At 34.8% G+C, this 111151-nt stretch overlaps 1 protein-coding gene and 1 long non-coding RNA gene across 3 annotated transcripts; one reads left to right on the top strand and one right to left on the bottom strand.

Annotated features, from left to right (window-relative positions):
• The first annotated feature begins 15412 nt into the window (after positions 1 to 15412).
• Positions 15413 to 94952, top strand: BMX (BMX non-receptor tyrosine kinase). The gene is made up of 19 exons (XM_051984468.1): positions 15413 to 15513; positions 17600 to 17746; positions 19734 to 19838; positions 27128 to 27209; positions 34327 to 34446; positions 40496 to 40560; positions 51567 to 51685; positions 54899 to 54970; positions 56685 to 56738; positions 61644 to 61698; positions 64005 to 64084; positions 70207 to 70334; positions 71834 to 71908; positions 72513 to 72684; positions 75994 to 76210; positions 81207 to 81271; positions 85879 to 85997; positions 87561 to 87718; positions 93836 to 94952. Exons 1-19 carry the CDS (start codon positions 15505 to 15507, stop codon positions 93908 to 93910), a joined length of 1917 nt encoding a protein of 638 aa, XP_051840428.1. The 5' UTR covers positions 15413 to 15504; the 3' UTR covers positions 93911 to 94952.
• LOC127553617 (uncharacterized) lies at positions 85962 to 95647 on the bottom strand. 2 transcript variants are annotated; one of them, XR_007951783.1, is made up of 5 exons: positions 94963 to 95647; positions 93752 to 93904; positions 87991 to 88126; positions 86153 to 86253; positions 85962 to 86039 (listed from the first exon to the last, which is right to left on the bottom strand). It is a non-coding gene; the product is annotated as an uncharacterized LOC127553617 (long non-coding RNA). The 2 variants fall into 2 exon arrangements; XR_007951784.1 differs by lacking the exon at positions 87991 to 88126 and having other exon boundaries at positions 94963 to 95641.
• Positions 95648 to 111151: the final 15504 nt, after the last annotated feature.

Raw genomic sequence — 111151 nt, 5'->3', positions numbered from 1 at the left:
TCAGTGGGTGATCGATGAATCCTTTCAATGTTTATTTTTTCCTCTGTTCCTATGACTTCTGGGCAGTTCTCTTTGATAATTTCCTGGAAAATAGTGTCCAGGCTCTTTTTTTCATCATTCTTTTCTGGGAGTCCAATGATTCTCAGATTGTCTCTCCTGGATCTGTTTTCCAGGTCTGTTGTCTTCCCCAGAAGGTATTTCACATTCTTTTCCATTGTTTGATTTTTTTGGATTTGCTTGACTGATTCTTCTTGTCTCCTCAAGTCATTCAATTCCATTTGTTCAACCCTGATTTTCAGTGAAGTATTTTCTTCACTCACTTTTTAAAGATCTTTTTCTAATTGTCCCATTGAGTTCTTTTGTTCTGTGGAATTTTTTTCCATTTCGCCAATTTTGTTTTTTAGAGAGCTATTTTCTGTTTCCAGTTCACCAATCCTATTTTTCAAGGATTTTACTTCTTTATCCACTCTCTCTTTAACTGACTTCTCCAGGCTCTTTTGCCATTTTTCTTCTAGCTCCCTTGTGAGAGCCTTTTTAATCACTTCTATGAGGTTCATCTGTGCTGAGGAACAGATGATCTCCTCCTTTGGGGATTCACCTGGGGACTGTCTGTTTTTAGTCTCCTCAGGATTTAGAGTCTGCTCTTTATCTGTATAGAAGCTGTCAAGGGTTAAAGTCCTCTTCAGCTTCTTGCTCATTCTGTCTAATGATCAGAGACAAACTAGCAAAGAAAAACAGAAAAAACTGGAGTCTTTATTTGGGGGAGGGGCTGGGTGTGTTACCGAGCTCCCTTTACAGACTGCGGGGGGGTAGCAGTGAGGCACTAGCAGGACTGTGTTGCGCCTGCGCTCTGAGATCCCAGAGCGTGCTGAGTCACTGGGGGGGAGGGGAGGGGGCGGCCAGGTCCCGAGAGACTCCAGCTGTTTGGGGTTGTATTCTTCACCCCCCGGTGTTTTTAGCTTCTCTGCTGGGCTGCTGACTTGCTGCGGGAGCAAAGTATCCAAACCTATAGCGAAGCTCTCCCCACAGAGACGGCTGCGATCACTCCCCACCTCCTCTCCAGTCTGCTCCCGTGCTCTCACTGCCGCTGCCCTCAGCCTGCGCCCGATCTAAAACCGTCCCAGCCCTCCAGTAAAGACAGACCTTTCTTGGCGAATCTCAAGGATGGCTTCTCTTGGTAACTATTTGTGGGTTTTTTTCAGTCAAGCATTAATTCAGAGGCTTGTAATGAAGTGGATAGTGAGAGAAAGCGCGGAGCTTATGCAGCTGTGAGCCTCCTCTCCGCCATCTTAACCGGAAGTCCCCTCATCTGCAAAATGAGCTGGAGAAGGAAATGGCAAACAACTCCAGTATCTTTGCCAAATAGTGTGTAACACACCTGAAAACAACCAACTGGACTAAACAACAAATACCTTTATCTCTGTTGTATTTACAAGCCTAAGATGGTCCAAGTTTTAAGTTAACATTTATTACCTTTGTAATGCCTGAGAAACTAGGCAAGATAGAGATTAGAGAATTTTTAATATATTATTTGAAAGGGAGAGATTGTGCTGGGGGCATGCTCCCCCCAGGGCTGACGTCCAAAGCATCCAGCAGCTAATGTGTGCTTCCCATGAAGTATATATACACGTGGCTCAAAGCTACCAGAGGGTAGACTGAAGCAGGGGCAGAGTCAGAGCACTGAGATCGGGAAGGGACTATCAATCCTGGTTCTGACAGGGTGGAGAGAGGCACCAGACATTCTGATAAATTGGGATCAAGAAGAATAATGACAGAATGGGGGGAGGCACCAGACATTTTGATAAGTAGGAAAGATCTGGGATGATGATGTCTAAGACAGAAGATCTTTCTCCCTATCAAACATCCTCATGATTAAGAGGGAAAGGTGGTGTTGCATCCTGGGGATTGGGGCAGAATAACTGAGGAAGGACAATTCAAGGAGATTGTGACATAACACTTTTTCTCTGAGCTCTTTAGTCTTACCTAACTACTTCCTGGCTTGTTTAGGAGCAGTCAATGTCAGAAAAAGAGTCTGAGTCTATATACATATGTATGTGTGTGTGTGTGTGTGTGTGTATTTGTTCTTTTCATAGAAATGCTACCTAAACAATGACAGGACTATTGAACTTTATTCAGAGTACTTCTTTTTCCTCCCCAAACAGTCCTGTTATCTCTATAATTTGGAATTTTTATAAAGTGCACATTTATCTTTCTTTTTGTTGAGTTCAATCAAATCAGCAAGCATTAGCCAAGTGTTGGAGTGTGGTTTCCTGTAAGGTTGTGTAAAGTCCTGTAGAACACTATTCACTGGGGCCACCGAGTAATGTAGTCATTTCAGGCTTCCCAGTCAAAGAAACTTGAGAAAACTGCCTGGGGCATGGCAAAGGTGATCACTGTTTGTTTTTTTCCAAAAATTATCAGATTATTCTGATCAGATCGAATTGGATCCCAATAAAATGGAACAATCAGAAATGGTATGTAGCAGAGGTTGGTGGCAATGAACTGTCCTTGAACTTAGAAAGAGGGGTTTGGAGTCTGGCTCAAAAAACAGTTCAGCTAATATTTGTACTGTCTTGAAGAATGAGTCTATGTTTGGGATTTGCATTCTCTTTTTTTGTTTGTTTTATTCTGCAGTTTGGGTTTTTTTTTTTTTTTTTTTTTTTTTTTGATTGTTTCTTCCTCCAATATATACTTTCTAACAGCTTCTGAAATGTTTTCATTATTGTTTCCTTATTTTTCCCAGTGTTTTTTTGTTTTGTTTTGTTTTGTTTTTTTGGTCAGAGTGTGACTTTTATAAATTGGTAAGTATTTTTCTTTTTTTTTTTTTTTTAATTCTGATTTCCTGTGTATATATGTGGCCTGCAATTTGTTTGGGGATGGATTAGGTTTTTTAAAAAATATATTTGTTTGGTTTTGATGGGAAGGGGGAAGGGAGAGGACAATGATTGTGAGCAAGAACCAGCCATATGGCATGGTACTAACAAAATAGCATTAACTCTGAAATCAGAAAAACTGGTTTTAAAATCATTCCTTGGAATTCTTTTTCCTGCCAAGCCTCTGTTTTAAAATGTAAGTATTCCTGATAAGTACAAGGAATTAAAGCAGGGGTTCTTCATATTTTTTGTGTGTCATGGACCTTTTTGATGGACTTGTGAAGTCTATGAATCCTTCTTAGAATATTTTAAGTTGTATAAAATAAAATATAGAGGACTACAAAAGAAACCAATTGCACTGAAATAAGTTAGCTGTACATATGCATATATATACACATTATATACATACATACACACATGGATTCATTCATACAAAATCAAGGTTGAAGATGACATGGGTGAAATTTGTCCTCTTTAATCTGTAAAATAATCACTGAAACTGTGTCCCCTTTGCTCTGCTAAAGAAGAGAGATTCAGGATCTCCCAGAGTCCAGAGAGTCTGGGAGAAGGCATATTTTCTGATAAATCCTTTTCCTGAGACAAGCTGCTTCATTCAATTGTAAATCTCAGGCAAATCATCCCCTATTGATCTTTGGATAGCCTGATCCCCATTCAGAAAACTCTAAATTCTAGGGGAAAAAAAAGCCTTTAAAGTGATTTTCATTCAAATGGGAGCTCCTAGTCTGATAATCAGCTCAAGCTGCCTGCCAAGATCTGCTCATGAAATAGGTTTCTGTTAACTCATTCTTTGAAAATTTCTTCATTAAGAGATTTGCCCACTGAGAGCTTCTTAGTGAAAAATAAAAACTTCCTTTTTGCCAGACTTTGGGGTTCATGAATTTTCTCATTTGAACCTACATTTCGGAGCAGAGGGGACTTCTCCCCTTTCCCACACAGCATCCAAAACACCAGGTTAAGAACTTCTGAAATTAAAGACATTCATTCTGAGGTGTTAAATGGATCACCATCTTCTGTTTTTATTCTCAACAAGTGTAATCCAAAATAAGACCCTTTGATATTTACAAAGGAAGAAAAGGGAGTAGGAGAGAACAGTGCTTTAAAAAGAAAAAAAAAATCTCAAAAAGGGGAAGTAAAGGGGCTGAACAGGAACTTCAAATATATCCCAATTTTGCTCAGGCCCACTGATTATGACAAAAGAGAGATTGGACCATGCCTTTTTCATAGAAAAATAGATTTATGTGATCTCATCTATATGGATACTTCCCACATCAGGATCCATCCACATCTCCCCTTATCCCATTCTTGCACTTGGTTTCCTATGGATTCTACAGAATGCCACTAAGCTGGAGAATTTGTGCTATCTAATGTTTCCTGGATATCAGTTCAGTACTAATAACTGCCCACCTATTGTTTTTCTTCACTGCTACATGACTTTCCCAATTTTATGTCTCACAGATGATGGTTCTTGGACCAGATCTTGTATATAGGTTATCATAAGAAATCATCTTTGACAATTGTGACCCCCTGACCCTTCCCCCAACAATCTCTGCTGTTCTTTGTGTCACATGCACTGAGGGGGTGAGGAGTGTGGATGAAGAAAGAGTATACAGTTTCCTAAATGCTGCCCAGCCATCTTCAATTCTGGCACCCATTTGTCATCCATCTGCCGCACGTTATATATTATGTCATTATCTTGCCAAGAAAAATTGTTACTTTTTCTCTCTGGTAGCACTTGATAACTTCAAATAATAGGATGCTGTTAGGGAGGGAAAACATGAAGAATTTTTGTGACAGCTTCTTTGTAAAAATAACATTGTTTCATCCTTGATCTTATTGAGAATTAATACAAATAATCTTGCTTTAGGTTTGAAATAGATACTGCTTATTATTTTAAGGAAAGATTCCTTTATCCTTATGTTTTCTAGTGTTTTTAATAGTAATGGATGCTGTATTTTGTCAAAAACTTTTTCTGTATCTACTGAGATTTTCATATGATTTCTGTTGGTTTTGTTATGGATATGGTCAATTATGGCAATCATTTTCCTGATATTGAACCAGCCTTGCATTCCTGATATAAATTCCACTTGGTCATAATGTATTATCCTGTTGATAAGTTGCTATGATCTCTTTGGTCATGTTTTATTTAAAATTTTTGCATCAATATTCATTAAGGAGATTGGTCTATTATTTTCTTTCTCTGTTTTGGCCCTTCCTGGTTTAGGTGTCAGTATCATATTTGTGTCATAGAATGAAGAGGGCTGGAACTCTGGAAAAGTATACTTGAAACAAGGATACTTACAACAAGGTGTTTATTCAGCGAAATTGATGAGATAATGGTTCTCTAATTCACACATACTTAGTGTGTTGTAAGGTATTTAAGGGCTGAGACATTCCACCTTTGACCATCCTACTGGTAGCTCTCCTGCCTCCTGTACTCCTCCACTAAGATCAAGGCTGGTCCTGAAATCCTCTAGAGAGCTAGTCTAGACATTACAATAGAAGTAATTTGGCAGTACTTCTTTTTTACCTATTTTTCCAAATAGTTTACATAGTATTGGAATTAATTGTTCTTTAAATGTTTGGTAGAATTTACTTGTGAATTTTTCTGACCCTGGAGATTTTTTCTTAGGAAGTTCATTAATGGCTTGTTCAATTTCTTTTTCTAAAATGGGACTGTTTAAGTAATTTATTTCCTCTTCTGTTAATCTTGACAATTATTATCTTATTTAATTCTCAAACAATCCAAAGAGGTAGAAGCTTTTATTATTCCTATTTACAAAAAAAGAAACTGGGGCACACAGGTGAAGTGGCTTGTCCAGAATCATTCATCTAGTAAGTATCAGAGATTAGATTTACCTGATACTTACTAGCTGAATCGTCCTGGGCAGATCTGAACTCAGATCTTCTTTGTCATCAATGTTTTTGTCTTCATTGTTTTCATTGTATGGTTTTGAAGACAAGTATAATTTAGTGGAAAGAGGTCTGAATTTAGAACTAATGCTATAGTTGAAGTGAAACAATCAAGCCAGGTAATTCCAGGGTTTTGAATTTTAAAGGTTCTAACATTACTTCTGTTAGGGTTCAAGGGGCATCCTCAAAAGGTTGGGGTTCCAGACTGGTGTTGTGAGATGCCTCAAAAAAATATGTAGGCTCAGACCTATCTCCAAGTCAAGGGGAAAAGTTTATTATAATTTTAATGCCAATTAAAGTGGGCTATGTTATAAAAGAAATTATCAAAGAACCAGGGGCAAGAAGATAAATTTATAGGAAAAAGTTAAATAAACCAGGTGCTTCATGTCACTGATATACTAATTTTATGGTCTAGAGGTGGAATTGATGCGTGGTCTGATTCTGATTTTGTGCACAATTGCAATACCCATAATTATTGGGCAGAGCTCATTTCTTTAGGCCTAAAATGTCATTAGGTCAAGTGGCAGACACCCAATTTTGTTCTGCACCTATGTGCAGCTCATTACTATTGCTCGTTAGTTTCAGAAATTCTGTTATCCTTATCCAACAGGCTGTTATCTGACAGCCAGCACTAATTGTAGACATAGCTTCCTGGTGAGATAATGTAAACTGGGGCAGGAAAATCTATAGGAAGAAATATATCCATTCCAACTATATCACTCCCAAGGCCAGAGGACATTAGGGTTATTGCTATATTTCTCCTTCAGAAGATAGAAAAACTCAAGTTAGCACCTAATTATCAAAAATAATTAGTTATAGAAAACTACCATGTGGTCTGTTCTTTCTAGTGAACTTCAGTTACTATCTATCCTTGCTTTTCCTCTCTGCTATACCTATCTTGCATTCAGTGAGATTCTAAATTTTCCCCTTGTTTTGGCTCTTCTGTTAATCTGGGCAATTTATACTTTTGTAAATATTTATCCATTTCAGCTACATTGTCACATTTGCTGCCATACAGTTGAGCAAAATAGCTCCTAATTATCACTTTAATTTCTTTTTCTTTGGTGACAAATTCACTCATTTCATTTTTGATGCTGGTGATTTGGTTTTTTCTTTCCTTTTTCTAATCAAATTAACCAAAGATGTATCTATTTTGTAGATTTGGTTTTTTCAGAAAACCAAGTCTTAGTTTTATTATTTAGTTCAATAGTTTGCTTCATTTCAATTTTATTAATCTCTTCTTTGAGTTTCAGACTTTCTAATTTGATATTTAATTGGGGGGTTTTAATTTGTTTTTTTTTTCCTGGCCTTTTTAGTTGCATGTCCAATTCATTCATCACCTCTTTCTCTATTTTATTCATGTAGCTATTTGAAGATATAAAATTTTCTCTAAAAACTGTTTTGGCTGCATCCTATAGAATTTTCTATATTGTCTCATTATTGTCATTCTCTTGGATGAAATTATGGATTGTTTCTCTGATTTGTTGTTTGACCTACTCATTTTTTCTTTTTTCTTTTTATCATTTATTTTATTTTATTTTTCTTTTTTATTCTTGCACTCATTTCTGTTCTGATTTTTCCCCTCCCTCCCTCCACCCCCTCCCCCAGATGGCAAGCAGTCTTATACATGTTAAATAGGTTACAGTATATCCTAGATACAATATATGTGTGCAGAACCGTTGCACAGGGAGAATTGGATTCAGAAGATGTAAATAACCCGGGAAGAAAAACAAAAATGCAAGCAGTTTACATTCATTTCCCAATGTTCTTTCTTTGAGTGTAGCTGCTTCTGTCCATCCTTGATCAATTGAAGCTGAGTTAGATCTCTTTGTCGAAGAAATCCACTTCCATCAGAATACATCCTCATACAGTATCGTTGTTGAGGTGTATAGTGATCTCCTGGTTCTGCTCATTTCACTTAGCATCAGTTCATGTAAGTCTCGCCAGTCCTCTCTGTATTTATCCTGCTGGTAATTTCTTACAGAACAATAATATTCCATAACATTCATATACCACAATTTACTCAACCATTCTCCAATTGATGGGCATCCTTTCATTTTCCAACTTCTAGCCACTACAAACAGGGCTGCCACAAACATTTTGGCACATACAGGTCCCTTTCCCTTCTTTAGTAACTCTTTGGGGTATAAGCCCAGTAGAAACACTGCTAGATCAAAGGGTATGAACAGTTTGATAATTTTTTGAGCATAGTTCCCAATTGCTCTCCAGAATGGTTTGATTCGTTCACAACTCCACCAACAATGCATCAGTGTCCCAGTTTTCCCGCATCCCCTCCAACATTCATCATTATTTTTTCTTGTCATCTTAGCCAATCTGACAGGTGTGTAGTGGTATCTCAGAGTTGTCTTAATTTGCATTTCTCTGATTAATAATGATTTGGAGCATATTTTCATATGGCTAGAAATAGTTTTGACTTCTTTGTCTGAGAATTCTCTGTTCATATCCTTTGACCATTTATCAATTGGAGAATGGCTTGATTTCTTATAAATTAGAGTCAATTCTCTACATATTTTGGAAATGAGGCCTTTATCAGAACCTTTGACTGTGAAAATGTTTTGCCAGTTTATTGTTTCCCTTCTAATCTTGTCTGCATTAGTTTAGCTTGTATAAAAACTTTTCAATTTGATATAATCAAAATTTTCTATTTTGTAGTCAATAGTGATCTCTAGTTCTTCTTTGTTCATAAATTCCTTCCTCTTCCACAGGTCTGAGAGGTAAACTATCCTATGCTCTTCCAATTTATTTATAATCTCATTCTTTATGCCTATGACCTACTCATTTTTAAGAATTAGATTAATTTCCAATTGGTTTTTAATCTATCTTTCCCTGCCAATTGTATTTTTAAGGAGTTGTTTTCTTCAGTCAATTTTTTTTCCTTCCTGTTCCAAGCTGTTGACTCTCTCTTGCATGCCTCTCATTTTTTCTTCATTTTTTCTTCTGCCTTTCTTAATTGTCTTTTAAAGTTTTTTATGAGCATTTCCAAGAAACCCCTTTGGGCTTGAGAGCAATTCATATCCCTCTTTGAGATTTCTTCTGTGGACATTCTATCCTCTTTGAGTTGGTGTTTTGGTCTTCCCTATCACCATAATAGCTTTTTATGATCAAGGTTCTTTTCTGTTTCTTGTTCATTGTCTTTCTGTTTCTTTTGGTATTTTCTCTCTCTCTTTTTAAACTTTTATGGTCCAGCTCTGCTCCTGGGATAAAGAGGGCCACTGTCCAAAGCTTCTTGTGCAGTTCTGAGCCTTGGCTTTGAGCACAGGGACCCCTTGTGTTTATAGAGGGTGCTCTTTCAGGAAATAGCCTGTCTTCTGAGCTGGCACTGGAAGCCAGGACTGAGGTTTCAGTTGCTGATTTGCTGTGATTAAGACTCTCTCACCAGCTTTCCCAAGGTCTGTTTGAGCTGGACTGAACACTCTTTTCAGTCCAGTAAGACTGACCTTTCTTGAAGTTTTTGCAGTCGATCTTAAGCTGGAGAGTGGTTTTCTTTCCATCAGATTGTGTTCAGAGGCTTGATTTCATGTAGTTTTCAAGGGAAACTTGAGAGAGCTTGATTAACTTCCTGGCTTCACTCCTGGAAGACACCTACTTCCAGTGGGATCAAACAGTATCCAGTTTCCTCCTTTATAAGTTGAAGAGATTTGAACAATGATGCCATCTCATTCAAAATCTTATTTTTGAATTTATTTTGTTGTGATGTTGTTGTTAATTTTGTTTTAAGTAGCATAGTGGATAGAGCACTAAGCATAGAATCAGGAAGACCTGAATTCAAAGCTGACCTTATATATGTACTAGCTGTGTAACTCTGGGCAAACCTCTTCACTTCTGTTTGCCTTAGTTTCCTTATCTATAAAATTGGGACAATAATAATACCTACTTTCCAGAGTTGCTTGTAAAGTTCAAAATTTAATAATATTTGTAAAGTGTAAGCACTTTACACAGTACCTGGCAAATAGAAGTAATATAAAAAGGTTTATTTTCTTCTCTTTTTTTACCCTTGTTTTATTTGCATTTTCAACTTCATTTTTGGTCAGTCTTTTAGTAGTAAGACAGTAAGAAATGGCCCTTAAAAAATTCTGAAGGAGGTAGATATTATGTCAGTGATATTTGCTTCCCATTTCAGTGTTTTTGTCACACTTGTAGTATCTTCTGCCTTGATCCTTTTATTCTTTTTATCTTTTCTCTATGAAAATCTACTTTCAGTCAGTAGGTTCATTTTAAATATTTAAATGACAGTTAATAGCTTAAAGAACTCCTTCGAGGGATGTTTGCATTTTAATAGTTGAACAATCAAAGAATTTTCAGACAAGGATGCAAGAGAACTCCTAGGAGGAATCCTTTTTTAAGTATAGGACTATTTTGCAGTTGGGTACCCCAAAACATGAGTTAACTACAGCTTTGTGTTTTCTTTTTTCTTGGAGAATATGTTCTGCTTTCGGAGAAGAATTGTTATTTATTTTTAAAATCCTGGAGCCTTGTATATTGCTGTCCAGGAATCCAGATGTAAGTGAGAAAGTCTTTGGGGAATACATCCAACAGAAAGGTAGAAGTAGGGGAATAAACATTTATAAAGCAACTATTATGTACTTTAAAATATCTCATTTGATTCTCACAACAATCTTGGGAGATAGATGATACTGTTATTTTTATTTTATAGATAAACTGAGGCAAGGGAGTTGTTCAGAACAACAGCCTACTAGTAAGTGTCTTAGGATGGATTTGAACTCAGATCTTCTTGACTTATGGCCCAGATATCTATCCACTGAACCACTTAGCTAGAAAAGACTCCCTTGTACAGAGTCTATGATAGACCCAACATGCATCACATTGCTCTTTAGTTGGGTTATATTAAAGAAAGGCTTTAATATATTTAACTAACAGAATATTTCCTCTTCAAATATTCCACTGCCTCCTTTATTGTCCCATCCTGCAAAGTTGGATTTGGTTATCATTGACATAAGTTCTCTAATTTAGCATCAATAATACATCCTTCTTTTATTATCTGTCATATAATTATAGTTCCTGAAACCCTTCAGAGATAATTCATCTATGTAGCAGCATGATTCCCTCTATTTGCCTCCCAAGCTCTTGATATCTTGCATTTCATAGAACTTTGTAAATAAATAGCCCTGGATATTTGATAAGCAAATTTGATATTTCTGTCATATAAGAGGTGGTGATGTGAGGGCCAACTAATTTTCCTATTACCATTTTAAAATTCATAGATTGTAAATAGAAGTTTTGATCTAATTGTAGTTTCAGCTAGAAAATCCTTCAGCCTGGTTTTCAGGAGATCAGGTGCAGAGTCTCTCTCTTTCTCTCTCTCTCTCACTTGAGGATCGTATGGAAAAACAATTTGGAAGCCACATTCTTTTCAACAATTTTGCCATTTCTTATGATAGAAAATTAGAATCCTCTAAAACGTACAAACCTTTCAACCCAGAGATTCTATTGCTAGGTATATATCTCAAGGGATCCATGATAGAAAAATGTTTCCATATACATTAAATTATTTCTTAAAATAATATTGCTGTTACTGATTACAATGCTCCCTCGGTTCTGCTCATTTCATTCTTCTTTTTTCATGCAAGTCCAACCATGTTTTACTAAAATCAGTGAGTTTATCATTTCTTATAGCATAGTAGTATTCCATCACAATCATAAACCACAAAATGTTCAGCCATTCCCCAATCAATGGGTATCACCGAAATTTCCAGTTCTTTGCCACTTCAGAGAGTATTGCTCTTCCTTTTCCCCTAATCATCTTTAGATATAGATCTAGTGATAGTATTGCTGGGTCAAAGTGTATAAGTAATTTAATACTTTTTGGGGATAATTATATATTGCCTTCTAAAATGATTGGATCAATTCATAGTTTTACCACTAAGAATACTGAATATAGTAACAAACAATATTATTTTATGAGAAACTTTGAATAACTAAGTCATTTTGACTATTATTGATACTTAAATTAGTTATAAAGGATATGTGAAAGAATTGTTATCTGCATTCAGAAAAATAACATAATAGAATTATGTATAGAATTATTTGTGTGTGTTTGTGTGTGTGTGTGTGTGTGTGTGTGTGTGTGTGTGTATGTGTGTGTGTTACAGTAGCCATTTTGGGGGGAAGGGAAAAAAAGAAATTTACACGATAATTTACTATATATTTAAAAGGAATAGCAAGTTGTACATAATAGATTTGCAGTTTCATGTTATTAAAATGATTGTTTTCATAATTTAAAAATAAAGTTAAAAATGAATACTAAAATATGTATATCAATTTTATATTTTAGAGTAGCAAAGAACTAGAAACAAAGTAGATGCTGATACTTGGCAAATGACTAAACAAATGTTGATACAATGTATTACAATCATTGTAATAGATATTTGCTCTGCTATAAGAAATAGCAAACATGATGGATACTTTTTTTTTTATTTGAGTTTTTTATTATTATTTTAGTTTTTTATTTACAAAACATATCCATGAGCAATTTTTCAGCACTGACCCTTGCAAAACCTTCTGTTCCAACTTTTCCTCTCCTTTCCCCCACCCCCTCCCCTAGATGGTAGGTAGTACAATACATGTTAAATATGTTAAAATATATGTTAAATCCAATATATGTATACATATTTATGCAGTTATCTTGCTGCACAAGAAAAAATGGATCTAGAAAAAAAGAAAAAACATGAGAAGGAAAAAAAATGCAAGCGAACAATAACAGAAAAAGTGAAAATGCTATGTTGTGGTCCACATTCATTTCCCATAGTCCTCTCTCGGGGTGTAGATGACTCTTCATTACTGGACAATTGGAACTGGTTTGAATCACTCATTGTTGAAGAGAGCCCCATCCACATGATGGATATTTTCCATGGAAAAACTTACATGAACTGATAAAAATTATCAATTAGAATCAAGAAAACACTAAACACCATAATTACAACAATGTAAATGGAAAGAGCAATAAATAACAGACTAACAATTAAAAATAAAGGTTGCAAAATTACAAAGAGTAAGCCAAAATCCAAAGAAAAGATAGTGTCAGTAGTAGCAGTAGTACCATTCCATTGAGATGAGAATAGTGAATAAATTGTCATTTTTTAAAGATGTATTGATAAATTTTGCTGATGTTTTTCTTTTAAAAAGTTATTTATGATAAACAGGGATTCTTAATGGGCTAGATTTTGGGAGGCTTATGACTTTAGAGGGAAAAATTGCATCTTTATTTTCACTAATTTCTAACCCTAGTATAATATTTCCTTCAATTATTTAAAAACATCATTCTAAAAAGAGATGTATTGCCTTCAACAGACTGTTAAAGGATTTTATGACACATGATTAGAAGCGTAAGAACCCCTGTAATAAGAATCCCTGTAATTTAGTATCTGAAGAATGGTGAGGAAAAGTTGGGTTCAAAAGAATATAAAAACCAAAACCAATTCTAATTATCTATAGTATTTTTAATTATACCTGTTAATTTATATATTTTATATACATTGTATCTGTTGTATCTATCATAATTATATCTGTATATTTTAATTTTTCAAAATAATATTTATATAAAATTTTAAGTTTTGCAGGGTACTTTACATTTACTTTACATTTGGTAACCTTGGTACATATAAGGTTCAGGTTCACAATTAATCTGCTCATTTTCCTTTCCTCAGAGAAGATTACAACTGAATTTATGGGGCAATTAGGTGGTACAGTGGACAGGAGTGCTGGCTTGCAATCAAGAAGACCTGGGTTCAAAAATAATCTCAGATACTAATTAGCTGTGTGATACTGGGCAAGACATTTTACTTCTTTGTTTCAGTGTCCTCATCTGTAAATTGGAGATAATAATAGCATTTACCTCTCAGGGTTGTTGTGAGAATCAAATGAGATAATTGTAAAATGTGTAGTATAGTGCTTGGCACACAATAAGTACTATATTAATGTTAGCTGCTGTTATTATGGACAATACAAACAATTTCCCTCCCCCAATAATCCCAATTCCCATTTATGAAGAATCATGAAGTTTTATCTAGCCCACAAATTAACACTCAGTGTAAGGAACACATTCAGCTAGATAGTACAGTGGACAGATAGAATGCTGGACCTGGAGTTAGGAGTATTTGAATTCAAATCCATCCTTAGACACCTATCAGCTGTGTGATCCTGGACAAGATGTGTCTCAGTTCAATAAATGTAGCCTTAGTCTGCTTTCTGACTGTTCTTCATCACCAACTATCTGCTGGATATTTTGAAGTATATACATTCTTGACAACTCAAAATATTTTCCCCCTATTATTAATCTTCTGAAATTACTTATTGCTATTGAGGATATCACTAACCTTCTAGTCCCCTAGATTCTCAACTTCAGAATCATTCTCCACTCCTTGTTCTCCCTCATTTCACATCTTAATTGTACCTCTATATCATTTCCTGTATCTATTCCTTTCTGTCTTGCCCATGGCCATCACACTAACTATTGTCCCATTGCATCTTACTTGGATTATTACAATAGCTTTCAGGATAATCAAAACTCTTCTTTCACCAACCCATTCTCTAGACAATTGTCAAACTACTTTTTCTAAAGCAAAGGTCTGACCATGTCACTCTCTTGCTCAAGTAACTCCCTTGATTCCAGATTATCTCTAGAATCAAATACATATTATTCTGTCATTTAAAATCCTTTACAATCTGGCTCCATTCTACCTTGCTATTTCCTAATTACTTTTTTCTCCCATACAGTCTATGATCTAATCAAAGTGGCCTTCTTATTGCTCTTCACACACAACAAGCCATCTCCCATCTCTGTGTCTTTGCCTGTAATTCATTCCTTCTTCACTTCTATCTCACATTCTCTGGATTCCTTCAAAATTCATATATATATATATAGTTTGTATATATATGTGTCAGCAACTATATATATATATCCCAGCTATTAGTCCCTTCCTTCCCTTCTTTAGTCTAATTACTTTTTATTCATTTAATATAAACTTATACATGTACATATTGTTTCCTCAAAAGACTATAAGCTCCTCAAGGGCAGGCACTTTCATTTTTTTCACTGTATTCCCTGTACCTGGTCCAATGACTAGCACATATATGTAATTCAATGCTTATTGAGTAATTGATTTATTATTAATTGTGTGACTATGAGTATACGTAGTCCTTGATTTCCTAATCTATAAAAGGGATTTAATGATATCCATATTTATGGCAATATTTATTTTATAGTATTTTATGAAATTGAATCATGATGATGTGTGTAGAATGCTTTTCCAATTTTAGAGCATCATATAAAATGTTAACTATTTTTTTATTATTGGTTCAGTTAAAGTGTGAAAATCTGAACTGGGCTTACATATTCTTGAAACGAAGGAAGAATGAATTTCTTAGTCTGCCCAGCCTCAGTCACTACTTAACTCTGTTTATGCCAGTAATACGTAAGTCCTCCATATCTGGGATCTAGCCAGCAACCCATTTTCCCCCTCCCTTACTTAGCTGTGGGTAGAACAATGTGCCTGTTTCCTGATTTGGGTGATAAGCAAAATGCAAATACATTCCTTATAATCCATGTTCCTGACCCACTTGGTAGGAAGAGGAATGGTAGGTTATTGAGGAGGACTCTTTGTTTAAAGCTTGCAAATTAAAGCAAAGACAAAACCTCACTTTTTCCCTCATAAGAAAAACCATGAACAAGGTAAGAGCTTTCACATTTTTAAGGGTCTAGAAAAGTCTTTTGGATCATTACTTAAAGGTGCCAAAGTAATGCTAATTCTTAATAGTTCAAGGCAAAGAAAAATCTAAGGCAAAAAAAAAAAAAAAGCAAAAAAAAAATCAGAAAGGTTGTGCCTATCATTCATTTACTTGGTAATTTTCTTTATCTAGACTGAAAATTTGATATCAGAATTTTTCAAGTTCTCATCTGTCTTGAATCAGTCTTGACTAATGGGACAGTTTGAGTTATTTAACTTCTCAGCTGTAAAATTTGGTTAAGTAAAAGACTAGGAAAATTTACTTTACAGCAACATTTGAAAAATTGTTTTATATACTCTAAATCAAGGATTATTAATCTGATGTGAATTTGGTTTATTTTTAATATTTTGATAAGTATTTTTCAATGTAAATGGTTTTCTTTGAAATTATATATATTTTATTTTATGTTTTTAAAATACCAGTAATTCTGAGGAAGACCCATAAGCTAGACCAGACTGCTAGAGGGGACCATGGCACAGAATAGTTTGGTCCACATGCAAATATAGGGTATTAGAATTCTCATTTGTAAAAACAAATTTTCTTGAGTTAAGACAACTTCTTTTTTAATCCTCTTCTTTTGTATAACATTTTGTATTTCTCACAGTTCTTTCACACAAATTATCTAATTTGTTGCTAGTTTGTGCTTTAAATTAGATGTGTACTTGCTTAATGCTTTTTCTTGCTAAGAAATCTGGAAATAAATTGAATGTGTACATGCTTAATGTTCTTAATTCCTTCCAAGGAATCTGGAAATAAATTGGATGTGTGCATGCTTAATGCTGTTACTTCTTTCCAAGGAATCTGTTAACATTTTTATTAACATTTCTAAAAAGTGTGTTCCTGTAATGAAAATGAGGTCATGTCTGTATTGTGTTATTTTGTTCAAAACATTCAGATAATTGGTGGTAGATTAAATCATTTATATTAGTTTCAATTGACTGGATAACTTAGGTTAAATTATTGATCTGGTATCCCATTGCTGGCAGTCTTATTATTTAACAATAAGGATTAATAATTAGAGCTGCCTCAAAAAAAGGATTGGGCTGCCCCAGAGTTAGTGATTTCTCCCTCCATGGAGGTCTTCAGTCATAGACTGGATTTAACATTTATCTATTAGAGAAAGGAATTCCTCCGAAAAATTGTGTTGGATTAGATGGCTACCAAGCTTTTCTCAATTCAATGTGGTTTAATATTCATCAATATGTTTGTGTAAATTAATTAAGCAAATATAGAGATTGGGTTTTTTTGCCTAATACAGAGAATATTTGTCTACATGGAAATTATTCAATACTGTGGAGGAAGTATTTATATAGTTATTATATTATAGACATATATTTTTATATATGTTTGTATGTGTGTAGTTTTGTTGTTGTTGCTAAATTGTTGCAGTTCAATCTGATGCTTCAGAACCCCATTTGGGGTTTTCTTGACAGATAACGCAGTGCTTTATCATTTCCTTCTCCAGCTCATTTTACAGATGGGGAAACTGAAGTAAATAAGGTTTAATGACTTGCTCAGAATTACACAGCTAGTAAGTGTCTGAGGTTGAATTTGTATTCAGTTCTTCCTGACTTCAAGCCAGTTACTCTATAAACTATCCCATCTAGCTGATTGTGTATACATGTATACATGTCTGATAAATGTATATGTGTATGTATATACATATACACACTTATTTATATACATTTATATATATATATGTATATAAAGAAGAAGACACACACACACACACACACAGAGAGAGAGAGAGAGAGAGAGAGAGAGAGAGAGAGAGAAGAGAAAGAATGAACTCTGATCTGCAGTCTGATAGCAGAGTTTGCTTCACTAGGAGTTTCCCAGACCTATAAAATCACATGTCTAGATCACAAAGAATAACACATAAAAAACTATCTATAATAAATATTAACAAATTTTAATATTTAAATGGTTCTCATAAAATCACCTTTGAATGAGAAACATGTATAGACATTAAAGTAGAACATGGCTAGATTTTAATAAATGATATTTTAAATGATTTTATATTTCTTTAGGATGATGAGATGGACAAAAAAACCATCTTAGAAGAACTTCTCCTAAAGAAGTCACAACAAAAGAAGAAAATGTCACCAAACAATTACAAAGAAAGACTTTTTGTCCTGACAAAAACACACCTCTCCTACTATGATTATGATAAGATGGTAAGTCTATTTTTCTAGTTTTTTTTAATTCTTTCACTTTATTTTTGCTAAACTGAAGTATCAACCTTGAGTGTGTATCAGATTTCTCAATTTGCACAGTAAAGATAATTTCAAATTCCCTTACTCTATTACTTTTTTCAGGATCAAAATGAATTTATTTCAATTTAATTCTTAAACAATATGATATAGTGGAAAGAACTCTAGATCTAGAGTCAGAGCTGGGTTTAAATCCCATCTCTGGCACCTGTGAGACATTTGGGAAGACTTGAAACCTCTCTGCGATTTGATTTTTTTCAACTGTAAAAAAGAAGTTGGACAAGATAAATTCTGAGATCCCTTTAATGCTGGATCTATGATTCCCTGATCCTAAAATTCTGTTTAATTTCTTTGGATGTATGATTCTCTGATCCTAAAATTCTGTTTAATTTCTCCTTATTATAATCATATTTAATCAGAATAATGGCTATTCTTTCACAATTTAAAAGAATAAAACTACTATGATATAGAGTGATGTTAAGATGGGAGGATTGGAATTTGTGGCATTGACTCTTGACTCTTGTGGATAGATTAACTACTGGGTTCAAAATATTGACTGCTATTTAATTACTTTGTTGAGAACTTTAGCTAGAATTTTTTTTTCTCTATCAACTATCATCACCAACTTAACTAACTAGTTAGTTCACTGATGACAAACATATTTTTACTGCTTTTCCTACATCAGGGAAGCCTTTTGAAACCCTCTTGAAACTAGTCCCAGAAGAAAATGCTTATCTAATTGAATTGAGTTGGTTCAAGGATCTCTTAAGAGCGGAAAGTTCTTCAGGGTGGGGAGCTTCAGAAGGCTCAATTCCAAGCATAGAACGGATGCAAAGGGAATAGGAAAAGGGAAACTAAACAGTTCTCCACCTTATTGTGAGCCCTTTCACTATATATTATTTTATTTAAATGCAATTCCTATAATTATAATCTCTCTCTCTCTCTCTCTCTCTCTCTCTCTCTCTCTCCCCTTCTCTGTGTGTGTGTGTGTGTGTGTATGTGCGTGTGTGTGTTCTGTCTGTCTGTCTGTCTCTTCCTGTCTCTCTCTCACAAACCCATACACACACTCTCAAGTGCAAGTTAAAAATGCATTCTGAAGCCAAATATAATGCACATTTGCTCTTTATTCTTCTCTATTACTGTCTATAGTAGCTTGAGGTATAACTTTCCAAATCATTTTTCCTATTATTGTAAAGAAATTTTTATAACGAGATCTGTTGAATATTTCAAATTCAACTTCATCAAGTGATTTCATAACTGCCAATAGCCCTCCATTTATCTGTAAATGGAGTATGTTTTAAGCACATTTTGTCATGGCCTCCTTTCAAAAAGAAGAATGGGGGTGGGGGAAATTATTCTTCTTCTAAGTTTGATACATAGTTTTATTCACTTGAAGTTACCTTTTCTATATGAAACATGTGCCCAAAGCGAGAAAGACTTTTATATTGGGAAGAATTTTTTAACCTGTTGCGAAAGGGATATGTTTAATTTTTCTAATTAAATGAGTTTTCAACTCATCTAATAGTAATAGTAATTATCATCATGCTCATTATCTTCATCATTTCTAAACTGTGTAGAATGAAAAGCTTTTGAAATGTAGAGATCTAGTGGAAAATCTCAAAACCATGTGAGAACAGGATAAGGTCTATATCATCCCTGTCATCCTGCTTATTATTGGAGTTTCCCCAAAGTTGCTTTTGGTGGGCCAACAAAGACAAGTTCATGATTTCATGTTTTTATTTGATTATTTGAAACAGTTATTTTATTCATTTTCACAATAGTCCATAGATCACTAAATATAAAAATATATTAAAAGACTAGTAAATCTTAGGAATACTTTTTCTTGAGGTAAGAATGATAATAATTTTAAAAATACTTGATCTTATATTCTTTGCACATAATGGTAAATTGTACCAAGGTTATTGTGTATTTTTTTTGTCTTGGAATTTAGAAAAAAGGCAGCAAGAAAGGATCGATTGATATTAAGAAAATTCGGTGTGTTGAAAGAGTGAATCTTGAGGAACAAACCCCCATGGACAGACAATATCCATTTCAGGTAATGTCAGATCAAGATGAAATCTAATGGAGAGGTCATTAATCTCTCTCTATTCTTCTGAAATAAAGTTTTCTGGAATAAGGAATGACTTGGCAAGATGCTTTTTGAGGATTGTGTTCAAATTTGGGCTAAGAAGGCATTTTCTTAGCTGGGAGTAAGGAGGAGGAATGAGAACTCTTCAGGATTATCAATTTTTTTGTGTGTAACCGATCTAAAGGGCTGAAACTCTGAGTTGATGCACTGAGGTTGGACCACCGAGCATTTAAAGCTAATTACTGATTGGACAATACTCTATTAGCATATGCTTGGAAAATGGCCCTTCCCACTATTCTGTAATGGTTCAACTTTTGGTGTATACAGAGAATTGTGGGACGGATTAGCCGGTAGAGTAAGACAAGTCAAAGTCACTTTGGCGGTAGACAAAGAGAAAGAAAGTCATGGAGATCCTGCATCCATCCTGTTCACTTCTATCCCTAAAGACCAAGAATAAAGACCAAGTACTTTTGCTTATCCTGACTCCAGCTGATTCTAAGGCATCCAGGGTGCTAACTTGGTCTTCACAAACCAGGAGTAAAAATTAAAAAAAAAAAAAAAAAAAAGAGGAACAACAAAAGTCAACCACTCATAGATGTCCTTTCTTGAAACCCACCATTTGTGCAAGTTTGTCTTAGCCTGCTTATGGAGTGTCTTAGTCTCCACATCCATCCCTACATGCAAACTTGTCTGAAATAGAACAAAGAGGCCAGGAGAGCTTAAGCCATTTTGAATCAGCTCATAAGAGCTTATTAAGTTTTCAGTATGAACATTTATAACTTACAAATCATTAAACACTATAAATCAGAGCTTGATTTATTGTTTTATTGATTGTCTAGATTTAAGAAAGTGATAGAAGAAATGTAAATAATTCAGACTGAATTTAAAACTGTTGTGTGTATATTTGTCTTCCTCCAGAAGGCTGGTTATTAAATATTTATTGACACATCACTGAAGGAAGCAAGCTTAAATAGCAAGGGAAACAAAAACACTTGAAATATTACCTATTGGGAATCATCCTTTGATCCTCTAATGTTAGGATTCTTGACCTCTTGAGCATCATGGATTCCTTTAGTAATTTTATGAAATTTATGGGCCCTTTCTCACAATAGTGTTTAATTACTTACATTCGTAATTGAAGGGATGCTAAATTTCAGTTCAAGATTAGCAAAAATAATGATATGATTTTCCCCCCACCTAAGTTCTTATACTCCTTGAAATCTATTCAAGGAGCTCTTGGGGGTGGGATGGGGAGGGAAGCTATGTGAACTCTAAATTAATTTAATCAATTCTAGGTTGATAATCCATGAAAACAGTGTTGTGGCTACAATTTAGTTTTAAAAACCTATATTCAATGTTTACTAAGGTCAAGGGGTAATGCTAGAAAAAGTATATATAATAAGCACAAAGGAGAAGTTCAAAATAAAGTGTGATAAGGCATTTAAAAAGGGAGAAATTACTTCAGCAGAAGAGGGGAAAGAAAAAAAGGTATTTAAGAAAAATCAGGGTTAACTACATTTAGAGGAGAACCATTCTTTTTTCCTGTGCTTTTGAGCTACAGGGGAAGATAGGAATTATAGTTCAAATTATTATTTTATAAACAAAGAAACTGAGACTTGGAAAAATGAAAATGTGAAACTTTTCAAAGTTCACTTTGATAGTGGGGTATTTTCATGATGTCATCCATGTGGATCCTTATTTCAGCTGTAAAGACCCAAACTCATCCACATCTTCTGGTCTTTGCTGGTTTTTTTCCATGCTATCTGTGGATAGTGTATCCATAGTGTGGATACCACATGGGCTATCTGTCAACTAATTCTTGTTCATGCCACTTCCTTGATCCTTATTCTTTTTCTAATACATCTTTTTACTCATATCTTTAATGTTTCTTCTCTTGCATGATTTTTTGTTGTTAATGAATTACCAAAAAAAAAAAAAAGTAAAATTTTGAAACCTATTCAAACTCACCAAAGGTTTTTCTGTTATCCTTTGGATAATCTGAAATATTAATTTTCAGAGGCTGTGGCATTACATTATTTGAAGTCATACGATATTACTGAAATACTCTCAATGTTAATGAGAGCTTTTATTTCCCGGAAAAGTTTGTATTAATGAAACTATTACACAGTTTGTCAAATGCAATCCAATTTGTTCTCTTCTTATTCAATTCTGGGTCCAGTCCATTGTTTATCCATGGTGTCTATCCAAAATATATAATCAATCCAATTGTATATCGTAGTCTGGACAATATACATTCTTTATCCTCTTGTTTTTTCATGTATGGTTTGTTGGACTAGATTTTTTGAGCAATTATTGATTTTATTTACTTCTTCCATTCTGTCTCATAATTTTTATTGTTATATTACAAATGAATATTTTATTGTTTTAATATATGTACAAGAGACCACTTCAAGGTAGTATTTTACTCTCTTGAATTCAATGTTTTTTTAAGTCTATAAATAATAACTACAATAGGATATTGCACTCCACGACTTTCAGTTGATTGTGCAACTGTAAAAATGTTATTATATATTAACTATGTTCTCTTCTCATACATTTATCAGGCATATCCTCAAAGTAAATGCCTTTGAATTATCTTCAAATTTTTTTTGAAAAGATAGGAAAATAGAAGTATAATAAAGATCAGAAAATAGGAGATAAAAGGAGCACAAAAATAGGAGCATCATTGACAATTCCTGGACTGTCTTTTTGGTATTAATAAGTCTTGTGAATTCTCCTGAGCATTTGATATTCTTCTTGTTTTAAGATTTTCTTGTGCTTCAATGCATCTTGGAACAGTGACCAAGATGAGAGGTCTGCATTTTCTCAAAGAAGTTTAGTTTTTACAGAAATCAAGCTTGAGGCAACTGAAATATTATCAAATAGTGTGGATCCTGCTATAAGCCTCTTGTCTTCTGAGTGTTCTCAGACTGTTATTGTTGTTTCTCCTTCATTCTCCAAGAGAACCAATGGCATCAAGAGGGTGAAGTCTTGACTTGCATTGAATTGAATTAAAGAAGAAGCTGTGAAAAGTCATCAGTCTTTCTCTCTTCTCCAAAGTTATCAGAACCTAGTAGCAAGACATAGAGACTAGAAGTGTTTCCAAAGAAAGCTAGGCTATAGTAACCAGTGTTCTCACAGACATTGCCTCCAGCCATAAATATCTTATCTTCTGAATGCTATGTACTTGTGTTGATTTATTACCCTCCCCCTTACTAGAGGTGAGAGTTTTTTGAAATGCTTTAATCAGTTGTGCTGATCTTTTCCCTCTTCCTCACACACCTCTTGAATGTATACACAGTATCCTCAGATCTGTCAAGCAAGAGAGATCTGTCAAGCAAGGGGAGGCAGGAAAAAAAAAAAAAGATGGTTGGGGATATAGGGAAAAGAGAGAGAGGAGGTTGGGGGAAAAAAGGGAAATTAATCAGGTGAGGGGCAAGTGGACCTGGAGCTGCCTACAATCCTCTCACCTGTCTTGGGAAGTGGGAACTTATCCCTTCTTTTCCTCTTACAGAGTTAGGGATGACTACTTTGATGTCTTCAAAATTGACCCATTTGTGGCTTCTTCTTGTTTTATGAGATAATTTTGCTCATAATCTCCTACCATCCTCCTCTATTTGCAAATGAGATCACAGTCTGAACCAGTGTTATTGTTGGCTGTCTATTTGCCAAGGAGATCAAATGTTTGCCAGCCAAGAAGGTTTCTAGGCTTTTTTGGTTTTCCTCTTGTGGTAAGTGATTTCCATCAATCCAACTTCCTTTGGAGTTAATGACCTTCCTAAAAGAAGGATTGTTGAAATACTGTACCACCTCTCTTACCATGTTGAAGTCAAAGTTCCCAAAGGACCCTGAATCTGTTGTGAAAGTTCTTCATCAGAAATTTGAATTTAAGATGAGATATGAGAGTCTAAGGAGCCATTTTAAAAATAGGTCATGTAGCAATGAGGGGGTCTAAATACTTAATGTTACATTTGTTTTGTTATCTATGCTACAGTGGAAGAGATAAATGTAGCAGTAATTAAAAGATCTCAAAAGACTGATGGCAGACTTGTCAAATCAAAGATGACTGTTTCTAAAGAGCATTCTCAAAGCCCAGACGCCCTTTTAACTGTGAAAATGATCTCTATGAGTAGCATTAAAGAAGTGTATTTAAGAGATTACTTTGAAGGATGTGCAAAGATTGAAATAATTAAAAGCATGATTTACCAAGACTTATGATGAGAAGACAATCTGCTTTAGTGACTTTCCATGACTATGACTTTGTGTATATGATTATCATTCAAAAACTATAGATGACCATTAATATGAAGAGAGGAAAATTTTATCTAAACAAGAAATGACAAGTGCTTCCTTTAGCTTCCTTTAATGGGACCAATTTTGGAAAAGGTGAAAACTATAATAATTTTGGCAGCTCCAAAAATCATCCTTCAAATGTTGGCCTTATGGTGGGAACCAATATTTTGCTAAACTATATAACTAAAGTAGCTATGGTAGTTCCAGTGATAGAAGCAGTTTGTAACAATGGAAAAATTACTATTGGGGGAGAAAAGATTATCAAAAGAGAAAACCCAAAAAATCTTTATCTAGAATAGAGAAGTTAGAGGTTGTAAAAAGCTTGTGAACTCAAGTAAGCATAATGGTATCATATTTTTTTACTTCTATAAAAGGATATGTTTTTCATAATACTTTTTATGTATATGGGAAAAAACACAGCAGAAATATATTTGTGATGCTGTATTACAGTTTATTTTAGTTTGTGTGTGTGTTAGGAAAGCTTTTTAATACAAAGTTTTATATGATATTTTGCATCTACCCCATTGATTACTAAATGTGTTGAATAAATCTGTCTTTTAAAATAGGAAATGCTAATAATCTGAGGGAATGTCTATTCTATGTAGATATGGCCCTATAATACATTTTCCATATTTCAGAATTAATCTTTTATTTACATAAGTAAGCTTGAAATGGCCTCATCTGCATTTTACACTTTAACCTTTTATTCCTTTTTCTAAATGACATTAATCTTTTTGCTCTAATAAATCTGTAGTCTGATTGTTCACAGACAAATGACTTATATCAGAAAGTAGTTTATATCTGTTAAATTTTTATAATTTTATTTGTCTAACTCCTTCTATTCCAGTGTGGTTGCAGTCAAAAAAATTTGACTTCATTAAAAAGCTTCCAGAGGGGAAAGTCCCACTGTACTTTTCTCTTATCATTATCTGGAATATTACATTTAGTTACAGGTGCTGTGGTTTAATCTTTCGTCTCTTACTACTGTAGACAACTAGAATGGTGAACAACCTTGAGTCAATGACTTATCAAAATTTCTTAAAGGCAACTAAGCCCATTTTACCTGAAGTAAAAAGATTCAGAGGTCATTTGATAGCTGACTTGAAGCATTTGAATGTCTGTCACCTGGAAGAGGGATTAAGAAAATTCTGTTTGGCAGTAGGTAGCTACAGTAGTAAGAGATGAAAGGCTCAAACAGATCAATTTAGGTTTGCTATCAGGTCAAACTTCCTAATAATTACAGCTTTCCAAAAAAGGGAATGGATTGACTGCAGAAATAATGAATTTATCCTCCTTGGAGGTCTTTATCCAGAGACTATAACCACTTGTTAGATATGGGGGAGTGGGGACTTTTTTAGTTCATGGGTTGCGCTACAAAGGCCACTGAAGTTATTTTCAAACTTCTAATTCTATGATCCTATAATATTTGCATTATTTCTTTTTTTGGACTTATCTCTACCTTTGTATTGAGAAAAAGGTGTCACAAAGAATTAGTCATGACTGAAACCACTGAACAATAGCACGAAATATTAAAACATTTTTACTTCATTAGGAGAGACTCAACAAAATCTTTGTAGGCTTTTTCTGCTATCTTGTTTTCTGCAAAAGATGTCAGTACATAAGCCTCACACTGTGACATTTTTACAATTTTTATCATGAGCAATGATCTGATATGAGATGATCAATCAAGTATTTCAATTCAAGTATTTCATGAAATGATGTTTCTCCTTGCTTTTGAATTTACAGAAAGCCCAGCACTGCCAATTACTTAATTTTATTCTTCCTGAAAATTTTCACAACAATACTTCCATTTAGCTCCAGCTTCCTTTTGGTTTGATTTACAATGAGAACACCAAAGGCTAATATGACTCAATTCCTTTACATGGGCTTTTAAACTATAGTTCATAAACTTTTTAAAAAATTTTAATAGCCATTTCAATGTACTTGGTTTCCTTTATTATTCTATGTATTTTATTTTATGTAGTTAAAAACATTTTCCTGAAAAGTCTATGGACTTCACCACATTTGTCAAGTTAAGACGTTAGGAAAGGAGCTCACATTGATAATGCCAACAATTAATGTTTAAATAGCCTAAAATATGTGATTCTTAGCATCCTCTGATCACTTTTTTCTCCACTGGGCCATCACTACCACTATAGTTGCTGTAAAGGACCAAGGATCATTTTATGTTTTCCTTGGTTCCTTAGATTATATTGCCAAAAGAATTAATCAGTAATTAATCACCTACTTACTAGAAATGAGTCTTTTTAATTAGAAAGGTAAACCCACATATTGTTTTAGAGCTTTCTCAATCAATCAACCACCAATCAGTGAACATTTATTAATCATTTAAAACATTCTAGGCACAATGCCAGGAACTGAGGGTTCAAAAATGAAAATAAACAAACAAATAAATAACTAGACAAACAAACAAATGAATAAACAGAAAGATAGATGATTGATAAATAGATAGATAGTCCTGCCCTCAAGAAGCTTATATTCTACTCCAGAATGATAGAATCTGCCAGAGCTTTTGTTTCACTGACACAGCCTTAGACATAGCTATCTCCATAGCATAATGGAGCATTGGAGTAGGACTCTGTGGCAGTGGACAGAGCTAGTAAGATGAGAGTTTGGAATTTAATCCAAATCCTCAAACTGTAATGTCAGCTTTTCTGTTGTTAATACCATATTTATATTTGTTTTTTATCTATGACAATATTATCAGTAACAAAGCTTGCAGTCAGTTATCATATTTCCTTTTTAAAATAAAAACTTGAAAAGGTCTAGAAGTTTTTTTAATGAATTAAAAATTTTTTTTCAGATTTCTTTGGTAAATATTCTTTAAAATTAGTATGTGTTTTATAGTACTTAGCTTTCTCAGAAAAATCTTATAGTTAAATGCACAGAACTCCACAGGGTAAAATGAAGCATAAGCATAAGCTTTCTTTCTCTCTTTTTAGATTGTTTATAAAGATGGCCTTCTATATGTGTATGCATCAAATGAAGAGAGCCGAAGCCAGTGGTTAAAAGCTCTTCAGAAAGGTACCATTACATTTACCTTCTATGAAATAGGGTTGGCAAAATTAAGATATGACATTAATGGAATTAATTCAGTACTCTTGATTTTGCTTATTTCCCTCACAAAGCCTCATTCTGCATTTCACTGGAACAGAAGGAAGGTTTAGCTAATCAGATGTCTTCATTTTGTTCCCCCTTTGCTCAGAAGAGTAAAGCTAGTTACATTCTGCCCACATGCCTACTTCTCTTTTAGAACTCCAGGGCAAAGTCCAAGCATGGAATTGTGCCAAGCCATACAGCAAACCATATGCCTCAGTCCCTTTTCTCTCTCTCCATTGCTTTGTACATGTTATTTCATTTGATACTCACAATTTCTATAAGATGGGAGAGGGGGTTCTATTATTCTTCCTATTTTAAAGATGAGAGAAATGAAAGTGAGAGAAAATAAATGTCTTGCCAAAGGCACACAGGTAATAAGTGTCTGAGGCAGGACTGGAAGGAAAACAAAGGTAGCAAGTAGCTAAGAGATAGCAAAGGGACATTTCAGGCATAAAGGACAGGGATTCATAAAGCCACAGGGATGGGAGAGGCCAGGACAAGTTTAGGGAACCATAATTGATTGGGTTGGGCTGGGTCACAAAGAGCAGAATGGTGAGGGCCATTACATTTACCTGGGACCATAGACTGGAAATGTGTTATATAGAGATCCTTGAATGGCAAAGAGATGGAATCAAATACAAATCAGTAATCAATGAAGAACCTTTAAGCTTTTTAAGCCAGAAAATGAGGTCCTCAGGCCTGGGCTTTAGGAAGATTATCTTGGCAGAGAGCTAAAGAATAGATTAGAGAGGCTCCTAGGAGCAGGAAGATCAATTAAGAGGCTAAAGCAGTAACTCCAGGCTAGAAGTGATAAGATCTCAAGAAGGGGAGTATGGGAGATTGGGAGTATAAAAAGAGGGAATGGAAAGGAAAGGATGGATACTAAAGATAAAACAAATTAGTGCCTTATCCAAGTTCTGTAAGAAAAAAACGCCTTTTTTTCCAGGTCCAAGTAACTAAACTTGTGGAGTGATTAGAACTTCATAATGCAGTGGAAAGAGCACTGAATTTATAGTCAAATAAACTTGAATTCAAATCCTGATTTTGCTACTTATGATCTGTCTGATCTTTGGCAAATTACTTAACTTCTTTCGGTTTGTGATTGAAAACCATGTCACGCCTCTATTTTATAAATTTCAGTGGTTCCCTATTACTTCTAAGAAATTCTTCTGTTGAGATCTTTTTTAAAAATGCATATGGAATGTTTCATGAATGTGCATTCCATCCTTACAAAGAGGATATGTTAATATTCTCTTCAGTCGTGTTCCAAATCACTATTAATCAGAGAAATGCAAATTAAGACAACTCTGAGATATCACTACATACCTGTCAGATTGGCTAAGATGACAGGAAAAAATAATGATGAATGTTGGAGGGGATGTGGGAAAACGGGGACACTGATGCATTGTTGGTGGAGTTGTGAACAAACCCAACCATTCTGGAGAGCAATCTGGAATTATGCCCAAAAAGTTATCAAAATGTGCATATCCTTTGATCCAGCAGTGTTTCTATTGGGCTTATACCCCAAAGAGATACTAAAAAAGGGAAAGGGACCTGTATGTGCCAAAATGTTTGTGGCAGCCCTGTTTGTAGTGGCTAGAACCTGGAAAATGAATGGATGCCCATCAATTGGAGAATGACTGGGTAAATTGTGTTATATGAATGTTATGGAATATTATTGCTCTATAAGGAATGACCAGCAGGATGAATACAGAGAGGCTTGGAGAGACCTACATGAACTGATGCTAAGTGAGATGAGCAGAACCAGGAGATCATTATACACTTCGACAACGATACTGTATGAGGATGTATTCTGATGGAAGTTGATTTCTATGACAAAGAGACCTAACTGAGTTTCAATGGATAAATGATGGACAGAAACACTTCACCCCAAGAAGGAACACTGGGAAATGAATGTGAACTATTTGCATTTTTGATTTTCTTCCCGAGTTGTTTTTACCTTCTGAATCCAATTTTCCCTGTGCAACAGGAGAACTGTTCAGTTCTGCAAATATGTATTGTATCTAGGATATACTGCAACATATTTAACATTAATAGGACTGCTTGCCATCTTGGGGGAGGAGTGGAGGGAGGGAGGGGGAAAAATCAAAGCATAAGCGAGTGCAAGGGATAATGTTGTAAAAAATTACCCTGGCATGGATTCTGTCAATACAAAGTTATTATTAAATAAAATAAAATTTAAAAAAATATTCTCTTCAGTCTTCCAATTTTAGTATAAGTACTGCCAAATCAAGCTCTCTGTTTTGCTTTTAAAACCCTTCTTGGCTTCTTTCCTTCTTTCCAGTCTCTCCACAATAATCTAAGATCTAGCAGCAATGATCTTCTTGAGGTTGCTCATATACATTCTATTTCCTGACTTTGTACTTTGTATATTTTCACTGTTGTCCTGTATGCCAGAAATAATGCATTCTCTCTCTCTCTCTCTCTCTCTCTCTCTCTCTCTCTCTCTCTCTCTCTCTCTCTCTCTCTCTCTCTCCCTCTTCCCCCCATTCTCTCTATCTCTCTCTGTCTCTGTTTCTCTCTGTCTCTCCATCTGTCTCTGTCTCTGTCTCTATCTCTCTCACTCTGTTTGTCTGTCTGTCTTCACTTTTCCTATTTTCCCTAACTTCTTTCAGCCCAAATTCTTCTATAACAGGAGATCTTTCCTGGTGCTACCAATTGCTGGCACCTTCCCTATGAGCACATCTTCCATTTATACTGGATACATCTAGTATATACTTAATTATTTAAATATAATTTCCCCTATTAAAATGTGAGCTCCTAGAGAACAAAGCACAGTGATCTTGCCTTTCTTTGTATCCTCAGTCCTGTGCTAGTGACCTAATTAATAATTAATAAATGCTTGCTGACTGAAGAACTGTCTAGTAAAATGTGATGATTGGACCAGATTTTTAGACTGTTGGAATTAAGAGAGCTTAATGATCATATATTCCAAAAGTTCTTAATTTGGATTCTATGAATTCATTAATTTTTAATGATTATTTAAATATGATTGATTTTCTTTATTGTTCTATTTTTTATGCATCAAAAACATTATTCTGAGAAAGGTTCCATAACTTTTATCAGACTACCAGAAGGGTTCATGAGACATAAAGGCCTAAGAATCCCTGGTCTAGTCCATTTTAAAAATGAGGTCCAGAGGAGATAAGTGACTACTTGAGACTACAATGACCAGATTGGAACTCAGATTACTCCAAGCAATCATACGACATGAATAATGTGACTGTCTTAAGATCTTTGCTCTAAGTTCATTCTCAAATGGGCTGAAACAAAATGTCATAGAGCTTCCTTATAGCCACACTGGATACCTAGCAGTATGTTTACCAAAATTTATTGATGAAGGGCTCTACATTAAGGGCTATATATGAGATTATTGTTGTTCATCCTTCATTTTCAAAGAGGACTAATAATATCAAAGGTGATATTGTGACTTGCAAGCAAATTGGATTTAAGTGAGGCAGGGCTGTGCAATGTAATCAACCTCACTCTCTCTTCCAGTCATCAAAGTCCAATGGCAGGACAAAAGTCAAGATGACTAGATAAACAGATAGATGTGATATGATATGATCTAGAATGCTCTTTAGAATCTCTTCTAACTCTAAATCCATAATCTTATGAGTGCTAAGGGGCCCATTAAAAGTCTTCCTTAATAAAAGAGGGGCAGGGTCTATGCCAACAGTACAATTGATTACATTCTACATCTGGCAAAAGTTGAGTTCCTGGAAAATAAGACTTCTTTTGTTCTTTTTGTTGCTATCTCTTAGCTTTTGTGTCTTGATTTCTATATCTCAACCCCCAGTAGAGTATTTCTCACATAATAGACACTCAATAAATGTCAAATAGAGTTGAACTACTGCATTACCACTTGGGGTCAGCTTCTAGTCATACTTTATTCCTCTATTAAATTTTTCTAGTACTGGACAATCAGGTAGCATGGACAAGGTAGTAAGCCTAGTGCAGAACTGTTTATTTCATCTGAGAAGTGATGGATAAGGGAAAGAAGGAGGGAAACTACTCTTCCAGCCCCATTTAATACATAACAAGAGTCCAATAAACAAGATCAATTCTACACTTAGGTAGAAAAGGTGATCACTTACATAGTGTGATTTAAGGTACTTTAGGAAGGCTCCTCTACTTCGAAATAACTTTTCCACTTGGAGATTCTAGTAACAGAAATTTCATAATTAGAGATGAATTATTTTGAATTAAACCTGTTTTTGCCCCTTTTAAATTGTAAATAATCTTGAAAGTACTGAGCTATTTAAGTCTCTAACACTGTTGTGAGAATGAGTTGACCACAGCTTTTTCCACCAGGAGAGTAAGGAAGGAGCAGGGATCTTATAAGGGAAAAAAATGGAAGAAAAAAAAAAGGATGAAAATGTTCATAGACAGCACTAATTCAATTAGTCAGTCATTACATATTTATTAAGTACCTATTGTGAGCCAGACATTGCTCTAAGCTCTGGCAAGATAGACAGAGGGTTTGTAATAGGATAAGTTTCTATGTAATTTTGATTATACCCACACTAATAGCATCAGATTTCTCTGTCATTTTTACTCTAAGACATACATGGGGCATTTTGTGTACTATAGGTGGAAATTGTTCTTCCTCTAACTCTGAGAAAATTTGAATACAATTTGACACCTGTTTTTATACAAAACATATACATGGGTAATTTTTCAACATTGACCCTTGCAAAACCTTCTGTTCCAAGTTGCCTGTAATGCAATACATGTTAAATATATTAAAGTATATTTTAAATGCAATATTTGTATACATATTTATACAGTTATCTTGCTGCATAAGAAAAATTGGATTTAGAAAGAAGGTGAAAATAACCTGAGAAGGAAAACAAAAATGCAAGCAAACAATAACAGGAAGAGTGGAAATGCTATGTTGTGGTCCACACTCATTTCCCATAGTTCTCTCACTGAGTGTAACTGGTTCTCTTCATTACTGAATTGGGACTGATTTGGATCATTGTAATGGGCCAGAACATGAAACAAAGTGCTAAGTCAGTGGAATTGATAGAGACAATAGTTATCTAATTTAACATGGTGCTTAATAGTTCTCTAGTTCAGTACATGTACTTAGTACTTACAAGTCCTACAAGATTCACACCTTTAAGAGAGCATATATAAGCTAGGAACCTCCACCAGGATCCAGTCAGGGAGATTCAGAAGCCAGAGAAGGCAGGCAGTTTGTTGTTGAAGTATATAATAAACTCCGGGTTCTGCTCATTTCAATTAGCATCAGTTCATATAAGAATCTCCAGGCCTCTCTGAAATCATCCTGCTAGTCATTTCTTACAGAACAATAATATTCCACAACATTAATATAGCACAATTTATTCAGCCATTCTCCAATTGATGGGTATCCATTCAATTTCCAGTTTCTAGCCACTACAAAAAGGGCTACAACAAATATTTTTGCACATACGGGTCCCTTTCCCTTCTTTAAAATCTCTTTGGGGTATAAGCCCAGTAATAACACAGCTGGATCAAAGGGTATGCACAATTTGATAACTTTTTGAGCATGGCTCCAAATTGCTCTCCAGAATGGTTGGATTGGTTCACAATTCTACCAACAATGTATCACTGTCCCAGTTTTCCCACATCCCTTCCAACATTAGCAATGTGACACCTTTAAAGAATTTACCATTTAGGGGCAGTAGCAGCACAAGAGAGTTTTGATGATTTTTTTTTCCTTTGTGGGGGTATCATCTGGACCTACTGATTTCATGAGCATGAATAAAATGATACTTATTTTGCAATGTATGATCTTAGAGGGTTGTCTTCAGTCATACCCTAAATTGATAAGTGACTGAGTCAGAGTCACACTGACAGAGTCACATAACCATTCGTCGTCAGAAGCAGGACTTTTACCTTAGTCTTCCCAACTCTTTGGTCAGCTCTGTGGCCCCCAAACTGCTCCATGTAATTGTTATTTTGCCTTTGTGACTACTTTTGGAGTTTTCTTGGCAAAGATACTAGAATGGTCTGTCATTTTCTTCTCCAGCTCACTTTATAGATGAGACAAACAGGATTAAGTGACTTGCCTGGGTCACACAGATAATAACTGTCTGAGGCTGAATTTAAACTCAGTTCTTTCTGACTCCAGGCTGGGTACCTTATCCATTGAACCATCTAATTGGTTCTTATTTATTACATATGTATTTATTGTTATTTATTATGTATATATTTATTATTATTGTTATTTGTCCTTCCTTCTCAAAGACAACCATGACATCAAGAAGATGATGTCATGACTTGCAAAAGAATTGGATTTAAGTGAAGTAGAGCTGTGCAAAGTCCAATTTATTTATTCCACTTTACTTAGCTTTTATATAAGAATGTAAATATGTCAAGAATAGAGATTCTTTTTTTTTGTCTTTGTATCTCCAAGGCCTAGCACAGTACCTAACACTTAATAGAAGCTTAATCAGTGATTATTGATTGATTGCTACAATTTGCAAATCAAAAAATAAATAGTACCTACGTGCCAGAGGGAGCTGAATTTTCAAATATTTAAAATAAATGCATTTGTGGAAAGCACCAGGAAAAGGTAAAAGGCCGTGTTGTGTAATGACTGGCTAGCTGTCTTCAAAGTCAGAAAGACCAAGATTCAGTCCTGCCTCTGATATATATTGATCATATGATATTGGGGTGGTCACTTAGCCTTTGTTTTCCTCAGTTTCCCCATCTGTAAAATAGGATTAACAATAGTACCTCCCCACCAGGATTATCATGAGGATCAAATGAGATAATATTTGTAAAATACTTAGCACAGTGCCTGACACATAGTACTAGACAATGCTTATGATAATGACTACATAACTATATAGCCTTATATGCTGGTATAAGGATATAACTTAGGTTTACAATATATATCTACTGAAGTTACATGATATTATCCTAGTAGGTCTGATTGTCATTGTTTTGTGATAATGGTACTTATTAGGTGTGTTCCTCATCCCCATTTGAGCTTTTTTTAAGTCTGACCTTCTTGTCTGCCCTCCAGAGATAAAGGGAAACCCTCACCTGCTCATCAAGTACCACAGTGGATTCTTCACCGATGGCAAGTTCCTTTGTTGTCAGCAAAGTTGTAAGGCGGCTCCTGGATGCACCCTCTGGGAGGAATGTAAGGGAGATCCCTTCATTCTATTTCTTTCTAAAGAAATATCATCCTCAATGACAATCAGTTGCTGAAACATTGAGAGAAAGACTTTTTCCAAATGGTTTGGCTTTATTCTATTTGGTCATCATATAGTGAAGAACAAGATTTGGAGTCAAAATCCCCAATTTCTGTACCTGACATATACTAAATATGATCCTGGACAAATCATTTAATTCCAGCTTCTTATACCATGATCTGTGACTCCATATGGGGGGTTCATCACAGAATGCTGGGGTCATGAAATTATGATTTATTATCAGTAAATGTTGGTTTTGTATATCTCATTCATATACCTGCAATCACATAAAAATTTCTCAGGTGAAAATGGGTTGTGAGTGGGAAAAGTTTAAGAAGCCCTGATTTAATCTTTCTCAGCCTCAGTTTCACTTCTAAAGAATTGATATGATGATAACATCTACGTCTCAGAGTTGTTTTGAGGATCAGTGGAATAACATATATGTAAAACATGTTGCAAAAGCTTAAAGTGCTGATTATATAAGTACTATAGAGATTTATTTAGAATCTTTGTTGTTAAATGACATTTATGTCTAGCTAATTGTGTCATGATCTTTTTGATTTGCCTAGGATCACACACTAGTAAGTATTAAGTGTCTGAGGCTAGATTTGAATTCAAATCCTGACTCCAGGGCTGGCACTATATCCACTTTCTGCCCTCATGATTTAAAAAAATAATAATAATAATATTATATTTGGTGGGACTGGGGATGGGAGAGACAAATAAAGATTACATTCTAATGGAGATGACTACATTCTCTCTTACTGTGTTAACAAAATCTTTGTGTTCACTTTGTAAATTTTTATTTCCTCCTGTTTTGAACTTAGCCTTTTATTAAAGGTGGTTCTCATAAGGAAGATTGTGACGTCTTGGCTATGATGCACATTGTCTGTCCTAACAGCTAGGTTTCCTATAAGCATGGCTCCTGTAGATAAAGAGATTTATATGTTATTTGAATCAAATATCCTTTTTTAATAATAATTAAAATAGACCTCAATTGAATTATTAAGTAATTAAAATAGAACTTCAGAATTAATTAGAATAATTATAAAATTATAGATTATAGAATTATAAAAGAAAAAATTAAAATAATTAAAATGGAGCTCAATGAATTATGTAAATATAAATTATGTATCACTTTTTAAAAAAATGCAATTTAGTTTCAAGCATAAATATGAACTAAAACATCTAAGTTTCATATTTATGTGTATATATTGAGAAAGAAAGAGACACAGAGACAAAAAAGGGTAGCAGAAAAGTGGAGAAAAAGAAGGAAGAGAAGAGAGAGAAAGCTAGGTGATGCAGTGGGTAGAATGAGGGACTTAAGAGTTAGGAAGACAGAGAGACAAATTCAAATCCTGCATGAGATGATTGACTTCTTTCATCCTCAGTTTCCTCATCTATAAAATAGGAATTACAATAAAAACGATCTCATTGAATTGTTGTGATGATCAGTGAGACAATATGTATAAAGAACTTTGCAAGCCTTAAATGCATATATATATACACATATGTGTGTTTATTCATGTATTTATGCATTATAGAAATATATGAAGTTACATATGTGTATATATTTTATATATAGTTACCATTTGTATAGCAGTAAGTTTTGCATAACTATACATTTTGTCTATTATTTCATATATCCTCATCCGTATATACATATTTGTTGTTTTAGTCATTTTCAGTTGTATCCAACTCTTCAAGATGCCATTTATGGTTTTCTTGGCAAAAATACTGGAGTAGTTTGCTGCTTCTTTCTCTAGTTTATTATACAAAGGAAGAAACTGAAGCAAATAGGATCAACTTGCCCAGGACTATATAGCTAGTAAGTGTCTGAGGCAGGATTTGAACTCAGGTCTTCATAGCTCCAAGCCTGACACTTTATCCATTGTACCACCTAGCTAACATACATGTACACACATATATATGCCACATATATATACACATATACTTGTATAAAAATGTACACATTATACAATATATATTACATATATATTTATCATAGAAATATACATGTATATACACAGAGATATATTTAAATGGTTTCTTCTAAAATCTTATTACATATTTGCTCAACTGAGGTTTTGCTTGAATGCCAAGATAAGAAAGTTAAGAATAGATTTCAAATCATTCAACAGATATTTATTAAATCCTTACTATGTACCAAGCATTGTGCTAAGGGACACAAAAGTGAAACAAATCGCAGAGTAGAGCTATACATATCAGTGAAAATGAGAGATATCAATATTTTCAAAGTTTACATAATTTCACCTTTCCCCAGTCTTTGAATTATCAGTTGCTGATAAATTTTTTAAAATTAGAAATTTATCTTAGCACAGTTTTAACAGCTCATATTCAATAATAGTGAATCATCTCTTATTTAGGCTCATCATTATATGTTTCCAAGAATTTGACTAATAAGCAATTATTATATCAAGTACCAAGTCTCAGCTAAAGCATTTTTTTCTCTTTATTGAAAATTATGTCTTCTCCATGATCCTGGCTTTTCCACAGAGAAACTGGGTTCTTGGCAATTTTCTAAGATTATAAATTGAAGAGGAAGCCAGAGTAGGAGAACTCTGGTTAACAGACCTGAACCAGGCCAGAAAAAGGGGGAAGTCTCTAACCTCTTCATAACTCTTCATGAGGTATTGGCTGAGTATCTAGGTATACTTTTATAGGCAATAAGGGCCCAGAGTCATTTTGCCATCTGTCCCTCGAGAGAACCTTAGTGTGACCACAAAGATTCTGTCTTCTGGCAGCTTCTGAACAACTTTGTATGAAAGAGTAAAAGCCTGTACAAGAGGAATTGACTTGCTCATTGTTCTTAAAACATAGCCTATATCTGCCCACCTCTACACTTTTGTTTGTTATCTCTCTACTTGGAAGGCCCTTTATATCCAACTCACCTCTCAAAATCTTTTTTTTTTAATTTTAGATTTTATTTTTTATTATAGCTTTTTATATACAAAACATATGCATGGATAATATTTCAACAATGACCCTTGAAGGAAAGGGACCTGTATGTGCCAAAATGTTTGTGGCAGCCCAGTTTGTAGTGGCTAGAAACTGGAAAGTGAATGGATGCCCATCAATTGGAGAATGGCTGGGTAAATTGATATGAATGTTATGGAACATTATTGTTCTGTAAGAAATGACCAGCAGGATGAATACAGAGAGGCTTGGAGAGACTTACATGAACTGATGCTAAGTGAAATGAACAGAACTAGGAGATCACTTTACACTTCGACAACGATATTGTATGAGGATGTATTCTGATGGAAGTTGATTTCTTTGACAAAGACTCAGTTTCAATTGATAAATGATGGACAGAAGCAGCTACACCCAAAGAAAGAACACTGGGAAACGAATGTGAACTATTTGCATTTTTGTTTTTGTTTCCGAGTTGTTTTTACCTTCTGAATCCAATTCTCCCTGTGCAACAAGACAACTGCTCGGTTCTGCAAATATATATTGTATCTAGGATATACTGCAACATATCTAACATATATAGGACTGCTAGCCATCTAGGGGAAGGGGATGGAGGGAGGGAGGGGAAAAATCGGAACAGAAGCGAGTGCAAGGGATAATGTTGTAAAAAAAATTACCCTAGCATGGATTCTGTCAATATAAAGTTATTATAAAATAAAATATTTTTAAAAAAACCAAAAAACAATGACCCTTGAAAAACCTTCTGTTCCAACTTTTCCATTCTTCCTCATCCCCTCCCCTACATGGCAGGTAGTCCCATACATGTTAAATATGTTAAAGTATATGTTAAATATGATATATGTATACGTATTTATAACCTGTCAAAATCTTTGAGACTTTCTTTAGCCATCTAAGCCATCTAAGCCATCTGATTTTTGTAAGTCAGGCCAGAAGAGAAAAATTGCTTTTCTCATAATTTCCTCTTCCCTTCAATCAATTGTATTTTCTATTTGATTCTGCTTAGTTCTATTAGTATTTCTATTATGGCAGTTATCATATTTGATCTTGAGTTATGTTTATTTGTTTCCAAGGACCCTTATATAGCTAAAGCATATACCAAGGTGCTTGAATCCATAAATATTTTATATTATGTGGTAAATGGATAGAACACAGAGCCTGAAGTTTGGAAGACATAAATTCAAGTCTAATCCTAATAGGTACTTATTAAGCCATACGACCTTAGTCATCACTAATCTTTAGTCGCCTTAGTTTCCTCAACTATAAATGGGAGTAATAATCGAACCTATCTTTCAGAATTGTTGTGTCAAATGAGATAACTATAAAGTACTTATCACAGATCCTGGCACACAGTAGGTATTATAGAAATGTTAGCTGTTAGTATTAATGGAGATTTGTCAAATGATGGAGGCAACTATACATAGTGCTGAAGCAATGAATTTTATAGTCCGTTTAGCTCAAACATTGGCTTTGCTACTTATCCCAAGAGTCACATTGAAAAAGTCATTGCTTTCTTTCAATATCTTCTTTTGTAAAATGAAAGGTTATACTATATAATTTCTAGGGGTCCTTTCAGTTCTATATGTATGAACAATCAAACAATGAGCATTTATTAAATGCTTATCATATGCCAGTCACTGCAGATAAGCTCTGGAGATTTAAAAAATGTGGGGAATAGTTCTTACCTTGGAATTGTAGAGATGACATTCCAAGGAGGAAGACACTATTTACATAAATAGGCCTATTAACATAAATATTACACATACTTATATTTGTATTTATAACTATTTGTAGATATTAATACTTACATAAATAAATTAAAAAATTATTTATGTAAATACAATATACATACAAAATGGATTTTTAAAAAGCTTAGATAGAAAGACAGAACTATCTGGAGAGACTGGGACAGGTCTTCTGTAAAAGAGAGCCTTTGAACTTGGTCTTAAAGGGAGCTTGGAGTTCTAAAGGGTAGAGTGTCCTCAAAATTTTAGTTTCTTCCAGGACAAGGAGAAAGAGACAAGAGTTAGAGTGCTGTGTTAGAAGAATTGTAAATGGGTTAATTTCATTTAGTTGTAGAGTTAATGGAAGGCAGGGGTGTTATTGAGTTGTGTTCAACTATGTGACACCCATTTGGGATTTTCTTAGCAAAGATATTGGAGTGGGTTTGTTGTTTTCTTCTCCAGCTCATTTTATTGATAAGGAAACTGAGGTAGACAGGGTTAAGTGACTTTCCCAGGGGCACACAACTAGTAAACGTTGGAGATCAGATTTGAACTCAGGACTTTATGCCTTCAGCATCAGCACTCTATCCACTGCCCCTGCTAGCTGCCCCTCATGGGAAGGAGTTAAGAGTGAAAAGATGAGAAGATGGGAAGGGGCCTCTTTATAAACAAATTTAAATGCCAAAGGAGTTTGTAAACTCCAGATATAATAGAAAGGAACTGTAATTTGTTAAGATTTGGAGGGGAGAAGCCACATATTTATACCTATCAGGTTTGAAAGCATGCTTGAAAATAAACAATAGCAATATGTAATGCAAAAATAATGTATTGATATTTCAAAAAGCCTCTTTTCTTGTGGCAATTTTAATATTCACAAATAAGTATGAAAGTTGGTAATCATGCTCGGTAATCTTAAAGCAGACTGTATATCTTTAGGACCAAAATTTAATCCACTATTGGATCAAAACTCAGGTCAAAAGTAGCGTGGGCTTAGGTGAGACCTGCTAGATAGTGTTCTCAGTTCTGTGATTGTCATGAAAGTTGGATGTAAACAAAGATTGTGAAGTTTTTTCTTTAGAAAATGGTTTTCTTGAATGTACAAAACTTCTATCATTGCCTGAATCAATGTGACAATAAATGAAATAGATAGATACAGTTGTTCAATGTCATGACTCCTGCTCTTTTTAGGCATTATAGTAAATAGTTGTGGGGATTCTTTTAATACTGGGTTTAAAATCCCCAGATTTAGAGAGGATTATTTGGAAAATTCATTTTTCTGCTTCATGATGTCTATTGTGTCGTTTGTCATTTCATTTTTTAGATCCAAATCTGCAGGTGGCAAGCATCCCTGGGAAATCAATATTCCCCCACATTCCTGATAGACTGGTAAGTCACAATCATTTAAAAAGTTTAAATGCATAATATTATATTTCCCCTTGTTGCATGTTAAAACTTTTTTTTAATATTTAGATGTTTTTTTAAATTTTGAATTTTAAATTCTATCCCTCTCCATTTTCCTCCCCCTTCTCTGAGAAAGCAAATAATCCAAATATCAGTTATACATGTGCAACCATGTAAAACATTTTCCTATTAGTCATTTTTTTTGCGAAAGAAGACTCGGACTTCCGGCCAAGATGGCGGAGAGGAAATACACTTCTGTGTAACCTCCGTGTTTTTCTCTCACTATTCATTTCATTTCATGCCTCTGAATTAATGCTCGACTGAAAAAAAACCATACAATTACTTACCAAGAGAAACCATTCTTGAGACTCGTCAAGAAAGGTCTGTTTTTGTGCGAGGGCGGGGACGGTATTTGGAAGCAGTCTGCGGGCAGCAGCAGCTGCAACCAGAGCACAGATAGCAGCTCAGAACCGGGTAGAGCGGAGAGGGGGTGGGGCGCGATCGCAGCCGTCTCTGCGGGGAGAGCTTTGCTACAGGAGCAAGTCAGCAGCCCAGCAGAGAAGCTAAAAACACCGGGGGTGAAGAATACAACCCCAAACAGCTGGAGTCTCTCGGGACCTGGCCACCCCTCCCCCACAGTGTCTTAGCCCGCTCGGATCTCAGAGCGCTGGGATCTCAGCGCGCAGGCGCCATAGCACAGTAGGACCCGTGCCTCACGAATACCCTGCCCCTCCCCCAAAGAAAGCAGCCTCCATTCAAGGGGTTTTTTTCCTTCTGTTTCTTTGATAGTTTGTCTTTGATAAATAGACAGAATGAGCAAGAAACTGAAAAAGAATTTAACCCTGGACAGCTTTTATACAGATAAAGAGCAGACTCCAAATCCTGAGGAGACTAAAAACAAACAGTCCCCAGGTGAATCCCCGAAGGAGGAGAACTTATGTCCCTCAGCACAGATGAATCTCATGGAGGAAATTAAAAAGGCTCTCACAAGGGAGCTAGAAGAAAAATGGGAAAAGGAGAGGGAGGCTCTGCAAAAGGAGAGGGAGGCTTGGCAAAAGAGCCTGGAGAAGTCAGTTAAAGAGAGAGTGGATAAAGAAACCAAATCCTTGAAAAATAGGATTGGTGAACTGGAAAACAAAATTGGCGAAATGGAAAAAAATTCCACAGAACAAAAGAACTCAATTGGACAATTAGAAAAAGATCTTTAAAAAGTGAGTGAAGAAAATACCTCACTGAAAATCAGGGTCGAACAATTGGAATTGAATGACTCGAGGAGACAAGAAGAATCAGTCAAGCAAATCCAAAAAAATCAAACAATGGAAAAGGATGTGAAATACCTTCTGGGGAAGACAACAGACCTGGAAAACAGATCCAGGAGAGACAACCTGAGAATCATCGGACTTCCAGAAAAGTATGATGAAAAAAAGAGCCTGGACACTATCTTCCAGGAAATTATCAAAGAGAACTGCCCAGAAGTCATAGAAACAGAAGGTAAAATAGACATTGAAAGAATTCATCGATCCCCTACTGAAAGGGATCCTAAAATCAAAACACCAAGGAATATAGTGGCCAAATGCCAGAACCCTCAGGCAAAGGAAAAAATACTGCAAGCGGCTAGAAAAACCCAATTCAAGTATCAAGGAGCCACAATAAGGATCACCCAGGATCTGGCAGCATCCACATTAAAGGATCGAAGGGCCTGGAATATGATATTCCGAAAGGCTAAGGAACTTGGTATGCAACCAAAAATAACTTACCCAGCGAGATTGAGCATCTTTTTCCAGGGAAGAAGATGGACATTCAACGAAATAAGCGAATTTCATCTATTTCTGATGAAAAAGCCAGAACTTAACAAAAAATTTGATCTACAAGCACAGAACTCAAGAGAAATCTAAAAAGGTAAAGATTAATCTTGGGAACTATATTTCGGCTGTAAAGATGTATAAAGAATACATGTATACCTTGTTCTAGAAACTAGATGTGGAAAGGACATTGTACTAGAAAAAAGGGAAAGTGGGGGTAGTACATCTCATGAAGAGGCAAAGAAAACCTAGTATATCTGAGAGAAAGAATGGAGAGGGATGAAAATAGTGAGTATTTTACTGCTTTCAGAATTGGCATTAAGAGAAGAATTTTAGACATATTCAATCTATGGTGAAACTTCTCCCACCTCATTGAAAAGTGAGAAGGGGAAAGTGAAAAAGGAAGGAATAAGCTAAGTGGAAGGGAATACGGTAACTGGGAGGGAAAGGGGCAAGTTGGGGGGGGGAACTCTAAGGGGGGGAGGAGGGATACTGAAAAAGGGAGGGCTGTGAGAAGCAAGGGGAGCTCACAAGCTTAATACTGGGAAGGGGGGTAAGGGAGTAAGAAGGGAGAAAAGCATAAACCGGGGTTAACAAGATGGCAAGTAATACAGAATTGGTCATTTTAACCATAAATGTGAACGGGGTAAACTCCTCTATAAAGAGGAAGCGGTTAGCAGAATGGATTAAAAGCCAGAATCCTACAATATGTTGTTTACAGGAAACACACCTGAAGCGGGGTGATACATGCAGGTTAAAGGTAAAAGGTTGGAGCAAAACCTACTATGCTTCAGGTGAAGCCAAAAAAGCAGGGGTAGCCATCCTGATCTCAGATCAAGCTAAAGCAAAAATTGATCTAATCAAAAGAGATAAGGAAGGGCACTATATCTTGCTAAAGGGTAGAATGAATAATGAAGAAGTATCTATATTAAATATATATGCACCAAGTAGTGTAGCATCTAAATTCTTAAAAGAGAAATTAAGAGAGCTGCAAGAAGAAATAGACAGTAAAACTATAATAGTGGGAGATCTCAACCTTGCACTCTCAGAATTAGATAAATCAAACCACAAAATAAATAAGAAAGAAGCCAAAGAGATAAATAGAATACTAGAAAAATTAGATATGATAGATCTCTGGAGAAAATGTAATGGGGACAGAAAGGAGTACACCTTCTTTTCAGCAGTTCATGGAACTTATACAAAAATTGATCATATATTAGGACATAAAAACCTCAAACTCAAATGCAGTAAGGCAGAAATAGTGAATGCATCCTTTTCAGACCATGATGCATTGAAAATTACATTCAATAAAAAGCCACAGGAAAGTAGACCAAAAAATAATTGGAAACTAAATAATCTCATACTAAAGAATGATTGGGTGAAACAGCAAATTATAGACATAATTAATAACTTCATCCAAGAAAATGATAATAATGAGACATCATACCAAAATGTATGGGATGCAGCCAAAGCGGTAATAAGGGGAAATCTCATATCTCTAGAGGCCTATTTGTATAAAATAGAGAAAGAGAAGGTCAATGAATTGGGCTTGCAACTAAAAATGCTAGAAAAGGAACAAATTAAAAACCCCCAATCAAACACTAAACTTGAAATTCAAAAAATAAAAGGAGAAATCAATAAAATTGAAAGTAAAAAAACTATTGAATTGATTAATAAAACTAAGAGTTGGTTCTATGAAAAAACCAACAAAATAGACAAACCCTTAGTAAATCTGATTAAAAAAAGGAAAGAGGAAAGTCAAATTGTTAGTCTTAAAAATGAAAAGGGAGAACTCACCACTAACGAAGAGGAAATTAGAGCAATAATTAGGAGTTACTTTGCCCAACTTTACGCCAATAAATTCGACAACTTAAATGAAATAGAAGAATACCTCCAAAAATATAGCTTACCTAAACTAACAGAGGAAGAAGTAAATATCCTAAACACTCCTATCTCAGAAAAAGAAATAGAACAAACTATCAATCAACTCCCTAAGAAAAAAAACCCAGGACCAGATGGATTTACATCTGAATTCTATCAAACATTTAAAGATCAATTAACTCCAATGCTAAATAAACTATTTGAAGAAGTAGGGATTGAAGGAGTCCTACCAAACTCCTTTTATGACACAGATATGGTACTGATACCTAAACCAGGTAGGCTGAAAACAGAGAAAGAAAATTATAGACCAATCTCCCTAATGAATATTGATGCTAAAATCTTAAATAAAATATTAGCAAAAAGATTACAGAAAATCATCCCCAGGATAATACACTATGACCAAGTAGGATTTATACCAGGAATGCAGGGCTGGTTCAATATTAGGAAAACTATTAACATAATTGACTATATCAACAACCAACCAAACAAAAACCATATGATCATCTCAATAGATGCAGAAAAAGCATTTGATAAAATCCAACAGCCATTCCTAATAAAAACACTTGAGAGCATAGGAATAAAAGGACTTTTCCTTAAAATAGTTAGGAGCATATATTTTAAACCTTCAGTAAGCATCATATGCAATGGGGAAAAACTGGAACCTTTCCCGGTAAGATCTGGAGTGAAGCAAGGTTGCCCACTATCACCATTATTATTCAATATTGTATTAGAAACACTGGCCTCTGCAATAAGAGTCGAGAAAGAGATTAAAGGAATTAGAGTAGGCAATGAGGAAACCAAACTATCACTCTTTGCAGATGATATGATGGTATACCTAGAAAACCCCAGAGATTCTACTAAAAAGCTATTAGAAATAATTCATAATTTTAGCAAAGTAGCAGGATACAAAATAAATCCCCATAAATCCTCAGCATTCTTATACACCACCAACAAAATCCAAGAGCAAGAGATACAAAGAGAAATTCCATTCAAAATAACTGTTGATAGCATAAAATATTTGGGAATCTACCTACCAAAGGAAAGTCAGGAATTATATGAGCAAAATTACAAAAAAGTTTTCACACAAATAAAGTCAGACTTAAATAATTGGAAAAATATTAAGTGCTCTTGGATAGGCTGAGCAAATATAATAAAGATGACAATACTCCCTAAACTAATCTATTTATTTAGTGCTATACCAATCAGACTTCCAAGAAAATATTTTAATGATTTAGAAAAAATAACAACAAAATTCATATGGAACAATAAAAAGTCGAGAATCTCAAGGGAATTAATGAAAAAAAAATCAAATGAAGGTGGTCTAGCTGTACCTGATCTAAAATTATATTATAAAGCAGCAGTCACCAAAACCATCTGGTATTGGCTTAGAAATAGATTAGTTGATCAGTGGAAAAGGTTAGGTTCACAAGACAGAATAGTCAACTATAGCAATCTAGTGTTTGACAAACCCAAAGATTCTAAATTTTGGGATAAGATTTCATTATTTGATAAAAACTGCTGGGATAACTGGAAATTAGTATGGCAGAAATTAGGCAAGGACCCACACTTAACACCACATACCAAGATAAGATCAAAATGGGTCCATGACCTAGGCATAAAGAACGAGATTATAAATAAATTAGAGGAACATAGGATAGTTTATCTCGCAGACTTGTGGAGGAGAAAGAAATTTGTGACCAAAGATGAACTAGAGACCATTACCAATCACAAAATAGAAAATTTTGATTATATCAAATTAAAAAGCCTTTGTACAAACAGAACGAATGCAAACAAGATTAGTAGGGAAGTAACAAACTGGGAAAACATCTTTACAATTAAAGGTTCTGATAAAGGCCTCATTTCCAAAATATATAGAGAACTGACTCAAATTTATAAAAAATCAAGCCATTCTCCAATTGATAAATGGTCAAAGGATATGAACAGACAATTTTCAGATGAAGAAATTGAAACTATTACCACTCACATGAAAGAGTGTTCCAAATCACTATTGATCAGAGAAATGCAAATTAAGACAACTCTGAGATATCACTACACACCTGTCAGATTGGCTAAGATGACAGGAAAAAATAATGATGAATGTTGGAGGGGATGCGGGAAAACGGGGACACTGATGCATTGTTGGTGGAGTTGTGAACGAATCCAGCCATTCTGGAGAGCGATCTGGAATTATGCCCAAAAAGTTATCAAACTGTGCATACCCTTTGATCCAGCAGTGTTTCTATTGGGCTTATATCCCAAAGAAATACTAAAGAAGGGAAAGGGACCTGTATGTGCCAAAATATTTGTAGCAGCCCTGTTTGTAGTGGCTAGAAACTGGAAAATGAATGGATGCCCATCAATTGGAGAATGGCTGGGTAAATTGTGGTATATGAATGTTATGGAATATTATTGCTCTGTAAGGAATGACCAGCAGGATGAATACAGAGAGGCTTGGAGAGACCTACATGGACTGATGCTAAGTGAGATGAGCAGAACCAGGAGATCATTATACACTTCGACAACGATATTGTATGAGGATGTATTCTGATGGAAGTGGATTTCTCTGACAAAGAGACTTAATAATAAGTTTCATTGGAGAAATGATGGACAGAAACAGCTACACCCAAAGAAGGAATACTGGGAAATGAATGTGAACTATTTGCATTTTTGATTTTCTTCCCGAGTTATTTTTACCTTCTGAATCCAATTCTCTCTGTGCAACAAGAGAACTGTTCGGTTCTGCAAATATATATTGTATCTAGGATATACTGCAACATGTTTAGCATATATAGGACTGCTTGCCATCCTGGGGGGGGGGGAGGAGGGAGGGAGGGGAAAAAACGAAACATAAGTGATTGCAAGGGATAATGTCGTGTAGAAATTATCCTGGCATGGATTCTGTCAATGCGAAGTTATTATTAAATAAAATAAAATTTATTAAAAAAAAAAAAAAAAAGAAAGAAGACTCAAAGGAAAGAAAGAGGAGAGAAGAATTAGAAGAAGAAGAAGAAGAAGAAGAAGAAGAAGAAGAAGAAGAAGAAGAAGAAGAAGAAGAAGAAGAAGAAGAGGAGAAGAAGGAGAAGGAGAAGGAGAAGGAGGAGGAAGAGGAAGAGGAGGAAAGAAAGAAGCACCCCAGAAAGACCTAATGGAAGAGCTCAAAAAAGGATCTTAAACATTATATAAAGGAGGTAGAAGAAAATTTAGAAAAAGAAATGAGAGCGATGCAAAAGAATTAAGAAAAGATTCAACAGCTTTGAAAAGTAAACTTCTTAAAAAGTGGAAGTGACCAAATAAAGAGGATATGCAAAAATTCACTGAAAAAGACAGTTTCTTTAAAAAAAAAAAAAAAAAAAAAAGGTACCATTGGAAGAGGAAGTACAAAAACTAACTTGAGAAAAAAAATTCCTTAAAAGATAGAATTTTGCAAGTAGAAACTAATGACTAAATGAGACATTAAGCATCACTCAAAAAAATTCAAAAGAATGGAAAAAATATAGAAGAAAATGTAAAATATCTCATGGAAAAGTAACTCGAAAGCCATAATCAAAAGGAGGACCTGGCCAACATCTTTCAAGAAATTTTCAAGGAAAAATGGAAGCAGATGGCAGAGTGGATCAAAAATTAGAATCCTACAACATGTTATTTACAAGAATCACACTTAAAACAGAGAGACACACACAAAACAAAAGTAAGGGGCTAGAGCAAAATCTATTATGCTTCAACTGAAGTAAAAAAAAAAATGGGCTAACAATCCTGATCTTAGACAAAACAGAAGCAAAAATGGACCTAATTTAAAAAGATAAGGAAGGAAGCTACATCTTGCTAAAAAAAAAAAAAAAAAAAAGGTACCATAGACAATGAAGTATAATTAATACTAAACATATATGTCCCAAGTCGTTAGCCTCCAAATTCTTAAAGGACAATGCAGAGGAATTCAAGTTCTACTTTTGATACTACCTGTACGACCTTGAAAAAGTCATCTAAACTTTTAATTCTTCACTTTCTTTATAAAATGAGGGGGATGGACTATAAGGCATGACCTGTAAGTTCCCTTCCTGCTTGAGATTTTCAATATTGTAGAATTCTAAGATTTGCAAGAGACATTCACTTGATATTTTCACACCTCATTGCATTCAGGGCTACCCATACTCTTACACAGGCTATTTTTTCCTATATGACTATAGAGAATGTATCTTTTGCAGGAGTCTTAGCCTTCATATTGGCAGCTAGGTAACAGAAGTGATAAAGTGCCAGATCTAGAGTCCAAGAGACACTTACTTGCTGTGTGACCCTGGATAAGTAACTTAACCCTATTTGTCTCAGTTTCCTCATTTGCAAAATGAGTTGGAGAAGGAAATGGCAAACCACTTCAGTATATTTGCCTTAATACTTCTAGACACTAAGGAAATTCCAAAGATTGTCATGAGACAATGACAAAAGAGATATGAGGATATCCAGGAGTGTGCAATGACATAGAAGCCAACTGAAAAGGAAGTAGTCAGCAATGTCAAATGCTATTGAGAGGCTGAAGAGGGTGAGCACTGAAATGAACCTGTGGATTTGGTAATTGGGCAATCATAGTGATCTTGGAGAGCGATGGGAACAGCAGCCAGATTGCAAGGTATTGAGTAATGAGTAGTTGGTAAGAAAGTAGAGTCAGGAAGAATAAAACATTCTTTCAATAAATTGTCAGAAAAAAAAAGAGTAGAGCTATAGGGATGGGCTACAGGGTGGAGTTTTTGGTTTCATTGTTTTTAGGATGGGGGAGGAATCAAAATATTTATTAGGCAGAGGGGATGGAGTAAAGTGAAGACAGAAAGACTGAAAATTCATAGTCCTAGCTAATATGTATAAGAATGATGATTATTATTTGCATAATGCTTTTTAAAAAATTGTGTTGCACTATTCATGACCCATTTGGAATTTTCTTGGCCAGGATACTATAGTGGTTTGCCACTTTCTTTGCCAGTTCATTTTACAGAGGGGGAAACTGGCAAATAGGGTAACATGACTTGCCCAGGCTCACACAACTGGTAAGTATCTGAGGCCAAATTTGATTTTATGAAGATGAGTCTTCCTGATTCCAGACCCAGCACTCTTATCTATTGCACCACCTAGCTGCCCTAATAATGGTTTAAGATTTATTTACAAAGCAATTTACTTTAATTTTCTCATTCGATCCTCAAAACAACCCTTTAAGGTAAATGCTACAGTTGAGGGAAATGAGGCTTCCAGAGATTTACTGTGCCTTGCCCATGTTTATACAGCTAAAATGCAAGAGGCAGATTGGAATTCTGGTCTTCCTATCTCCAAGTTCAGCCTCTGACCATTCCATTGTACCACACTGCCTCTCCGAATGAGAAAGTGAGAAGCATATCAAAGAATCTTCTGCTACAGCAACATAGAACCCTGACAAATAACAGTGACAGAGTAGGATTAATAAGAAATTTAATGTTACTAAAGTTACTCTGACACAGTAACTGTTTCTAATACTCTAAGGAAGCCTTGTTATTTTGGGGAATTGAGATTAAGATATAGGGTATTTTAGCATTTTGTTGGTTGTAAGGTCAGAAGGAGGAAACATGCATTGCGCAATCAGGAAATAAAAAGGCAATACAGCCTGAGACCCCTGGAAGTAGTTTTCTGTGAATAAACAGGGACCACCTTGTGAGTGGGAAGCCTGGTTGCATTGAGATCTGCATGGTTAACAGGAAGTGTCTCCTTCTCTGATTGGCTGTGCGTATTACCTCATAGACCCTATTTAAGCAGTGAGGACAAGGAAGTAGCATTTTTTTGACCAGGAGTTCATTAGGAGTCAGCAGGAGGTCAGCTAGAGGCAGGATGTGAACACATGAATAAAAGATCTTGAGCTTGCACATGGCTGTTCTCCAGCGCTCTGTCGTGCATTTAAACCATCATTCTATGAAATGATGGCCAGAGATCTCTGAAGACCTCAGGCAGAGGTAAGCTTGGTAAAATTGGCTTAAAGCATTGCAAAAGACAGTGACCAGAGATTTCTCTGAGGGCCTGGGAATTAGGAAAGACTGGCAATAGTGAATGCTGAGTGGGAATTAACAAGAATGCTTTGTGGGCATTCAGTTGGTCAAAGAAAATAGTTTTGTTCATGAACCCTATTTCTTTCATGTTTCCTATCCTTAACCAAATTTATGATGGTCACTTCCCTATGACCTCTAAATACACTCTGCAAATGGTGCTGGAAGAAAGATGGGATATGGTCCACGAGAACAAAGCCCAGGTGCTTCCATTTTCATAGCATGAACTTCATCTTAACATGTATTCACCCATTCCATATAAGTGAGTCAAGGAAAAATTTTTGAGCCAAGTCAAATGAAGCGGGGGAAAATGACCTTTTGTTAAGAAGCTTACCTTTTTTATACATGCTCTGATAATGAAGCTTGAAAAATCTGCTCTTTTCAAAATGCAAAAATGGAGAATGTTTCACAGTGTAGGATTTTTTGTCTCCAGTTCCCATTAAGGGATTATTTGGGACTTATATTGAAATTTTTCAGTCATGCAAATCAGCAGCCAGGTAATTTGAATACTCTATGAGTCCATTTTTGTTATTTACTATGTGAATGCACCTGGGAGTGGTTTAGAAAAAAATTTTTTGGAAAACATTTTCTCTCCAAGTGCATTCTGAATAGAAAAGGCATTTTGTTAAAACCAGGGGGAAAAAGCCAGGCTCTGACCTTTTCATTTATATTTCTCTTCTCTTCAGTGAAATTTTTACTTCCCTGTTTCTTCAAAGAAAGAGGCTTTTAATTGTGTGTGTGTGTGTGTGTGTGTGTGTGAGAGAGAGAGAGAGAGAGAGAGAGAGAGAGAGAGAGAGAGAGAGAGAGAGAGAGAGAAAGAGAGAGAGAGAGAGAGAGAGAGAGAGAGAAAGAAAGAGAGAGAGAGAGAGAGAGAGAGAGAGAAGAGAGAGAGAGAGAGAGAGAGAGAGAGAGAGAGAGGGACCTTTATAGCAGTCTAGTGAGATATACGGATTCCTCAGAAGTCATCAGCAAACATTTATTAAGTGCATATTATGTGCTAACAGTGGATAGAGTCAGGAAGACAAATTTTCCTGAATTCAAATTGGACCTCAGACACTAATGAATTATGTGATTCTGGACAAGTCATTTAACCCTATTTGCCTCAGTTTTCTCTTCTATAAAATGAATTAGGAAAGGAAATGGTAAACTACTCCAATATCTCTGCCAAGAAAATCTCATTTGGAGTCACATAGAATTGGACACAATTGACTCAGGTATTTCCTGTAATAAGTTCATTTCCTTCTGTCTTCCAAAGCTGAAGATTCCACGAGCAGTTGCTGTTCTTCCACTTCATGGATCATCCCCAAAATCTATGACAGCAGAATTTGATTCAGAGCTCAGGATTCACAGTTCTGAGACAGATGCATGTACACAGTAAGTTTCAAATAAAACACCCTGATTGGTGGCAAATAAGACCAGAAGAAAAAAATTAAAAACCAGCTCTGTACTTCCTAGAATAACAGGTAATTATGTTCACCATTCAGAAAAGGGTATGAAAGATCAATAGAAGTAATAATAATTTTATTTGTATAATGATTTATTTATCCTATTTCTTAACTCTGTGAGATGAGTAATTTTACTATTTCTATCTCATAGATGTAAAGATTGCATTGAGGCATTTTTCCATGGAGCTGGGACACTTCTAGGGAGACCTAAATTTGATTCATTGCTTAAGTACTTGCATGACCAGAGGCCCCCACTTGGTTTCTTTATCCTTGTGATAAGGGTCTAGGATGGGAGTGAATGTTATACAGAGACAGAGGCAACTGAGCCAAGATCACTCATCCTCCCATCCCATTCCCTTTAATAAGTTAAATAAAGAGGTGAGAAGAAAAGCACCTCTTTTTGCCTCTTTGTTAAACTTTATAAATCTGAATCGCTTGAACTGTTTTGATCTGAATCATTTGACTACATTTTTAGATTTACAAAATTATTTACTGGGATTATTTCATTTTATCCTCATAATAATCCCTTGACCTAGGCAATATTGTGCTCTTTGTAGAATTGTAGATCTGAGTGATTTAGTGATTTGCCCATAGTCACAAAGTTAAGAATGACTTCAGGTCCTATTTTTATGGTCACTCTCTTATTTCCCTTGGCTGTAGCCTTCCTAAACTCTAGTGTTTTCATAATCCTTATTTAAATATGGAACTCATTTCTCCAAAAGTCTTATTCCCATATCATTCTATACCTGTAACCTCTTATCATGTGTATCTGCTATATCCTACTTTGTAGAACCGTCAGCATTTCCAATAAGGCTGATGTTCATCTTCTTCCTGATCCCTCATGAGTTTCTTTCTTGTAAAGATCACCTCTCAGATTTTACCTTCTTTTTTTTCAGCCTTATAACTCTACTTCTTTATTGTTTTTTCTTACCATCGTGGGAAAGAGTTTGTTTCATTGGCATGGGGAACTCACAATATCCATACTCCCCTGTGTAGTAGAAAGGTAATTTAATTGTTCAGCTAGTTATACCCTAAGAGATTTGTTAGGAGCAACTTAAGCAACTAGTCCCATTACTGAATGTCATGTTGTCTATATGTATAAGATTTTAATCTATGTTCCTAACTCTAAAACTAGCTTGTGATCTGCTACTACAATCTGCCTTTCTTCTGCTGTTGTACATGAAATAAAATCTCCATAGAATCAATGCCCAAACTGTATTGTATAAGGAATTTAATCAAAAGCAAATTGATGCATATCATGGGACCATTTCTTCAGAAGCTGAATCAGAATAAAACTTAGGTCACTCAAGTACGAGACTCCACACCTGTTGATGGAAATATTACTTCCCCAGAAGACTTAAGGGCAAAGGAAAGGAGGTACTACTGCTAAAATTCCAGTTCTTAGATTATTCTCAAGCCATATCCTCTGGTTTTAAATTATTAGAATGTAAATGAGTTTTAAGGAACAGATTATAGAAATATTTATCAGAATTCAATAATTCTGACTAATCTTTATAGATATTTTAGTTAGGATTGACTAGTGGAAAGGTTTTGATCTGAGTCAACCAAGGGAATATGGACTTTGTCATTAAATAAAAACATAATTACTTTGGACTACTACCTACCCCTTTGGAAATCTTAGTAAATCAGTCCTTCATATAAATATTTATAATAATGATAATAATAACTAGCAATTAAATAGAGCTTTAAGGTTTGCAAAGAATTTTACATGTTATCTGATTGAATCCTCACAATTGTGTGATAGGTGTTTTAAATATCTTTATTTTACTAATGAGGAAAATAGGCTGAGAGAGATTACACAGGGTTACACAACTAATTATGTGTCAATGGCAGGACACGCAGCATGTTGATTCTTAAGTCCATCATTGTATCCCCTGCTCTATCTACTACCCCACTTTTTAAGGTGGATAGCACTGAATTTGTTTGTAACTTATGGTACTTTTGAAAGGTCTGGTGCCAGCTAGAAGTTTTAAAATGAAGTTATGCTTTTTCAGCTTACTTTCAGGTTGGGAAGTAATGTTACCTCTGGCATGCCCCTGAGACATGACTTCCAAAATCCTGACTCTATGGACATTCCTCTCTCTTAGAAGTTCTCAGAAAACTGGGAGAGTTTATTGAGAGGTATAACACCCGGAGGTACAACATCTATCCAGCAAAAATAGACCTTTCAAAAAAGTTCGTTGATGTGTTAATGAATTTCATCAAGTTGGCACAGTACTGTAGGGAAAAGAGGCCAAAGCCTCAGGTGTTTTTGATACAGTCTTTGAAAAGGAGTCAGGTATCGCTTCTCGGCCTTTTGGCTAAGATCAAGTGTAGAAAAGGAGTCAGGTAAACTTTGTTTTTCAGTTAAAGGAATAATACATCAAAAAAAAAAATTGGGGGAAAGGGAGGGAGGAATGATGATTGTTCTAATGGCCAAAAGGAGTTTGGCTCATAAGCCAGTAAAATTGCCTTTGTGTTAAACTGCTCCTGAATGATTTTGTCAACCAAGAAAATTAGATAAATAGATTTGATTGTAGAGGAACAGAGAAAATTCTGCTGGCCATGTAGTTAAAGAGACTTAAAACGAGCTTTTTAACAACATTGCCTATAATTGCAAGAATATATGTCACAATAAAATTCCTAATGTACCATTCAAACAGCAGGAGAATATTAAAAATTTACTTGAAAGCATTAAAATGATGGAAAAGAATACCTATGTATCCACAGGGAAATTAAGAGATGGTGGGTTGGCAGTCAAGATGGCATATTAATCCAGGTCTCCTATTAAAAAAAAAACAAACCAACCAGATGAAACAGAAATGAAAACACAAATAGATACAGGTGCTGAGATGGAATCTGGGGGATTGGATTTGAACATTTAGTAGAAAATGAGTTCCTTTTTCAATATAGTGAAGGTTTAATTCTGTTTAGAAAATGTTCTAGTAGAACACAATTGTAATTTATCAGGGTTTATAAAAAAAAGAGGTAACAATGGCTCATTAGATTCGTTGTTCAAAATATATGGGTTAAGGTATTATGTAATATTAAACATATAAGAAATTTTAGATTAAAAAAATCTCACAAGGCAAATGAGAATTGCATAGAATATGTATTTCTAGAATGTCCATTTTATTTGCAGAGGCGAAAATGCTGTATCTGGGATCCAGTTAAAGAGACATGTAAAAACTCAGGGTATGCCAATGATTTCCTGGTAAGTCAGTTTTATTTACTTCTATTTTTCATGAGAAATTGATAGAATCTAAAGCAGACTAGAGAGATATCTGCAACAAATAATAAAGACTGAATCTTAGCAAAAGGCAATTAGAGAGGATAGTGAATAGAGAGCTGGGCTTGGGGTCAGGAATGAAGAACTGGGTTTAAATTCAGTTTTGGCCATTTACAAGCTGTGTAACCCTAGGTCTTAGCTTCATCTTTAAGGAATGGGAAATATAATAGTTCTTACCTGATAGTTGCTGTGAAGACAAATATTTGTAAAGTGCTTTGCAAACTTTAAAGTGCTATTTAACTTTGATACCTTCTGAAACCCAGAAAACTTATCAATCAATTAGTCATTAAGTATTTATGAAGCACCTACTACATGACAGGTACTGGGGATACAAAGAGAAAATTGAAACAGTTCCTGCCTTCAGAGAGCATACAGTCTTTGGGGGTTCCTGCCCCCAAAGGAGAAATTTAAAATATGAAGACTATTAAGAGACTATTTCAATAGTTGAACAAAAAGTTGACCATGTATGAGGAGAAAAAGAGACCCATTGAGAGAAGCTGTTGAGATTGAATTGCTAAAACTTGGTAATTAATTGGCTATAAGGTAGGGGCTGAGACAGAGTGAGGAGACAAAGATGATTCTGAGCTTGAAAATCTGAGTGATTGGAAGATGGACACTTTCCATTTGAAAATTTGTCCAAAGTAAAGACAATGAATAATTCCTATCAACCTATTTATAGTAATAGCTCTAAAACACTAGACTTGAAGTGAGAAAAAGCTAAAGTCAAATTCTTCCACAGAAATTTAATATAGATCTGTGTATTCCTTGACAAATGACAACCATTCCAGGTCTCTGGGCCTTTCTTCATCTGTAAAATGAGAAGATTAAAATTACAATTACAATTACAATAGACTTGTGATGGAGAGAGCCATCTGTATCCAGAGATAGGACTATGGGGATTGAATGTGGATCACAACATACTATTTTCACCTTTGTTATTATTGTTGTTTGTTTGCTTGTTTTTTTCCCCCCTGATTATTTCCTTTTTAATATGATTTTTCTTGTGCAGCGTGATAAATGTGGAAATATGCTTTAAAAAATTGCACATGTTTAGCCTATATTGGATTACTTGCTGTCTAGGGGAGAGAGGTAGGGAGAAGGGAGGGAGAAAAATTTGGAACACAAGGCTTGGCAGGAGTGAATGCTGAAAACTATCTTTGCATATATTTTGAAAACTAAAAAGCTATTATTAAAAAAAAAATCTTTGGCTTGTTAAGACCTTCCAGGGCTAAAGCTATAATTGTGACAAATATTGATATTCTTTCCAGATATCTATAGCATGAGAAAAAGTGTCTCAAAATTGATTTTTTTAAAATTGTCTACAAGAATGGCTCTCCACATAGCCAGAGATTTTGCTCAAAACACACATGTTCTTCATTGTGCTTCCTTTGTCCTGCTATTTGGAGAAAGCCTAAGAAAGCTGGGTTGTTGCCAAGTCTTAGCTATGTTAATGGTCATTCACTCAAATGGATCTCAATATAGAAAACCACAAGTTTATTCCTACTATTGTTTACAACTTCCTCAGGGTGAAAAGGGAAAATGGAGTCTTGTATGGGTGAATAAAGGGGGGGAAATTAAGCTAATGGACATTTGTCCTTCCTCTGGACTTTTTCTGTATGATATTTCTCCTCTTCCACAGGGGAGATGCAAGATCAAGTTCATCTGAGGAAGAGGAAAGCCTTAACAGCTATGAGTAAGTGGGTAGACTTTTTATTTCATTTTATTGGAAGGGGTCTGAATTTCTTTGTTCTTCTTTATATATAATAAGAATGGGAGAATGGTAAAAAACGATGCCCTAGTCCTGGGAACATGCCAAGGGTGTTGCATGAGACTACTTTTAGAAGTCAGTCAGTTAGCCAGAATTTATTAAACACTTCTATGTTTAAGATAACACTGTGCTATATCCTAGAAATATAAATAATAAAGTGAAATGAAAAGGTCCCGCAGCTGGTTCCTCTCTCCAAAACCCCAAAGTTTTGACTCCTTGGTTTCCATTGTTGGTTCATCATCCCATATCACTCTCTCTAATTGTGAATTGTATGTCAAAGCTCAGTCCTGAGTCTCTTCTTCACTCTATAGATTTTATGACCTGGTGACTTCATCAAATCTAAAGAGTTTAATTATCATCCTTATCATGATTTACCAATGTGTTTTCTTTCTATTTCCTAATTTCTTTTTGTGAGTTATGACTCACCAATCTATGTGTTCATTTTCTTTTTTCATTTCATTTCTCTAATTTCTGTCCTGAACTCCAATTTCACACCACAAACTACTTGGCTCATAGTAGATGCTATATAAATGCTTATTCTTTCCATTAGGCATTTTGAATTAAATGTCTTGAAATCCTCTCAAAATCATTACGTCCAAAATAGAATTCATTACCTTTCCCCAGAGAGTCTTCTTGCTAATATTACTGAAATTGGGGATATCACTAACGCTTACAGTTCCTAAGTTTTTAACCTTGGCATTATCAGGGATTCCATATTTTCCTTCACCAAGCACATCTAGTCAGTTGCCAAATTTTATCATTACTGCCTTTAAAACATCTCTTAGATCTGTTCTCTCAACCACCATCTTAGTTCTGAACTTCTCTCATGTTAATTACTGAAATAATGTCTTAACCAATCTCCCTACTTGGAGTCTCTAATCCAATTTACCTAAAAACTGCCTAAATGGTTTTTCTAAAAGGGCAGGTCTGACCATTTTACTACTCCTGTAAATAAACTCCAGTGGCTTCTCTATTGATTCTCCCTGACATTAAATTTATCCCATTCTTTTATACTTTCTATTTTTGCATACGTTTTTATGACATAATCATTAGTTTATGTATCCTGGATATATATGTACAAAAACCTTTACCACTGTGGGACTGGATCAAGAAAGGCTAGTCACTACTAATTTGGATTACTGCTTTAGAATTTCTGTCTCCAGATTTGATATTTGGAGGCTGGCTTAATTCTGTGCCTGGAATGTTCTCTCTTCTCACTTTTACTTCTGGGGTTCACTGGTCCTTGAAGACTTAGATCAAACGCAGTTGTAGAAAAGGTTGGGAAAGAGAACCTCCTCCTCTTTTCCTTACTCTTTCCCTAGTGCATTACTTCTATTTTTCCTTCCAAATCTAAGATTTCCTTTGTGTTTGTATACTCACACCTTGTATGGACAAATTTACATAGTTATTTACATTTACCCCCATTAGAATATTAGTACCTTGAGTGGAGAGACTCATTCCCTTCAATTTTTGCCATTTTTTTATATCCCTAGTACTTAGCACTGTGCCTGGCACAGACCAAGAGCTTCATCATTATTTATAGACTGACCTAACTAAATCCAGAATATCATAGAACTTTGATGAGAAATGTCTTGTAGTGTTTTAAGGAAAAACATGCCTTAATGTCTTCTTAAAGTGGATTATCCAGACAATCTCTCTGTCTCTCTGTCTCTCTTCCTCCCTCCCTTCACCTCTCAGTCCTTCCCTCTATCCCTCTTTCCTTCTCTCCCTCCTTCCCTCCCCCTCCCCCCGTTCTCTTTCTCTGTTCTCTTTCTCTCTGTACTCTGTGTGTGTGTGTTCTGTGTGTGTGTGTGTGTCTGTCTGTCTGTTTCTCTCTCTCTCTCTCTTTGTCTTACTCTGTATGTGTCTCTGTCTCTCTCTCTCTGTCTTTCTCTGTGTGTGATTCTGTCTCTGTCTCTGTTTCTCTCTGTCTATCTCTCTTCCCCCTCTCTTATTTTTGTGGGAAACACAGTATCTATACAGTAAAGAGATAACCTTTTTTGTCAGGGTGACATTGAGAAATAGTCTATGAATTAATGTCCCTCTGTTCTAGGTGTTACATAACTCTTAACAGCTTTGATGTTGTGATGAATTGATCTTGAGAATCTCTTCTAGTTCTAGATTAATGACTTTCAATATAGGATTAGGACTAGATTTTTTTTTTGCAATACCTTCCAATGCTCTTTAGCTAATAAAAACAGCTAGCATTTGTGCCTATTATTTTTTAATAATAGCTTTTTATTTTCAAAACACATACAAAGATAGTTTTCAACATTCACCCTTGCAAAATCTTGTGTTCCAAATTTTTTCCCTCTCCCCCACTCTCCCCTAGACAGCAAATAATCCAATGCTCATGTGCAGTTCTTCTATACATATTTCTACATTTATCATGATGCACAACAAAAATTAAATCAAAAAGAGAAAAATATGAGAAAGAAAAAAGCAAGCAAACAACAGCAAAAAAAGTGATTCACATTCTCTTTCTGGATACAGATGACTCTCTCCATGATAAATCTATTGGAATTGTATGCCTATTATTTGTAAGGCATTATAAAACACTTTTCCTATATACTATCTCATTTGAGCAAAATAATTTTTTGAGTTAAGTACTATAATATTCCCATTATATACATGAGAAAACTGAAGCTGAGAGAGGTTGAGTGATTTAGTCAGTGTCACATAGCTAGTGAGTGCTTTGAGGTAGGATTGAATTCAGGCCTTCCTGATTTTAAATATAATAGTCTACCATTTTAATAGACACTTTGCTAAATCCTTTTCAGTTGTACAATAAGATCTTATGATTAGCTGAATAAAACCTAATAAGTCTACCTAATTTAATATATTATAGAGAAGACAAAAGGTAATGGATCACATTCTACCTATAGAGACAAAAAAAGACAAAATTTATTCAGATCCCTAAGAATCGCCAAAGAGACAGAACTCTAAAAAAAATATAAAAAAGGCTTCTTGACTCAAGGAAAAAATTTTTTCATCTTACCTTCTTTATTAAGATATCTAATTATTTTTTGCACAAATGTTGTGTATGTTTGCAGTCTTCCTCTTAAGTCAATTGTCAAGGATAGCTCTAAGCAAAATTGTGTAGGAATCCTTTCATGGATTCTTCTTTTTGAACCTTTTCTTCATCTATAAGTCTAGCATTGGCTCCATATCAAACAAGCAAAAATAAAGGCAAAACACCCTGCTCTGAGGGACATTTCTTTCTTACAAAGGTATAAATAATTAAAGAGGCTCAATATGAGATGCAGAAGGCAAAGACTTTAATCAAAGGAATGTCTGTAGATTTTTCAGATATCAGGTTCCTGAGTGGGAAAATAATTTTATTTACAAGGGGTCTTTCCCGGAGCCTCTGAAAAGAGAGGTCAGTCCATCTTCTATTGATCCTTTTAATGGCTCAATGACCCTAGGCCTGATTACTTTCCATTGTATCATAGCCTTGTCATTTACTAGTTAAGTTGATGGGAAAGAGAAAGGTGGGTTGAAGGAAGGGAGGCCTCTTCTCTAAAGAAATTGAATGTGATTTCCATAGCAGGTAGAAAATTGGAGGTGTTCAGAGAAGAACAGCTGTGGAAAGCTCCTTATAACTCTTCATGAAATGATTTTATCAACAATATGAGGGACATTTTACTGGAGCAGGCATTTTGCTCGTGTGGCTTCAATAGCAACTTTCCTTCTACAATAATGGAGATTTAAATGATATAAGGCCCTTGTATGGTTCCAATCTTGAAAAACTCTGCCCCAGGGCATTTATATGGCACAGTGGATGTAATACTAGCTCTGAAGTCAGGAGGACCTGAGTTCAAATCCAATCTCAGACATTTAGTAGCTATATGACTTGTCACTTAACCCCAATTGCCTCCCCTCCAAAATCTGTCCTATTTCCCTGTCTCCTCTGGATCATAGCCTAGGGTCTTTATTTCTTTGGGAGTAGACTACTGAAAGAGAATATCAAAAATGGTAAAAATTGAGTTTCTAAAAAGTTATGAAGTGTCCTTTCATATATAACTTCTCACTCCCACCCCACCAAGACTCCTATCTACTAGGGCCTTTCCTTTTATTCTTTCTCCTAAAGGTTCCTATCTGATAATTAGTTATCAGGAAGATTTAAAGGTCATGAATTTAGCTCTGGAGGAGACCTCAAAGGTCATCAAATCTGATTCTTTCATTTTGTCAATGAGGAAACTGAAATTTATATATTATTCACCCCATCCTATAAACATCTGTTAGATATGATATCCAATTTCTTAGGGGGAAAAAACATTTTTAATGAATATACTACAAAATGTATCTCAATCAGTTTTGGTTTGGTTTTGTTAGGAAGATGAAGCAGAATGATTTGGGATCTGACTCTTTTGTATATTAGACAATCTTAATTTATATTCTCTCTCTCTCTGTCTCTCTCTCTTTCTGTCTCTATCTCTTTCTCTCTTCTTCTCTCTGTATGTATGTGCATGTATAGATGTATGTATGTATATATAATACATATTTTATATGTGTATATATATAAAACATATTGTATATGTGTACATATAATACGTTTTGTATGTGTGTGTGTGTGTATATATATATATATATAATACATATTTTATATATGTGTGTATGTAGAGGTTGATAGAGAGATAGATTCATTCTGCAAGATCTCATTGGCCTTATAGAATTACAGAATTATACAACTTTAGAGATGGAAGACCTTTAGGAAAATTATCTCTTCCCTTTCCATCTTTGTCAAGTTTTACATATAAGAAAACTGAGCAACATATAAGTCAAGTTAAAGTGATGCTTATTATCAATGCATGATCTTTTCTGCTGCAGCTGGTTCGCAGGTGATATCTCAAGAGCCCAGTCTGAACAATTACTGAGACAAAAGGTATTGTAAAGCAGCCATACTCTTTTTAAAAATATCCATGCTATCTTTTTTTTTCCTGTGAGAATTAGAGTGTATATGTTAATTATATCTGTAAGATAACTGATGAATTGATTAAGTGTAGTTAATTCATGGATATTGAAGTTGATTAATTAAGTATACGTATTTGGAGCACCTCTCATGTGTAAATCAATGTGTTGCGCTTAAGGAAAATGGATAGGAAAATGTGTTGTCCCTGCCCTGGAGAGAGTTAGTCTTTAATTTCAACAAGTGGAGATTACAGAAATGTACTTTTCAGGTTGAAGTAACAGAATAAGTTATGCTTGTAAGGTAAGGCATGAAGGAACATCTATAGAATAAATAAAGTCTTTTTTTATTTGATTTTGGGTTTATGAAGTTGGATGATAAATAATACTGGATGCTTATCACTGAGGGCCTTGAGTCCCAGAACAAGGAGGCTAGAACAAGGAGGCTAGGTTAGAATAAGGAAAAGGGAAATCACAAAAGATGTATATGTCATAAGCAGCATCAGGACACAGGCCTGCTTGAAATCAAGGCCAACTTTACCAGCTTACTCTCATACCTGATATTGAAGCTTAAATGGTTAGAAATAAAACAAACATATCATACCTTTAGGAGGTTTTACAAAACTCATAAACCAAAATAGTTGGGTAGGTTTTTGTTGGGTCTTTTATTTTTAAATGTTTTTCATTCTCTGTGGGGTGAAAGAAGTAGAATGGAGTAATGAATAATATCATGGGCTTTGAGACAAGATATCCTGACTTAGTAGCTACTTAACCCGTTAGAATATAGGGGTAGCTCTGAAAGTTTGGGGATTGTTTTTCTAAAGCTATGGCTCATAAGTCCCCACTAGTATATTTCCCTATGAATATTATTTGAAATAGATTTTTCAAACCCTAAGTTGATATCTATTAGTTTTTGTGTCCATAGACATGCTATTTTATTCCCCTGAGTCTTAATTTTCTCATCTGTAAAATAAATACAATAATAACTAAAGCAATTACTTCACAGGCTTATGGGAATATGGTAAATCAAGTGATTTTCATATGGGCAGCCTTGACCATGTTGCTCATCTGCACAAAACGTCCCATGGCTCCCTCTTTTACTTCTAAAATATAGTACAAACTCTCCTACTACACATTTAAAACCTATCACAATTTAGTTTCAGAATAATTTTCTAGCCTTATTATACATTACTCCCCTTTACACATTTTATGGTCTGGTCAAACTAGCCCATTTTCCTTCTACATGAGGCTTCTCCTGATCTCCCAGCTACTAATATTACCCTTCTCTCTCATATTACCTTGAATTTGCTTTGTGTAGCACAGGCTTTGGTGCTTACTCTCCCATCATCACATATATTGTCAGGGGTTTAGATAGAAAATTTCTACTACCCAGCTGCTGAATGTTCAAGTACTTGAGTTCTGAATTACCTTGATATTTTATACAGAAACCACCAAGTTATCTTAAACAATTCAAAAACAATTCTATTATAACACTATTCCATTTTATCCAATGATTTTCAAGGACTTTTAAATTAGTCAAATATTTTCAAATTTATAAAATTGATCAGTCTTGATTGTTTGATCTATGTGATATGCTAGAGTATTCATTAGCTACTTTAAGTGGGATAGGGTAATTTGATTAGTTGTTTCAATCAATTTTCATTTGTTTCTCCACCAAAATAAAACAAACATATCATACCTTTAGGAGGTTTTACAAAACTTGCAGACCAAAATAAACCTAAATAGTTTATTTGTATTGACAGAAAATAAATTCCTTGAGGCTAGGGACTATTTTGTTTCTGTCTTTATGTGTCCAGTGTCCATCATAATGCCAGGCCTATCCCGGGCTCTTAATTAATGCTTATTGATTATTTTATTGATTGATTGAATGAATGACTGTTTTAATTGTGAGACATGTTCCCTCACAATGACTCAGGCAAGATCATAAATGATGAATGAGTTGCTAATCCACATATTTCCCCACACTGATGAAAAAAGTACAAGATAAATAGGATTAACAGATAAGTAGACTGGAAAAACCAGAGCACACCCTATAGGTATATAAAGTGAGCCCTGAAGAACAAGAGGAAGTTTGGAAAGCCATCTGTACAAAATGTTCTATATGTAACTTTCAAATATATCTTTTGGAGCCACTAACAGGAACATTTTAGTCAATCCCATTTCATATCTTCTAAGCAATAGCTGAAAAATAGTTTTTTGAAAGTGACAATTTCCCTAGATTTATCTCTTATTATCCTTGAGCATTTTCCTTCCCTTTTTTAGGGAAAAGAAGGAGCATTTATGGTTCGGAATTCAAGCCAAGCAGGACGATACACAGTATCCTTATTTAGTATGGCCCTAAAGTAAGTATGAGGATTGTCAATTTGTGTGTGTGTTTTATTTGCATATGTAGCTCTTTCATGAAATTCTCTTGTTAATCATCATCATTGGAGTGAATTTTTTTCTGTTGCAACAGGTATGATGTTTCACAAATTATTTAGGATTTGGGTAAGAGTTGCTTTCCTTTCTCATGCAAGATTTTTGATTTTATGCTCTCTTGGATGTGGAAATAAGGCAAGCTGCCATGCTCTAGGTCTTTTACCCTCTCCCATCAATGTTTTCTCCTCTATTCTCCTCTAAGCCTGTACAGTTAGTCCCCAGGGTCTATACTTACATATATATGATAATATAATGATAATGATAATAAAATGATAATAAAAACTCGTCTTCCTGAATTCAAGTCTGATATCAAACACCTACTACCTGTGTTGCCCTGGACATGTAGTTTAACCAATGTTGTTTGCCTCAATTTCCTTTGAGCTAGAGAAGAAAATAGCAAAAAAAAAAAAAAAAAAAAAACCCAAATAGGATCACAAAGAGTTGGACAAAACTGACTGGTCAACAACAAGAAGAATATTATCTTACTAGAACATCAGGGTGAGAGTTTGACCAAACAATTGCTTTCCAGTTTAGATTATTGATTTTCAACCACTTTAGAAATATGAAACCCTATCCTTGTTTCTTTGTTTTTTTCAGTTCTACCTCCTCCCCCTTCATTTCTTATTCTCAATTACAATGTCTTATATGGCATACACTTATTTTTGGAACTATAATTAATTCAAATTAATTGTGTTCTGAGAATTTTTAAAAACATGTAAAGTCCTCCTTAAGAATACCCATAGATGTTACAAATGCAGAGCTGGAAATTATAGCTCTATACATCCCCTCAAATGCCAGGTAGAAGCCAACTCTCTTAGTCTGTCTATCAATTTGTATATTGCATATCTGACTGTTTAACAATTTATACTTGGCACAAAAAGAAAGGAAGATTTTTTTAAAGTTAAGAATTTGTTCACTTGCAGTTTCTTCATAGCTTTGGAGGTTGTTATTATTGTTGTTTTCCCTTTTTCTCAAAGAAGACTATGGCATCAGAAAGGTGATACTACGACATGGAGGTGAATTGATTTTAAATGAGCTCAGAAAGGTGTACAAAGTCACTAGCCTTATTTTCCCTCTGTGGAGTCATTTGGGTCCAGTGGCAAGACATAGGTCAGTAAGTCTGGAGACGGCCCTAGATACAGTTGGAGACCTTGGCTCTTTTAAGCTAAGGTAGTCAACAGGTTTTATTTGAAGCAACACCCATTCAATGATTAAGACTAATTAAGAAATTAAGAAAAAATGGCAACTTTTATCCAGTAAAAAAAAAAAAAATCTATTTACATTCACTCTGAACCAATCAGTCCCCAAATACTAAATGTATTAAAGATGGCCCTGGTGGAAGTTGCATGGCACACTCAAAAGAATATTAAACTGAAGGGACAGAGCCAAGGTGGCAGAGAGGACACATGCGTCATTCTGAGCTTCTCTACTACCCTCAAACTATTTAGAAATTCAGCCTCTGAATTAGTGCTGGACTGTCAGAACCCACGAATATTGGGAGGACAACGCATAATCAACAGAAGATAATCTCGAAGATATCAGAAAAGGTCTATTTTGGTTGGGCATGGGCACAGGGGGAGGCCAGGTGCAGGCACAAGTAGGCAAACAGGCGGAGCATGGAGGACAGCTCAAGCTAAGCAGACTAGCGGCAGGGTATGGTCTCCACAGGTGAAAAATTTGCAAAGAGGACACAGTGTCAGGTACTCTGCCCTGGCAGCAAGCCAACAGATCAGCAGAGAAATTATAAAACTTCCAACATAAACACAGAGGATAAAAAATGTACCCCAAAGCACCAGAGTCTCACAGGACCTGGCCACACCCACTGAACACTGAGAGTGATTCAGCACAATCCCAGTGCAGCACGGCTTTTCCACTGCTGCTTCACTGCCACTTCCTGTTGCCTGTTGAGGAAGCTTGGTAAGCCGTCATTGTCCCAAAAGCAGACTGTAGCCTTTCTTTCTTTCTTTCTTTCTTTCTTTTTTGTTGTTGTTAAAATGAGTAAAAAGGCAAAGTAGGCTCTAACTATAGATAGCTTCTATAGTGAAAGAGTGCAGATTTCAAACCCTGGGGAAACTAAAAACAGATTGTCTCTAGATGAAACCCCAAAGGGGTATATGATTTTGTCCCCGCCACACAAAACTCTCATAGAAGAAATTAAAAGGGATCTTAAAAGAGAGCTAGAAAAAGAATGGGGAAAGGAAAGGAAACCTTTGCAAGAGGGTCTGGATAAGGCATATAACTCATTAAAAGATAAAGTGGACAAAGAAAACAACTCCCTGAAAAACAGAATTTGTGAATTGGAAAAAGAAAATAACTCCTTAAAAAAAATGGTGAAATGGAAAAAAAATTCCATAGAACAGAACAACCTATTTAAATATTCAATTGGACAAATACAAAAAGAAATGAAAAAAAGTAAATGAAAATAATTCATTAAAAATAAGAACTGAACAAATGGAAATGAATGACTTGAGGAGACATCAAGAATCAGTCAAGCAAAACCAAAAAATTGAAAAAATTGAAAAAAATGTTAAATACCTACTTGGGAAAACAACAGATCTGGAAAATAGATCTAGGAGAGATAATCTAAGGATTATTGGGCTCCCTGAAAACCATGATGAAAAAAAGAGCGTAGACATTATTTTTCAAGAAATCATCAAAGAGAACTGCCCAGATGTCAGAATCAGAAGGTAAAATAGATATTGAAAGAATTCATCCATCACCTACTGAAAAAGACCCCAAAATTAAAACTCCAAGGAATGTTGTGGTTAAATTTCAGAATTATTGGACCAAGGAAAAAATACTGCAAGCAACTAAAAAAAAAAAAAAAAAAAAAAAAAAAAAACAATTCAAATAGTAAGGAGCCACAATAAGGATTACTCAGGATCTAGTGGCATCACCATTATTATTCAATATTATATTAGAAATGTTAGCTTTGGCAATAAGAAATGAAAAAGAGAGTAAAGGAATTAGAGTCAGTAATGAGGAAACCAAATTATCACTCTTTGCAAATGATATAATGGTATACTCAGAAAACTACTAAAAAGCTATTCAAAGTAATCCACAACTTTAGCAAAGTTTTAGGATACAAAATAAATCCATATAAATCATCAGCATTTTTATACATCACTAACAAAATCCAACAGCAAGAGATACAAAAAGAAATTCCATTTAAAATAACTGCCAATAGTATAAAATATTTGAGAATCTATCTGCCAAGGGAAAGTCAGGAACTATAAGAGCAAAACTACAAAACACTTTCTACACAAATAAAGTCAGATCTAAACAATTGGAAAAATATTAAGTGCTCTTGGATAGATTGAGCAAATATAATAAAGGCAATATTACTTAAACTAATCTATTTAGTGCTATAGTAGTCAGACTCCCAAGAAACTAATTTAATGATCTAGAAAAAAATAACAAAATTCATCTGGAAGAACAAAAGGTCAAGAATTTCAAGGGAACTAATGAAAAAAAAATCAAGTGAAGGTGGCCTTACTGTACTAGATCTAAAGCTATATTATAAAGCAGCAGTCACCAAAATCATTTGGAATACCTAGTTGATAAGTGGAATAGGTTAGGTTCACAGGACAAAATAGTCAATAACTATAGCAATCTAGTGTTTGACAACCCAAAGATCCCAGCTTTTGAGATAAGAATTCACTGTTTGATAGAAACTGCTAGGAAAACTGAAAATTAGTGTGGCCGAAACTAGGCATTGGCCCACACTTAACACAGTACACCAAGATAAGTTCAAAATGGGTTCATGATCTAGGCATAAAGAATGATATTATAAATAAATACCTGTGGGGAAGGAAGGAATTTGTGAGCAAAAAAGAACTAGAGATAATTATTGATCCCAAAATAGAAAATTTTGATTATATCAAGTTAAAAAGTTTTTGTATAAACAAAGCTAATGCAAACAAGGGAAGCAATAAACTGGGAAAACATTTTTTATAGTCAAATGATAAAGGCCTCACTTCCAAAACATATAGATAATTGACTCAAATTCTTAAGAAATCAATCCATTCTCTAATTGATAAATGGTCAAAGGATATGAACAGATAATTTTTAGATGAAGAAATTGAAACTTTCTAGTTATATAAAAAGATGCTCCCAATCATTATTAATCAGAGAAATGCAAATTAAGACAATTCTTGAGATACCACTACACACCTCTCAGATTGGCTAAGATGACAGGAAAAGATAATGATGAATGTTGGAGGGGATGCTGGAAAACTGGGACACTAATACATTGTTGGTGGAATTGTGAATGAATCCAACCATTCTGGAGAATAATTTGGAACTATGCTCAAAAAGTTATCAAACTGTGTGTACCCTTTGATCCAGCAGAGTTTCTACTGGGCTTATATCCCAAAGAGATCTTAAAGAAGGGAAAGGGGCCTGAATGTGCAAAAATGTTTGTGGCAGCCCTTTTTGTAGTGGCTAGAAACTGGAAATTAAATGGATGTCCATCAATTGGAGAGTGGATGAATAAATTGTGGTATATGAATGTTATGGAATATTATTGTTCTGTAAGAAATGACCAGCAGAATACTGGGAAATGAATGTGAACTATTTGATTTTTGATTTTCTTCCTGAGTTATTTTTACCTTCTGAATCCAATTCTCCCTGTGCAGCGGGAGAACTGTTCGGTTCTGCAAATGTGTATTGTATCTAGGATATACTGCAACATATTTAACATATATAGGACTGCTTGCCATCTTGGGGTGGGAGGGAGGAGGGAGGGAGGGGAAAAAACGAAACATAAGTGATTGCAAGGGATAATGCTGTGTAAAAATTATCCTGGCATGGATTCTGTCAATACAAAGTTATTATTAAATAAAATTAAATTAAAAAAAAAAAAAGAAATGACCAGCAGGATGATTCAGAAAGGAGAGACTTACATGAACTGATGCTAAGTGAAATGAGCAGAACCAGGAGATTGTTAGACACTTCAACAACAACACTATATGATGATCAATTCTGATGGTCATGGCTCTCTTCAACAATGAGATGATCCAAATCATTTCCATTTGTTCAGTAATGAAGAGAATAAGCTACATCCAGTGAAAGAACTATTGGAAATGAGTGTGACCCACAACATAGCATTTCCACTCTTTCTATTATTGTCTGCTTGCATTTTTGTTTTCCTTCTTAGGTTATTTTCAACTTTCTAAATCCAATTTTTCTTGTGCAGCAAGATAACTATATAAATATGTATACATATATTGTATTTAACATATACTTTAACATATTTAACACTTATTGGACTACCTGCCATCCAAGAGAAGGGTGGAGGGAAGGAGGGGAAAAGTTGGAATAGAAAGTTTTGCAAGGGTCATTGTTGAAAAATTACCCATGCATATGTTTTGTAAATAAAAAAGGTATAATAAAATAAAAATGAAAACACACACACATACACAAGAATACTGAACTGGTTGAGAATCATAGGATCTGAGTTCTAATCCTTATTTTTCAGTTTCCTCATTTGCAAAATGTATATGTGTGTAGGAAACTGTAGTTGAGCTAGATAATCTCTAATGTCCCTCTTGGTTCTGGTTCTATGATTCTCTGATACCAGTGAATTCTGAAAGACAAAAATTTTCTTCCCACAGGTCCATCAGCAGCCCTGAAATCACTACAAAGAAGAGTCCAAAGTCATCTAGTCATTCCAGCAAAGGACACTAAAAAAAAATTATCACCATAATCTTTAAAGCACACAGTATAAGTAGTAGCAACTATTAACCACCGAAACCTTTATTATTCAGGGAAAAAAATGCTTTCAAGCCAACTCAAATGTAACCAAGATATTCAATTGGTATTGGCATTATGATTAAATGATTCTACTCTAGATTTTAAAATGATATAAACATATTGAAAAGCATGTAAAGAAAAATTATATTGTGTAATTCTGCCTAAGGTGATAGACAGCCATAAAAAGCATGAAATTTAAAAACTAAACTCCTCTAAATGAGCTCCTAAATCACGTATCTAATTAAATTTTAATTAGTGAACAAAATCTAACACCTTTTGCTTTCTTTTTTAGTGATAAAAAAGGAGCTGTAAAACATTATCATGTGCACACAAATGCTGAAAACAAATTGTACTTAGCAGAAAATTATTGCTTTGATTCGATCCCTAAGCTTATTTATTATCATCAACACAATTCAGCAGGTAATTCCACTAAGTTTCTTTTCTTTTCTTGATGACTGGATGTTTTCTTGGGTCCTGCTCCAAATATTGCTATTTGGGAAAGCAAAGGAGAAGGAAAATAATCCTTTGATACACTGAGATTTGACTGTATTTTGTACATTTTTGCAGTGGTTTTTCTAATTGCCCAACAGAGAACACAGCTGAGTTAAAGTAGGCTTATTGTATAAATATTCATTTGGCACCTTTTATATAACATGACAGTTTGAAGTTATGGCTGGGTAATGGTCCAGCTATAATCTAAATTCAGATGACAAACCACAGAAATTCTCTTTCCTTTCATAATGTATGAGTCATTAGCAAATATCAAAATGAAATGAAAATCAAGATTTATATGTAGAATATTTTTCATAAAACATTTCAGTTAATAATATAGATTATAACTGTTATAATCCAATCTCAGCATTACTTGGAAGTATTATAGCTAAATTTCTTCCTTCCTAGAACCCATTCCTCATCTAAACTTGAGTTTTATCATGGACTTATCTTTACATTAACTCAGGTACACAAACTTGGTATCCTTTTTGTTCCATCTCTCTCTCTTTATTTATATTCTTTCAGTTGCCACGTGTTACTGATTCTATTTCCAGAACATTGCTTGCGTCTTTCATTTTCTTTCTACTCATACAACCTCTACTTTAATTCAGACTCACAATATCTCTTCCTCAGACTTTGCATTAGGCTCCTAATTGGTCTTCTTGCTTCTAGTTTTTATCCTCTCTAATTTATTCTTCACAGATCAGTCAGTTACATTCCTAAAATGCTGAGATGGTTGTTTAACACCCCCACCTTCCTTACTTATTCCTAGTTTTAAAAAATGTTCAGTGTTTCTCTATTGCCTCTAGAATAAAATATAAAATCCTTAGCTTGACCTTGAAAACCTCTCCCAATGACTCCCACTTATCTACTTTTCTAGTCTCATTTCACAATACTTTCCTTCACATATTTTCTCTTTCAGTCAAATTGTTCTTTTAGATGTTTCCAACATAAAACATTCCCTCTTCAGACTTTTACCTTTTCACAAGTTATTTCCTATGTTGTGGAATACATTTCTTCCTAACTATCCTGGAATTCCTTGTTTTCCTCAAAACACAATTCAGGTACCACCTCCTATAGGAAACCATTCCTGCTCCTCTTATCTATTAGAGTTCTCTTCCATGTGAAATGATGTTATATAACATTACATGCACCCTTCATTTATTTAGTGGTTTACTTGTATTTCCCCCAGTAGAATAGAAACTCCTTCAGGACTTATAGTATATCTCATCTCAAAGGATCATAAGTTCTAACAGTACTAAAATTTATTTCATATCATAAGTATAGACAAAATATCAGATTTGTTCAAATACAGAATCACTACATTCTATTTATTATTTGCCTGAATTATTTGCTTTTTCCTTCTACTATTTACTAAGAGACTAAAAAGCTACAATGGGTATTTGATTATTCTCTTATTATTGCAGGCATGATTACAAGGCTTCGACATCCAGTATCTACCAAAGCCAATAAGGTCCCATTCACAGCATCCTTGGGAAATGGTATGCCATTTGCTTTTAATTTCCTAAACTATTTTATTCATAATATTATGATTTCCTTTCTTTTTAAGTAGATAAATATGATTATGTTCATGGAAAGAAATGAATTGGTAGGAAATAACCTCTAGATAGACAGCAGTAAATCTGTAATGCTAATATATCCATTTTTTCTTTTGCTTTTTAATGTTTCCCTCATCTCAGCCTCTACCCATAATATCTCATTGTCATACCCATAATAACAGTCAGTGAAATTGATAGTTTTCCCTCTTATCAATACTGATCCTGTGTTGAAAGTTGAGTACCTTCTCTTTTTTCTGTTTCCTTCTGTTTACTCCAGCAAATACCAGAAAACCAGTCTCAAAATGTAATCAGAAAGCAGGTGAAATTGTTTCATAGGAGTGTCTAACTTTACAATGACTTAAAATTTTCATGTCACTAGCATTTAAAGGATATCATCTATTTTTTTTAAGATTTACAATTATCTAATAGAAATTTGCCATATTTTCTCTATGTACCTTCAACATATTTTAAAACAAATCATAAGATTATTATACTCCCATGTCTTCATATTTTTACCAGATTACTAAAGAAATTTGTTTTGGTCTAGGAATTTGGGAGCTAAAGCGAGAAGATATTATTCTTTTGGAAGAACTGGGATGTGGACAATTTGGAGTGGTGCATCTGGGAAAATGGAAAGGGAAGTATGATGTTGCCATTAAGATGATTAAGGAAGGTTCTATGTCGGAAGACGAATTCATACAGGAGGCCCATACCATGATGTAAGTTCTATTGTTTTACTTAAGATACCTTCTGTCTAAACTGGAAAAGAAAATCATATTAATTTCCTATTGGATACTTTATTTTTTTTAACGAGTAGATTTTCTCCTTTCCTCACTTCATTGAAAAAATAATTTCCATACTGTTTATACAGAAGAAAAATGAGATAAACTAATTTCAGAGTTGCAAGGAGCTTTGACATCATCTTATTCAAGTTGTATCTGATCAGGAGTTCCTTTGGCATCATTCACATAGCAGTCATATAGTCTTTTGAAGGAGACCAACCCACTTTGGGTTGACTCTTATTATTTGTAGACATGATCTTACATTGAGCAAAAATCTGTCTCTGTGACTTCTACCTATTTCTTTGAGTTCCCTAGGGCCAAATATAATCCCTTTTCTATAGATATCCCTTCAACTATTATTTATAATATGCCTCTCCTTTGTCTTCTCTTTTCCCTGACTATTGAATTGTATCTTACCAGATCTAGCCCAAACTCTTAGTCAGTTAAGAACTTTTTTGGCATTGCTGACCAATGTGTTAGCTACCTGTGTGCTCTGAGTCATCTGCAGATATGTTAAACATGCCATCTAGACCATCATCTAAGCCAATGATAAAAAGTGTTCACCTAAAGAGATAGTTCTGGGATGCTACAATAGAGAACCACCTCCCTCTGACTTTTTTTTTTCTTTCTGCCCTCTCTCTTAACTGGTAAAAATCCATGATTTGACTGGATGATAACAGGGTCAATCAGATATAACCTCAACATTAATAGAATGCTTACTGTATTCAAAGCAGAGATCCAATCTAATCCAATAAGGCTTCTCTACCCTGGGTCTCCCGGCCTTGCACCTGCACTGGCCGCATCCTATCCTATCTGATTGAGACAAACTTTTCCTGATGTCCTTCCAAAATGTCTTCTGCTATTAGTTTATTACACTCCAAATATTTGTGAGTTCTGTCACTCCAAATCCATCTGGAGGCTCAATCTGGTGCTGATTCTCTGTCATCTTGGCTCCTCCCCCCGTGCCCCCGCCACACCCATACACACACACTCACAAAGTGATGAGTTATTTTTTTAATAACTTTTTATTGATAGAACGCATGCCAGGGTAATTTTTTACAGCATTATCTCTTGCATTCACTTCTGTTCCAATTTTCCCCCCCTCCCTCCACCCCTTCCCCCAGATGGCAAGAGTCCTTTACATGTTGAATGGGTTACAGTATATCCTAGATACAATATATGTGTGCAGAACCGAACAGTTTTCTTGTTGCACAGGGAAAACTGAATTCAGAAGGTATAAATAACCCGGGAAGAAAATCAAAAATGCAAGCAGTTTATATTCATTTCCCAGTGTTCTTTCTCTGGGTGTAGCTGCTTCTGTCCATTTTTGATCAATTAAGGCTCTCTTTATCGAAGAGGTCCACTTCCATCAGAATACATCCTCAAACAGTATCATTGTTGAGGTATATAATGATCTCCTGGTTCTGCTCATTTCACTCAGCATCAGTTCATGTAAGTCTCGCCAGTCCTGTCTGTATTCATCCTGCTGGTCATTCCTTACAGAACAATAATATTCCATAACATTCATATACCACAATTTACTCAACCATTCTCTAATTGATGGACATCCTTTCATAAGTGATGAGTTTCTAAAAAAGATTCCACAGGACTGTCAGCAAAGTGGAAAAGAAAGTACTCTAAGGAGTAAGAATACCAACATCCAAATCTTACTTCTAACATTTATCTCTGTGATTTCTCTATGATCTTTTAGTAAGTCACTTAACTTCAATACTCAGTTCTCTCATCTGCAAAATGAGCATTTTAACTTTTGAAGTCTCTTCTGATTAGAGCTGTCATTCTATCTATCTATCCATCTATCCATTCATTCATTTATTTTTTCATTCACTCACCTATTTATCCATTTACATAATTATTCAGTCATCTGTGTAATTATCTACCCATTTATCTATCCATATTTCTATCTATTCATTATCTAGTTATCTATCTATCCAGCTATCAATTCATCTTTCCAGTCATTCACCTATCCATCGATCATCTATCTATTCATTCATTCATCTATTATCTATCTATTCATTTTTCTACTTATATATGTATCTGGTTTTTTTAAGTTGAAACTCTATTTTATTCTACCTTTCCCACCTCTTAGCTATGTGATCCTGAATAAATCATTGGACCATTTCAATTCTCCATTTCTTCATATGTAAGATGATTTAAGATAATAATACTTTTTGTGTTTACCTCTCGAGGTAGTGTAAAACTCAGAGTAGATAATATATTTTAAAGTTTTATATATATATATACATGCACCCAACATATAAACCCGAATAAGTGGTTTTTTTTTTTTATAAAGTAGATGAAAAATGATAGCATACTCTTAACTTGACTTTTGGTCATAGGATATTGCATATCTGAATGTATTAAAATTAGGATCCTGAATTTAAATTTAGGTAAAAAAAAGAAGAAATGAAATTTTTTCATGTAATTTCTATTTATAATACTTAGAATAGGACAGCATGGATATAATTCAGGCTATGTAATCTCTATCCCCAAATGATCATGAGTCAGGGTTTCTGAAACAACTCTTTTCTGTTCCTGAGGAGAGATTGTACAAGTCATCCCATAAGCACCTGTCCCATAAGTACCATAAGCTTTCCATAAGCACTATAAACTTTGAGGGCTTGGAAAATAAGCCAATTTTTTTTTTTTTGCTCTGGAGGTAAAAGTGCCATTCTAATAACAGGACAAGTTCTGTTTCTTTCCACTTAATTCCAAGTTACAAGAGGGAAAAACTATGAGGACTTCCAGATATAGTTAATTTTTTAAAAAAATAATACCTTTTTATTTTCAAAATACATGCAAAGATAATTTTCAGCATTCACCCTTACAAAACTTTATGTTCCAAAATTTTCTCTTTTCATTTCCCTTCCCCTCCCTCCCCTAGATATCAAGTAATCCAATAGGTTAAATACATACAATTCTCTGTAGAATTAATTGTGGTCATCATCATAACAACTAGCCATTATTAGTTTTAAAGTGCTTTACAAATCTCATTGAATCTTCACAACAACGCTGGGAAGTAAGTGTTATTACTGCCCCCATTTTACAGAGAAAGAAACTGAAGCAGACAGAGATTAAGAATTACAAAACAAGTAAACATCTGAGGCTGTATTTAAACTGAGGTCTTCCTGACTCCAGGTCCTGTACTACTCACCTTTTGATATGCCTTCAAGACATCAGTTAAATGAAAGGAAAAAAGCTCAAGTTTCAACAATTGATTTGTTTCAGGAAACTCAACCACCCCAAGCTGGTCAAATTCTATGGTGTGTGCACTGAGAAGTACCCCATCTACATAGTGACTGAGTACATTACAAATGGTTGTTTGCTCAGCTATCTGAAATGTCATGGGAAAGAACTCCAACCCTTCCAGCTTCTGGAAATGTGCTACAATGTTTGTGAAGCAATGGCATTCTTAGAGAGCCACCAGTTCATACACCGAGACTTGGTAAGCAAACTAGTTTTTCTAAAAAAGAGAGAAAGAAGTGAAGAAACTTGATTGAGCTGTGCTCTGGTATTAAGAAATCAAGTCAAAAAACTGGTGGGAAAATTGGAAATTAGTACAGCAGAAACTAGACATTGACCCACATCTAACGAATACCAAGATAAGATGGAAATGGGTTTATGATTTTGATATAAAGATTAATATTTCAAGTAAATTAGAAAAACTAAGGATAGTCTGTGGAGAAGAAAGGAATTTGTAGCCAAAAAAGAACTGAAGTACATTATTGAATACAAAAATGGATAATTATAAGTATATTAAGTTAAAAAGGTTTTGTATAAACAAAACCAATGTAGACAAGATTAGAGGGGAAGCAGTAAACTGGGGGAAATTTTACATTAAAAGATCCTAATAGAAGCCTCATTTCTAAAAATATAGAGAATTGTTTCAAGTTATAAGAATTCAAGCCATTCTCCAGGATATGAACAATTTTCAGATAAAATTAAAACCATTTCTAGTCATATGAAAAGGTACTTTAAATTATTATTGATCAGAAAAATGCAAATTAAGACAGCTCTGAGGCACTACCACATACCTCTCAGAATGGCTAAGATGACAGGAAAAGATGATGACCAATGTTGGAGGGGATGTGAAAAAACTGAGACACTGGATGGAATTGTGAACAGATCCAACCATTCTGGAAGCAATTTGGAACTATGCTCAAAGGTTATCAGGCTGTGCATATCCTTTGATCCAGCAGTGTTTCTATTAGGCCTATACCCAAAGAGATCTTAAAGGAAAGAAAGGGACCCACATATGCAAAAATATTTGTGGCAGTCCATTTTATAGTGGCAAGAAACTGGAAATTGAATAGATGACTTTCTTTATCATAAGACCATTGGAATTGGCTTGAATCATCTCATTGCTGAAAAGTTCTTCAGATAAAGGCCTCATTTCCAAAATATATAGAGAAGTGACTCAAATTTATAAGAAATCAAGCCATTCTCCAATTGATAAATGATCAAAGGATATGAACAGACAATTTTCAGATGATGAAATTGAAACTATTACCACTCATATGAGTGTTCCAAATCACGATTGATCAGAGAAATACAAATTAAGACAACTCTGAGATACCACTACATATCTGTCAGATTGGCTAAGATGATAGGAAAAAATAACGATGAATGTTGGAGGGGATGTGGGAAAACTGGGACACTGATGCATTGTTGGTGGAGTTGTGAATGAATCCAACCATTCTGGAGAGCAATCTGGAATTATGCCCAAAAAGTTATCATACCCTTTGATCCATCAGTGTTACTTCTGGGCTTATATCCCAAAGAGATACTAAAGAAGGGAAAGGGACCTGTATGTGCCAAAATGTTTGTGGCAGCCCTGTTTGTAGTGGCTAGAAACTGGAAATTGAATGGATGCCCATCAATTGGAGAATGGCTGGGTAAATTGTGGTATATGAATGTTATGGAATATTATTGTTCTGTAAGAAATGACCAGCAGGATAAATATAGAGAAGACTGGCGAGACTTACATGAACTGATGCTAAGTGAAATGAGCAGAACTAGGAGATCATTATACACTTCAACAACAATACTGTATGAGGATGTATTCTGATGGAAGTGGATTTCTTTGACAAAGAGACCTAACTGAGTTTCAATTGATAAATGATGGACAGAAGCAGCTACACCCAAAGAAAGAACACTGGGAAATGAATGTAAACTATTTGCATTTTTGTTTTTCTTTCCGGGTTATTTTTACCTTCTGAATCCAATTCTTCCTGTGCAACAAGAGAACTGTTCGGTTCTGCAAACATATTGTATCTAGGATATACTGCAACATATTTAACATATATAGGACTGCTTGCCATCTAGGGGAGGGGAAAAATTGGAACAGAAGTGAGTGCAAGGGATAATGTTGTAAAAAAAAAAGTACCCTGGCATGGGTTCTGTCAATAAAAAGTTATAAAATTAAAAAATAATAATAATAATAAAAAAAGAAAAGTTCATCAGAACTGATCATTGTATAACTTTCTGTTGCTATGTACAATGATCTCCTGATTCTGCTCACTTCACTTAGCATTAGTTCATGTAAGTCTCTCCAGGTCTCTCTGAAATCCTCCTGCTGTTCGTTTCTTACAGATGAGGAAACAAGGTTACAATAATATTCCATAACATTCATATACCACAATTTATTCAGCCATTCTCCAATTGATGGGCATCCATTCAATTTCCAGTTTCTAGCCACTACAAACAGGGCTGCCACAAACATTTTGGCACATACAGGTCCCTTTCCCTTCTTTAGTATTTCTTTGGGATATAAGCCCAGAAGTAACACTGATGGATCAAAGGATATGCACAGTTGATAACTTTTTGGGCATAATTCCAGATTGCTCTCCAGAATGGTTGGATTCATTCACAACTCCACCAACAATGCATCAGTGTCCCAGTTTTCCCGCATCCCCTCCAACATTCATCATTATTTTTTCCTGTCATCTTAGCCAATCTGACAGATGTGTAGTGGTATCTCAGAGTTATCTTAATTTGTATTTCTCTGATCAATTGTGATTTGGAACACTTTCGTATGAGTGGTAATAGTTTCAATTTCATCATCTGAAAATTGTCTGTTCATATCCTTTGACCATTTATCAATTGGAGAATGGCTTGATTTCTTATAAATTTGAGTCACTTCTCTATATATTTTGGAAATGAGGCCTTTATCTGATGAACTTTTCAATAATGAGATGATTCAGGCCAATTCCAATGGTCTTATGATAAAGAAAGTCATCTATTCCCTGAGAGAGGACTGTGGGAACTGAGGGTAGACCACAATGTAGTATTTTCACTCTAAAAAAAAAAAAAGCCAAGTCAAATCAACAAGCTTTTATTAAGCACTTATTATGTAGCAGCCATTGTGTTAAATGCTAGGAATACAAATCCAATCACTCAATATACTCTATAAGGGAAAACTCTACCAAAAAAAAAAAAAAAGGAGGAAGATACTTGGATACTTCTTGGTACCTACTTAGGTACTAGTTGGGTAGATGCATGATAAAAAAAGTACTCTTCCTCTGAAAGGCTCAACTTTCTATAATAAGAAGTTCAGGAGCAAAGGAAACTTCTAGGGTAAGAAGTCTTCTTGGCATAATTGAGAATGTCTGAAGAAGACTTTAAGAAAACATTAGGAGAAAAGAATTTTGCATAATTTAATTAGAAGAAAAATTTGGTCAAATTTTATCCAAATACTAGCTCTGTCTCAGTTTCCTCATCTGTAAGATGGGGATAATAGCATCTACCTCCCATGGTTGTTGTTGGGACTTAATGAAATAATATATGGAAAAAACTTCGCCAACCTCAAAATGCTACACAAATGTTATCTATTGTTGTTATAATTAGTTTTTATTATTGACTTAGCTTTTACTGAGAATCAACTGTAGTCAATCACTTATTAGGAAGGCAGTCTGGTACAGTAGACATAGTAATAGATTTAGAATAAAAAATTGTTGTTGTTCCAATTTTCTGTAAGTCCAGGGTGGGTTTTCTTAGCAAAGATACTGGAGTTGTTTGCCATTTCTTTCTCCAGCTCATCTTACAGATGAGGAAACAAGGTTAAGTGATGTGCCCACAGTTACACAACTAGTAAGTGCCTGTGGTCAGATTTGAACTCATATCTTCCTGATTCCTGATACTCTCCTCATTATACCACTAGCTACCCCCAAAATCAAAAGATCTGGTTTTACATTCCTACTCTTTACAGTTGTGAACCATGGGCAGATCCTTTTTGGCTTCTCTGAATTTGTTTTCCTCATCAAATAAGATAATATTTGTAAAGCTTTGAGCACATGCCTGGTACATAGTAGATGCTATAACTCCTTCCTTTTCCCTTCTCTCAATTGTTTTTTAATAGGAAATAACAATATTTGTACTTCTTACTTCAGTTCAAATAAGATAATGTGTGTAAAATGCATTATAAACCTTGGAAGCACTATATAAATGTGAGCTACTATGAATCAGGAACTGTACCATGATAAAGAGCCCATTTCATATCACAAACCATATGTGTGTATACATATAAACATACATATATATGGAATAGAGGTTTGAGGTTTTTTCTTTGTAATTCAATCAAAATCTGTCTTTGGAGAATGTTTAAAGCTAAATAGTCCTTGAATCAACATGTCATTTAATCTTGAAATGTACTTGAGGATACCAAAGAAGTGTTCATCTTTGAAGTAATATAGATTTACTTTACATGACAGGAATATTTAATGATAGATTCCTATAGAGTTCACCTTTCCATGCCTACTGTGTATGAATGCCTCTTATTGGTTGAAAGCATTGAAGTGACTCTCACAAGTGAGCCATTTGGTTCTTCTGGTCATAGGATCAGGTTATAAAATAATAATAGTTATGGGTGTACTTAGTGTATGGGCTAGAGAGCATTCTCATTGACTTACACCTTAAAAGAAGCAATATTCCCAAACAGACCTTGATCCTTATTTAAAAGTCTCTAAGCTACAGGTAAAGGTGGTTCAGCTACCCAGACATATAGGTATGGGTTCATACAATACAACAAAGTTTTCCCATAATTCCTATTGAATTAATAAATTCATTTGAATTCTTTTGGATAAAGCTTTCTCACAAGAGAGAAATTGGACTAGACCCATAACTGGATAGAAAACTAACTAAGCTAGATCCAGAATTGAATAACAAAGTAGAGTCAATGTGGTTCACTCAATTCCCACATGTCTATAAAATAAGAAAAATAGGACATAGTATACTTAGCTTATTGAGAGGCTCAAAGATATATTTTGAGCATGCAGATGCTCAAATGTGTAATATTTGACAATTCTTAAAAGTTCTCTATTATTGTCTAGTATTGTTATTGTCTGAGATTTTTCTTTAAGTATTAACTATTAGAGACAATTTCTCTGTTTCTCTATTTACTTTTGACCTTTTGACAAATTTACTATTCTTTCCCTCCCATAAAGGCTGCTAGGAATTGTTTGGTTGACAGTGACCTTTCAGTGAAAGTATCTGACTTTGGAATGACCAGGTAAGGCAGATTCTAAGTGAATACAGAGAAATGGGATTTGGATTAATGTTTTCCTAAATAATATGACCTGCTAACAAAGCAAAAAAGAAATTTATCATCTTTTATTTATATTCCTTTTCTATACTGTCACATGTTATATGATCAGTGTATGTATCTTGTCTCCACTTGTTTGAATCCAATAATATTAGTTTTTTTTTAATAATTATAACTTTTTATTGACAGAATCCATGCCAGGGTAATTTTTTACAACATTATCCCTTGCACTCACTTCTGTTCCGAATTTTCCCCTCCCTCCCTCCACCCCCTCTCCCAGATGGCAAGCAGTCCTATACATGTTAAATATGTCACAGTATATCCTAGATACAATATATGTGTGCAGAACTGAACAGTTCTCTTGTTGCACAGGAAGAATTGGATTCAGAAGGTAAAAATAACCGGGGAAGAAAAACAAAAATGCAAACAATTTACATTCATTTCCCAGTGTTCTTTCTTTGGGTGTAGTTGCTTCTGTCCATCACTGATCAATTGAAACTGAGTTAGATCTTCAATAATATTACTTTTGTCATGAAGTTGCCATCCCTCTGGCTAATTTTTAATTTAATAATTAAGAATCATTGTTCCAAATTTCCCCACACCTCCACAGTGACTGTGGCTTATTATATACTATATGCATCCTGGATTAAATCCTTTCATACTATAGATATTTTATAATTTTGCCAGCTCTGAGTGCTTCAAAATTCTCAACTTAGAAATCTCGCTTAGTAATGGAAATGCATTCCAAGGCTGCTTTGTAAAAATTAATGTTTAATATTTAATTAGAATAGAAATATTAATATTTTATTATTCGAAGCAGTATTTGTTCAAAGTTGTCAGTGCCTTTCATTAAATTACCTTTTTATATATGTTTTCTATTTGCTTATATGCATATATTTCATTTCCATTAGCAGAATATTAACCGCTAGAGGGCAAGGCCTATTTAGCTTTTGTTTTTGCCTGAAAGAAGAAATTAGGACTGAGTAAGCTTTTAATTTTTTATTGCTTATACTATATAGCTCATTGGTAAAAGGTTCTTGGAAAGGGCCAAAATGACTTCACCATATTGGGTTTAACATACATTGTGTCCAACTATGGCTAATCAGACCAATACAAGCTTGGAAGACTCTACTAATTGGACATAATAGATTGGACAGAAATAATCTCTGTGAACATTTGGGGTGGATTGTCTAACTTTGCACATCTAGTGTTTCTTCTGAGCTAATTCAATTCTGTTTTGCTCATAGAGTACAGTACCTTCTCTGATGAGGGCACATCATGTTGGGTGATCTTGTGCCAGTGTCTCCCATGTTATATAATTGATTCTAAACGTTTAAAGAGAGACCTTGAGAATGTCCTTATATCACTTTTTCTGCTACTTTGTAAGTGCTTGCCCTGTGTGAATTATCCATAAAATAATCTTTTGGTGAGCATACATTTGGCATTGAAACAATGTGGCCAGCCCAGTGAGTTGCACTCTCTGCAGCAGAGTTTGGATACATTTAGTTTGAAAAAGAACCTTAGGGTCTGGTATCTTATCTTGTCAAGTGATCTTCAGAATCTTTCTAAGACAATTCAAATGGTGTCATACTGTCTAGGTTTCACAGGCATACAATAATAGGTCAGCACAGTGGCTTTGTAGACTTTCAATTTGGTAGTCAGTCTAATACCTCTTCTCTCCTATACCTTCCTACGGAGCCTCCCAAACAGTGAGCTAGCTCTGGCAATGCATGCACCAACCTCATCATCTTTATACATGTATTTCTCATTGATAAAATGAGAAAGATTTCACTAAATCACAAAAAGGGATATCATGATCCCTCTGGCACTTTGGGGAAACCTGTGGACCCCTTCTCAAAATCACTTAAAAAAAACATAACTGAAAGAAAAGATGAATTTCAGTTAGAGGATGGTGAAAATAAAGACATAGTTACCTTTTTACTCCTGTCCAATCTTATGGACACTCTGGAACCCATCAATGGTAGCTTAATCTAAGCCTCCTGCAATAAAAATCTCTGAGTTCCCTCCAAAGTCTGCCTACATGTTTTCAAAAGAACAGCAGAACTATTTCTCACCCTAGATAAGACTGGAGAAAATTTCCTTTCCATCCCATAGAAATTTTCCTAGCACTAATAAGGGTGTTATTGGTGCTTTACTAAGTAAGATACCATTGTTCAATATTCCCGCTGCCACATCAGGGTTAACGCTGAGTGATTTAGAAACAGCTTTCCTCTCTCTTCCTTTAATAGCATTAGATATTATGTTAAGAATGTTTGTCCTAGTACTGGATTTCCTGAGCTGTCTTTCATCACCCTAGTTCCCTGCCCTAGCATGCTATTTAAACTATAGAGTGATTGTTAATATTATTTTGCACAAAAGGGAGATATGTCATATCAGTGAGTTAATGTGTAAAAGAACAATTAGTGCATGGGGGGTTTTAATTTCATTTGACTGTAATCCTCCTAATCTGGACAAAGTCCATTTGAGTTGAATTCCTGCTCTTTGCTTTTAAAAAAAATGTGATAAAAAGGGAGGCATTCACATTAACTTCAGAAATGAAGGACTCCAACTCAAATAGCAGTCTCCTAAACTATCTCAGTTTATCTCAGTAAATCTATTTTTTAAATCTTTTCATTAAGTTCAGCATTTAGAAATATTTGCTTAGTGCCATCAGTTACTTTGATTTTAATTATGCAATAACTCCTCTTTGGTGATAATTTTTTAATTTGTTTCTTGAGAATAAATAAGTCCTTGGCTTGCATTTGTAATTCATAAAACCCATAATATTTTTGACATGGTGGCAGGAGTATTGATTTGAAGCCAAGATCTGGGTTCAAATATGTCCTGCCTGTTATCAGTTTCCTAGTGAACAAGTTACTTAATTTTTAGGTTTCCTTATTTACAAAAATGAAGAGACGGGACAAGATAATCTCTAAGGTCTTTTTCAGCTCTAAATTTCTTGTTTCTTATGACTCTATGTGCTAGGTGTCTGCTTTTATTTCTTCTCTTACACTTCTCTGAGGAACCTAGAGACTCAGTAAGAAAGCAAAGAGCATCTTGTTAGTTTTGAGACAGAGGAGTTTCTGTATGGGAGTAATATTCCCATTTCATCTCAAAACACCCATGATACCAGTTCTTATATTTTCTGGCAGCCCCTGATCCTCCCTGATGGTGTCATACACCAGCTTTCTCTGGATGTGGGGCCAGAAGAGTAACCACAGTGCCATATGGACATACTTAAAAGTGCTCTCTGGCTCCAACACCATGGCAATGAGCATTTAACATGACCATCTTTGTAGCTTCATCCAACTCTGGACTGTGCCCCCACTGAGGATTGTTTTTGTCCCTATCCTAGAACACATTCTCAAATTCATCTTTGAGTTGAAGGATATGTTAATCAATGTCCCCTTTTCTTCTTTCTACACCTTCCCAAAGAATGACAGCAGGAGTCACAGGCTGTACCACTGCAGTCTAGACTTTCTAGAAAATGACTTTTTAATCCTCTAGTATAACTATACCCAATCACAAAAAAAGCTTTCTTGAAAAAGGCTGGGGCATACTAGTCAAGGTGGGATCTGTCTCATTCTCTAAAGCTGACTTTTAAGGAGTAAAAACTTTGGTTCCTAGAACTTTAAAGCCAGAAGTGACTGTAAAGATAATTTCATTATGGATAAGGAAATTGAAATAGAGAGAAGTTAAATGACTTGCTTTATCTGGTTTTGACTCTATCATTCCGCCACTGGTAAAGTCAAAATTAGAATGCTGTTTTTTTTTATTTGTAGTCCCAAAACTTTTATAATTCTTTCTACAATTAAATCAAGTAAATTCAGGACTTTAATTTGAGGAGTGGGAAGAAATAAAAAACACTTGTGTTTTTTCCCACAAAGAAAATACTTTGGATTTGAACTTTTAAAATTCTTTTAAAAAAATTATTTCCCTTAGATTTTGCCAAATCAACTGCTTCTAATATTTATAATTAGAGTAAAACCCTATAACAACTTTCTGATTTTCATGTTACTCCTATATTATACATTAATGATTTCAGATCCCATAGTGTTTTATTTGCCTCTTTAAACCTTTGTTTCCCTGGGAAGAACATTTTAACCAACATATTAATAATATTTAAGTGGGTTTTATGTATTTTACTTTTTATTTTATTCAAATTATTGCTTACTGAAGTCTTCTACCCTGTGAGGTCTTCTGTTATTCTTAGGTCTTAACAATATGATTGTTATTCTTGAAGGGCCTAAATGCAAAATTCATTGTCTAGTTGGTAACCTGAAAGCATAAATATGCACTTTTGTCAAATTTAAAAGCTACAAATGGCCTCTAGCTAAGTATATATATAAAATTCTGCAAAAGATTAGGAAAGAAGAGACATTAGACTGAATTTCCAGATAACTCCATAGGTCTTTATCATGGCTGCAATTTGTATGTGTAATCAATCATGCTATCAGAAAATATTTAGTATATATTTGGTGGTTTGAGTACTTTAGCTGAATTGGAGCAAGAGCATTAAAAGTCTCTTCTTTGGATGCTGACCTGAATTTCACAATCTTTTTTGTCTCTTCCAGATATGTTCTTGATGATCAGTATGTCAGCTCAGTAGGAACAAAGTTCCCAATCAAGTGGTCAGCGCCAGAAGTGTTTCATTACTCCAAATATAGCAGCAAATCAGACGTATGGGCCTTTGGTAAGAGAGTTGTTATCCACAGCAGCATAGTTAGCCTACATGCTGACTTCCCAAAGGAGAAGAGAAGCAGCCAAAACAAACAATGAGGTCCTTAAACATTTGCAAAATTAAAATAAATGCTCCCTAGTGATAACTAATAACAAGTAAGAGGTTACCAGAGATGGAGAGACATTCTTGGTAGTGCATTTAATGTCAGCAGCATGCTGGGTGGAATATATCCTGTTCGTCTCTTCCCACATGAAAAGGATACAGTTTTCTTACAAAAGGGTTCAATAAAAAAAAATTTAATTAGAATTATGACATTAAAAGTTATGGCTACAGAAAGGACAAATTTAATTGGTTTGCCTACTTAGAGAACATGGTTAAATAAATTTAAGAGATTTCTTCTCCCTGAATTGAATAGGTAAGAAGTGTGTGAATGGACAAACCTTGACCCATATCTAGCTTCAGATTCATTTTTCAATAAAAATTTACATTTTCATTCATTATTCCAAAGAAACACTATAGAAATGTCATTATAATTCACTAGTGAAGAAGATAAGCACTAAGATTGTAGGTCTTGGGAGCTTACTACTTATAATTTTCTTTATTTTTGTTGTTGTTTTAACTTATTTTTGTGGTTTTATTAATGTGAAGAGTTTCCTAGATATATCTTACAATTTTAGAGTTTCCTGGGGGCATGGAGTAACTTTGTGCTTCTACCGTCAGTTGTCAGAAGCAGTATTTGAACCAGCCAAGTCTTTCTACCTCCAAAGCACCATAGCCTTGGTTGACTATCCCATGCTATATTTTTGTGTTTTAGTCATTTTTCATTTATGTCAGACTCTTTGTGATCCCAGTTGGGGTTTTCTTGACAAAGAGTCTGGAGTAGTTTGCCATTTCCTTCTCTAGCTCATTTCACAGATGAGGAAACTGAGGCAAAAAGGGTTAAGTGACTTGCCCAAGGTCACACAGCTAGTAAGTTCTTGAGGTTAAATTTGAACTCAGGACTTCTTGAGTATTTCCTGATACTCTTTGTATTTTTAGTCATTTGAAAACCATTAAAAGAAAAAAAAAAGGAGGGAATTTGTCATATACGTGCATGAAGCCTCTCCCTTCTATCCCTGTATTCATCTCTACCAATGAGGAGGGAATTCTATAAAAAATGACATTTGAAAATGGGGTTAAATTTATAAATGAAATTTAACTATGCTTTGAGACAATGTAGTACAATGAAAGAGTATTAGATTTGAAATCAGAGGACATGGCTGCTATATACTTTGTGACCTTGGGGAAGATTTCTAGGTCTCATGTTCCTTATTTATAACATTTGAGTTTTGGACTAGATCACTTTTAAGTTCCCTTCCAGACTTAAGTAGATGAAAACATTTGTCCTCTAAGCCTCTCTGCTTGGAGGCAATGTCTGTCCAATGGATAGATAGCATTTTGATTTCTTGCTTCCTGTGGGAGAGAATGATCTATTATTATATTTAGTTATTTTTACTAGAACTTCATTTGAAAAATCCTGTTTGCTGAGATTTTCTCTTGTTTTTTAACCATATGTTTTCTCTTAATTCTTTGTAGGAATCCTGATGTGGGAGGTGTTCAGTTTGGGAAAACAACCTTATGAACTCTATGATAATAGGCAGGTGGTGACAAAAGTTTCCCAAGGTTATCGGTTGTATCGTCCACAGCTAGCTTCAGACAACATCTACCAAATAATGTACAGCTGCTGGCATGAGGCAAGCTATAATGACAATATAATGCATTACATAGCAATTTAAGGCTAGCAAACCATCTTATTTAAGTTGTCTTCTTTGAGCCTCCCAGTAATCCAAAATGCTTTTGGAGCTATTATTTTCATTTTACAATGATTTGGCCAGGGTCCCACAGCTAAGTGAAATATATGAGAAAGACTTTGAATTCAGGTTTTGCTAACTCCAAATCTAACATTTTATTCAGTGTATACAATGGACTCATAATATGATTATTATTATCATAATGGGCTGCCTACCTTCTGTCTATTGGTCATCAGGAGAATATCCAGAAAGTCCAGGGTATATAGGATAGATTCCTCATGTCAAACTTATGAGAGAAAATGGCAATGGAGCACACGATGGGTAGGCAGAGATGGATTGAAGTCTACATCACTGAACAGAATGCTCACATCAGTGAAATCACAGATTGGTTTGAATATTTGAGTTGAAAAAGACAGGACTAAATCTGTGATTTAATTGGTGTAAAGAACTCTCAGAGAAGGAAACTTCTTCCACCAATTCAGAATGGCACCTTCTCTGTCCAGTATGGTAATTGCCTAAATCAGGGATTTCAAACATGGACACTCCAGAGAGCCCTCACTCAGATTAACTGGAAAATATTTAGCAAAATAAATAAAAATTCAATGACATATAGATATAATTACATTTTAAAATAATGTCAATATACAACTCACAGAAATCCTTATCACATATTAGTGGGACATTTCTATATGCGTTTTACTCCATTATATAGGTTTAAATCATTGAAAGATAAATTGGCTTTGTCATAGCACTGAAAGGTTCCATGTTTATTCACCCAAGTTTATGCAACCAGTTTGTATAAAAAGTGGCATTTTAATCCACCTGGATCTGAAGCCAGCCCTCTATTCACTTTCCTTCTCCCTCTTTCTATTGGTCAACATCAAAAAGAATAAAGGAAGTGACAATATTTCACACTGTATCAGCCATAGAAGGGAAGGTAGAACATTATCGTGGAATCTTCCCTCATAGAATTTATGAAGACTAATAACATTTAGAAAAAACAACCATACTCCCAGCAAGTTTAAAACAACAACAAAATATCACATAATTACAGAAACAAAATTAAATAATTGTACTTAAATACAATTTAAATATAAATTAAAATTACTTTAACTGTAATTGTAATTAAATAATCATATGCAAATGAGTGCAATGGAGTGGCAGATAAAGCTTCCCATTCATTTATTGATTTTTGTTGTTGTTCAGTTATTTCAGTTTTGTATGATTTTCCAAGAGCCCATTGTGGGGTCTTCTTAACAGAGCTACTGGAAGTGGTTTTCCATTTTCTTTTCCAGTTCATTTTATAGATAAGGAAACCGAGGCAACCAGAGTTAAGTGACTTGCCCACAATCACACAACTAGCAAAAATCTGAGGCTACATGTGAACTCAGGTCTTCCTGACTCTAGTCCTGGTGCTCCACCCACTGTATCACCTAGCGGGATAGTCATATATCCATTTATTCATAAATTTGCAGTTTGGAGAAGCAGAAGTGGATAGAAAGGCATTCCAAAAGAGGAGGTAGTATCAGCCAAGATTCATAGTCTGGAATGAGCAGAGCAGATGCAGGAGTAGTCAGGATAAACCAATGCTAAGAGAAAGGGGTTTTGCTAAGGAATAAGTGAAAGACAGGGTTAGAAAGCAAATTTGGATAGGTTTTTAGAGGACTTTGAATCTCAAAGTAAGGAACTTGGGGCACAAATTGGAGTGATTGGAGGTTTTTAAGAATGTCTGATAGTGAAAGATCTGAATGTAGGATGGATCAAAGCATGGGAGAAATACTAAGTAGAAAGACCATTTTAAAAATTACTGCAGTAATCCAGATGTTAAGATTTAAGGACATATGGTACAGTAGGAAAAGGGCTGGACTAGAAATCAGAGAAGTAGAGTTTATGTTCTACCTATGCCATATATAGCAAATGTAATCTAGGGCAACTCACTGAAGTTCACTATCATGCGCCTTAGTTTTCTGATATTTTAAATAATGATGTTCAACTAAAATGTTGTCTAAACATCCCTTTCAACTCAATATCTAGATTCAATTGGTCTTGATGGAAATAGAAAGAAAAGGGTTGCTATGGAAAATTTTATGAAGGAAGAATCGAAAGGACTCTGTGACTATATATAAGGCTTACTGCAGTTTTAAGGTTTAGATAAGAAATGCTTATCTAAAAATATTCATACACACATGTATGGATGTAGGCATATGTATACATTTATATTCTTATGTGTATATGTGTGCATGTACATATATCAACAGAAATAGACAGACAGACCTAGTATACATAGCACTTTAAAGTTGGCAAAGTGCTTTTCCTGTGTTATCTTGTTTGATCATCACAATAATACGGTAAGTTATGAATACCTTTACCCCTATTTTACAGATAAAGAAATTGAGACTGTGATAGATTAAGTATCTCATCAGATATATATAGCTAGCAAATTTTAGAGGCAGGTTTTGAACTGAGGCTTCCCCGACTTTAAATCCAGAATTTCATTTACTTTGTCACTTGGCTATCTTCATATATAAAAATAGTAGATGATTGTTGGTTGATAGATAGATAGATATACACATATACATATGCATATATGTATATACATATATCTGTGCATATACATGTATACACACATATATACCTTAAAATATGCTTGTGTATACACAGATAAGCATATGTGAAGCCAGTTTGAGCAGAGAATCAATTACTAAATTTTCAGTGTGTGAGCATTTACACTGGAAAATATGTGAAACACTACAAATCGGAGCTTGATTTGTTTCTTTTGTTGATTATCTAGACTTAAGAAAGTGTGACTGAAGCAACTCAAATATAAAAATGTGCTATTGTTACATTTTTCCTGCAGACAGATGATTGGTAAATACTTACCATATATTCCGGCATGCACCCACCCACACCCACACCCACACATCTACATATGTACATGTATACATATATAAATATGTCTAGAAAGTAATGAATGACACCAAGGATCTGAGTCTGAATGACTAGATGTAAGATGATATTATTGACAGGAACAGAGAGGTGAGAAAGCTAATTTAATAATTAGACAGATTGAATATGATAGGATTCCTCAGGAGACCCAAAATGAGTTGAGAAAACTTTCATGAAGAAGAGTTATTTAATATTTGATGAATGATAAAAAGTCAGGTTTTCCTCCCTTCTCACTGTCCAGCTGAATCATTAAGGCAGAGCTGCTGAATGCTTAAGAGATGGTCTAAGACCAAATTCCCTACCAGATTGAGACGAAATCTAGAAATGTGAATTTGGTCTCAAGCAGGTCACAGAAAAGAAAACTAGCAGGGAAACACAAAGCAACAGAGTCAGTCTGCCAAATCAAGGATAGGAGGGAAATATTCCATTCTGATTTGTAGATTAGAGCCAGAGAGATAGGTCACTTAAGGAGAGGCCTTAATAATCTGAAATGTATTTCCTGCAGATACCTTCTCCACCTGGAAAGCTTTGTGTTATCATTATAATAGCTTACATTCATGTAAAATGTTTTAGTTTACAAAATGCTTTCCTTAAAAACAACCTTCTGCATAGATTGAAACCTATATTTTCAGTTTTAGCCAACAGATTAATATATTTGCTTCTTTGTATGAACTTAGTTAATGTAAGGGAAGACTTTAATTTGGAAAAGGAGGTGAGTTAGTAGGTAGTGATAAAAAGAAAAAAAGATCCTCAATAAAACTTTTTTAAAAAAGAAAAGAAAAACAGAAATTCAGAAGAGAAAAAAAAAAAAACTACTTTGTTAATATAAAGTACAACTTAAAAACCAACTCAAGGGACAACTAAACGGAGAAGTAGATAGAGCCTTGACCCTGAAGTCAAGAAAATATGAGGTCAAATTTGGCCCCACACACTTAGTAGCTGTGTGATCCTGGGAAGTCACTTAATCCTGATTGCTTCCAAAAAATAAAACAAAACAAAATAAAAAGACTACTTAGGAAAGAGAAGTTTGCTTCAAATGACATTTCTGTCTATACTTTATTTGTGTTGAAATATCTGTGTTTGTTGATGATTGTTGAGTTTAAGGTTAAAATAAAAGAAAATCAATTAAATGCTGTTAGGTGATGAAGATATTATTTTATTCATTTAGAAAAATAAGGAAATTGAGGCTTAGGCTATAGCTGGGCCAAGGTTACACTACTAGTAAATAGTAGCTCCAAGTTTGAGATTCAGGTTTTCTTATTTTAGAGCTTTCTACTAACTCACTTCATCTCTCAAAGATATAAATGAGAAAAGAGTAGTAAGGAAATATGAGAGGAATAGCATAGGGAAACTTAGAAAAAGAAGAACCACCTCTTTCTCAGAGAATGGAGCAAAGGGGAAACAGACAAGAGGGTTTGGATTGGTTGGTTTATTGGTTAATTAGTTGATCATTCTTTGTTCTCAAATAGCTCCAATGACATCACAAGAAAAATTATCTTGATTTCCAAGTAAATTGGATTTAAGAATGACTTCAAAGAAGTGAGTTAAGGGAATTCAAGATGGATAGCCTTCAATTTTATAACAAAGCAAAGAGGGAGGAAAGTAAAGAGAAGAAGAGAGACAGGGACAAAGACAGACAAAGACACAAAGAGACAAGAAAGACAGAGATAGATAAGAGATGGTAGTGGGAGATTAAGAAAAAAGAAATTTTCTAACTCTTTGGGAAGTGTGATATAGGGTCAATCAATGAATAATAAAATGATTAATGTATGTATTACTAAGAAATGTTAGTCAACTGGCATTTATTAGGTGCCTCTCATAGAAGGAAGACAAGGGCATTAAGGGAAACATTAAGGTTTCTTGTAATTTTTTAGCTGAGACTTGAAGGAAGCAAGGGAAGCTGAGGCAAAGAAGGGAGAGAGTTGCAAGCAGGAGGGCTATCACTGATAGTGGACTCACTTGACCCAAAAACATAACTTCCTCTATCAGTATTTGGTAGTTCAGGAGTTAAATGAGGAGAAGCTGGAACCTGAGGATTATCAGGAAGAACAAGAAGATAAGATTTAAGAGTGAAGGAGAGAGCACAGTTAAATTGATTAACTATAGAATCAATTCTAAGATTGAGAAAACAGGGATTAATGAAGTACTAGAGACCATGGTAAGGAAAAAAAAAAATACATATAGGAAGAGTGAGGTAGAGAGAGAGATATGGCCACGAAGATATGACCAGACAGGAAAAATCTCAGAATTCAAGATCATAGAGGTAGAATTGTTTTGAGTAATGATAGAGTTTAAAGAATTACCATCTCTGAATATCTGAGGCAGAATAAGAATAGTGGTCACAGGATATGAGGAGATTAACCAACTGGAATGACAGGAAAGAGGTATCAGAGTGAATTTTTAACCTCCAAGAACCATGGCAAGGTTCAGGGTAGAGAGGAAGAATGTAAGACTGGTATTGAATTATGAAAGAAGAGTGACTTGGTAGATGACAAGGATGGATCAAAGGATTGATGGAACAATGGCAGCAAGAGGAAGATCTTAGAGTGACTTGAGAGAGAACATTATTCTGAAGTCTCCTTCTGGACCCCCATTTGGGGTAGGATAAAAAAGGGGAGAAATTAGCACTAGAAATAGGGTGATAAGGAATGTTATCTCCTAGAGAAGATATTTCTTCATAAGTTTAAATAGAGAAAAAAACATGGGCAAAGAAGACACTTTCTTCAATATAGAACAGGTATTCTAAAGGGCATGTTGAAAGGAGAAAAGAGAGGAGGATAGGAATTTCAGATTGCTAGTGTTGAATTATATAAGGATGACAGTATGCAGAGAAAAAATAGGAGAAAAAGGCAGAGAAGAGAATCAAGAGTCAGACCCCTCTCCCCTAAAAGAGAACAGTAGCAGTGTCTGAGTATGCAATAGTGCAGAGAAATAAATGGAGAGTCTTAATAGAGGCAAAAACTTATTTTCATACATGATCTATAAAACATGGCATATTTCAACAATTTCCCAAGAGATAAGAACACCTACCTATAGAATGGGCAGATACTTATTTTTGCTGATAAGATGGTGGAAGATCAATCACCCCAAACAATGACTTTCCTTTTTATTTAGCTTCCAGAAAAACGTCCCACATTTCATCAGCTCCTGTCTTCCATTGATACACTTCAGGAAGATGACAAACTTTGAAAAAAGAAAATGGAAGAAATATATATAAAGAACATAAATCTGGCAACTATCTTCATTCTTTTTAAGGGAAGCAGAAAGGACTGCACTCTCAGTAGTTTAGTTGCTTCAACTCAGTGTTGTGTCATTTATTGTTTGTTCTTTATAATGTAGAGGAGTGAATAAGATAAGGGAGGAAAATTTCCAAGGATTTTTAGGGGGTCATCTGACTAAAATTTACTGATATTGCTCCTAAGAGAACAATATTCCCTTGATGAAAATAGAATTACATATTGTGGTATATGAATGTTATGGAATATTATTGCTCAGTAAGGAATGACCAGCAGGATGAATACAGAGAGGCTTGGAGAGATCTACATGGACTGATGCTAAGTGAGATGAGCAGAACCAGGAGATCATTATACACTTCAACGATACTGTATTAGGATGTATTCTGATGGAAGTGGATTTCTATGACAAAGAGACCTAACTGAGTTTCAATGGATAAATGATGGACAGAAACAGCTACACCCAAAGAAGGAACACTGGGAAACGAATGTGAACTATTTGTATTTTTGATTTTCTTCCCGAGTTATTTTTACCTTCTGAATCCAATTCTCCCTGTGCAACAGGAGAACTGTTCGGTTCTGCAAATATGTATTGTATCTAGGATATACTGCAACATATTTAACATTTATAGGACTGCTTGCCATCTTGGGGGGGGTGGAGGGAGGGAAGGGAAAAAATCAAAATATAAGCGAGTGCAAGGGATAATGTTGTAAAAAATTACCCTGGCATGAATTCTGTCAATACAAAGTTATTATTAAATAAAATAAAATTTAAATAAAAAAAAGAAAAGAAAATAGAATTACATTTCATGCCCATTTCTATTAAACAGTATTCATTTTTCACTACTTTTATAAATTAAATAGAAAGTTAAAATGATTAATTTATTGAGGTTTATTTTATCAGACTGTATTCTTATTCTTTTTCTTAGAGTATAATCATTAGATTTAGAACTGAAGAGAGAGATTAATAACCCAGCCCCTTCATGAAATCCAGAGAGGGGAAATCACCTTTTTGAAGTCATATCAGTAGTAAATCACTGAGCCAAGATTTGGAAATCTAGTATGTCATCCCTAAAAGCAAAAAAAAAAAAAAAAAAAAAAGCAATTAATTATGATTTTGACCTGCTATCAGATTATATGTTAGATTTGTTAATTCAGACTTCAAAAGTTTGTCTTTGATCCCTACTATGTATTATTTCAGTAACAAAGTTACCCTGTCACCAGGCCATGGTGGTCTCTCATTATATATTCTATGGTCCAAACCAATAGGTATAATATTTGGCAGAAAGCCATATCAGAGCTATAAATTTTTCTACTCATGGTATAAAAATAAAATGCTATGAATATTTAGTTGTAGAAATTCTTCTGAACTATTAGTGTTTCTTTTGTATATATCTTCCTCCCCATAGATTTAGTTTGGTTTTTTGCTTATATAAAAACTTTCATACATTCAATATCCTCCTAAATAGAATGTAAGCTCTTTGAGAACAGTTACTGATTCATTTTTGTCTTTGAATTCTACTATTTAGTGAGTATTGAATAAATTCTTGCTGATTGATTGAGGACATCCCATTTCATTGCTGGACAGGTGCAATAATAAGGAAATCCCTTATGTGAAATCAAAATCCCCCTTTCTGTAACTTCCGTCCATTGATCTTAGTTCTGTTCTCTGGAGCTACATTTGATGAACCTAATTTCTCTTCCAGGAAAAGTATGGTCATTAATAACATTTTGTTAGTTCAATAAGAATCAAATCTATGAATATGGTATTTGAAGTACACTTTGTATAAAGTTGATTTATAGCAATATGTCTTCTCAGTACAGTCTTTGATGGCACTTTAGAAAGACTGCTATTTAAACAACAGACTTAGTCTTACTGTACTTTCCCCCATACATCCATGGGTCAAATGGAAAGTTTGACTTAGAGGGAAAAAAAGCAGTATGTATTCATTACATATTGTATGTTAAATTGCTTTCTCCTTCCCCCATGTCTCTGACTTTAAAGCAGTTCATGACATCAAAGAATTTTGGTACCTAGAAGTAGCTTAGAGATTATCAAATCGAATATCATCTTTTCATAAATAAATAAACTGGAACTCACAAGTTATTCTGATCAATTTTGAATTGCCACTTCATGAGGAGTGATGAGACACACTTTCCAACTATAGGCCTTCATGTTCCTCCTCTCTAATGTAAAATAGACTTTATCAAGCCAACTATCAAACGTCTATAACCTTTACCACAAGTTTTAAAAAAAAGTTTTAACTTTTAACTGTAATATTTTTACAGAAAACAATTTAAATATTTAGCACAGTAACCATTGCTTGCTTAACAAATATCTGCTGACTTGATTTTAGCCATTTCAACAATTTTTTTAAATCAACCAGTCAACAGATATTTAAATAGCAGCATTCAAGGAATTTGTGGATAAGTTGAGGAGACTCAACTAATGCACATGAAGTAACATGCAAAAGTATAAAACAAGATTGAATTTGTTACTCTATTTGTATAAGATGGTAGGAATCCATAGGATTGTAGGTTAGTGCTAGAAATGAGAGGCAATGGTTGAATTGATGAAAAAGTGTTGATAGTCTTTGACCTAGAGCTTAAGTATAAGGCAGAAATGTCAAACATACCAGAGGCCACATCACTCCTTAGTGCTGTGAGACCGGATTAAAATGTAATTAGAAAATATTTAACAAAAAATATATAATAAAATATAGAAAATATCACATTTTAAAATTCAATCAAGAGGGCAGAGCCAAGATGGCATAGAAGACATACACATCTTCTTAAACTCTCCTTTACCCTCAGTCTATTTTAACAAAATTCAGCCTTGGAATTAGTGCTTGACTGTCAAAACCCATGAATATTGGGAGCATAACACATTATCAATGGAAGATAATCTCGAAATTCACTAGAAAAGGTTTGTTTTGTGTTATGGGCCAGAACTCTGTACATGAAACAATAAAATTTACAAGGTGTTAAGTCAGTGGAATTGATAAGCAATGATTATCTAGTTTAGCATGGCGCTAAATAGTTTTCTAGTTCAGTATGATTGATTTAATCTGACAACAAATAATGGTTTCCTAGTGATTGGTTTATACTCAGTATACTGTAAATGATCTAGTTATAACAGAGCATATAAGCTGGAACAAACTCAGCCAGGGTGGAACTCAAAGACAGAGAACTAGAGGTGGGAACTCAAGCTCTTAGAGCCAAGAAGAGAGATTCACTCCATCTCACACCACTGTGGTGGTTGGCCTGTCCTCCTGCATTTCCTCCATTGAGACCAAGCTAGCCCAGACCCTAGGCAAGGAGACAATAAAGAATTTGGACTTAACACCTGGCTATTCTCATGGTGATTACTTTACTGAAACGAAGGCTGCTCCAAGACCTCCAGAAAACCAACCAGAACACTACAGTTTTGCTTGTGCACAGGGATGGAATGGGGTTAGGCCAAGCACAGACCTCAGACAGGTAGTGAGAGCACAGAAAATAGCTCACATTGAGCAAACCAGAGGGGGGCAGGGTGGGGTCTCTGCTGGTGGAAAATCTGCCTGGAGAACTTTACCACAGTGTGAGCTACTCTAACCTGGCAGAAAGCTAGTAGATGAGCAGAGAGGGTAAAAACTCTAACCCCAAAAGCTAGAGTCTCTTGGGACCTGGCCATATCCACCCAGCACCCAGAATGACTCAGCATTATCCAAGCACAGCCCCAGTTGCTGCCTTTCCACTGACGTTGATTTCAGCACAATTGCTAATCCCAGCACAGCCAGTGAGTGCTGTCCCACTGCCCCTTCGCTGCCATTTCCTGTTGTCTGTAGAGGCAGCTTGGAAATACCCCACTGCCTCCCATAAGTAGATCATAGTTGTTGTTTTTTCTTAAAATGAGCAAAAAGGCAAAGGAGGCATTAACTATTGATAGCTTCTATATGGAAAGAGAACAGACTTCAAACCCTAAGGAGACTAAAAACAGTTTGTCTCAAGATCCAAAGGTGGATATGATCTGGTCCCCATGACACAAGTTCTTATAGAAGAAATTTTAAAAGATCTTAAAAGAGAGCTAGAAGAAAAATGGGGAAAGGAAAGGAAAGCTTTGCAAGAGGGTCAGGATAAGTCACTTATTAAAAGATAGAGTGGATAAAGAAATCAACTCCCTGAAAAATAAAATTTGCGAACAGGAAAAGATAAACAATTCCAAGAAAAACAGAATTTGTTTGGAAAAGGTAAACAATTCCAAGAAAAACAGAATTTATAAATTGGAAAAAGAAAATAATTCTTTAAAAAAATTGACAAAATGAAAAAAATTCCATAGAACAAAACAACTCATTTAAAAATTCAATTGGACAAATACAAAAAGAAATTTTAAAAAGCAAATGAAGAAAATAATTCATTAAAAATCAAGACTTGAACAAATGGAAATGAATGACTCAAGGAGACACCAAGAATCAGTCAAGCAAAACCAAAAAAGAAAAAAGAAAAAAAAGAAAAAGAAAAAAAAAAAAAACAGAAAAAAAAAGTTAAATACCTACTTGGGAAAACAACAGACCTGGAAAATAGACCTAGGAAAAATAATCTAAGGATTATTGGTCTCCCTGAAAATCATGATTATAAAAAAGAACCTAGACACTATTTTTCAGGAAATCATTAAAGAGAACTGCCCAAATGTTATAGAAACAGAAGGTAAAATATACATTGAAAGAATTCATCAATAATCTACTGAAAGAGATCCCAAAATCAAAACTCCAAGAAATATTGTGGCTAAATTCCAGAACTATTAGACCAAGACAAAAATACTACAAGCAGCCAGAAAAAAAAATTTTTTTGGATACCAAGGAGCCACAATGAGGATCACTCTACATTAAAGGATCAAAGGTCCTGGAATCTGATATGCCAAAAGGCAAAAGAACTTAGTATGCAGCCAAGAATAACTTACCTAGCCAAACTGAGCATTTTCTTCCAGGGAAGAAGATGGACATTCAATGAAATAAGTGAATTCCATTTATTTCTGATAAAAAAAGAGAGCTAAACAAAAAGTTTGACCTCCAAATATAGAACTCAAGAGAAGCATAAAAAGGTAAAAAGAACTCTTGAGAACTGTGTTTCTGGTATGGATATATATAAAGAATACATGTATAATTTGGTTTTACTGTTATAATATAAAAAAGGAACTAGAGGTGGAAAGGAAATTGTACTAGAAAAAGGGAAAAATGGAGGTAAAAAGAGGGAAACTACATCTCACAAAGAGGCAAATGAAACCTATTATATCTTAGGGAATGAAGGGAGGGGGATAAACATGGTGTGTATCTTACTCTCATCAGATTTGGCTCAAAGAAAAAATATTAGACACATCTGGTTTACATAGAAACTTCTCCCACCTCATTGAAAAGTGGGAGAGGAAAAGTGAAAAGGGAAGGGCTAGTAGGCTAAATAGAAGGGAATACAGAAATAGTAGGGGGAAAGTTTAAGAAAGGGGGAGGGAGGGATTCTAAAGAGGGAAGGCTGTGTGAGGCAAGTGGTGCTCATAAATTTAATACTGGGGAGGGAGGTAAGGGGGAAAAGAAAGAGAAAAGTATAATCTGAGGATAATAAGATGGCAGAAAATACAGAATTAGTAGTAGTTCTAGCCATAAATGTGAATGGGATGAATTCTCCCATAAAGTGGAGGCAAATAGCAGACTGGATTAAAAGTCAGAATCCTACAATATGTTGTTTACAGGAAACACATTTGAAGCAGGGTGATACATATAAAGCAAAGGTAAAAGGCTGGAGCAGAATCTACTATGCTTCTGGTGAAGCCAAAAAAGCAGGAGTAACCGTCATGATCTCAGATCAAGCAAAAGCAAAAATTGATCTAATTAAAAGAGATAAGAAAGTAGCATAGATAATGAAGCAATATGAATATTAAACATATATGCACCAAGTGGCATAGCATCTAAATTCCTAAAGGAGAAGTTAAGAGAGCTGCAAGAAGAAATAGACAGCAAAACTATAATAGTGGGAGATCTCAACCTTGCACTCTCAAAACTAGATGAATCAAACTACAAAATAAGTAAGAAAGAAGTTAAAGAGGTAAATAGAACACTAGAAAAGTTAGGTATAATAGATCTCTGGAGAAAACTGAATGGAGACAGAAAGGAGTATACTTTCTTCTCAGCAGTTCATGGAACCTATATAAAAATTGACCATAATATTGAGACATAAAGACTTCAAATTCAAATGCAGAAAGGCAGAAATAGTAAATATATTCTTCTCAGATCATGATGCAATAAAAATTGCATTCAATAAAAAGGCAGGGGAAAATAGACCAAAAAGTAATTGGAAACTAAATAATCTCGTCCTAAAGAATGAATGGGTGAAACAGCAAATCATAGACACAATTAATAATTTCCCCCAAGAGAATGACAATAATGAGATGTCATACCAAAATGTGTAGGATGCAGCCAAGATGGTAATAAGGGAAATTTTATATCTCTAGAGGCTTACTTGAATAAAGTAGAGAAAGAGAAAATCAATGAATTAGGTTTGCAACTAAAAAAGTTAGAAAAAGAGCAAATTAAAAAGCCTTTGTACAAATAAAACTAATGCAAACAAGATTAGAAGGGAAGCAACAAACTGGGAAAACATTTTCACAGTTAAAGGTTCTGATAAAGGCCTCATTTCCAAAATATATAGAGAACTGACTCAAATTTATAAGAAATCAAGCCATTCTCCAATTGATAAATGGTCAAAGGATATGAACAGACAATTTTCAGAGGATGAGATTGAAACTATTACCACTCATATGAAAGAGTGTTCCAAATCATTATTGATCAGAGAAATGCAAATTAAGACAACTCTGAGATACCACTACACACCTGTCAGATTGGCTAAGATGACAGGAAAAAATAATGATGAATGTTGGAGGGGATGCGGGAAAACTGGGACACTAATGCATTGTTGGTGGAGTTGTGAACGAATCCAACCATTCTGGAGAGCAATCTGGAATTATGCCCAAAAAATTATCAAAATGTGCATATCCTTTGATCCAGCAGTGTTTCTATTGGGCTTATATCCCAAAGAAATACTAAAGAAGGGAAAGGGACCTGTATGTGCCAAAATGTTTGTAGCAGCCCTGTTTGTAGTGGCTAGAAACTGGAAAATGAATGGATGCCCATCAATTGGAGAATGGCTGGGTAAATTGTGGTATATGAATGTTATGGAATATTATTGTTCTGTAAGAAATGACCAGCAGGATGAATACAGAGAGGCTTGGAGAGACCTACATGAACTGATGCTAAGTGAAATGAGCAGAACCAGGAGATCATTATACACTTCGACAACGATATTGTATGAGGACATATTTTGATGGAAGTGGATTTCTTTGACAAAGAGACCTGAGTTTCAATTGATAAATGATGGACAAAAGCAGCTACACCCAAAGAAAGAACACTGGGAAACGAATGTGAACTATCTGCATTTTTGTTTCTCTTCCCGGATTATTTATACCTTCTGAATCCAATTCTCCCTACGCAACAAGAGAACTGTTCGGTTCTGCAAACATATATTGTATCTAGGATATACTGCAACATATCCAACATATAAAGGACTGCTTGCCATCTAGGGGAGGGGGTGGAGGGAGGGAGGGGAAAAAAAAATCGGAACAGAAATGAGTGTAAATATGATATAATTATTAAATAAAAAAAATTAAAAAAAAAAAAAGAGTCAATATTGAAAAATTGCTCATACATATGTTTTGTATATAAAAAGGTATTTTAAAAAGAAACCTAAATCAATATGCAACCTAATGGGTTCAGTTTAGTGGCCTTATTTCTAATTTTGTTTAACACAACTTGTATAGGGTAAGGAATGGGAGAACAAAAAAAAGTAGATCTTTATTACCTCTCATCTTGTGCAGGTCTAGTTAAGATCAATCCTGGAGTTTTGCAATAGCTTACCACCTGCTTTTAGGCTCTCTTTTTCTCTAATTAATTTTCATATGATTTTCAGTTCGTGTAAACCTAAATCTGATCACATCAATCATCTGCTTTTAAAAAATGCAGTGATTCCCTATTGTCTCTGAGATCAAAGATAAACTCTTTAGCCTGACATTTAAAGGCTACAACAATCAGACTTCAATCTGGCTGAATTAGCCTTTGAAATTATGAACTAAAAAAATCACTTAGCATCTGATAGCATTGTGAGGACAATAGGGAGCTGTAGTATCTTGGTAAATATTGCCACCAGATAGCAACTCATTAGAAATGCCTGTGCTCAGTAGTATGGCAGAGAGAACACATTAGCAGAGGTATTCAGGGCAGGGAAGAAAATAATTCACTAAGTGAGATCATCAGGTAACAGTGATAGAACTGATAGAACATAGAACACTGAGTGTTCCATGATAGAGCAAGCAGCATTGTTGGAAGTATAAGTTATTCCAACTACTTCGATTTCCTGACCATACATATGTCTCCTCCATATCTCTTCTTATAAGTGACTTTGCTTCCTCTAGCTATCTGACAGTATGTGGGAAAATATGAACTTTTATATTTGGGGAAACTTTCTTGTTACATATTTTGTTAAATATCTTTTGCATTAAAGTGCCTTCTGATTGACAGATAAAAGAAACACACCAGTGGGGACTTAGGAATTTTGCTTTTAAGTAAATTCTGTTCTATAACTTCAGAACTAAAGTAGTTTTCAGGAGATCTTATAAGAAAGAGAGTAACAAGAGTACGTGCTGAAGATAGATAGATAGATAGATAGATAGATAGATAGATAGATAGATACTATCCCTCTAGTCATCTAATTAATTCTGGAGTGACCCTTGACTTTTCCCTTTCTCTCATTCCCTAGGAATCAGCAAAATAAAGCTAGGAATATATGAATTCAAAGCTGATCTCAGATGTTTAGTAGCCATGAGACCTAGCAAACTCATTTGACCTTTGTTTTCATCTTTAAAGTGGAATAACAATATCACCTACATCCTATTGCTGTGAGGATTAAATAAGATGTTTGTGTCTGGCACATAATAGACACTAAATAAAAGATCATTATTATTATTTGCTAGGTTCTCTTATTTCTTTCTCTGCAATATCTCACTTCCACCCATTTCTCTCTACTCATATGCCTATCAACCTTGTTCAGCCCTGTACCCTGAACAAGGCTTACCTAGACTATTGCAAAAGATTCATATTCCAGTTCTTCAATCCAATCTAAGCTTCACTGAGATGCCAAAGTGATATTCCTAAAGCACAAGTAAAGCCCAAGAGCCTTCAGTTACCCTCTACTGACTTGAAAATAAAATGTAGACTCCCCAGTTTGGTATTTAAAACTCTTCATAATACAGTTCCAGTTTATTTTTCCAAACATATTATTCTCCAATATGAAATTAATATTCTGGCCAAATTGACTTACTTTCATAAACTTAACATTTCTACTTTTGAATTTCTGAACAGGTCATTGCTCATGTTTGGAATGCACTGTCTCCTTACTTCTGCTCCCTTAGGTTAGGTGTCACTTCCTCCAGGTGATCGCTCATGATCAGGTAATTCTCACTATGTCCTCAGATGACTATATATATACTTGTTTGTACACTTTATTTGCCTCTAATAGAATATAAGCTCTTCAAAGGGAAGGACTGCTTTATCCTTTTATCTTTATATCCCAGGACTTAGCACATAGTAGACACAATAAATGTGTTTTTAATGAGACTGAATTTACCAGTGATTTATTCAATAATAAGCATAGCAATAATTAGAATGCTATAGTTATGAGTCAGGAAGACTAAGCTTATATTTCTGACACTTAGTAGTTGTATGACTCATGCTTAATCATTAAATTTCTTAATCTCCATTTACCTATCTGTACAATGAAGGGATTAGACCAATGATTCATGTACCTTTCAAATCTAAACTTCTCAGCTTACTATATGAAGAAATACTTAGTATATACTTACTATGTGCAAGGCATTGTAAGGGATACAATTTTTTTTTTTAATGAGTATTATTGAGATTGTGTCTTTCACAAACCAAGATGAGTTCATTCCTATGTAGAAATCAAGAAAACAATACATACAACTACAATGACACAAGTGGAAAGAACCATAAAAAATAACTCAATACTGTGTCATAAAAGAAGAGATGATAAAACATATCTTCTTCCTTTCATTTGGAGAGATGGAGAATGATGCATATGGAATATTTCATATGCAATACCTTGAAATTCAATTAATGGATAGGTTATTTTGCTTTTTTAAAAACTTGTACCTCAAGCTCATTCATATATTACTTATTTATTATATGAGGAATAAGAATTCAGAGTTGAGTCCAAGTTGGAATGTTGAGCTCTTTTCAATAATGAAATGATAAAGGCCAATTCCAATAGACTTATAATGGAGAGAATCATTTGCATCCAAAAAGGGAACTGTTGGGATTAAATGTGGATCACAACATAGTATTTGCACTTTTTTTGTTGTTGTTTGCTTGCTTGCTTTTTGTTTCCTTTCTCATTTTTCTCCTTTTTGATCTGATTTTTCTTGTGTTGCATGATAAATGTGGAAATATGTGTAGAAGAATTGTACATGTTTAACATATAATGGATTACTTGCTGTCTAGGGGAAGGTACAAAGGGAAGGGAGAGAAAAGAATTTGGAACACAAGGTTTTGCAAAAGTAAATTTTAAAAAGTATCTTTGCATATACTTTTAAAATAAAAAGCTATTATCTTAAAAAAAAATGAAGAAGCTTGGGACACATTAAAGGAACCAAACACTGATCTGACTTGAATTAAAAACAAAATCACCTCCCGCCAAAAAAGGTTGGAATGTTGATTCAGTAGTCTTTGCTGATGCCCCAGCCCCAAAAATCATCTCTCTCTCTCTCTCTCTCTCTCTCTCTCTCTCTCTGTCTTTATCTCTCTTTCTTTATGCCTTCACTAGAACAAAAGGGATTATTTCCATGCTAATTCTATATGAGACTTGTTGAAGACCTTAGCTTAACAGCAGTCATCAAAGCCATTTGGTACTAGCTAAGAAATAGAGTAGCCAATCAGTGGAATAGATTAGATTCACAGGACAAAATAGTCAATAACTATAGCAATCTAGTGTTTGACAAACCCAAAGACCCCAGCTTTAGGGATAAAAACTCATTATTTGGCAAAAACTGCTGGGAAAATTGGAAATTAGTATGGCAGAAACTAGGCACTGACCCACACCTGTAGAGGGCTGAAACTATTGAGTCGATGCACTGAGGTCAGGACTGCTGAGCACTTGAGGCTAACTATTGATTGAACAATACTCTATGGGCATATGCTTGGAAAATGATCCTTCCCACTATCCTGTGCTGGCTCAATGATTGGTGTATAGAGGATTGTAGGAGGGACTAGGGGGTGGAGTAAGACTAGCCAGAGTCACTCTTTGTGGTGGATGAGGGAGAAGGCAGTCCCAAAAATTCTGCTTCCATCCTGTTCAATTCTGCATTAGACCTTAGGGTCCAAGAATAAAGACTGATTGACTCCAACTGATTCTGAGGTATCACACACACCTAATATCATATACCAAGATAAGATCAAAATGGATTCATGATTTAGATATAGTGATATTATAAACAACTTAGAAGAACATAGGATAGTTTATCTCTCAGATAAACTGGAGAAGGAAGGAATTTGTGACCAAAGAAGAACTGGAACTTATTGAACACCAAATTGATAATTTTGATTATATTAAGTTAAAAAGTTTTTATATAAAGAAAATTAATGCCGACAAGATTAGAAAGGAAGAATAAATTGGGAAAACATTTTTACATTTAAGGATTCTGATAAAGGCCTCATTTCTAAAATATATAATTGACTCAAATTTATAAGAATTCAAGCCATTCTCCAATTGATAAATGGTCAAGGGATATGAACAGACAATTTTCAGATGAAGAAATTAAAACCATTTCTAGTCTTATGAAAAGGTGTTCTGAATCACTATTAATAAGAGAAATGCAAATTAAGACAACTCTAAGATACACACCCCTCAGATTGGCTAAGATGAAAGGAAAAGATAATGAGGAATGTTGGAGGGAATGTGGGAAAACTGGGACATTAATACATTGTTGTTGGAATTGTAAATGGATCCAGCCATTCTGGAAAGCAATTTGGAACTATGCTTAAAAAGTTATCAAACTGTGCATACCCTTTGATCAAGCAGTGTTTCTATTGGACTTACATCCAGTCCTTAAGGTGATCTTAAAGGATCTTTAAAGGAGATCTTAAAGGAGGGAAAGAGACCCACATGTGCAAAAATGTTTGTGGCAGCCCTTTTTATAGTGGCAAGAAACTGGAAACCCAATGGATGTCCATCAGTTGGAGAATGGCTGAATAAGTTATGGTATATGAATGTTATGGAATATTATTATTCTATAAGAAATTATTAGCAGGATGATTTTAGAGATCCCTGGAGAGACATGAACTAATGCTAAGTGAAATGAGCAGAACCAGATACAGGGCAAGAAAAAGACTATATGATGATCAATTCTGATGGACATGATTCTTTCTAACAATGAGATGAGTTCCAATGATTTTTTGATAAAGACATCTACACTGGAGAGAGGTCTATGAGAACTGAGTGTGGACCACAATATAGCATTTTCACTCTTTTTCTTGTTGTTTGCATTTTGTTTTCTTTCTCATTTTTTTTTCTTTTTTGATCTAATTTTTCTTGTGTAGCAAGATAATTATATACATACATATACATATATTGGATTTAACATATATTTTAACATGTTTAATATATATTGGATTACTTGCCATTTGGGAGAGGGGGTAGAAAGAAAGGAGGGAAATTTTGAAACACACGGTTTTGCAAGGGTCAGTATTGAAAAATTATCCATGCATATGTTTTGAAAATAAAAAGCTTTAATTTAAAAATAAAAAAAACAAATTTAAAAACAGAAAGAATGCTGGAAATATGTTTAGAAGAATCACACATATTATACCTATATCAAATTGCTTACTGTCTTGAGGAAGAGGAAAGAGAGGGAGAAAAATTTGGAACACAAGATTTTACAAAGGTAAATGTTGAAAACTATCTTTGCATGTAATTGGAAAAATAAAATACTATTAAAACAAAAAGACCTTAGCTAGGTCTCCAAGGTCCAAGATCTTCCATTGCATCCAGGGCCATCTAAAGTAATCCTGATCTCTATCTGGTCACTGGACCCAGATGGGCTCTTGGGGGGAAAGTGAGGCAGGTGATTTTTCCCAGCCTTCCCTCACTTAAATCCAAGTCATTTGCATGTCATGGCATCAACTCCCTGATGTCATGATCCTTTTTGAAAACAGAGGACAAATGACTATCCGAGACATATTTAATCACCAGAATTTTTCCCATGACCATCTTATCTGAGGTCATCCAATTTTCCTGTTTTGTCCAATAGTCTTGTTCTTTCTTACTTTTCCTTCTCTACATAAACCCTCACCTTACTCTGCTAAGCTGCTTCTCCTTCCCTTAGGAGGAAATCCCACTGGGTATGTTACCCCTAAACAAAATGCCTCTAATTTTTTTTTGGAGACAACCTGAATCTGAATTCTTTCAGAGAAGATATGACAACACAGGCCCAGTTCCTCAACAATATAAAATGTTTCATGTTTTGATGATAATAGAGGTACATTTGTGCCTCAAGGCAAACATAGACTAAAGAAAAACCAAGAAGAATTGGGGCTCTAAACAGAAGTGTTCCAGATACAACTCGACTGAAGAAAGACTCTGGGCTAAGAATTAACCTGTATGAAGTTCAAACACCTCTGGGTTAGCTCTGCATTAACAACTAATAGATATCCCTCAGGCTAGCTGGTGTGGCTGGAGCCTCAGCAGGAACCACAGACACTTTCACTTCTTGAATAGTTTGTTGGGTTTGAGTCTAGGAAGACAAAGTGAACGTTGGTTGATTGGGAACACAAGGAAATGAGGCCCTGGGTGAGAATGAACCAGCATCCAGGGAGTGCAGAAGCAGCAGAGCAGGGGCACTGCTGGCTGTGGGCACTTGCAGGAGTGGGGAGCTCTTGGTTTGGAGTTCCAGGTCAGAGTGGAGATCTGAAGGGAAGCTTGAGGCACCATGCTACCCACCCACAATTAAAGGTTTTTACACTAATACCTCTTATTAAAAAAAAAAAATGAATTGGCAAAGAAGAAAGAACCCTGCCATTGAAGCATATTGTGGGAACAGGGAAGACTGGGATTCATCTTCAGAGCAAGACACTTTAGTGAAAAAAAGCTTCTAAACCAAAGAATAATGTGAAATAGCTCCCTGCCCAGAGAGAGTTTATAGAACACAAAAAAGAATTCAAAAATCAAACGAGAGACATTGAGGGAAAACTAAAGAAAAAAATTAAAATCATCCAAGAAAAACAAGATTATGGAAAACTTAACCAATTAGAAAAGGAGATACAGAGTTTCAAAAATGAAAATAATTTTTTAAAAATTAGAATTGGGCAAGGAGAAGCCAGTGAAGCTATGAGAGACCAAGAAATAACAAAACAGATTATAAGGAAGGAGAAAATAGAACAGAATATGAAACATCTCACAAGAAAAACAACAGATCTGAAGAACATATCAAGAAGAGAAAATATAAGAATAATTGGATTGCCAGAAAGTTGTGATTAAAAAGAGAACCTTGACATAATAATGCAGGAAATAATCCAAGAAAATTGTCCTGAAGTGAGAAAATATGAGGGGAAAGTAGAAGTAGGAAAAAAAAACAAACACCAATCACCACCTCAAAGAGATCCTTTGTGGAAAATACATAGAAATAGTATTGACAAATTTCAAAAACCCCAGATCAAAGAAAAAAAAATTTCAAGAAACAAGAGCTGGAGCTACGATTAGAATTGTAGAAGACTTATCAGCAGCTACAATAAAAGACTGCAGGTCTTGGAATCATATCTACAGACAAGCAAAAAAAACTAGGTCTGTAGTCAAAAATATCACACCCAGCAAAATTACCTATAATTTTTGACGAGAAAAAATGAACTCATCAATTTTCAGGCCTTTCTATCAACCAAACCTGAACTTAACAGAAAATCTAACATATAAGAGCAAATATCAAAGAGCAATTTTAAGGAACTCAACATGGACAAACTGTTTAAACACAGACAAACTGTTTTTTTTTAACATGGGAAATATATATTTTATGCTTAAAATTTATATCAATAATAGTGTAAGCTCAAAAAAAAGATTGGCAGAGAAAATGTAAAAAATAGTAATCAAATTATACAAATGAGGTGCAGACAAAGAATAGATAGATAGACAGACAGATAAACCATGAAGGGTATAGCACCCTCCAAAATCTAGAGACAAGGGGGGAGGGATAGATGGATGGGGAAGTCAAGGGGGAGGGAAAAAAAGGAAGGGATCCCTGGGTGGGAGGAGTTAAGTAAGTCAAGTTATGGAGCAGAATTTAATGAAAGAGCAAGGATAGAAAAGATATGTGTGGGGCAAGTGGGTAGCATAGTAGATAGAGTACCAGCCCTGAATCAGAAGGACCTGACTTCAAATCTGATCTCAGATAATTAAGACTTCCTAGCTGTGTGACCTTGGGCAAGTCATTTAACCCCAATTGCCTCAATAGAAAAAAAAAAGAGATATGTGTTTATCTGGGTGGGGGGAGATGCATTCATTTGTATACATATGTATTCTTGTATACATACATATATTTTATATATATACATACACATGTGTATATATATGTATATACATATTTGTATATACATATCCATATTTGTATTCATAAATATATGTTTTAACCAATTTGCTTGGGAGTGATGGAAGGGGAGCAAAAGATGTGTGTCTACGTGTCTACCTGTCTCAAGGTGAGGGAATATAGATCCAGAAAGTTCAAAGGAAAGGATCTGATCCCTCTCTGTGTGGGTCAGATTGAATTTTATCTGTGTGTTTAAGTCTAGAGCCACAGTGTCCCTTTAGAGAAAGATGAGTTTCCCTGATCCCTGGGCCTGGCAGCAGCTCTCCATTTTCATAAATTAAAAAGCAAGAGTAACAGCAAAAAAGCAATTCCTAATCTGTCAAAGCACCTAATAGGATTTTCAAATATACCAATGACTGGTACTTCCCCCTTCTCTTAGAAAAGTCCATGGTGCCCCCTGAGCAAATGTCTAATTGCTGTGGAAGCCAGTTGGAGCCTTCCTTCCACAGGCAAGAGGGAAATTTCATCAACTTATCTACATCAACTCACTTTGAATATTTTGACTTTAAAAATATATATATAAACCACAATGATGCAACAATAATTAATTTCTATTGTGCTTTAACATTAAGATGTTTTTTCCCAACATTCTTTAGGATAGGTAATGCCAAAGTTATTCTTCCCAATCTACATGTGAAAAAATTGAGACATAAGGAATCAACTTAGTTAGGATCACAAGTCTAGAAAGTATCACTGCTTGGACTCTAACTCAGATTTTCTAATTAAAGTCTGGTATTCTTTTCTGTTCTGCCATATCTCCCCTGCAAATGGGAATAATCCTCAAGTTGAAAATTCAGCAGAAAATTCAGCATCCATGCCCATCAATTGGAGAATGGCTGGGTAAATTGTGATATATGAATGTTATGGAGTATTGTTCTGTAAGAAATGACCAGCAGGATGAATACAGAGAGGCTTGGAGAGACTTACATGAACTGATGCTAAGTGAAATGAGCAGACCCAGGAGATCACTTTACACTTCGACAACGATATTGTATGAGGATGTATTCTGATGGAAGTGGATTTCTTTGACAAAGACTCAATTTCAATTGATAAATGATGGACAGAAGCAGCTACACCCAAAGAAAGAACACTGGGAAACGATTGTGAACTATTTGCATTTTTGTTTTTCTTTCCGAGTTGTTTTTTACCTTCTGAATCCAATTCTCCCTGTGCAACAAGAGAACTGCTCGGTTCTGCAAACATATATTCTATCTAGGATATACTGCAACATATTTAACATATATAGGACTACTTGCCATCTAGGGGAGGGGGTGGAGGGAAGGAGGGGAAAAATCGGAACAGAAGCGAGTGCAAGGGATAATGTTGTAAAAAAAAAAATTACCCTGGCATGGATTCTGTCAATATAAAATTATAAAATAAAATAAAATATTAAAAAAAAAGAAGAAAATTCAGCATCCAAATTTGTCTCTACTATTGCTGTTGTTGCCGTTTTGCTTTAAACCCCAAAATACT

Source organism: Antechinus flavipes, chromosome 3 (assembly GCF_016432865.1).
Source record: "Antechinus flavipes isolate AdamAnt ecotype Samford, QLD, Australia chromosome 3, AdamAnt_v2, whole genome shotgun sequence".
Classification (NCBI taxonomy): Eukaryota; Metazoa; Chordata; class Mammalia; order Dasyuromorphia; family Dasyuridae; genus Antechinus; species Antechinus flavipes.
The sequence above is the reverse complement of the archived record's forward strand: the minus strand, read 5'-3'. Positions and strand labels throughout refer to the sequence as shown.

Coding starts and splice junctions, on each gene's coding strand:
- BMX (XM_051984468.1), top strand. Junction 76,211..81,206: donor AGTTCATACACCGAGACTTG/GTAAGCAAACTA, acceptor CCTCCCATAAAG/GCTGCTAGGAATTGTTTGGT. Junction 87,719..93,835: donor TGTACAGCTGCTGGCATGAG/GCAAGCTATAAT, acceptor CTTTTTATTTAG/CTTCCAGAAAAACGTCCCAC.